Here is a 121,896-nt window from a genome sequence, read left to right on the forward strand (position 1 = left end):
CCGCCCCGCGGCTCCCGGCACTTCCCCATCTCCCCCTCACCTCTCAGCAGCCTCCGAGACCTGCTGGGAATTTTCTCCCAGCAAGCATTAAAAGTTTCATCAGCCCACACAGAAAGACTCGTGGGAAATGCGATGTTAGATGAGACCAAAATCTCAGAGGTAGAATAACCAGACAGGAATATTAGGTCTGTGCAAACGAGGGTGTTCACCCGGCTGCCAGCCCGAGCTGAAGCTGTTGCTCCTCTGACCCCCTTCCCCTCAAACCCTCCTGGAGGGACACGGGCCCCAGCGGGCACAGACTGACTCTGCTCCACATCTCTGCTAACACCCTTGTTTAAACGTATCGCCTGACACACTCCTTCTGCTAACAAGTAAATAAAAGCCCACAGTTCGATTTACTACACAATTACACTCACAAAACAAGAAGGAAAAGTAAGCTTGTGTTAAGCATTGACACACACGTTTTACCAGCACAAGCAACGGGTGACAATGCGGATTTGCCCTCTCAGATGTCAGAGTTTAATGAAGTAGGAGAAATCCTGCAGAGAGTAGCACAGGACTTAGATTTCTCCTTATGAGGATTAACTCCATACCCCTGTTTGGGAAAACATGTTCTGCAGTAAATGGAAGTTGACCACTAGCTCGGGATTGCCTTTTACAGCCCCTGCGTGGATCACCTTCTCCTCTGCTGGCCTGCTCCTGGTGACAAAGCAGACATCCATACCGGGAGGTGCCGTCCCACCGGGAGCAAGGCCCAGGTCCCTGCCACGGCGCCCACCCCCGCAGAAGGTCCAGCCGGTCTTTCTTCCTCAGGCAAAACAATCTGTGCTCACATGGGCACCTTCTTGTGGAGCTGGTGCAGCTGATCTGCAGCAGGGTGGAGGGCACCGGAGGGGAACCTGTGGCTGTGCAGCAGAGCGGGTGCTGGTGCTCGGAGGCTGCCTGGCCCGGTCACGCCGCCGCCTCGGAGCCGAAACCCCTTGGCCTTGGTTCATTTCCCAGCAGAGACTGATTCAGGTGTTCCCCACTGGGCTGCTCAGTGCCCGCAGGCTTCCGCAGTGCCAGGGCTGCAGGGAGCACAGCACCGGCTGCGGGGACCAGCGGTTGCAGGCAGCCTGCGGGTCCCGCGGATGCGACCGTAGCCATCTGGCCACGCTGCGTTTCCCAGCCAGACCGAGGGTCAGGCAGGGAGATGAGCCGGGGGGTTGGGAGGAGAAACACATGCCCTTTGGGGCAGGAAGGTGGCTTTCCAGGGGCAGCTCCTCTTCGGTCTTCCATGAGACTTCCCCTGGAAGTCCCAGCTCAACATTTACCTTCAGAGTCTCCTGCAGGAAGAGGAAAGCAGTCCATCGCCTTCAAAACAAATGGAAGAACTGTGGCAGGGGCTGTGCACCCTGGAGAGGTGAGCATCTGGGACTGAGGGTGCCTGTCCCCCCGCACAAAAGGCCATGGCAGACCTGCTGGTGAGCCGTTCTGAGTGGGGCTGCAGGCAGTCCTGGGGCCGTCAGCCAGGGCTGACCCTGTGTCACTCCCTGCCATCCGCTTGCAGAGCTGGGAACTTCAGGGCGTCACCAACACCCACTTGATAAAGTAGCCTGGAAACTCCAGGAGCAAGTGTTGTGTCTGTGGCTTGAATCTCTCTTGACAAATTTGCTCCTGAACTGTCTCCTGGAGTAACTTCTATGCTGAAAAGCAAGCCCAAGTGCTATCATATGTATTAATGCTAGTGAATTTTTAGTCAGTGTTGCCAATTAGCAGTTTCTCTAATACCTAATGGAAATAAAGGAGTCTACAGCTTTATTCCCTATATCCCTGTCTACCTCTCTCACCCAAATAAACCCAGTTTCCTTCATCACATCTCCTTGGGTTTCCTGTGCAATTCCTCTCCCTCTCCCCTCCCATGTCCCCAGCATTTGCCATTTCACAGCTCCTGTTTCCCCAGCATCCTCTGACAGCTCTCCCAGCCCATCCTCACCCCTCTAACTGGCACTGAGCAAGAAGCAGCTGGTGGTGTGGCTGGTCCTAGACCATGTCCAAGCCAGGAGGCCACACAGACCCCTGCTAAGCCCATTCTGGTGCCCCGTGACCAGTCAGGACACTAGTCTGCCTCTCTCTTCTCCACATGGATGTTGTTTTTCATTAAAAGCTTGTGAGCTCAATGCCTCTTAAATTCCTCACCACTCTGGTGGGTTTGACTGGGGTGACCTGTACAGCACAAGCCTCTGGGAGGGTACAGAGCAGGCCAGGGAAGAGAAGCAAGCAATGAGTGATAACACAGTTGCAAAGCTAATTTTTTAGGGAAATCCAGATAAAAATAGTCCATGGGCTGCTTTCTGGTATATGTGGAGAGGCCTTTGGCCTCTCTCCAGACATCACTGTGAACTGGAATCCTGGCTGTGCAGGGGGCTCCTCCTCTACTCCTGCTGATGGACTCCTGACAGACACCAAAGAGCAGCAGCTCCAGGATGCAGCTCTGCACAACCTTATCAGCTCTTGGACAAACACTCAGGAGAACCCAGCAGGAAGGTCTGTCACTCTAGAGCTGAACATCCTCTTGCTCTGACCTTCTGCCACCCACAGAACAGGTCACAGGACAGGCTGGAAGGAACCTCTGGAGCTCCAGCCCCTACAAGACCAGTGCAGGGTGCTCTGGGTATGACCCAGCCTGCTCTGGGAAGGTCCCCACGATGGAGACTGCACAGTCTCTTGTATCATCTGCACCAGTGTCAGCTCCTGGTACAAGGCCATGACACGGGCTGGCAGCGAGGGTGGAGCAGCTGGTTTGCCTCCAAGCAGGAGACTTCCAAGAGCCTCTTCTTTAGGAATTTATGACCAACCTAACAAACCCAACCAATCCACAGTCCCAGGTGGCTCCGGACTCTTGCGTTTCCTCTTCTCTCTCCATTCACACCATGTTCAGGTACATTAACCCTCCCATAAGGGTCTGCCATTCTTACACGGTAATTAAAGTAGAATAACAAACTTGTAAACTCTGAGCAGACTTGATTTGGAACATGTTGATTTATTTGGCACCAGAAACTGGGTCACTGATTATATTCCCTCTATGCATCTGGTACTTGTTCACTTTCTGCTACCATGCCAGGAGTGCAGGTGCTAAAAATTGAACACTGTTGCTCTGGATTTATGAGTCTACATTGCATTCAGTGCACAATGTCTCAACTTAGCTTTCGCCTCTTGATAGTGCTGTTACGTAGAATTACTACTTTTGAAGGTTGTGTCTTTTGCCTATAACCCCCCAAAAAAGGAAAAACAGCTTCCAAGCAGGTCCTTGCAGAGACAGAGAAGGAAGCAGAGATTTTAACCACAATGTTTGTTGCATGGCTTTCAGACTGACATCTGTACATTAAGAATATGTAAAAATACCAATTTCATGCTCTGACAACTTATTCTGCATTGATGGGGGATAATGGGGATAATGCCATGGGAATGCCAAATGTCAAGGCAGCACACAATGCAAAGCATTCACAGACTGTCTCCTGGGCCGTCACCGGTGGTTCCTTATGGGAAATTTTCCAGAAAAAGGAGAGAAACAGAGACTGGGAGCTGCCAAAAGAAAATGGAAATCATGCAGTCAGAGTTAAAAACGACTGGCACTGCAGCATCAACTCTTCAAGCACGGAGCCTTTTCTGGCGCTGAATTGTCCCTTCACTTCTGTCAGAAGAGGAAATTCGCATGTGTCTGTTTCAGAAGCTGTAGATAAGCCCAAAATGGTTTTCCATGGAGGATCTGCACATTCCTCCCTCCACCACATCCTTTTAAATGACCTATTTTTGGAAAGCATATATGTCCAGAACAGCAACCTCCTCCCATAAGCCCAGGACCCTCTGGGCAGGGGCCAACAGCAGAAATGTCCTTTTCTCATGGGGAGCTGCTGCAAGCAGCAGGGGAGAACATGGATAGCTCTCTCCTCACTTGCGTCATCTCCATCCCCTCCACCAAAACAGCAGAGCAAGTGGGAGAGCTGGGGAGGAGCAGGATTGGCCCTCCTGGGGCTCACAGCACAGCTCTTGAAACACATCATGGAGCTGCCATGGCCATGGCCAAACACCTGCCCTGCCCGTGCAGGGGCCACCAGAAAAGCCACCAGCACAGTCACCAGAAGAGCCACCAGCACAGCTCACTCCACAGACGTCAGCCTGGCCTGTTTGTGGCTCCTGCTCAAGCTCTGGTCTTTGGCTGTGCCAGGGACTCTGTCGTGCTGCACAGGCTGAGCAGAAGAGGGTCCCGTGGGGGTCCCTCAGAGGGCTTCAGCTCTTCATCACAGGAGGGATATTGAGGGGGTTTGCCTTAAAAATACTGTGGATTCTTCCTTGCTGGAGGTAGGCAGAACACTGCTGCAATTGTTTTGCTCATTTAGAGAGAAAATCAGGTTGACTGAGGAAACAAACTAGGGCCAATGTGCTGTGGAAGCCACTCTGTCCTCCACACACCAACCCCCACCAGCTGCACTGCAGGAGAGTCACTGGGTTTGGGGATGGGGTGTTTTCTGGCTCTGCTGGAGAAGACCAGTGGGCAGGAAGGACAGGCCTTGGTGGGGCCAGCACAGTGTCCCTTGGTGCCCAACCGTGTCCCTGCCACCCCCCACGCTCACCCACGCTGCTCCTCCTGGGCAGCTCTGCCTGTCCCCCACTGTCCCCCTTTGCTTCCCAGCCATGTTCCACTCCCTGCTGCTGCTGCCCAGGTTCCTGGTGCTCCAGCCCTGGTCCTGTGCCCCATCACACCCCTGTCAGCCCTTGGGGCTCCTTCCCACCTTCACCCCATCCCTCCCTTGGCCCATGCCCCAACTCCCCACTCGCTCTGCTGGTCCTGCTGACTAGCACGGCTGGAACTGTAATTAACAAGCTATGAAGCACTGTAGAGCTTGGCTCTGAGGAGCTAAATAATTACACTCCCTCCCTTCTCCCACTGCTCGGTTTGAAGCGGCAAAGTGGAGCATTGGGAAGAGGAGGAGCAGGTCGGGTGGGGGGTGGGAATTTAATTAACTGCTCCAGTCCCCGCTGCACTCAGCTGGGGGTGGTGATGGGCTGCAGCTCCAGAGGTCATGAAGGTCCAAGTGCACCTGGGGACAGAGGTCCCTGTGGCCTGCACCCACACCCAGCAGCTCTGGGAGCTGTGCTGTACTGAAAGTCTCCTCACAGGACCCCGCTGGGACAGGCCACCAGGTGCCCAGCCCTGTTGGGGTCAGCACCTACAGCCTTCCTGTCATCCCAGTGCAACCTCTTCCAAAGTGCCACCCCTGTGGCCTGGGCAGTGCAGCTTCCTGATGCTGGAATGGGCAGCAAGGTGGGAAAAGGGCAGCTGCAGAGACAGATGTCTGCCACCCTTTCGTGTCCTGGCTTAGCTGCTCTCCTTTCTCATTCCCCCCTCTTCCCTGCCCAGCATTCCCTGAGCCGTTCCCGCTCCTGCCGCAGGGCTGCGTGGGGCTGGGGAAGGTGGCACCTCCTGCTCACACGCTGCAGCAGGTCCACCTTTGGACAGCATAGAGGAAGAGCAGTTCATCACCTCCAAGTTTATGTGTTTTACTGGGTCAGGACAGACAGAAACGCAGTTCCCAGGCCTGGACACCCAGCACGAAACACACCCCTCCAGCTGCAGGCGCTGGGTGGAACAGGGGGATGTCGGAGGCGGCCTGTGCTGGGCCAGGGGTGACCTCCCTTAGCCCAGGGAAGCAGAAGCAAGTACAAGCCATCTCATCCCACCAGCCCAGGGGAACACAGCATTCCACAAGATGACAAGGGTAGAAAGGAGGAGATGATGGCCTGCACGCATTTAATCAACCTCCTTGCACCCCTGCACTCTTCAGTCACATTCTCACGTTGCTCCAGACTGGAAGAGATGTCAAAGGTTTCAACGTGCCCGAGACCCCTGTGACTCTCTCCTGCAATGCTCTGGGACAAGGAAACTCCTTCCAGCTGAAAACTGCCAGAGGAACACCAGGGGAAGCTGCAGCTCCTGAAGGCTATTTTACCCCATGGGGCTGATGTCCAGCAAAGTTTGAAGAAACCTAGGGCTGTTCAGCCTAGAGAAGAGAAGTCTCTGGAAAAACCTTATAGTGGCCTTCCAGTGCCTGAAGGGGCTCCAGGAAACCTGGGGAGGGGCTTGGGACAAGGGCTTGGAGTGAGAGAATAAGGGGTGATGAATCAAAACTGGAAGAGGGGAGATTTAGGTTGGACATGAAGAAGAAATTCTGTGCTGTGAGGGTGGGGAGAGCCTGGCCCAGGTTGCCCAGGGAAGCTGTGGCTGCCCCATCCCTGGCAGTGTTGAAGGGCAGGTTGGATGGGGCTTGGAGCAGCCTGGAATGGTGGGAGGTGTCCCTGCCTGTGCAGGATGGTTGGAGCTAGATGATCTTTAAGGTTCCTTCCAACTCAAACCATTCTATGATTCTATAAAATAGAAAACCACATCCTGACATGGACACTTTGTTGATGAGCAGCTCTGTTGAGACTCGTTCTGTGTTCTGTTCTGGTGTTTCCAACAGCGCTCGGAAACACACTTTGAAAAGGAGAGTTTCTGCTGCCCAGGTCCTTTCTGAAGGTCTGTCCCTCTGAGCTGCAGAGCCCTCCGGACTTGCCTGGTACTCCGAGGGGGGCAGAGGCTGAAGACTCTAGTGAGCAAGAGCCAGGCTCGCACAAAGGCTACAAACAATGCTGCACATTCTTGGGTGACACCTACTGGCACCCGGACTGTAAATTGCCGGTTTACATGTACGGAAAACCTCCCTCTTCCCTTTTCTTTTTTAGGCACGTACAGGTTGTGGCTGAAGAACGACGGTCTCCGCTGGATTCCTGCCGTCAGGAAGACTCAAGGGATCCGGCGCGTCCCCAGGCTGGGGATGCTGTGAAGTCTCCCCTGCAGCCCTGCCGGGCTCTGCCGGTCCCCGCGGGGTCTGGGCGGGAGGGCACAGGGCACCTGCAGCCCCCCTGGCAGAACAGAACGGCTGCCCCTTCCCCTGCACGGCCGGGGGCTGAGGAGGGGTCTGGGCACATCCCCGCAGCCGGGAGCTGCGGTGGCACCATCACCCTGCGGGGGCTGCCCGGGGCTGCCCCGGCTCCCCCTGCGCCCACGCACGGCCCTTGCCAGGGCTGCCCGGGGGCCCTGCCTGCTGGGCAGGACACAGCTGCTCCCTGCAGCCCCAGAGCCCCGTTCTGGGCTGCAGGTGCCTCCTTCCCCCTGGACAGCTCGGAAAGCTGTGAGCTGCGGAGGAAGAGGGGCCTCTCTGCGGGGAGGGCGTGCAGCTCCGCACGCCGCGCGGGACACGGCCACCGATGTCTGACAGCACCAGCAGCAGGGTGGGAACCATCTCCTGGCCACAGGTGAGTGTCAGAGCCTGAATCTCTGAGCCAAGGCCCCCTCCTCTCGTGGGTGAGTCAGTGGCACTCCAGGGAGGGCTGTTCTGGGGAGGAGGTGGGCAGGCTGGACGAGGTTGAAGGGCATGGCAGGTGGAGTTCTTCGCTCCTCTGGGGACAGAGCACTCGGAGGCAAAGGCAGCAGCAGGATTCCCTGTGCCTGAGCAGGAACAGCCAGTGCCTGAGAATCCCTTGAGGATCTCAGTGCCCAGGGGCAGGCAGCTCTGCTTCTCCCTCCCACCAAAACTGAGTGGTGGCACGTCAGAAGGTCTGGAGGGGCTGCTTCTCCAAGGAGACAAACAAGATGATGGCAACCACGTGGCCCTGCTTCTCCTAGGGTGACACTGGGAAAGCAGTGCCACTCCAGATGCCACCCCAGAGCCCCCGTGCCCTGCAGCTCTCGGAGCTGTGGCTGCTCCTGTGGTGGGCACAGCAAAAGCCACTCTGGCTCCTGATGGCCTCACCTGCACACAGGACTGGAGAAGCTGTGCTGGGAGACCTGGAGAAGCCCTCAGCTCGCACTGGGTGAGGAGGATGGTGCATTAGTTGGGAAGGTCTGTGCTGGTTTGTTGGCACCATCCCCAGGGGCGCAAACCACCTGCAGACCAGCTCCCGTTGGACTTGATGACCTTCCAGGTCCCTTCCAACCAGGATGCTTCTATGACTGTGGTTCCAGGCCTCCCTCCAGCCTCGTGTCCGTTGGCAGGGCTGGGAGCTGGAGGCTCGGAGGACACGGGGGCAGGTCCTGGTGTCCCCAGGGGTGGCTCGGGGCGGGGGTCCCTGGGGACAGGCCGCGCTCAGCACAGGCCGTTGCTGACTTCCCGCAATGACGCCACCAAATAGAAACTTCCTTTCAAGGTCAAATTTGGCAAGAGTAAGTTCTTGCTAGTGTAAAACACCATGGTAGCCCGTGCCAAACCCACGTCCTCTAATCTCTCTGCTGCTTTTTCTAGAAACACAGGATTTTCCTTCCTGGGAATTCTCTGAGGAAAGGTGCCTCGCCTGGGGTCTTTCTCCAGATGTGTATTTCACACGACTTCAGTAGCTGCCCCCGTGGGAGCTGGCAGGGAGGGACCACCCCCCCATCCCAGCCAGGGGGGCACTGGGCACCTCCACGGGGACAGACACCGGGCTGGGCAGGATGCCACCCTGCAGGCAGGGTGAGGATCAGGCCTGGAGAGGGGCACTGGGGTCAGACACAGCCCGTCAGTCCGTCCTCAGGGCCCCAGCAGTTGTGTAATATTTGCAACTCCAGCTTATCCTTTAATCAAATTATGAGCATATGTTTTACAACAATTAATTATCTGATATGTTTGAGAAGGTTTCATACTATCCAGAGGCAGTAAAAACACTTTTGTTTTGTGAAGTGTCATGATTAAATCAGAGAAAAGTACCGGTTACATGTTGGGTGCCACAGCTGTGTTTCTGACACTTGCCAGGGTCTGCTTGGTCTCTGCTACAGGATAAAATATGCCTGCCTCTGGGTCCTTCTGCTCCTGTCTTTCTTGACCCAGAGCCTGGTGGATGAGAGACTCAGATCACTTTGCCCTTTGAGAGGCACTTTTGCAGCCACCACGTACATGCCTGCGCTCCTGCTCCCAGAGGCAAAGCGCAGGTTGTAATTACATGCCAGCAATGTTGAAAATAGAGTACCAGCAGTGCATGAAGGAAACCTCCGAAGCCTGAGAGGCCTACAAGAAATGAGATGAAAAACGAAAGCTCTGGGCTCAGCAGATGCAGCAGCACATGTGGTTCTGTGCAGAGCTGGTCTGCGTGGCGGGGCCAGGGGAGCAGGACCAGGAGCTGCCCCACGCCACGGGGCCACGGGGCAGGGAGACTGGGCACACAGATGTCCACAGCACCAGATCCCACTGAAGCCTCCCGTGGCTCCCCACACCCATCCCACCTGCCCCTCCTGCTCCTGGGGTGCCCAGCACGCCCCTCGCTGCTCCTGCTGTAGCTCGCCAGGCCTGTCCCACCGTGCAGGCTCCAGCAGGAGCTGGTTTGGCAGCACCACACGGGACATCCCAGGAGAGGGGCTGGCTGTGCCCTGTCCATGTCCCTACAAGGTCTCAGACCAGCCAGAGGAGCTGGCCCTCAGGCTGGAGGGGCCACAGGTGTGGTGCAGCACGGGGGGGCCCAGTGTCAAGCCGTGCTGGCTGGCAAGCTGGAGAGGAGGCTTGGGAGCCTAGCTTGGACAGGTGGACACTGGAGAGACCAGAGAGCTCGCTAGTGAGAGGAGGAGAGGCTGGGCCTTGCTCAGTGCTCATGCCCCTGCGCCTGTTTCCCAGTAACTTCTTGCTTCTTGAGCAGCAGCCCCTGCCGGGGCCGCCTGCCTGTGCCCAAGCGCTGTGGCTCCTGTCCCTGCGCCAGCTGCCTGCACACCTGTGTCCAGCTGCTCCATGTGTACCTCTCCTCCTGGGCCCGCTGGTGGCTCCTGGCTGGTGCTGGCTGTGACCAGGGCAGTCCATCAGGCCACTCTGACCTTCAAAACCAGACTGATGTTCGTTAGCAGCAAGCACTCATTACCACGCCCTTCTCGCCCACAACTGGTGCTGATCCCCTTGGTGTCCCAGCCCTGGTGTGGTGGTGGAGCTGGGACGGGAAGGGGTGTCCTGCCCCTGCCAGCAGCAGGGACTGTGCCCTGGCCCTGGGCTGGGCTTTCCCAGCCACTGGTCACTGGCCACCGCTGGATCACCCTGCTGGTCTCAAGGGTCTCCACTTCCAACCTCTGCCCTGACCTCCCAAAGCCACCTTTGCTGTCACCACGTTCCCCCTCTCAGCAGACAGGCTGGCTGGCGAGCTCTGCTCCACACAGCACAAGCTGGGCCAGGGCCAGTGGCCCATGGCTGGTGATGGCCATGCCAGTGCTGCTGGGCACTGAGCAAAAACCAATCCCCTCCAGCATGGCACCTGTTCTTGCTAAAACCACTGTGATTTCCAAGGAAATAGCTCAATCAAAAGCTGAGAAGACAGAACATAACAGTTTTCATCTGCAAACTAAATGTGCACTTTTCTACAGAGGTTTGCTCTCAAGAGAAAAAGCAAAAAGATAGTTACTTCAGAGTCCATGGTGCATTAAAGAATTAGCTGTTGTTTAAGTGAAAATTGCTTGCTCTTCCTATCCACTGTGAGCATTTGAATCAGAAGTCAAAACAATAAAAAGAAAGCAAGTTAAACTTTCCAGCAGGCACCAGGTGGGCACCAGGGCATCACTTAGAATTTCTGTCAATCATTTGGATTTTGTTTCTGGAACAGGGTTTTATATGGAGGGAACTTTAACCTCAGATGTTGACTTTGACTCCCTTAAAAGCTTTTATTTACACTCATTTTTATTCATCTTCTGTAAGCTGCATAAGAAAGTCTTTCAGCTGCCAGCACAAGAGCAGCAGGTAGAGCAGTCTGGTGCAGAAATTTATCCTATAGAATATATTACAAAACTAGGATATGCAAAGCCATTTACAGATTACAAATATGAAGTGGGGTTTAACTGAACATTCCAGTTTCAGGCAAATCCTCATACAATTGCATATTCTTGAAAATCTGCAACGTTTGTGTGGCTCCAGGCTGGAAGAATTTCATTCTGAAATTCAAAGACAGCAAATTACCACTTGCTCTCCTTGCCAGATCAGAGTAAGGAGAAAAACTGTATTAGCAAGTCAGGGAAGAGGCAGCTGTTTTGCACCAGGAGGTGCTGGTTCAGCCCCAGTACGAGAGGCACTAAGACTCCGTAGAGTTGAGATCTGACACTGTATGAGAGGACAGCACAGAGAAGGTGGGGTCCCTGTAGATGCTGGGACCCGTGAGCTGTGCAGCACCAACCAGGCACCACCAGCAGGCAGCAGGTCTGGCAGCTCCTGCCCGTGGCAGCAGTCTCCCTCTGCAGACATCTGAGCTGCTACAGGAGCTTGGAAGGAAACAGCTCTGCTCATCATTTGTACTATCGGATAGAAAGGAGTGGCATGAGAATTCCCTGCTTCATTCCTGGATGGAGGCTTGGCCAGGTGGGTGGTGCAGCTGCCAGGACCAAGCAGGGGCTGCCTGCAGGCTCCTCTGCTGCTGCCACCAGCAGCCAGGGAAGCAGCTGAGGGACAGGGGACATAGCCAGGGGACATGCACAGCACCCCATGGCCAAGGGACAGGCAGTGCAGCCCGGCTCAGGTTAACCCCCACGGGGACTCAGCAGCTCTGCCAAATCCATCGCTGACCCAGGGATCCTTCTCTGCCCAACTGCCTGACAGGCCAAACCCTCTGTCTTCTCCAAAGCAGCCACTGCCTGAGACTGAACAATCTGCTTAATTTTTTTAAACTTGGCAAGGAGTTCACAGATGAGGCTCAAATTTTACGAGGCATCCATAAAACCCCACAACTTGGCTTGTTGCCAGTCTCAGTCCTGTCCTCAGCAACCCTCACCAGGTTCTTTGATGGTCCTTGATGTCCAAGTCCACACTTAGAGGGCAAGTCAGCCTGGGAGTCACCCAGGCTCTTTGCAGACAAACGACCCCTTCTTCCTCAGCCAGCTCTCTGCCTTCCCTGGCAGCCCTGCTGGAGTGTGGCTCCTCTCAGGCTGTTCTGCAAGGATGTCTTCTCCACCAGCTCCTCCTGGAGCCCCTGCCGTGGGCACACAGAGGTGTCCCAGGGCCCGGCTCCTGCCGGCAGTGGAGCTGTCCCTGCCAGGCATGCAGGAGGCAAGGGCAGGAGGCCCTGGAGCTCAGGAGAGCAGAACCTGGAGCAGCGGGAGCAGAACCTGGAGCAGCGGGTGCAGGACCTGGAGCTCAGAAGAGCAGAACTAGGAGCAGAGGGAGCAGAACCAGGAGCAGTGGGAGCAGAACAAGGAGCAGCAGGAGCAGGACCGGGAGCAGAAGGAGCAGGACCCAGAGCAGTGGGAGCAGGACCCGGAGCAGTGGGAGCAGGACCTGGAGCAGAAGGAGCAGGACCTGGAGCAGAAGGAGCAGGACCCGGAGCAGCGGGAGCAGGACCCGGAGCACTGGGAGCAGAACCAGGAGCAGAGAGAGCAGGACCTGGAGCAGAGGGAGCAGAACCTGGAGCAGCGGGTGCAGGACCTGGAGCTCAGAAGAGCAGAACTAGGAGCAGAGGGAGCAGAACCAGGAGCAGCAGGAGCAGGATCGGGAGCAGCGGGAGCAGGACCGGGAGCAGCGGGAGCAGGACCGGGAGCAGAGAGAGCAGAACCAGGAGCAGCGGGAGCAGGACCTGGAGCAGCGGGAGCAGGACCGGGAGCAGAGAGAGCAGAACCAGGAGCAGCAGGAGCAGGACCGGGAGCAGCGGGAGCAGGACCGGGAGCAGCGGGAGCAGGACCGGGAGCAGCGGGAGCGCAGCCGCCTGCCCGGGGCAGTTTCCCCGCAGGAACGCGCTGCTCCCCGCCCCCGCGGCACCCACCCCCCCCCGCTCCCGCTGCCCAACCCGGGGCTTCCCGAGGGCGCAGCGAAACCCCCCGAACGCCCTGGGAAGTGTCCCGCGCCCACCGGCCACGACTTGGCAGGGACACCCCGAGGACAACAGACCCGCCGCCACCCCCGGGCCAGCCCCGCAGCGCGTGCGGAGCCGGGAGGAGCCCGGGGGTCGGTGCCGGGGTCAAACCCTGGGGGTCGGTCCCGGGGGCGGTCCCGGGGGTCGGTCCCGGGCCTGGGCGCGGGGGAGTCGGGGGGGGGGAGGGGCAGCTCCGCGCTCTTCGTTCCGGCCCCGCCCCTCGGGACCCCGCCCCATCAGGCCCCGCCCCCAGCGCGGGGCTCCCGGCCCCGCCCCTCGCCCCGCCCACTCCGAGGGGCGGAGCCAGGCGGGGCCGGAGGGGCGGGGCTTGGCGCCGCGCGCGCCCGTGACGTTGCGCGGGGCGGCCCCGGAAGCACGCGCGCGGGGGGCGGGGCGCGGGGCCGCCACTTCCTGCTCGGCGTGTCCCGGCGCGGCCGGCAGTGAGTACCGGAGGGCCCGGGAGGGCCCGGGAGGGCCCGGCCCGCCCCGCCCCGCTCCCCCCGCTCCCCGCCGCCCCCGCCCCGCCCCCGCCGCGCTCGGCAGGCGCTGCCCGCGGGCCCGGCGCGGCCTGGCGCGGAGGCCTGGCCTCCTCCTGGCGCGGCCCCCGGGCCCGGCCCCTCGCCCCGCGCCGCCGGGCCGGGCTGCGCAGGGCACCGGACCTTCAGAACCGCCTGGCATTAAAGAGATGTGCGAGCCACCGCCGCAGTGTCCGTGTCTGTCTCTGGGGCAGCGTCTGCCGGTGCCTGCCGGAGCTCCAGAAGCAGCGTGGCCCGCAGCGGCCGCGGGCCCGGCCGGGCGCTGTGAGGGGCTCCGGGGGGAGGGGTGCTGGCCGGGGGGGGTCGGTGCCCGTCGGGTGTCCCTTAGAGCCCGCGCCGCCGGCAGAGCTGCGGGCCGGCCCCTCGGCTCTCCCTTTGCTGCTGCGGACACTCGGATCCGTGTTGCCCTCCCCCAGGCGCAGCCACGTCCCGGGCACCGGACCCAGTTCAGTCAGATCCCGGGAGAAACAGATCTTGTTAATTTGAGGGTGTTTGTGCAGTTAAACACGGTCTGAAAGATACTAAGGGGGGAAATATCTCCCAAAAGGCCTGAAGTAAACTTTGAATGTTTTGTTATTTTCCAGGGAGTGGGTGTGGAAGATAAATTCCTGTGATCTGCTGAAGGTATAGCTTGTCACTAGAAAACATTTACCTCTTCTCCAAAGCTCTTCTTCTCTCCTTCACACTTCTGTGCACTGTTTAAAGAAAGTACAGGCAAGAGGCATTTTCTCAAAACAGCAGCTCAACACAAGAATGAGTTTAACATCTCAGTGTTGAGCAATGTGAGTTTTCATTGGAGGAAACAAGTGATAAAGTTTAGCCAGAAATATTTGGTAGCAGATGTTGGGACCAGGTGAGCTCTGTGGGGCTGCTGCCTTCCTGCTGCCTGAGCAGGGAGGTGCTTGGGGACAGCCAGGGGTGGCTGCCCTGGACCCCCCTCATGACAGTTTAAAATGGTTCCCTGTGAGGAAATTCCTGCTCTGGATGGAGCACATGGGTGTGGGGAGTGGCTCCAGGGGGGCTGCACCTCTCACCTGGGGGGCAACAGAAGTGGTGTCATCTCACCTTCTTCAAGGGTGCTTGGTGGCTCCTGTCAGCCAAAATCTGTTGCATTTGGTGCAGAAACACAATAAAAACAGTCTCCTGATGTTAAACTCTGGCATGAACCATAAATTGTTCGGATTTTTAGGAAAAACAAAGGTTGAGAGTTGGTGTTGTCATGCCCTCATAGCATAGCAAGAAGGGGAAAGATGTGAGTTTCATTTTGGTGCTGTGCTCCATGATCATTAGTGCTTCCATGGCCTGTCTCTCCCACGAAGAGCTGTGCTGCTCCTGGTGAGGGGCACAGGGGCAGGTAGAGCAGCTGAAGCCAAAGGTCTCACTTCCCTGCACTTGAACATGGAAGTTCTGTGTCATGTTGTTGTGCCCTGTGTGTGTGCCACAGGTGTCACCCAACAGAAAGGGACAGGTCTGTGCTGCACACAGCTGCCCAGGCTGGTGGTGTCTGTCATTCCATCCAGTGGGGAATAGGGGTTTTTAATGGACCAGCTGACAAGTGCTGGTAGGGGGGCTTGTAAATGACCTGGGAAATCCACCTCCTGCCATTCCCACCTGCAGCATCCAGAGCTCTGCTGGGAAGGGGGCAAAGGAAACTAGGGAGCTGGAACATCTAATGTTTGTGTTAAATCAGTTGCCCTTTTCACTGGGCTGTTCTCAGGGCTGGCCAGAGGGGCAGGCAGGTACTGCTGGGGCACATTGTGCTGGGTGTTTGGGGGGATGGGATTCCTCTGGATGAGGGGATGGGGTCTCCTGTGGCACAGAGTTCAGAGCTGTGGGTTTTGTGAGGCAAGAGAGGCCAGAGCCAGAGTGTGGAGTGTTGGTGTGTTGTGCTCCCTGCAGCCTGTTACCCATAAAATCAGCTAGTCTGGCCAGGACTTGTTTTTACTGTAGTTTTCACACTCATACATGAGGGGTGTCTTGGTCACAGTTGAGATGGCAGCAGAAAGGACAGTGACCACAGTCTGAACCTTCCACCAGGGAAGGGAAAGCTCAGCTGCTGAAGGCTGGTGGTCAGATGCATCTTTCTGGGAGTGTCAATCTAACACGGTCAGACACTGCTCACTGGAAAGCAGCAGCACTTGGTCTGTGGAGCTCCTCCCTTCCTAGAGGCAGTTTGTGTCTGCTTTGGTGCCAAACGGGTGAAACAGGTGTTTCTGGCTCTGTGAAGAGGTGGGGGCTGAGCAGGGGTTTCTGGGCAGGGGGTGCTGAGCAGGGGTTTCTGGGCAGGGGTTTCTGGGCAGGGGGTGCTGGACAGGGGTTTCTGGGCAGGGGGTGCTGGGCAGGGGGTGCTGGGCAGGGGGTGCTGAGCTGAGGCTGCGTGGTGCTGATGTTGGTGTCTTGTTAGCAGTGCCTGGCACACGCTGAGCAGGAGGAAGAGCCTTCATCACTGTGTGGACCCAGGAGGAGGAGGAGCTGCTGTGTGAGCTGAGCTGGGCAGGACAGACCCAGGGCAGGTCAGTGCTGCCTCTTGGGGCTCTGCTGCTGGTGATGAGAGGCCATGTCCAGCCCCTCAGGTGCCCTGGGCACTCATGGCCCAGTGTCTTGCTAAGCTGCATGTTTTCAGCCATGGCCTGGTACTCAGTGGGGACAGAATGGGAGGGAGAGAGTACCCACCTGAGCTGGCTTGCAGAGTGTCAGTGAAACTGCAGCTTTGGGGGATTCCTTCATTTCCCACATCTCTCAAGGCCTTTTCTCACATCCCGTAACCAGAGATTAAAATTGGAAATGTCTGTGATTGGAGCCCACTCTGCTCTGGTTCTTACCCCATGGATGGGAGCAGGCTGAGACCTGTGTCACAGGGTGTCACCATGTAAAGCTGAGAGAAATGTTTAAGTTTTGGTGCTTGATTTTGTCAGTCAGGTGCTTTTCTGTCATACTGTTTTACTGTCTGCAGCCATTCACGTGACCAGTGTTTTACTTTTTCCTCCTGTGGCACCCAAACCTAAATACTGGTGTAAAATAGATTTATTGTAGCTATTATCACCAAGTTCTGGCCATGTTCTTTTATATATTCTGTTCAGCATCATTGGTACTTCATGTACCTAAGAACCCAGGTGAGAGGGGCAGAGTCTGACAGATCCAGGTTATCCCAGGTGATGCTGCATGCAGTTTGCTGCTGCACTGAGTTCCATGCTGACAGCTATAAAGGTTTCCAGCAGGTTATTGTCACCATGTGGATAGGAGAGCTTTTAAAACAGATTCTGTGGCCTCCACATGTTACAGGTCAGGACAGTATTTCTAGGTTGGAAACCAAGCTGGGTGCATTAGGAGAGCAAAGCTGAGCACGGGGCAGGGAGGGGGGTCTGGTGGCCTTTGGGTGTGCATGCAGCTGGCGGGGACCAAGGGGCCACTGCCTTCCAAAGCTGAAAACTGAACTGCATCTGAGGGTTTTCACCTCTAAAAAAGCTTATTGGCTTCCCCAGGAGTAACTAACACAGGAATACAAGTGGACTTTTCAGGGGAAGCATTCCCTTTGCTCTCCTCCAGCTTGATGGGGACATGTAAATGAAATAATGTATCCTGTGAATTAGGCAAAGTAACCTCCGGCTGCCTGGGTGGAGGTAGGGACCGCTGGAGGCACTTGCCATCGGGATCATGGGATTGCTGGGGTTGGAAGGAGCTCTGGCAGTTGTCTTGCCCAGCCCCTTGGCCCAAAGCAGGGTAACCTGGGGCAGTTTGCTCAGGGCCATATCCACCTGGGCTTGAACCCCTTCAGGGATGGGGGAGGTTCCACAGCCTTTCTGGGCAACAGAGTGGAAAAGGGCTTTTCCGTATGTTTAAGTGGAATTTCCTGTCTTTTATTTTTTGTCTGCTGCCTCTTGTCATGTTGCTGGAGAGCACCCAGAAGATCCTGGCTCTGTCTTGTTTTCCACCCCCATCAGGTGTTTATGTCCATTGCTCACATCCCCTGAGGCTCCTCTCTTGAGGACACCCAGTCCCAGCCTGGCCTCACATGGTGGATGCTCCAGTCCCTCCACTGCTCTGGCTCCAGGATGTCCATCTTTTCTAGGGCTGCACACAGCAGTCCTGATGTGGCCTCCTGAGCAGTGGCCAGAGCAGAAGGATAACCTGCCTCACTCTGCTGGCCATGTTCTTCAGGAGCCCAGGATGCTTTTTGTTCCAAAAATGTTGGCTTATAGTCAACTTATCCCACTCCCAGGTCCCTTTTTGCTAACCTGCTCTTTAGGCAGGATTCCCCAGCCTGTCTCTGCAGGACTTGGTGACCTTCGTGCCCACAGTATTCCTGAAGACCCAAGAAGGGAAATGGGGCTTCAGCCCTGGATCCACCAAGAAGCCCACTGTGGGTTGTGGATGATTGCTGCTGAACTGGAAGCAGCACAGAGGTGTCACAGCCAGGGCTGGGCTGCTGCAGGTGTACCTGAGGTGGCTTTTCCACAGCATTGTAGCGCAGTCTGTAAGTCCGGATGGGACAACGTGACATGACAGTTTGTACAAAGGCTGCAGATTTGTACCCTACCTTTACTACTCTTTTTTTAATGCTACCTTCAGACCTGAGCTTGTGCAGAGCCTGCCTGGGTGCTCTGTGTCACAGTGCCAGCACTCCTGGCCACCGGGGTGAGCTCTGAAGGCGGCTCAGGTGGCTCTGCAGCCCGGGTGTAGATAGGCTCCAAGTTACTGTCCAGTATAGCTGTGTGCTCCTTCCCTGCTCTTTCAGGTAGGTATATAAGGTATGACTTAATAAAACAAGGTGCAGAGCACCCAGAATTAATACTAGTCAGCAGAGCAATCAAAACTCAGATTCAGACACTCATTTGGCTCCTGATCCATGCAAGTACCCTGGCTTGAACTCAGGATGGAGAGGAGCTGTGGAAGCTGAGAGCATGTTAGTGCAGCTTTCAGAAGCCAAGGTAGTTGAGGTGAAAGTAGTAGTTGAGATGAAAGCAGATGCCTTAAGTAGCTTTTGCTGTTACGAATTTGAGCATTGATTGTTGTAGCTGTTGAGTCTGCTCAGTTTTATCTTCTGTGCAGAGCTCTGTGACTAACCTCAGCAAGTTCAGAAAGACCCAGGGTATCCTCTGAGAGGTGGCTTCAGCCACACAGTCGTGACCGTTCTGATACAACCTTTTGGGTTTTTTTTGTAGATATAGGTATTGGCTTTCCAGGATGTTTGTTGGATACGAAGATTCTGAGGACACAGAAGGGTATGAAGATGAACTTTACCATGAGGAGTCATCCAGTGAGGAGAGCATTGACAGTGAGGTGGAATTTCATCTCTACAGCCAAATCCACTATTCCCAAAATCTCGGAGAAATCAGCACGCTGGAAGTGGATGAGGAAGCTGATGTTGCAGGAGTCACGGGTCACAGTTCAGTTCTGGCTGAGCAGCAGCACGAAGACAAGAAGGTGGCTGACCTGGCGGGCCATGGTGACCCCGAGATCATTGTTCTGTCTGACACACCAGATGAGGACAGTGTCTACAAAAGCAAAGCAAAGAAGTCAGCCAGCTCTTTAGCTCACAGTAAAAGACATTCCCCTCCAGGATCTTCCACACCAAATCCTGCCAAAGCCACTGGATGTCACACCCTGTATCCGGCTGGATCAGGCACAGGCGTTGCAAGGCAAAAGAAAAGTCCTAGTGGGAAGCTTAACCCAATTAGTTCTGCTGGAGCTCAGGCCATCCAAGACGTGCTGGTGATCGATGACAGCTCGGAGGAGGAGAGCTTGATATCTGAGAGTGATCCTGTGGAGAGCTGGATGCTGCTGGGAGCCGGGGCAGATGACAGAGATGAAGATATTATGCTGAACCTGGAAGGCTGTGCAGCTCCTGCCAGCGAAGGTTAGTGCCTGTTGTAATCACTCGTTTATCCTTCTCTGTGTGGGAGGATCCCTCTGCAACGATATGGATGTCAGTGTTTGAAAACAGAAAGATAAGCAGAGAGCAAACTGGAGTGCGTCATGATGGGTGCAGAACTGTGAGGGAGGGAATAGCCATTTATTTACACCATTTCAGTGCCATTATTTCAGCTGTGTCGTAAATGGCAGTTTTGCTGGTAGAAATTTGTAATATCAAAGTGTTTCATGCTGTGAACTTTCCAACTTCCCCGTGTACTTTGTAGTCCTAAGGGCATGGAAGAAGTTGCAGGGAGCAGGGGAAGGGCAGGTGAAATAAAGAGGGAATACAAGGTTTTCCTACTGTAAATTAAGTAGGTAGGGAAAAAAAGAGGACTAAAGACATAAAGCAAATCAGAGGTAGGAACTGCATAACAATAAAAGGTTTGCTGCAAAGTGCTGCAGGGTAGGAAGGTAAGGGGTGCTCCTAACCCAGAGAGCAGTGTCACTCCTCTTTCCCTGCGCTGAGGTTCCTGGCCCCCTGCCTCACAGACACCAGCACTCCTCAGGGCTTCCCTGTGTGCCAGACCAGAGGAGGTGCAGCTTGGGAAAGGGATGGAGAAGGCAGGGAAGGGATTGGAGAACTCCAGAGCTGGTTCCCCTTCCTGAAGCAGGTTCTGCCACCACTCCTTCAGGAGTCTGGCAGTTTGGGCTGTTGATCTAAAATTTGCTGTAACTCCTTCTAAAGCTTCTCACTGAGTAATTCACTCACTCATTCACTCAGCTTCTGCACTGAGTAATTCAGAGATTCTCAACTGCCAAGACTTAACATCTAATATTTCAGTATTTTACAAAATGTTCTTCCATGTTAGGGTGCAAAAAGTTACTAAATGTGATGGTTAGCATGACAGATTTTAGGTATGTGTTTCTAATGACCATCCCCTGTAATACATGCCTTGCCACTAGAAGCTGGAAGCTCTCCCAGCCAATTGGCAGTGCTATTTTCTTGCCCATTGCAAGCACCAACATCATTTCCACAGACAGTGTCACCTGCCAGCCTGGGGACAGGCTGCTTTGATGGGAGGCTGGCCAGGCCAGCTGCAGCATGGGCTGCCCCTGCAGGCTGCTGGAATGCTCCCTGGTGTGCTGGGAATGAGGCAATTTAGGGGGAAGTGCAGATCTGCATAGCTCTGCCCCGGGGTGGCTGTGCAGGCAGCACTGCTGTTCACATGCTGTTTGAGAGGGGAAAGCTGAGAAGTTGTCTGTGCCTTCTTTTCTTGTAAAACACCTGTTCCGTGCCCATGCATGTTCCATTACTTTTTGCACAGAGTTGTTCTCGTGTCTGTTTCCAGGACTCACAGGCCATGTCTAGGCAAGTCCTGGTGAGCACTCAGTGCTTGTTAAAGAGACTGGTGCTTGCCCAGGCCTCAGGGATGTCAGAACTGCTTCCCCTACTCCCAGCACCATCCCAGGAGAGTGGCACAGCACTCACTGCTATGCCAGAAACCCAGACAGCCACATTATATTTGGAATACATGTCATTTTTTCTCCCTGTAAATCTTTTAAAATGCAGTTTCTATAGCCTAAAGTTGCTAAATTTCATCTATGTCTTTCCTTTGGTATTTTTATATCCTATCCTTTTCTTTTAAGCTAGAGCTAATGAGCACGTCTTTTTCTGAAATTGCTCTCTCTGTTGGGGAGCAAGTGCCTGGTGCTGTCTGGTGGCTGCTGGGACAGCAGTGCAGTTTGTGCACAGAGCAGGTAACACATTTTCTGGGCACTGTCTGTCATAACTGCTGGGCAGGCAAACGACCTGGAGTTAGGTTTCTGTTGTTGGGTTTGCTCTGTGCATCTCCTTGGATTTACGTACCAGAGCTGCTGATGGTAGTGCTAAAGATTACCCAGAAAAACCCCAGAAGACGGAAGAATGTTGAAATGGTGCTGGAGACCTTGAGCATGTTTCACAATTGCATGCACACAATTTGGGAAACATTCTGTAATTGATTTATCAGAGTGGTTATGCTTCCTAGATGTAACATGAAAGTGCAAGGTCATGTCTCCATTCTCTCTGCTGTCCTGACGAAGTTGTGCCAGTGCCAACCAAGAGAGGCGTGTAAAAACCCACACAGGGGGTTAATATCAGGAGACAGTTTTGCTGACTTATGGTATGGTTTTGTAACAAAAGTAGTAATGTTTCTTATTCACACATGTATTTATAGATGTTGACAATAAGGAAGCCACAACCAGAGCAGGTAACTGAGCAGCATGTTCCCCTGTGGCACAAACTTGTTCTGTTCAGAGCTGAAATGGTCTCATTTGGTGTAGGTGATGTCGATGTTTTTTGAGGTGTTTGAATGGGAAGCCAAAGACAGACACACAAGAGGCTTGTAAATATGAATGTTCTCCTACTCTGATTGTTCTTCTCAAAGCTAGGTCAGAACATCCCCAGGTCCCTTCTCTTGCCTTGCCTGACTCCAGCAGAGGTTTTTGCAGCAGCCCTGTGCCCCAGCAGCGGGACATGCGGAAGGTGCACGGGGCACGCGCGGCGCCTCAGGAGCCAGTGCTGGTTGCACACACATCTCTGCTCATCAGCTGCTCTGCCTGCGTGGGGCTCTGCAGAGAGCCCTGACCTCTGCATGAGTTTTCCAACTGGGAACAAGGGGATGGTGATCCCTCTGAGGCTGCTGTATGTCCCAGGGATGTGCCAGAGGAGGGCACAGCAGGCTGGGCTCCAGCCAGAGCCCTGATCTCCATCCCTCCCACTCTGCAGCCAGTGATGTTCAGGTGGCTCCAGCTGCAGGCTGGCTCAGCTGCTCTGTCCCTAATACGTAGGGAGATGGGGATGCAAAGACATGGGCTTAAAATAAATGGGTGTTGTGCATGTGTCTGTAATGAAAAGCCAAAACGGCATAAAAATAGTTTTAGGGAACAAAAGCAATATATGCTAGTAAAGTGAAGTAATCACAATTTGTTCACTGAGCTTACACAGCACTGTATGTGCAGTCCCACAGATTAGAGAGGACTCCTTTGCTGAAATATAAATATTAAACTTTTAAATCTTTAAGGCAGAAAGGCATTTAAAAAACTTGTGCTTTGGCATGCTAGCCTCTCAAACATATTCTCTGCTAGTTCATTTAAATTATTTTGAGACATGCACTGTTCTGTTTTCAGGGTTTCTAAAGAGCCAGATCAAGTATTTAGGTGACTACACCATATGTAAATTACTGTTTTAGGGTTTGCATTATCAGTAAGTACAGACGTGGAGTGTAGTGACTGGTGCAGCCTTGTCCCTTCCCTCCTCCCCAAAGCTGCCTGTGTCAAAGGGACAGACTCCGACTAGTGTCCAGTTTGTGTCACACTGAAAAGGGAACTGAGAGGGGAGCAGTTCTGGCTGCCAGAGCAGTGGCTGTGTCAGCCAGCTGGGGGGTCTGTTCTCGTGCTGAGTCCCAGAAACACAGGGGCTGAGGTTCCAGTGCCCTTCTCTAAGAGCTGTGTTATTTGTAATATCTTCTATAAACAAAAAAGTGTTGTTGATGCCTCTGGAGCAGAGTTCTCCCAGGTGCCCTTCCAGCTGCAGTCACCCCTGTCTGCAGTGATGGGAGGGGATGTCCCTTACCCCTGGAAATGAGCTCTGGCTCCTGCATACCCTTCTGCCCCCGCTGGCATCTTGAAAGTTGTGGCTGGCCCACAAGCACTCCAGTCCAGGGCACAGCTGAAGACCTTTCCTGCCTTTCTGCCCACTTCCCAGATGGATTTACATGCCATTCACATTTTATTTTTCCTTCTCCAGTACAACTTTAGGAAACACTGTGTTTGTTTCCAGGAAGCCCACCTTCTCACCTGGCATGTTCCTCAGCAAACAGAGCAGACTGGCAGCCCTGGGGAGTGGAGACGGGCGCTGGCTTTCTTGTTCCACACAGAGGGTATCAGGAGGAGCACTTACTGTCCGTAGGAATTCTGCCCCTCCTTGCAGAGGATTTGTCTCTGTGTGGTGAGGTCAGGCTGGCAGCACAGACAGTCGGCCAGGTAGATACCTGTGTGTGTCACTTGTGCCCACTGGTCACTTCGGGACTTCCTTGCATGGTGTTTGGAAACATGCAGTGCTGCTGCTGCTTGTTGCTTTACAAAACAGGTCCTACTCACTTCACGTGGCGAGTAAAAAAGGGATAATTCAGCTAATCTAGGCTTCTGGTATGAATTACCTGATTTTTTACACAGTTGGAGTCCAGACAAAAGAGTCCAAAGATAGTTGTTACAAACTGTACTAAATGCAGTGAATTAATTTTTAGTGTCAGAGACTGTTTCCAGATGTTTAAAGGAGGGTTCTCCCCTCCCACCCTTCTCTTCCACTTTACAGTAAGAGTATATATATATAAAAACCATAAATCTTCAGTAGTGGGAAGTCTTTCATCCATTCCTTCATGAAAAACTTCCTTTTCACATATTTCTTCTCCCATGCTTAGCTGCCAAGTCTGATCTCTGCATTTTTTTTTTTCCTTGTGGCTTTTGCAAGGACAGCTCTCACAGCTGCAGCATTTATGTCCAGCCACTAAGGGGTACAAAATGAATTTGTCTTCTCCCTGTTTCGTGCTTTGCCCACCCAGGACCTCCCCTGGAGTTGAGGGGCTGATGTGGCAGCACTCTGGGCTTGGCAGGTTTGTGGAGTGTGGTGCCCAGGGCTGGCACCAAAGGGCAGCAAGGACCACACGATGCTTTTGTTTCATCAGCCTGTTCCACCACAGTGGAGGCTGTGGCCATGGTGGTCACTAACCCCAGACCATGGAGGAGCAGAAGGTGGAGGCTGTGGCCGTAGTGGTCACTGACCCCAGACCATGGAGGAGCAGAAGGCACAGAACTCCCTGAGGTTGGTGGGGTGTCACCGGGTGTCTTAAATCTGTTTGTCATGTGAGCCTCTTGCTGTCTGAATAGATGGAGTAAATTTTTGTGTTTCCTAACAGATTGTCTTCTGGAATCTGGTAAAATACCAGTATTTTTAATCTTCTCTGTTGAAAGTAGTTGTGCAAGGAAGGCAGAGACTGAGGGGCAGACCATCTCACCTGAGGTCTGGGAATTGATCTCCACTTTGGCTCTTGCTGTCCCATAAAACTGCCCTCTAGAAAGAAAAGTCAAGGTAAAATACATGGCAAGCTAAATTGCCAAAACAGCTTTTTTATCATTCCATTTTGGCATCCACTTTTTTTCCTGCTCTGCAAACCATAATAAAAATAAGTCCATAAAATGAATTTTTTTTTTTAATTGATTTAAACATTTTGTGAATGAAAAGGTGAAAAAATATGTGCCTAAAACAATTAAAAAGTAATTTGAAAGCTTTTTATTTTTGCCTCTTCCCTAAAAAAAAAAAGTTTTCTTTTCAGCAGCAGAACTCCAGCTTCTGGGGCTAAAGCAGAAATAGCAGTCTCTGGTAAATTTAGCTTATTGTTTGATCTCTGTCAGCCATGCTCAAAAAGGAAACACACTTTGTTAACTATCAGTGCTTAAGTGGCTTCTTCTAGACGTATGACATAATTTTCTCTTCACTCTGTGTGGTACTACAGAAATTATTCAAAAATCTGACCACATCTTTTTTTTTTTTTTTTCTTTGTACTGTTATTCAGATCCCTCAGGGTATTTTTAAGCAGTGGAAAGGTGTAAGCTTCTTTCAAAAAAATACAGCAAGTTGTGCTTTTCTTCTTTAATTTACCTGTTCCCTTGACAGCTACTTTTGAACACAACCTTTGCAAGATACACTATGTTTTTGTTCTAGAGTCTTAACACTTGTAGCACCAACCTACTTGTTCTACAAAAAATTCTACAATACTTTTTTCATTTTGCTAGGCCACAGAAAAAGCATTTAAAGAGCCACCCTTCCCTGTACCTTTTGGATGCCTTAGTTGTGGAACTGATGAATTAAATTTCAGCTAAAGTTGCTTTCAAAAGTAAAAAAAGTTTTCTTGGTGAAAATTAGTTTAACTATGAAAATATTTTTATTATTAATACTTACTGCTTTGTGCTCTGTTTTCTTAAAGCCAGTAAGGCTAGTGTACAATTTTCAATATAAAAAAAAATGAAAAAAGAAAAGAACCCCACACAAAAGCAGGGGTTTGTGTCTTGGCAGGCTGAGCGGCTGCTGGCGGCAGGTCGCTCTTCTCTGCTCGCTGCTCCTCTCCTGGAGGCTGGGAAGCTGGTGGGATGCTGCACGTCCCTGCTGGTGGCCATTCCATGTCAGTGGTGGTGGCCATCCCATGTCCGTGGTGGTGGCCATCTCACATCAGTGGTGGTGGCCATCTCATGTCAGTGGTGGTGGCCATCCCATGTCCAGGCGGTGCCCGTCTCATGTTGGTGATGGTCAGTGTCCCCTCTTGAGGGGCAGCTGCAGGAGGCAGCCAATGGCAGAGCAGGCAGGAAAGGTGTCTTGGTGTGGAATGAGCTGCTTTCTGGCAGCAGCCTGTACTGGGAGTGCTGTACAGGTGAGACCAGAATGTCCAGGTGGGACCACAGTGTCCAGGTGGGACCAGAATGTCCAGGTGGGACCACGGTGTCCCTGGCTGCTGTGCATCTTGGGGCTGGAGGTGCTTCCCGGCAGGTGGGAGCTCCTGCCTGGCTCCCCCAGCTCCTCCAGCCCAGGCGGGGTCCCCCCTGACCCTCCCCCAGAGAATATGGCAGCTGAGGCCTGGGGCTGCCAGTGGGGGGGCTGCCAGTGATGGGGCTGCCCTTGGGGGGCTGCCCAGTGGGCTCAGGACCCCTCCGGCAGGAATCCATCTGCCCCCCGCACAGAGGAGGCAGCACATGCATATGGATATTTTGATTAAAGAAAAAAAACAAAACTTAATCTTCTTTACCCTGTAATGTGGATGCACTTGAATCTCTTGATTATTTAAGGGGAAAAAAATAATAATTAATAAAACTAATAAAGTTCCTCTGCAAATCTGAGGAGATTTAGGGTGAGTCTACCTGCAGCCTGAGCAGGGCCTTTATCTGTGCAGACGCCTCTGCTATTGTGGGCCCTGGCTCTAATTTAAATTTCCCATGGCTTCGGACTGCTGACTAGGTTTTCTGCAAGAGTACTCAAGCTTACATGGTCATATAATTCTGGGTGACTTTTTCCCTTTTTTTTTCTGTTCTGTTGATTGTTATAAGGGGATTTTTTATTTTTTTTCCCCCCTTTCTGTCATCAGTTTGATCTTTCTTCCTTGTCCCTGTTTCTTTGGGTCTCTTACAGGTGGGGGAAATCTCTCACATGGCAGTTGAGTTTTTGGAGACTGATGGAAAATTGATTTAATCCTTCTGAAGGAGAAGTTCAAGATTTTTAAGTAATTAAAAAATGCAGCAGAGAATATACTGAAGACAAAGGACTTGAGGGTTTAAAAAGGGAAAAAGTAAAGTTTGAGCTGGGTGACAAAGGGACCTGAGCCATGCAGATGTGCGTGTGGAGTGAGCACAGGGGGAAAAAAATAGTTTTATTCATTAATTTTAAAAGAGAGTAAAAGTCTAGAGAAGGATCGATCAGAGGGATAAAACGGCTGCTTGTCCAGGCTGTCTTATGTGCCCTCCTGCAGCAGCACCTGTTGGAAGTGGTTCCAGACTGGGAAAAACTGACCTTCCAAAGAAGGCAGGGGGATGCAGATCCGTATGTGTGAGCCCTGGGCTGTAACTGGCCCCCCTGAAGGGAGAGGGGCCGTTGGGCTGGGGGGGCTGGTCCTGTGCCTTTGTCCCTGCAGCTCCAGCCCTGGGCCAGCCCCTCGCGTCCTGACCAGCACCGCAGCGCCGGAGCTGCGGCTTCGCTGCTGAGGAGCAGGGACCTGGCACTGCTGCCATCACAGTGACCACTGGTCTTGTCACAGCTGGTAGTTGGTGGCTCCCTTTCTTTTAAGCTGGAGGGCGTTGGTCCTCAGACTATTACAGTATCTGTGCATGTGCAGGTACCTCCACGTGGTGCTTGTAACGTGAGCTGATGAGACCTGGGGTGATTATGATGCTTGTCTTTATACTCTGATTAGCCATGTAATTTGTACTTCCAGTATCCCTACTGCTAACTATTGCATGCCTTTTCTGACTATTTCACACGCCGACCCTCCTGCAGCAGCTTTTGCTGGGCAAGACCCGGGTGGGTGTGTTGGAGCTCTCCTTGCCTCGCTCCCAACCCGGAGCAGCCGTCCAGCATGCCCAGCACTCCACGGCCCTGCCCCGCTTCCCCAGTGAGCTGTGTGGTGACAGCTCCCCATCTCCACCTGTACATCAAAGTGACTCCTCTGATCTCCAGAGAAGCTCTGGACCAGAGGAGTTCTGCCATCAGAAGCTGCCCCGTAGCAGGATGCCCAGAACCCCTGGCTCTCCTGGGCAGCTCTTGGAGCAGGCAGTGTGCCTGGGTGACACTGAGCCCTGGCAGGAGGTGCCCAGCTCCTCTGCTGAGGGTCCCTGGGGAGCAGCTGCACTTCCCATCAATGTGGCAGTTTCTGCAGTTGTGGAATTTAGGTTTAAGCTGATTCTTTTTATGGGAAAATTGTTAGTGACAGGAGAGTTCCCCGTTGGTCAGGCTCAGCCTCTGCTCATGTGCTGTGATGGTGGTTACGTTTGCTGTTTTTCCTGCAATGCTCTTACAAATCTCTCTGATTTTGCATTGTATGCAGCAGTACCAAGTTATCTTCAGTATGTCCTGGGAGATAATGACATCATTAGATGTGAGAAAATAAGAAAATGAAAGCTCTGTCTGTTCAGCTGGAGATCTTGTGGTGGATCCATGATGTGTGGCTGACGTTATGGAGCAGCAGAGCCGTCGCCCACACACTCTAGAAAATGATCCACACGGAGCTGATGTGTTTTGTCACGAGTTTGGTCCTAATTCTGTGAGTTCCTTTGCTTTGTGCAGTGTCAGGCTTGATACGTGGTGGCTATTTTTCTTCCTTCTGACCCTTTGAAGTGCAGGTGGTGGGAACACGCTGGCAGGCCCCGAGGAGGCCCCAGTGCTGCAGCTTTCGGTGTCGGTTGCCAAGCCCTCTTTGCCCAGAGTGGGCAGATGAACCTGCGCGGTGCTGTGGCTGTTGTGGTGTGCCCGTCCTTCCTCAGGGTCCCACGGCACCAGGCACGGCAAGGTCCTGGCCACTGCTTGATAAACCTTCCTCCATCAACTCCTTTAAAACCCCAACAACCAGAGAGTCAGAGGGGCGTGAGGGGGGGGGGGAAGGGGGGGAGGCTGCCAGATGCTTTTTTCGGTCTCTTTTTGAAACTCTCTGTGCATGGTGAAACACCAGAGTTTTCTCTGCCCTTTTAAAGCGCAGGCAGCGAAACACTTGGTGTTTCACAGCCTCTGTGGTGACAGTAATTCCTTAGCCCTGCCCGTCCCTCCCAGTCTAGACACTGCCTAAGGTAAGACACCGAGTCGATAACTGCGTCTCGTGCCTTTAGAACTTTCTCTGCAGAGCTCTGGGGATCCCCCAGAGCTGTGGGGGGCTCCGACGCGCTCCCCTCGTGCACGGGGCTGCCTGTCAGGGCCTGTGCACGTCCCTGCACACACGTGTAAGCATGTGCACGTGTGTGCGTTTGTATGTACATGTTACAGATGTGGGATGTGATGCTTCAGCTTTTCCATTGCCTTGCGTTCACGTGGGATATCCGGTAGGGAGCCTGACAGAGGAAACTGAAGTGAAAAGAAGCTGCCAACTTTTCAGCAGAGATTTCTCTAATGTTCCAAGAAAAGGGCAGCAGCTTTTCCAGGCTTTATTCCTTACTGACGTGGCTGAAGTCTCAGCCTGCTCCTGGACATGTGTTCCGGGGGACATGCAGTTCCTGCACCGTTTAACTTTGCTTTCGGTTCTTCCAGAAGTGCAGCTGAGTGGGCGTGCACTGCTGGGATTTTCTCAGCAGATTTGTAACGACTGTAATTTTACTTTGATGTAAAATCTTAAAATATCGAAGAAGATCCCTTTAAAAAAATCAAGAGACAGCTATCAGAGCAGAGTGCAGGGGCAGTTGAGTTGGCATTTGTAGTGTGTGTGTGTGCGTATGTATATGTGACTTCTGTTGTTCTGCTCCCCGTGAGTTGTCCTGGGGTTTTTGTGAGTTGATGGGGAAGGCAGTTTATTCCCTGTCTATTTCTGAGATATATCTGTGCTGATCTTTGTTGTTAATATACTAGTGATTTTGTTTGTACACTTTATTTTTTTAAATGTACTCTTATTAATATATATACATATATATATATATATCCTTTAGATTTTTGGATGGCAGAAGCAAATATTTAAAATATCACTACACTCGTTTGTCAAAAATGAAGCATGCAGACCAGGCACCAGGCATTCCTTTGTGGCTTTTGTAGCTTTTAAATTTTATTATTTTGAGCTGCAGCCTTGTGCGGAGGGGGGGAAGCGCCAGTGTTTTGTCCAGTATCTTCATGAAAGCAGGGATTTAGTTCTGGCTGAAGGCCGTGGTTCGCCGGGCTCTGCTGGGGTTTTTAAGCAGGACGCGTCCAGCGCAGGGAGCAGCGGCCGGTCCCACCGGCCGAGGCCTCCCGCTGCCCCGCGGCCCGGTGGTGCTGGAGGGGGCTCCGAGGGGCAGCAGGTGTCCCTGTCCCTTACCTTGTCCCTTACTTTGTCCTTTACCTTGTCCCTCACCCCAGCTCCAGCCCCACCAGGCCTGCCCCAGCCGCACCGGGTCCGGCGGCAGCCGTGGCTGGGGAAGGCCTGGTGGGGCCGGCGCTGGCGGTCGTGGCTCCACTTGTTCACCATCAGAGGGGTAGTGAGAGCTTTTTCTCTCCTTGAAGTATTTATTTCACTGTCCACATTTGTGGCGGAGCCAAGGGGAATGTGTCCAGGGCCCTGCTGTTGTCTCCTGAATTGCTTTTGTGGTTTCTGGGGCTGCTCGTGGGCCATTCTGAACCCAAGTGTTTGCGATTTGCCTTTAAAAATTACCTTTTGTCAAGGTAACAACTTCAGAAAGCAGCCAAATTGCAGACATCCTTTTTTTGACAGGCGTTATTTCAACACTCCCTGGAGCATTCAGTGAGAAGTTTGCAAATCAGCTAATAAATCTTAGCCTCCTTTCCAAGTCCAGTGTGTTCTTAAATACAACTGACACTTTTATGACGTATGTCAGTGATGTAATTTAATTTTTTTGCGGCACACACATGTGCTTTCTCCAAAGGACAAAATCTGAAAAATGCTTTCCCTTGTAAGGATGTACACATCTGAACATCATTGTGCAGTAGGCTCAAATAATTAGAAGGAGCACAGGAAAATGCCTCAGGTTCCTGGTGAGGCAGCGAAGCACAGTTGCATCAAAATGGAAAAAAGCGGCTGAAACTGCTTGTCGACCCGTTTTGTCTTGGCACTGAACAGGCACATAAATGCAGATGGAGCAAGCCAGGCTCTCTGCTCCCTGCCTAACACCTTCTCACAGCGTGGAAAAGGGCATCCAGCAGCAGTCCATGGGACCTGAGGCTGAGCGTGCGTTGGCGCAGATGGAAAAACAGGACTGCCTTTGGAATGCACGTGGGTTCCTTTACTAACAGGATGGTGAGACCTGTTTGCAAGCCTGCAAGTTACTAGTGTTTAAGGTACCTGGTTAATTTAAAGCCTGGTCAGACAGTTTGTTAATACCCCTTGTTCCTCACCACAGAGAATGCACCTTCAAAGTCATCACTCACTCTTTTTTATTTTGTTTATTTCAAAGCTTGATTAATATTGAGTTGCTTTGTGAAGCTAAAAATCTCTGAAGGAGCGAGCAGGCTCTTTGGGAACTGAATTCTTCCCGAAACAAAATGGTTGTAGATTTATAGTGTTGTAAAAGAAGCCAAAAACGTATTTGGTTATTAAGGATACCTTCATGGAAACTGCATTTTTTTTCAACCAGGCAAATACCAGATTTTTTTTCCTCGGTAAATCTGAGACCATTCCTCAGTACATGTTCTCAGGTCGCCATTCCAGTTTGTATCTCACAGGGAGGACACCTGCTCGTAAAATAGGTGTAAATGGAAAATACACCAAAAAATCCTTGTCAGTATTTCAGAAACAGTACAGCTGCAAGAACGACTTTTAATTCAGATCTAGGTCCCTTTTCCTGTAGCTTCCCACACACAGAGGAGACAGGATGGTGGCCTGTCTGGGTTGTGGTGTCCCCACACCCTGGGCAGGCAGCATGGCCACTCAGAGCCCTGCAGCCACAGCAGAACCTGACTCTCTTTTCCCTGGCAATCGTGGTGTTCCCATCACCAGCACCCCAGGGCAGCACTGCAGGTACCAAACCCGTCTGCCTCCCGCTGCGAGCAGTGGGAAACTCACACAGACAGCTGAGGGGCTTCTGTTTTCAAGGTCAGAGTTAGGGCAAGTGAGCCATTCTTTGTAGTTCATCTTGTTTTAGGTAATTACGGTGTTTTTAGCTTCAGGCGTGCCACCTAAAATTAAAAGGAGAAGCAGGAAAGGATCACTGATGGGAGGTGCTGGCTATGGTAGCATCAGTTGTCACAGTCACCCTGGCCTGAACCTGCTTTCTGCCACCTGTCCTTCTGATGGGACCGACCATGGTGGGCTCATCAGAAGTTTCCTGGATAAACCAGGTTGGGAAGCAACAGAGATCTCGCTGGCTGTCCTGTTTTGGCTGAAATGGATAGCTGGGTTAATATGTCCAGTTAGTTGTTTTACTTTTAAGGGGGATACGTCCCATCCATGAGAAAAACACAAAAATTACAATTAATATCAACTAATTCAGGGGTGAAAAGAAGAAAAATTCTCTTCTAGTCAGACAGGACATTTAGACAGTCAGCAAGTTATTTTCACTTTGTTTTCCAAAATTTCACTTTATTATTATAATTTTGGAAGTTTATTAATAAAATGAAATGCCATATGGGACACAATTCTGTATGGAATCAATGAAAAATCAGAGTCTGTTCTAACAGTTCTCATTGAGGAAAAAAAATAAAGGACTGGAGGAGAAAGGAAGGAAAATCAAAGTCACGTCAAAGAATCAGTATCACACTCTTCTCCTGCTGCCAACGCATAAATTTCTGCATTTTAATTACTGACAAAGGCCAGTGTGGTTCAGTGAGCAAAAATTAGGACAGGGGATCTGAGCATAAATATTACCATTGCTTAGGGTTGAAAGCAGTTGTCTAATGACTTGGTTAATCAAATTAGTGTACAGGTGACATTTTGAACCTCCTTTACTACTCGTGTAGTACAAGCATCCTAACTTGACATATGCTTCTTGATTAAATAAAAAATTTGGTCTAAGCAGTGGAGTAGAGTCCTTTTGTGGTAAAACCACAGTTAGTTCTCTTGTTTTCTAGTATACTTGTTAAGTAGTGGCACAAGCACTGCAATATAGTACAATGTTTTCAGTGGTATATTATGTGTTACCACCGTAATTAAAATCACTAATACTTCCCGCAGTGGTTGGTGCAGAATGTGTTGGCTCCCAGAGGGGAGGGGAAAGGTGCAAGGTGGTCTGCAGGCAATGAGTTTGAAACCATCAGGGATTTAAGAATATATTTTTAATTCAGAAGCGGAGGGTATTGTCCCCCTGTAAAATGGAGAGGGGAGTGGTCTGAGACATCAGGAAGAGGGGGGAATGGATCATCTTACAGCCCACCAGGAAGACCTGGGACTTGCTCACTTACATTTTAGCCATGAGCTTTCTGAAGACCTTTTTTTCTTTTTCTGAGCACACAGTTAATAGAGCAATGGCTGTAATTTTTATACAAAATGTAGTATAAACAGAGGTTCAAAAGAGGTTTTTTTTATCTTTTCAAAAACAATTACACTGCCTGTGTGCATTTCAACTCTACACACACATTTTATTTAGCAAAACTCATCCCTGTATTTTTATTTGCAGCCAAATCCTTACCTTTATAGTATCTCTAATTACAAAAATTTTAAATAACATTTTTTTTGGATGGTGTGTATGTGAAGAAATACATATGAGTTATTTCTGTAATTTAACCACAGAACAGATAATGGCAGTTACAAAAAACTGCAAAACCCACAGTTGTGCTAAGTTGTTAATGCCAGAGACTGCTGATAAAATACTAGCACTAATAAGTTCAGCTGCATTCTATCCTGGACCCCAATATCAATGGCCGAAATGTGCCAGAAAACCAGATGAAACGAACTTGCAAAATAATAAGCTTCTTGCATTTAAATAATCTTCTTAAACCAGCAAAAATGGAGAAATAGGTTTTCCAATTTTGTTCCATTCTCATTTTCTGAGGCAGGAAGATGAGGTGAGTTCAGGTAGGAGATGTTGCTACAGGATGTGTCTGGGGATTTAATTTGGGAGTGTTCAGGATTGTTGCAACATTAGCTTTTGTCCACTGAAAGCTACTCCTTGAGCTGGTTTTGACACTGTTACCTGGTAAAGGCTTTACAGAAATGGCAGGGTGGCTGCATGGCCACTACTAAAGCTTTTAAAGTAACAAATTAAACTTTGGCATTCTTTGGTTTGACACTGTTTTTTTTTGTTGTTTTGTTTGTTTGTTGTTTGGTTTGTTTGGTTTGTTTGTTGGTGGTTTGGTTTGGTTTTGGTTTTGAGCTAGAGAGATTCCTTAAAATACACAATGATCTTCTAGAAGCAAGAAGTTGGAAAGGAACCAGAAAAAATCCTAGTTTGACTGCACGTTACAAAAAGCACAGTAATGGAGAGACCTGTCATTAACAGAAGACTCACTTTTCATTAATAAATTAGTGCATAATCCACATAGATTTTGGCACAAGTTACTTTGAAAGGTGAAAAATGGCTGAATTTCTACTATATCTGCTCTATAATAGAGGAATTTAATTGTTCAGTCTTTTTAGTGCAGTGACAAGATCTATCTTTGGAAAGATGTTTTAGTGCTAACGTGTGGTGTCAGGGCAACTCTTTTATTGACTCTGATACTAGGGTGCTTTATCCTTGTGTTTTAAGATAAATCAATAATCCAAGGGAAGGAAAGAATGATGGAAGTTGTTGGGCTGCACCAGCAGCTTCGTTTTTCTTGAAGGTTTCAGTGTCTTGCATCAACAGGAGCAGATGTACCAAAAGTTTAAGGCCCAAAGTCACTGCTGGGTGGGCGCTGATGAGGGGGGGACATGTTGAGGTGTTTGTTGGAGGGGGATCTGCTGGAGGCAGCAGCCTAGGGGGCTGCCTTTTGGGGGCAGTCCGGGACAAGTCCCTGCTTGGACACCATGAGGCTGTGAACGCACCATCCCCTTGGCCTGAATCCCTTCCCCCTTGCAGTTCACTGGAACTTACAGTGTGTTCCATCCTCTCTTGCACTTCCTTACAGCCCAATTTCTGTTGTTTTGATGCAATTAAGGAGGGTGGCATTTCAGCCAGTTGTGCTGGTTGGATTCTTGTTGCTTCAGTCCCTGATTGTCCTCTTCACTACAAATGCAAAGGCCACTGTGAGGAGAACTCAGGGTGAATTTTGTCATGTCCTACAAGAGGTGCAAGATGGTGAATCTCCTGCAGTGCCCAGCATCTGCACCTTCTTGTGCAGTGAATCTGAACGAGTTGGTCGTAGGTTTGCTTAGTTTAGCTGCTGTTGTGTGGGCAGCAAGGGCGGGCAGGCTGCGCTGGATCTTGTCCAAACAGCATCTTTTCTCGGGAGGCTCCTCTGCCAGGGTTGGATCTGCTAAGCAGTGTCCTCTCTGCTTGCCAAAGCTCATGAGGTAAATTTTTCCTGAATGCTGCTTTCCAACAAATACTTCGTACAGCTGTCTTAATTACATTTCTGCAGACGTGAGTTTTAGGTTGAGCTGTCTGGTGCTAACAAGGTGTGCCTATCCAGCCTGTGCTGGAGCTTGGCCGAACAGAAGCAGCAGGATGGAGGTGGGAACTGGCTGGCTGGCGTAGCAGGATGTTGCCAGTCACGTTGACCCATCCCAAGTGTGGAATATCTTTTTTTTTATCCTAAAAGGGAAAACGTTACTGCCAGTTTCTCTAGTGGGCTCTTTTTTTCCTCAGTTTTTTTCGGTTGAAAGATTTATTTGCCTCTTCCAGGTTCTACCAGCAGGTTACACCATCATCCAAAGCAGAGCAGATGGCCTCTAGATGCCCTGCTGAAAGCTCTTCATTTCCCTCTTTGAGCATTCAAATTACTATCCTTGGCCTTTTTGCCGTGTACTTCGCCAATCCCAAAGTAATGTCTTGACATAATTGCAATTCATGAAGAACTCACGTATGGAACTACGCAGGTAACATTTTTGATAGCAGATGTGATAGTTAGAAACCTGATCTCCTTCTATGACAAGGTAGCTTGTTTGGTGGATGAGAGAAGGGCTGGATGTCATTTGTCTGGACCCTAGCAAGGCCTATAACACCCTTTCCCACAGCATTCTCTTGGAGAAACTGGCTAAATGTGGCTTAGACCAGTGTACACTTCGCTGGGTAAAAAATGGGCTGATGGCTGAGCCCAAAGAGTTGTGGTGGATGGAGTTCAATCCAGCTGGTGTCCCCCAGGGCTCAGTGCTGGGGCCAGTCTTGTTCACTGTCTTTGAAGGGAGGGAGTGTTGATCTGCCTGAAGGTAGAAAGGCTCTGCAGAGGGACTTGGACAGGCTGGATCCATGGGCCAAGGCCAGTTGTATCAGGCTCAACAAGGCCAAGTGCCGGGTCCTGCTCTTGGGTCACAACAACCCCAGGCAACACTCCAGGCCTGGGGAAGAGTGGCTGGGAAGTGCTTGGGGGAAAAGGACCTGGGGGGGTTGATTGAGAGCAGCTGAACATGAGCCAGTGTGCCCAGGTGGCCAAGAGGCCACCAGCGTCTTGGCTTGTGTCAGCAGGATCCGCTGAGGGAGCTGGGGGTGTCCAGCCTGGAGAAAAGGAGGCTGCTCACTCTGCAACTGCCTGGGGGTGGGGGGGGTGTCAGTCTCTTCTCCCAAGAAACAAGTGACAGGACAAGAGGAAATGGCCTCAAGTTGTGCCAGGGCAGGTTTAGATTGGATAGTAAAATAAATTTCTTCACTGAAAGGGTAATTAAGCACTGGAACAGGCTGTCCAGGGAGATGGTTGAGTCTCCATCCCTGGAGGTGTTTAAGAGATGGGTAGATGTCGTGTTGAGGAGCATGGTTTAAGCATTGACTTGGTAGAGTGTGGTTAATGGTTGGTAGAGTTTGGTTATGGTTGGACTCTACAATCTTAAAGGCCTTTTCCAACCAGAATGATTCTGTGAAAGATCCAGTCAAATTGCTATTTAATTGGAATACTGTCAATGTCATGTTTGTAAATTATTCATACATTTTGAGAACTATGAGGAGGGCTAGAAAGCAGCAGTATAGTTGCCTCGAAGTGTATGTTAGTTATCACACCAAAAAAAGAAGTAAGGAAAACAATTGCTAAATGCCATTTTGCAGTTACAGGGAATTTTATGTGGTTTACAAGATAAATTTGTGTGAATTGTGTGAATTTATGATGGGTGTGAATGTCAGTGCTGACAGTAGCGCTTCCTTTGGTCCTGGTCCTTGGTGTTTGCTCAGTGGTGTTTCCACCTCTCCTGTCATCTTACATTAGTGCTGGTAACTTCTTCATTGCACAGGCTCTAAGGAGACCCCCAGCCAACAAAATGCTGCTGCTCTTTAAGTAACTGCAAATTCTGGTCGCCTTATCTAGGTTTTTTGACAGCTTCTTTATGGAGGCCGAGGTGGGAACCAAGCTGGAGGTGGTGGTGGGGGCAGAAGGTCGGGAGGAGGCCCTCTGAGTGTGGTGGTGGCTGAGCCAGGTTTGCTTTCCTGCTCTTTTCTGCCAGTCCCTTCAGCAGGTGACTGGGGTGAGCGAGGACCAGGGCAGAAGGGAGCACGATGTGGGAGCACGTTCCATGTGGGAGCAGCTGTGCTGAGCAGGGCTCAGGTGGTCTGGAGAAACAGCTGCAGGCAGGAGTACAGACCCTGCTGCAGCTCCAGGGCAGGGGCTGTCCAGGAATGGCAAGCACGGCAGTCCGGGGAGTCTGGAGGTTTTCCACAAGCAGAACCTTTCCTTGCCCTTGTGAGCACAGGATCATGGGTGCGAAACTGCTCTGTTTCACCTGAGGTACAAGATGAGGTAATGAAGCCAGCAGGAACAGCCACTTGCTGCAGGGTGTTCTGGAAATCAGGTGCCAACCTGCTGCCTCTGGAATGTCCTGCAGATCCTGCAGGATTTACGGCTCTGGCAGAAATCCACTGGACACGCCAGAGCCAAGGCAGGATCTGGGTGATAGAAGCAGATATGGCTTCAAGTTGAATCTTGAGGATCTTCAGTGTCAGCAGAATCAGCCTGGGTTTTTCTGGTGTTTAGGGTGCGTTTGTGTAGGTGTGTTGCTAATCTGTTGTGCCCAAGGTGGGACAGCAAAGGTGAGGTAACAATGGTGGGATAACAAAGGTGGGATAAATATGAAGACATCTGATGCCTGTGTAAAATTAAAAATGTCAGAGTTTCCTGCCAACAGCCATTGTTCCATCATTTGGTCAAATAAATGAAGAAGGCAGCTCAAGAAGTCCTGTTATCTGGCTCAGATTTTGAACCCAAGGGCCTTCAGTGTATCAAGTTTCTCACCTTCATTTGTGTTTGAAAAAGCAGGATTCCAAGTCAGTAATCTCTCAGCATTTGGCAGGGACCTCTTGTTAATAAATGGAGATGACCCTGCAGGGCAGGTGGGATTTTAAGGCTTCAGGATTGTAATTCAAAGAAACTTGAGGATTATGTTACCTCAGTAATTAAAACCCTTCCGTGCAAAACTTCTCGGTGCGTTTGCGACGGGCATCGCTGGAGCAGCGTGGAGACCCACAGAAGCTGTGCTGGCGTGCAGGACGTGTGCAGGGCAGCCCTGCACCACCCAGAAGGCAACTTGTACAGTAAACTCAGAGGGAAATAGTCCGATTGTGTTACTTTACTGATTTTGTTTTTCCAGGGTGGAGACTGAGCACGCATTGAGACGTGGCGTCCTGCCCACAAATCGTGCGTGCCAAGGGGGAGCCAGACTGGGGGATCCTGGCAGCGTTTTGGTCGCACGTTTTTGTTCTGTTTCGGAGCAGACCCGAGGCGGCAGCGCGGCGAGGTCAGCGGTACCGATCAGACCGCGCCAGCGCCGTGTGTGTCACGCGTGCCGCCCCGCGCTGCACGGACCGGCCCCGCTCCAGCCCCGGCGCTGCGGGGCCGCTGCGGCCAGCGGACCGGGCCCCTGCTCGGGCCGGGACCCCCGGCTGCCCCCGGCCCGGCTGCGGGCGCGGGGCCGGGCAGCTGTGCCGGGAGCCGCGGGGCCGGCAGCAGCGGCAGCAGCAGCAGCAGCGGCAGCGGCAGCGCCGCGGCCCGGGCACGGCCGGGCCGGGAGGGGGGGCCGGGCCCGGGGGGAGCCTGCCGGGCTGGGCAGGGTCCCCGTCCCCGTCCCTGCCCTCCGCTGCAGAGGTGTCCGCAGGGAGGGGCCCCGTCCCGCACCCGTCCCGCAGGGCGTCCCGGGTGTTTGGCTGCGGGGCTGCGCACAGGTGTGTCCAGCTGTGCCTCCAGCTGTGCCTCCAGCTGTGCCTCCAGCCCTGGCCCTGCAGGCTGCCGAGCTGGCAGTGCAGGCGGTGGGTTTGGAGTTGTGGGTCAGCAGCAAGTTGTCTCAGCTGGAAGAGCTCCAGGTATTCCTCAGGATCATCATCCTCATCTGACGCTTGCAAAAATTAATTTGCTGATTTAATAACAAAGCTTCCTTAAATTCAACACATAGAGCAAAAGACACTAGTGCCATCATTTTTTTAGTTAGGAAAACAATACTAAAACCTTGAAAAGCTTTTAATAGCAAGTAGGTCTCTGTGATAAAAGAACAACAGAAATTTCAAAGGTCACGATGAATTTCTCATGCTCCTTACGTCCTTTACAATGAGTTCTCAGTGCCCATCCTCGATTTATGGAGACCAAAGATGGAGCCTTGGCGTTGGGGCAGCAGAGTGGGAGGCTGGGGTTACTGCTCAACACACACCACAGTCCTGCAAGCATGTCCCAGATGTGGCACCAACGTGTCCGTAGCTAAAGGCTAAAATAAAACCACCTGCAACTTGGGGAAGTAGGGAGAAGGTTACACAATATAAATGATGAACCCTTTCATTTGTGTAAACAGTAAGTGTAATTTTTTTATTGTTCTCTTCCATAAAGTACCTGCTGAATGGAATGTCCCACAAGTTTGCACTGTTTGACATGTACTTTGTAATCTTAAGTGCATGATAAAAATGCTGAAAAGAAACTTGTCCCTGGTATGACAAGGACAGAGATCTGAGGAGCAGTTCAGTTCAGGTTTTCATTGCAGTGTTTGGTTGAAGCCTCCTCTTGGCTTCTGTTATGACTGCAAGAGAAAATCAGGTGCAAGAGAGTAACTCTAGTGCATGCCGTTTTTCTTTTGTATTTGCCCTTATTTCTGAACTCAGGGCCACCAGTCTTTAAGTGTGACAATATAAGTGAGTGACAAATGCGCCATTAAAACATGTAATGGGAAAGATCAGTGAATTGAATTAAGGTCTTATTTCACTCTCTACTGCAGAGGTCCCCTTCAACCCAGTAAACGCTGTTGGATTTAAGTAGTACGGTGCTGCTCTGCGCAGAGAAACGTCTGTGGAAGGGCTAGTGCAGCAGGGAAGGGTGGGTGGAGCTCGGGGAGGCTGTGCAGGAGGCAGGTGGGTTTTGCTGCACCCTGGCATGCAGTGATGTTCTTTCAGCCTCAGCCCTGTCAGGTCAGCGTACTCACCTGCTGCACACACAATCTTAGAAAAATAGGTTGCAATAATCAGGCCCAGATTCTGGAAGCTGAGAGTTGTGATTACAGTAAGTTTCCTGTCTTTAGCATGGTAACTTTCCTCTAATTAAACAAAAAAAAAAAAAAGGAGAAAAAGCCCCAGAGTGGTGTAGCATGAATTATTCTGGTGTGGTCTGCTGGTTTCACCCCAGCTGTTGTCAGAGCAGCACGTCTGTGTGCAGGAGCAGAGCTCGGCCCCTCTCCACAAGAGCCTGGCCTTGCTCTGCTGGTGTTTCCTGCTTTCTCCAGTCTAGAGGGCAGAGGGGGTGGGTGGCTTGAGTGCGTGTCCAAAACGTGGCCCTGCTGCAGCCCCTGCCTCCCGGGCAGAGCTGCTGGCCCTCCGCATCTCCAGGTGCGTTTCCCGCTCCTCCCCATTTTGAAAAGCAGCACAATGTTCATGTTAACTGCGAGGGAGTATAAACCAAACTCCTGCACAACAGTCTCGTTCGTGAAACACCTGATTTGAAGAGGAATCACTCTGAAGAGAGGAGCTTTTGATAGTTGAATTATAGAGTTTGCTGGACCTTGCTTCTGTTGACCTGCCATGTTACTCCAAGTTCTGTTGTGTTTCATCATTCATGTGTCACTATAATGCTGTGCTGGTTTTTTTTTTTCAAAATTTATTTTCTGGTTTTGTGAAGAAACCGATTTTAAGACATATTAAATACCAAATAAATTAGAATACATGCAAAATTTATTTTTTTGCGGTATTGCAGTACTTGTGGATGTATGAAGGATTAGAAATTAATTGCTTCTGATTGGAAAGAAGTTTTTAGTGTTCTTGGATTTACAGGCTTATGTCATCCTAATTTTTAAATTTATTATATTTAAGGGCGTTAATCATTCCAGTTAACTTCTGTTTCCTATACATGGGAAATTATGTGTAAAAATAATGTTCAATATAGATACTGAGTTGAAGAATCAAATAGTGTAAAGCATTGCACTTTTAATATTGAATTATCATTTTAGTGTTATCTTACATGAGTTATGATTAATTTATTACAATATTTTATTGCTAATTACTCCTAAAAAGCTGTAAAATAAAAGTTATTGCATAGTGTATATTCTCTCAGGCTTGGATATTTTCCAGGTCTCAGTTCTACAAGCTGCCTTGGTGTTAAGGAAACTGCCTCGGTGGTGTCAGACACCGAACGGCCAAGGCCTGTGGGGCTGGTGAACACAGTGCTGGAATTCCATGAGGGACTCCAAGGAATCTGAGCTCAGGATGAACTGCCTTGGGGGGCCTGGGCCTGCCTGCGGGCTGCAGCCAGGCCTGCAGGGACACTTAGCGACCAGACAACTCTGCTTTCAAACCAGGGAGGAATTTGGTTTCTGAATGGGGCTGATGAAATTTAAATGTTGGTTGGATGAAGTGCCAGGTTTGGAAAATTGCAGACTTTTGTGTTGATTTGCAGTACAATAACAGAGTGCTGCCCCAAGATTTGGACTCTACTGTGTATGTTTAAAAATTGAACACTTCTTTGTTTTGGCCTCTCCTTGTTTCTTACATACTAACTCAACATGAAATCTGGTTTAAAAGCTCTGTGTTAAAGGATAATTAGGAAAAGGATTTGTGTGTGTGTGTGATCCATCTCAGTGTATAGGTTTCTATAGCTGCTATGCAGTTTTGACACGATAGAATGTTTTTTAAATGCGAGGAAAAATCACAGAAATAACTAGGGCTAAAGAAAAAAAAAATTGAACTACTTAGAACAATAAACCCCAATGTTAAAATTGCCCAGGCATTTAATTAATAATTTGAACAGTGTGCAGTGAATGAGACGGAAATGCGCAGGAAAGCTTTGGTTCAGCAGAACACTCAAACGTGCTTAACTTCAAATGCATGCTTATGTGTTCTAGATTTAGGATTATTCTCATTGAAAGCTAAGCCCAAGCTTAACTGTTCTTCAGGTGGTGGCTGGAACATCCCAGCCTGGCCCCGGACCTGGGGCAGTTGGAGGGGTGTCTGGCGCTGCAGCAAGAGGTGTTTTGGTTCACAGGAGTGAGGGAGCACACAGGCACAGCACAGTCACTTTCAACACAGTGAATATTTGCTCCCCTCCTCACCCCCTGCAGCCCCTGCTCCTGCCAGGGCCCTGGGGCATCCAACAGGAGGCATTTTCCAGCAGCACCATGGCCACACAGGTGGGTCAGGCTTGGAAAGATCTCCCTTCTTGATGCTCTGTTTCAAATGCTCACATGAAGTTCTTTTACAGCTGTTTTACAGGATAGCAAATGATTTTTAAAGACCAGCAAAACCCCACCCAGATAAAGCTGCCAAAGCCCCCAGGTTTTGTTCTGCAGTAGCTGTGAGTCCGAGGGGCTGCTCAGCCAGCGTGCCAGCACCTTCCTTCCTGTCTCACATTCACTGAGTCCTGTTAAGAAAATCCAGAATGTAATGCACTCCAGATAGCATTTGTTTTTTTTTTGCTGCTTGATATATTTGATGTAGAGTGGTATTAGTGAAATTAGGAACTGTGTTGTAGGGATTCCCCTTCTTTCCCAAGCCATCTCTACCTCAGGAGGATGTATGTTGCCTTATCTCTATAAAACACAGAATTATTTTCAAAACTTGGACAGAACTTTTTCACCTGGCAGGGGAAGAATTACTTTCCTCATTTAAGACATAATCATATAAACTTCTCAGCCACAGCTGAGGGAAATCTAAATACTCTGGTCCTTTGAGTGGTAGGTTGCTGCCTGAGCATCATGTGAGGCGAGTCTCGTTCCCAGCTGCTGTGAGGAGGATCACGCCAGAGATCATGAGATTTTCCTCCAACATTGATCAGCTGGTTCACCAGGAGGGAGGTGGAAACTCAGGGTAGGGATCCTGTGACTTCAGTGAAGCTGGGGAAGATACTGGTAGCTGGGGAAGAAGGATATAAATTTTGTTCCAAGACATCACGTACACATTTGCTTCATAAACGCAGTGTGTGTCCCTGGAGGAGGCAGCACCTTCCTCCTGACATCCCCCACTGTCCCTCCCTGCCAGGCTTTAAGCACAGGACTTTCAGAGTTCAATATCATGTGTTTTACCTTGAACACAAAGTTGTTCATGTAAGGCTTTAGTTTTAAAGCTGCTGCACTCTGTAAACTGCTGCACTGTTTAAAATATTAGATTATTGTATTGATTTTTTTTTAAGCAACATTTACTTTTCTAATCTAAACTGTGGGATGTACCCTTGCCCAAAGGCACCGCGCTAAACTTTTTTTTGCTGTAGGAACAATCGTTTAACAAATGAAATAACAAATTAAAATAATACAGTTTATGTAATTCCTGGAGGAAAAAGGGAGAAATAAGTCTTAATTACTATTTTGCAAGTAGTAACAGAAATTAAACAACTTGACAAGTATTCTGCATTTAAACCCGACATTCCTGCAGTCTTTCACGTGTGGCCTGTTTGCCATGGTACATTAAGGTCTCTGGTCATTTTCAGGTTTAAGAATTAGCACCTTGTTAAGGAGCGTGGCCAGCGCTGGTGCAGCCGGGAGGGCGCGGGGCGCGCGGGGCGGCAGTACCCGGGGGTGCTCCAGGACGCACTGCCAGGGGGGCTGGGTGCTCTGCAGGGCTCCTGTTCTCTTGATGAGCAGCGAGAGCCCGGGCACCAGGCAGGACAGCAGGGTTTGCCTCACCCGTGGGGTCCGTCTGCTGCTGCACCCGTGTCTGCACCAGCAAAGTGTGAAGGCTTTGAAAGCAGAATAACTGGCACACTTCCCGAGGGCTGGTGACAGATGCTGTTGATCCTGACCTAAAAAATATAGGTAGGCATGGTTTATAAACGTAATGCGTAAGACTGTATGGATCTCATTTTAAAAAGAAGATGAAAGATACTAGTTTCTGGCATTTCCATGTAACAGAGTATTTCAGGGTGTTTCTGTAACTCTGTGTTCTCAGCTCAGGTAAGCGCTGCTCCTGTCCCAGCAGCGTTTGCAGAAGTGTCTGGTCAGTGAAACTCCAAGACAGGACATTACTACCATTTTTTAACAGAGGCTGAGCTGAGGCACAGAGGAGTTAAGTGGTGGGACAGAGCTTGCCGACCAGTATGTAGAAGAGCCAGGAAATGGATTAGCAGAAAAATCAGTTTATTTCCTAAGACTTTTTTATTTTTATTTGTATCTATCTATCTATCTATCTATCTATCTATCTATCTATCTATCTATCTATCTATCTATCGGTTTTTTTGTCTTGCTTTTTATTTTACTGGGAGGAAAATAATGAGTGTTTTCATGTTGTGCCTTGATCTCATCACATCTGGACATGCAACTTAGACTAGTATGAAGCAGATAGGAATAACCTATGCAAATCTTTATTGGCTTCTTTGTAGGAAAGAGGTGGAGCTTATTTTTTTTTTTCCCTGTCACTGTTCATGGTGCTTTCCTAAAATATGATGGATTTATAAATATGTTCAACATGCCTTTCCTGGTTTTGTCTTAGCTCTTTGCACCTAACTTGCAGGCGCGGTGGCTGAACAATAAGCTGTGTGGTGTGACAGGTAAATTCCACAACTTACCTGCTGTCATAGTGTGCTCTGCATGGCCGTTCAATCATTTCAGAATTTTACTTGCCTGATTAGTTGAGTGCAGCAGATTTTCAATTTAAATGTAACTTCATCTGCTTGATTAAAAATGTAACAGAACATTATCTGTTGCAAATAAATTTCAGAGGAAGAGATTATTTTGCCTGTTTAAAAATAACATCTGTTTATATTGGCTGGGAGCAGATGATTAATACCTCTCTAATTTCGAGGCTTACCAGTCCAGCTCACCTGTCTCTTTGCATGGATAGCTGAAATTGATGGCTGTCGGGTATAAACACTTACCTGTTGATGTTTATTTGATGGATTTCTTTTTTTAAGGATAATATAGAATCCCATCATTGGGCATTCATTTATTTGCTGCTCATCAAGATGATTGACAGTTTGCCGGCAACATAGAAAAAGGTTTTCCTTCTTGGCACGTGGAAGAGAAATTTCCTTCTAAGTGATATGGGCCTTGCTTAAGGGAAGAGATTTCTGAGATTTTTCACTTCCAGCATTTCTGGTAGTGGTGCTGCAGGGAGGCTCGAGGTGGGATGTGGTGGGAGGTGGGTGTCCAGCAAGTAACAGAGCAGCCCTGTGGCTGCTTTTCCTGAAGGAGCAGCTTGTTCAAGCTGCAGAGCAAATCCAGGGAAGCTCCCACCAGCCAGAAGGGTGTCCATCCCTAGCAGTTGGCTCTGCCAGCCTCAGGGCTGCCCAGCTCATGGCTCTGTCCTGGGGATCCTGCGCGGGGGCTGCTCCTGACCAGGCCCTGCTCGTGGGGGTGCCAGGTGCTCACGTGTGCCAGGATTGAAGCTGGAGCTTGGAGGTTGCAGCTTCAAAGGATGGAAGCCAACGTGGCTCCCTATAAATGAGGCAGACCAGCAGGACCAAGAGCAGGGGCTGGGGCTGTCCCACTCCTGCAGCCACCTGGGGCTGGGGTGGCTGCTCCACAGCTGCCCCTGTTCTGCAGACACTCGCCATGGAGGCTCCCGGGGCGCGGTGCGAATCATGAGAGCTGAGTTTGAGCTGCCTGGTGAGGCCGACTTCTCTGTGAGGAAATGGCTCCATTTATCTCCCTGTTTCCCAGCCTGTAACAGGGCTTGGAAAGCAGCTGCCCCCCTTTGCAAAGCAGGTGTGCTGCATGAGCATTGCCTCCTTTTGTTGGTACTGGTAAAAACACCTTTTCTGCAGGTTTGTTGTTTTTAATGGAAAAAGTCGGTAGTATGGAAAGATCTACTTTTCATCTTGCTCCTGTCCTAAAACTATGAAAAAAATGACTATTTCTATGAGAGATCAAGACATATTTACATTCATTTCATATTAAGGCAGCTGAAGAAAAGGCTGTAAAGTGTTTTTCTTGTCCCTAAAAGCAATTGCTACACGCACCGGGAGCCTGTCTGCTGTTCCACAGGGTGGTTCCTGCAGCTCCTGGTTTTCAGCCCTTTTTCCCTGGTGGCATTTAAACCTGTGGTGAGTTTTCCCTAAAGCCTGCAGTGGACTGTTTGGTACTGGAGGAAAGACATCCAGTGGTGATCTACTCTTTTCTCCATGTTCCCTCCTCTTTTTTGTTCAAGGCTAAGGGCAGCTGGCACAGAAAGCCATGATGCCGTTTTTTCCCGGTTACTCTTAGCAAGCCTGGGCATTTCCAGCCTTTCAAGACCCCATTATATTGTTCCCACAGCATTAAGTGATGACAGCTCTGCAAAGTGCTAAAATTCCAGTGTAACAGTCTGTGTGTGGGGTGGAAATGCCCTGCCCTCAGGTTTTTTGTGCTGAGCAGGGCCCCTTGTCCTTCCTCTGCAACAACAGCAACCAGGAGTAATTTATAGTTGACCTGTGCAGTTTTTTCCTTTTCTCCTGTTGCCGGAACACCTTGGAAAATTAAAGTTGAGTCATGAGTTTGATTCTTTTCCAGTGGTTTTGAAATGTCAGGTGTGCATTTATATAAAAATCAGAGTCTGCTGCAAGCTGGACGTTCCTGTCACTGAGATCAGTAGTAGATTATTCCCTCCCAGCTGCGTGATCTGCCCCAGACACACCTGACTTGCTGGCAAAAGTCACTGTAAATTAGGAGAGCAGCCGTTAGTGTGCAACCTTCTGCATATTTTCAGAAATTTTTGGTGGAAGTCATTCGCATGACCTAACTGCACATGTGAATTTGTTTGTTCTTATAATATTACGTTCTCTTAAAAATTAGGTGAGTTAAAATCCATCCTTGATGCCAGCAGAGGCCTCTGTGCGTTTGTCAGTTCAAGACATAAATGCCTCTTATCTCACACCACTGTGAAAATGGCAAACTACATCCAAACAGCTCAGGGAAAAAACCTTTCTTTTTTTGAATTGCCATTTGTTTTGTATTGTTTTACTCTCGGTATTGCAAATACAGAAGAGTTCTATGTGCTGGGCATGTAAATAAACCTATTAGGTTGGTTTTTTTCATTATAGTCTATTTCTCTTGATTATATATGAGTGAAAGGGTTATTGTATTTTTAGATCGAGAAGCTCAAGACTAATCCAGGCTGCGAGGAAAACAAGGGGGTGTACTTCAGAGGATTTGCTGAAGTTTTGCTATTGTTGTCCCCGAGGTCTCAAAACGCCTTCAATGGGCCTAGATGACCTCATCGTTCGCTGCTCCCTAATCCACAACCTCCATTCCACAATGTCTTAGAAAAGTTTATTTAAGGAGACTTGCACTGGAATAATAGGTGATGCTTTGCATAAGTCATAAAGTCAAAGTTAAACAAGTACATCTATGTTGCACTTTGTATACTTAACACTGAGGGAAAAAAGGACAAAATTTGCCGTTTGAATAATTTTTTATGATAATGTTTAATTTTATGCAGGGATGCTAAAACTTAAAGCACCCTCATGTAATCCAGAACTAGTACTTCCAGTTTAGTGTTTCTGGCTCAATTATCTTTTTTTGTTTTTTTAATGTGTTTACTTCCTTTTTCAGTCAATGCTAGGAAAAATAGCCCAGTGAAAGTGTTTTTCTTTTGGGGATGTCTTTTCCCCTGTGTGCTTGTCATACTTCCATGAGAATTTACATTTTTGGGAAGCATGCAGAGCCCAGCTGCAGAGGGGGCAGAAATGGTGGCTGTCCTGGATTCCATCAGGTCTCTCTGCTGGTCCTTTTTTAGAAAGAGGGGTAAAAAGCACATTGACAAGCCTCAGAAGCCTGTTCAGCAGGGAGTTCCCTCTGGATTTACTGGGCAGCTGTTTTTCTATTCTAGCAGATGAAGACAGGTTTACCCGAGTCTCTGTCTCATCCAGCATGTGGAACCACATGCTGGTGGTGGGAAGGACCATGACCTTCTGCACCATCAGCTGGAGCTGTCTGTAGGTACTGAGACATGCCAGCCCTCTCTAACTGGAAGAGCAACATTTTGACACGCCTTTTAATTGAAAGCTTTGGCCTGTTCATGGCACAAAGAAGAGATAATGTTCTGTAGAGGTCCTTGCTTTTAATTTTTCCAAGGGACTGGAATCTAGTTACATGCTGCATAAACCTGCCTGTGAGAGATAATTATAAAAGAGATAAAGGGCAAATCAGACCAGAAAAAGTATTTTTATGGCCCTACCCCAGAATATTATTAGGTTAGCTGATAAGCAAGAGGTGTTTGGGACGAGCAGTTATTTGACCAGTCACAGAGCCATAAAATAGGGCTTGAAGGTTAAAAGGCTGAAGTAAGTGGCAATAAATAAAGAATTAGAGTAAAACATTGATCCCCTTATCTGTCATTCAGTCCACCAACTTCTGCAGCCATTGGATTGGCAGGTGTAACACGGAATATTGGTATTTTCTTTCTGGTGGGTACCAAGAGCGAGGTAAGGGAGGCCAGTTGGTACCTGGCTTTGCTCCATCCTGAACCTCGTCCCAGGTCCCATGCCCAGATGTCTGCTCCTGCTGGCTCCCCATTCCCTCACCTCCGTTTTGTTCCCCAGCCTTCTTCATCCCCTTCATATCCCTGGTTTCAGCCAGAGGATCAGATGGAGCCTGCCAGGAGGATGGTTTTGCAGGGTTCAGAGCCCATCCACAGGCAGGTGGAAATGATGCCCGGGAAGCTCTGATGGCTCAGAGACCCCCAGGGCTGTAACTCTCCCATACTCCCCTGTCCCTCCATGGAGATGCTGGAAGAGCTGGCGCCAGCCAAGCAGGAGCTGGCAGCCCAGCCTGGCACTGCCCTCTGCTCCTGCCACCTGGGATGGGGTTTGCGTCTGTTCCCTGAGCACAAGCACCCATCTCCCATCTGGGAATGCTCCTTCTGCTCGCTGGACACGAGGCTGGCAGCTCCAGCCCCTCCAGCCCGTGCCAGGCTCTGTGTGTCCCTGCAAGGGGCACCTGCTGCCTGTCACCTCTGCCACCTGGGAGGGTGGAGAGCGAGGGGCAGCTGCCTGGGGACAGGGCAGGACACACGTCTGGCTGCAGCACAAGTGCACTTTCTGTGGAGAAATGCTGAGATTCCGTGGGAGAAAACCAAAAAGCTTCAAGCTAGTGGAATTAAGGAATTTGAGATTAATTTGTTAGGTCCCACATTTGGTTGTCTTGTTGCAGACTCAGGGGTGCCAGGCCCTTCAGATCCTCTCCTCAAAGCTGGGTCAACAGACGTGCCTCATTTTGTAAGCCAAGTCACAGTAGGGAGGGTGAGGTCAGCGCTGTAACAAAGTGCACAGCCCTTCTGCAGGGCCTTGGTGAAGAGTTTTTCCGTTGGTTTGGCTTCACGGTTCCATTTTTCCTTAGTCTACATGGGTAGTATTACAAGGAATGTTTGTGCAGTTTCATTGTCCTTACTTGAACAAACTTACCTGAGCGTCCAAGATGAGAAGGGATGTTCTGCAATGCCAGGGAGCTGAAGGTTGTTGCTCGTACCCTTTTCTTGTTTGACAGTTTGACAAGGGAATGTTTTCCTTTTGCAGTTTTCTTAGACACTCCTATTTTTACTGATACTAGCACAATTTGATGATGGCAGTGATTGCAGCCTTAGCATTTGTTTGAAAGTGATTTTACTTATTTTTTCTAACAATTGAACTAGTAAAAGGAACCTTACTAGGGTTTTACAACCCCTTGCTCAGAAACCAGCAACCTACATGCAGAATTGCTGGGTTTTACTGCTTAGGGTTTGTTTGCTCAGTTGGTGTGTTCTAAAACTTCACGGGTTTCGGTAAATTTGGTTCTTCAGATGAAATCATGCTACTTGTTCTGTTGGTCAGAAAGTTGCCGCTTTACGACTTGATGCCTTAAAAACCTGCCCAGGGAGGCACTGGTGGGGCTTTGTGGCTTCACAGATTTACATTAGTTTCCATGTTATTTATACGGGATCGGGAAGACTCGTTCATCCGTTGAAAAAAAAAAAAAAAAGAAAAGGCAAAAAAGGCATTTTCTGCACCCGCAGGTCCCTGCGTGCGGAGCCACTGGAACAAAGCTCCTTTCCCTCACACAATGGTGCCTCGCAGGGCTCCCCATGTTTTCCCCGGGGGCTGCGGTGGGAGCCGGGCCCTGCGGGGGCTCCGCGGGGACCCTCGGAGCAGCCCCCACCCGTTCCCCACACATGGTGCTGGGGGGAAACCCAGGAGGGGGTGCGGGAACAGGGGGTGCAGGAACAGGGGGTGCAGAACGGGGGGTGCAGGAATAGGGGGTGGAAGAACAGGGGGTGCGGAACGGGGGGTGCAGGAACAGGGGGTGCAGGAACAGGGGGTGCGGAACGGGGCATGTGGGAACAGGGGGTGCAGGAACAGGGGTGCAGGAACAGGGGGTGCGGGAGCAGGGGATGCAGGAGCAGGGGGTGCAGGAACAGGGGGTGCAGGAGCAGGGGGTGCAGGACTGAGGGTGCGGGACAGGAGGTGTGGGGGAGCAGCCCCCAGGGCACGGAGAGAGGAGCGGGGATCCTCCACGGGGTGAAGGTGTCACCAACGTGTAAAGTTCATCAAGGCACTGTGTATATTTTTTTATCCACTTGAATGTAATTTAGAGATTATATACTGTAATAGGATTTATAACATTATGCTGTTTAATCTTTGTGGTTTTACAGACATGCTAAGTACAGTTGGCAGAACCTTCCATGTAAGGGTGCCCTGACATCAGAAAACAAGCCACACGTGCTTATCTACTGAACTTTTCTGGCATTTATTGGCATTAGTGGAATTAAATAAATCGCTGTAAGCAGTGCAGAATATAAACCTGGTGAATTCAGCATCTTCCTTTCAAGGATAAGGTGGTCCTGGTTTGAGGGAAATTTGTATAAGATCGGGAGGGCATTTGTACCTTCATGTCAGGAAGCTGCTGTGCTTGAGGGTGTTTTAAACAGCGACTTACAAGTAGCCCGTGACCTCAGGAGGAGACAGTCTTTCTCTTAAGCCAGAGGAAGAAAAGTTCTTCACCATTCTGCAGTATATGAAGCTCTAAACTAAGTGGTTTGGGAATAGGTGATGTCTCAGTTACAGTTTAGAGGTATAAGCAAAGTGAAGGAACAGAAATCTGAGCAAGGCCAGAGCGTGCTCTGGCAGGGGCTGCAGTGCACACTTCAGTATTGAGCTGCTGGTGCAGGGCAGGCCATCCTTCCTCGGCACAAATAGTTCTAGGCATTCCTTTATGATTTTCTGCTTTCTAAAATACATCCTTTAGTTTGCTTTTTAGCCCTTAAAATGTCACACAAATACAAGCCTCTGCAGGGTGTGGTACTACCTAGGATTCAGCACCCCATCTGCCCTCTCCTTGTGGGAAAGAGAAAGAAAAAATGGCCCTTACGCGTAGTCCTAATTGTGGGGTATCCAGTCTCCTTTGCTCTTGGCTTGCTGCAGAGAATAGTGTCCAGCCAGATAGATACTCTTGCCTGGTATTCCTTGCCCTTAATAAAATGTTGTGTTTACTTTGTGATGAGTTGCAGTCTCAGTAACTAAAAGAGATGTGGCGATACTTCCTTTGGGGTTGTCATGTCTAGTATGAACCATCTTCTTTGGGAAAAAAGAGACTTCTAAACTCTTCCAGTGGTTGTTTTGTTGTTAGAATTTTTGATAAATAGGATAGAGAGGAGGGGTTTGAGGAGATGTGCTGAGTTCAGGGTGACGCGCAGGCTCTCAGTGACAGCCTTTGCCTGGGGACAGCTGTGCTGGGCAAGGCTCACCTGTGTGCCAGCCAGCCGTTCAGCTGTGAGACACACAGTGGTAATTTAGAAATATGGTATTCCCGTTATGTCGTCGTATTTTCACAACAATTAATCATCCTGAGAGGCTGTAATTTTACACTGATTTGAGAGGCAGTGCTGGGTTTTTCCCCTTTCAAGTCTACACTGAGCAGTCACAGAAGTGCTGCTATTCTGCTGAAATGCAGGTAGTTTTGAGAGAGGGATGAGATATAAGAATTTCTGTGTAGATGACAAGGTGTGACTTGTAAATCTAAAGCACAAGTTTCAACACTGATCCGTTGCAGCTTATTACCATGAGGCAGGCAGTAGGGACCTGCAGAGCTTAGCCCACCGAGGGCAGGTTGCTGCCCTGCACAAACTGCAGAGAAGCAGAACCAGCCTGATCTGTTCAGGCCTTTCTGTCAAGTGGTAGGAATTAGGGGGATTTGGGATAACTTCTCCTGTTCTTCCACCCAGAATGGTTTACAGCTCATGAGCTTTTGCTGTGTAAAAAAGAAGCACTGTGCACCGTGTCTATCCCAAGCACAACATGACGGTCCAGAAATGCAGAGACCTGCCTTGCCCGGGAGGGAGTCAAAGCTGTTTCCACACTAACAGGTGCAGAGCACAGTGTCAGTGTCCACTGCCATGGGAGGGGGCGCCGGCACTGCCCCTGTCCCACCACCGGCCCTTGCATCCCTGGAGGAAGAGCCACGTCCATCCCAGCCATTCCCTGTGCCCAGGATTCCTGGTGTGGGGCAGCTTCTGCCCCGCCGGCCCTGCAGCCGCTTGCACAGTGACACCTCCTTCTTCTCCTTCTCCTTCTCCTTCTCCTTCTCCTTCTCCTTCTCCTTCTCCTTCTCCTTCTCCTTCTCCTTCTCCTTCTCCTTCTCCTTCTCCTTCTCCTTCCCCTTCTCCTCCTTTTTCTTCTCCTCCTTCTCATCCTCCTCCTTCTGCTCCAAGCCCTGCAGGTCCCAGCCAGTCCCTCTGCTGCTCAGAGGCTGAGGCTAAGCTCCCCACATCAGGAAGAAATTGCCTGGAGAAAGACATCCTGAAATAAAACAGGCATATGAACAGTGCAACAGAGATGTCCGTTTGTCAGTGGTGTTGCCACATAAACCTGCCTAAAATGTCCTTTTCTTTCTCCTGTTTCCCCGTATACTTTTTCTTTAGTTTTTACACAAAACATCAACTTTTTGGCATTTCAGTTATTCCTAAGAATGGATCTTTTCTTTGTGTAGAATAAGCTTTGGATGTTTATTTAGATGTTCACTGGAACTGTGTGGCGAGCAGTAATTGTGCTGTACTAAAGAATTAATCCATTTAGTCATGGGAACCACTACTTAGCCTTTTTCCTTTTTTCCTTTTTTTCAGTGTAACAGGCAATTTTAAGGCAACTTAAATTTAGAAATTTTATTTCCATAATTCTATTTAAAAACCTGCTTTCATTTTTGGGGAAAAAGGCATCCCCCTTCTATACTACTATTTTCTTAATTCCAGAAGAAATGCTTCCTTCTGTAAAACCATATTTTTCTGTTTCCATTCCTTTTATTCTCCAACTTTTAAACAATCTTCCTGTAGAACAGATGCTCCCAACTATTTGATGCGGGCTGCTAAGCCAGCTTAGGGAACCTAAATATTAAAACATTTAATTCTCTGCTTAGAGCCCTCGACGGGTAAAATAACGCCTATAGCCTGCTGTACCCATTGTATGTTGCCTTTCACTGGCGTTAAGGCAGTCATGCTTGGGGCTTTTTGTTGTTTTTTTTAACCTCCCTGAACACGTTCTGGGTCTGACTGTACGGAGCTGCTGTCTCTGTTAGGAACGCAGCAGGGAACCGTTTGTTTACAGGCTGGTAAAACTGCTTCCAGTGGCATTCCAGCTCGTCTTCCATCAGCCCGGGGAGCGTCTGAGAGCGCACGCGGCTGTGGAGGGTGGGGGGTCTGTCTGGCCAAAGTGTGTCCCTGAGCGTGGCTCTTCCCACCAACAGCAGGGACAGGAGGGGACCAGAGCTACCCGGAGCAGGAGGACACCAGCTGTGGCTCCTGGGCCTCAGGGACACCATCCTCAGAGGACAGCAAAGCCACCTGTCCCAGTGTGGACTGAGGGCACGAGGCAGGAGGTGTCCCTGAGCACCACAGGTCTCCTGAGGGAGGTGTTTGTTGTGGCTTTCCCCAGAGACTCTCGGTCATTATGTGTCCACCATCTATCCATGGGAGAACAAACCTGAGGTTTTGAGGAGAGCTCCTGGTTCTTGGTCAGTGGAGAACTTCCTACACCTGCAAAGGCACTGATGGAGCACAGGGTGTCAAGGGGGGTCTGAGAGCACAACCTCTCCTGCCCTTCACCCAAAGACACGCTGCCCATCCTGCCGTTCCCCCCTCGCAGCGGGGCCATGCTGGGCCTCTGGGCAGGGTGTGCTCTCTGTGAAATACCCACCAGCAAAACGTCCACGTTTTGCTCACGTCTTCCATGCATCTCTTCATTCTTGATGGCTGGAAGGGCTTTTAATGGCATTATTGAGTGCAGGTTGTGAAATGATAGGGGAGGTTGTAATCAACCATATTTTCTTCGTTTGCTCTGATACACAGCAGTATCTACCTTTTGTCCTCTTGGCCTTTCACTTACACCTTTGTATTTCATGCTTTTAGGAAAATGGATTACAAATTGTAGCATCTGAAGTGCTGAGAGGTTATCAAGTTGCAGCAGTTTTGGAACACTGAAGTGTTTGGTGCTGAAAACCAATAACCAGCCATTCAGTTCTCCCTGTTCTCCTTTGGTTCACCTAAAACTGTACACAAGTGGAAGGAAATTGTTGAAAATATACCAATGGATGTGTTAATCAGCCTTGATAAATCTGATGGAGTCAGCAGTTTCATAGAATCACAGGTGGGTTTGGGTGGGAAGGAACCTTAAAAACCATCCAGTCCAGTCCCACCCCCTGCACGGGCAGGGACACCTCCCACCATTCCAGGCTGCTCCAAGCCCCATCCAACCTGCCCTTCAACACTGCCAGGGATGGGGCAGCCACAGCTTCCCTGGGCAGCCTGGGCCAGGCTCTCCCCACCCTCACAGCCCAGAATTTCTCCTTCACATCTCATCTCCATCTTCCCTCTTCCAGTGGGAAACCCTTCCCCCTGCTCCCAGCCCTCCCTGCCCTTGTCCCAAGCCCCTCCCCAGCTTTCCTGGAGCCCCTCCAGGCACTGGAAGGTGCTCTCAGGTCTCCCTGGAGCCTTCTCTTCTCCAGGCTGAACACCCCAACTCTCCCAGCCTGTCCCCAGAGCAGAGCTGCTCCAGCCCTCCCAGCATCTCCGGGGCCTCCTCTGGCCTCTCTCCAACAGCTCCACGTCCTTCCTGTGCTGGGGACCCCAGCCTGGCCCCAGCCCTGCAGGGGGTCTCAGCAGAGCAGAGCAGAGGGGACAATCCCCTCCCTGGCCCTGCTGGTCACGCTGCTGGGGATGCAGCCCAGGACACGGGTGGGTTCTGGGCTCTGAGCACATGGCCGGGCCCTGGGGAGCTGCTCCTCACCAACACCCCCAGCTCCTTCTCCAGACTGCTCTCCATCCATTCTCCCCCCAGCCTGGATTAGTTCTTGGGATTGCCCTGGCCCAGGTGCAGGACCTTGCATTTGGCCTTGCTGGACTTCATGCTGTTTGCACGAGCCCACCTCTCCAGCCTGTCAAGGTCCCTCTGGATGGATCCCTTCCTTCCAGCGTGTCACCTCACCACACACCTTGGTGTCATCAGCAAACCTGCTGAGGGTGCACTCAGTGCCAAGTTGCTGACAAAGATGTTAAACAGCAGTGGTCCCAGTACTGACCCCTGGGGACTGCCATTCATCAGTGTTCTCCACCTGGACATTAAGCTGTTGGTCACAACTCTTTGAGTGCAACCATCCAGCTTTCTTTTTTAGAAAAAGAAAGCTAAAATGCTTTTTAAATCAGTCTGTTAGGGCCAGGCCAGGGTGATGGAAGTACTGGGGCCTGCAGTGGGATGTGCTGGTGGCTCTTCTGTACCACTGGCATTCCTGGCACAGGTCAAGGTCAGGTTTTCATTGTCCAGTGCAAGAACCTTGTCAGCATCCAGCAAAACTGGTGTTTGAAACAAGTCCTTCTTTGGGCTCCGTGTCCTTCAGCTGTGTGGCTTCATGCCCTTGGGTGTTCTCCATGAGAAGCTGTTGGTGGTGGGGCAGCCAGGAGAGGTTTCAGTGCCTGCCCTACCCTCTGCTTCTCCTGGGGGCCAGCTCTTGGCTACAGCTGGAGAAAAGAGTTGGCCACAAATACTGGGTCTGAGCTCCTGCAGCTCTTTGTGTCCAGGTGGCATTCAAGGTGTCCAAAAGGCATAGAAGTTAACTGTAAAGAGACACAATCCCCACAATTTGCTGTTTGTTGCTGTTCTTTGCTCTGGCTCCTTTGCACTGTGGAGGGTGAGGAGCCTGTTTGGAAAGAGGCATTTCTGGGCCACCATGTGTGCTGTTGTGGGCACCTGAGCTCCACACAGCTTTGCAGATGGTTCATGAGTCCTTCCCCCGAGCCACGGTGGCTGCCCTGGCCCTGGTCCAGAGCCACCATGGTGAACTGGAGGGTGGAAGCTGGTGCCGCTGGAAAGTGGCGTGGAGTCAGGGGCGATCATCTCCAGAAGGTGGGTGAGAAGAGGGCTGTGAGGCAGCTCAGAGGCTCTGCCCATGTGGCTGCATCCAGGGGCTGCGCCATCCCAGATGGAGGATCCCATTCTGTGACCCACGCCTGTGTGTCCTAAGGCTGATCACAGCCACACGGAGCCCACTTTGAAGATGCAGAAGTTGGTCTTTCCTTCAGTGGGCCTTGGGTTCCTCTGTCCTCTGTTCTTCTGAAGAGGTTGAGCTCTTCCCAAACCAATTTGTCCTGCGAACTTCATCACCACAGCAGACACCTCTCACTCCTGGGAAGTTTCCCATGCCTGATGGCTGTGTTGATGCATAACATTGGCAGTTCTTCTTAAAAGACCCCTCTGCTTCTAAGTCCAAGGGGCAAGAGGTGGTTGGTTACTTCTTCCCTATCCAAGACTGGTGTTGACACTTACCTTGGAGCAGATGGAGCAGGTAGCTCACACTGGTTGGCCAGTCCTGGTGCTGCAACTGAAGGCACATCCCAGTGGCCATGAAGAGATGCCCACAGGTGAGCTGTCAGTGGCCAGGGTGGGTTCTCTCACCCTGCTGGCTGCAGCAGGTGTTCGTTCTCAGGCGTCAGTTTATGTTGCATTTCTGCACCCCTTCTGAGCTGTTGGGCCGTGACCTGACCAGTCTTGGCCTCAGTGGCCAGTGGGCTGTGGTCCACCAGGGTGACCATGTTTGGTCACACACACTTTGGTGATGTTGCCTGGAAAACCCCTGGTACCTGTGCTTTGGGTAGGAAAAGGGTCGACAGGGTGCTTGGATGTGCAGCTGTAATGAAAAATTCTGTACCCCAGTCCAAAATTTTAATTTAAAAAAAGTTTAAAACTGGTCTCCAGGTTTAATATGGATTTAGAAATATAGTTCCCAGCACCTGCTTTGGAAACCGGTGACCATCACATCTGGCTGGATGGTGCTGAGTGCCCAGCACTGAGGCAGCACCTCTTCTGTCACGGTGGGTCACTCAGTGCCACCTGCTACAGCAAGTGTCTGCCTTCTGCCTCAAGTGCCAGGGGTGCTTGCAGGCTTTGTCCAGGTGTCAGACTGGGTGTTTAATTCCATTCTGCTGCTCTGGCATGTCCTTGCTGTGGCCACATAACCTTGGTGGCTTCATCCTCCCATTTGCCAGTACTCAGCGCAGGACAAGGTGGACGTTCCCAGGCAGCCTCAGGAGATGGCAGCAGTTCAGTATCAGGAACTTCTCTCCCAAACTCGAAGCTGTTTCTGAACCACTGAGAGCAGCTGGAGTCTTTCTCCACCAGGGTTAGTTCTTTGCTCGGGGGCTGCTCACAGGTCCAGCCCCAGTGTTGCCCACCGGGGATGGGGCTGGGCAGCCTCGGCCCCCTCCAGCTGCCCAGAGCAGCACCTGGCACCATGGGTGGGTTTGAGTGGGGACACTGGGGCACAGGCTGTGCCAAGGCAGAGAGCAAACCACTCCCTGGGCTGCGTCACGAGGAGTGTGGCCAGCAGATGGAGAGAGGTGATTCTGCCCCTCTACTCTGCCCTGGTGAGACCTCACCTGGAGTGCTGCATCCAGCTCTGGAACCCCCAACATGAGGAATTATGGACCTGTTGGAGCATGTCCAGAGGAGGGCAACGAAAATGATCAGAGGGCTGGAGCACCTCTCCTATGAAGACAGGCTGAGGGAGTTGGGGTTGTTCAGCCTGAAGAAGAGAAGACTCCAGGGGGACCTTCTGGTGGCCTTCCAGGGCCTGAAAGGGGCCCTTAAGAAGGCTGGGGAAGAGCTGCTCACAGGGGCATGTAACAACAGGACAAGGGGTGATGGTTTCCAGCTAGAGAAGAGTAGATTTAAGTTGGACATGAGGAAAAAGTTCTTTAATATGAGGGTGGTGAAGCACTGGCACAGGTTGCCTAGAGCGGTCATGGGGGGCCCATCCCTGGAGACATTCAAGGTCAGGCTGGATGGGGCTCTGAGCAACCTGGTCTAGTGTGAGACGTCCCTGCTTATTGTAGGGAGGTTGGACCAGATGAGCTTTAGAGGTCCCTTCCAACCCAAGACATTCTGTGATTCTGTGATAACCCAAGACAAGGGAACCAAATGAAGTGGCACTTTGTAGCACTGTGGCAATACAATGAGGCAGACCTGGCCACGAAACCAAACAATTCTTTTTAAAGTAATTTTTTTGAGTCTAACTAAGAAGCCAATAAGAATTCTGTATTTTTGAAGCATCAACTTAAAAAAACATGGCCAGAGATCACACAAAAATTTTTCCTTCCTCCTGGTAGTTGTTGTGTTCTGTGCCTTTTTAATAGTTATTTTTCATCAACAGTATTTCCTTGTTTTTTTTTTTTTTAATTAAGTTAATAGATTGTTTTTAGATCATGCCCCATGATTTGCTTAACACAATTGAAAAACAAGCTTCAGGTGCAGCAGAAAATAAGTGAAGTAAGGAAGAGTGGCTAGGAAAGAAAGTGCCAAAAATCTCTAGGCAATGGCTCTTCCTGCTGCCCAGCAATCTCTGTGCTCGATTTACTTGACTGTGGGGTAGGACTTGGAACAAGTGCAGGTGGTTGGCCAGTTCTCCTGTTCCTCTTTGGTGCCTAGAACAGGCCAGGCAGGATTGTGATGTGTTTGATGAAAGTCAGATGTCTCTGACAGTCACCTTCAATTCCTTACTCCAAACACTGAGGATACTTAAGCTCACAGCCCCTGATACCTGTTGGTTTTTTTTAACCTGTTTTAGACATTTGGAAGTTTTACTTTTCAGCAAATGCCAATAGGAGAGTGTCCTGAGAAGACGGATTCGTCTTGCCATGTTGTGTTTCTTGCACCTTTATAACTGGTTCCCCTCATCTGTTGTGGTTGGGGGTTTTCCTGTGGGCAGAGAGCAGCACGAAGGTGGCAGAGCTCGCAGTGAGCTTTTTTGCAGAGAAGGGAGGCCATTCTGTTACTAATTCTTCCATTTTTTCAAAAGGCAGGAAAGTGTAATTGAAACCAAGTTGCAGCAACTTGTTAAACACTTCAGGACCAGCACCCGTTTTTATCCAGGGCTGATATTTAGGCTGCAGCTGCTGCAGATAAACGAGAGGCCCCAGATGGTGGCTGTCTAATCCTCATGAGAATTCATGTCCTAGAGGCAGCTCTTATCTCTCCAGACCTGACATTGTCTGCAAGTCTACTCTAAGGGGGAATAATATAAACATGCTATGCATGAGTTTCACTTCCTTGAATAACACAAAGACACAGGAAGTTAAATGTTACAAGAATAGAGTTTGCATTACCGAAAGTCTGGCTATTTTTGTTCCCCATAGGTAGCTGGTGGTTGGGGGACAAGGTGCAAACTCCAGACATAGTTGGAATTGTATTTTGCCCCTCAGAGTTGTGATATAGAGATAGTTTTAAAGCACAGGGCATTAGTTTTGTCTTTGCTGCTGCTCACCATTAGCTCATCTGGGTGACTGTGAAGATGCTACTTTCCTCCTGTTGCGGCTGCACAGGAGGTGGTGGAAATGTTCCAGTGGTTCAGTTTTCCCAGTGGAAGTGTCCTGTTTTTCTCCTTGCTCTGTGCTCTCTGGTGCCCATGCACCAGCAGGGTAGGATGGACAGACTCCATCCCAGAGCCACCCTCAGGGCAGGGGGATCCCAGGGCTCTACCAGCAGGCAGGAGGGATTCTGCCCACTGACCTGAAGGAGCTCCTGCCACTTCTTCACTGCATTACTTTGATGCTACGTAGCAGGGATGGTTTTGCAACCCCCTTTTCCATTTCCTTCCATGTATGCCTATAAAAATATTCTGTGTTAGGCTTTAGGTGACACAACTTTATTTTTAAAAAGCGGCATTAATCAGTTAATTATGGCAGGTGCTGCAGGTACTTCTGTTGTGTTCGCCTCTGACTTGACCTGACCTTGCCAACTGTAGGATCCATTCTGGTCTCCACAGCAGTTGTACTGGTGTATTTATTCAATGCAGGGATAGGAGGAACTGGAAATGGAATAATTTCACAAGACATGCTTGTTTCACAAGTGGGAAGTTGCTCCCTATCTCCTGCAATGACAATGTGTGCTTGTGAACAAAAGGAGCTGCTAAAAGGAGTGAAATCTGGCAGAGCTGTAGAGCTTAAAGTCCAAGTATGCCAGTGTGACTGTCTCAGAGGTAGCTAAGGCACAGTGCTGACTGTGAAGCATCTAGTTAAATTAAAATATAAAAAGAAGAAGAAGAAAAATGAAAGTTGCTGGAACGGTTATTCATGGAAAGAGGTTATCAGAGGTAAGTAAGTTTGGGAAGGCATTTTAGAAGGATAACTGGAAGAAATACTTCATTATGGTTGGAAGAGAAAATTTACACTGCTGAAAACCTAGCCTGGTTACTCCTTTAGAGGACAGTATTTCTTGAAAGACCTGTATTGGCTGAGTTTTCTGTACTGTGTGATAAAAATTACGGTATTTTTCAGCAAAGGAGGAATAGGAGGAATAAAGCAGAAAATGCTACAGCCTGATTTATCATTGGTGTCTTAGAATTTATCCAGTTGTTAAGCTTATGCTGATTTCACATTGTATCTGATTTCCGCTGTGCTATATTGTTCCACTTCATACATGAAAAATTCCAGAGGCTCTTCGGTTCCTAATGTTTCTTTCCAGTGCTGTTTAAGAGTATCTTTTCTTGCCTGATGTGTTGCCTGCTGCTCTGCAACTGAAAAACAGAACATTGCAGGTGGTTCTGCAAAAAACACACATCTGGGTCTCTGTAACGCTGCAGATGGAGTCATAATTTGGGGCTTTGCTGCTGTATTTAAAAAGAGATTGAACAGAAGTTATTACACTTTTCACTCAAAAAGGCGCTTACCATGTGAAAGAAGGCAACAAAAATCACACACTAAACCATTGACAGTTTTGGTCTAATTTAGGTCCAACTGCACTCAGAAGAGAGCATATATGCTTCCCCCCCATATTTTAAATAACTTTGTCCCAGCCTATAGCACGTAGGCAAGAATGTACACATGTTGAGAGTTTCACTAGTCAGACTTAACTTTGGTTGAAACTGTTTCATGAGGAACTACTTAATTTTATCTCTCTAGTTTAATTTTGGCAAAAACTGAGAGTAGGCTTTAGCAGTATCTCGTAAAAGCGGTGCTAGCAAGCTTTCATATGTTGGCTTCCCTGCCATGGAAGTTGTAATTAAACATAAATGAACCATAATTAGCAAATTCAGAGCTGTGTCTTGAAGTTAAGACTTCCTAGCATTTCATCTCACAATGCAGCAGTGCTGGTGGCTTTCTTGGGAGAGCTGCTGACCCCTCTGTTGCCAAACCAGCGGGTCGGCAGGAGCGCATCTGCGCCCACCGACCCTGGGGAGCTGTGGGACGCCCTGCCAGCTTGTTCACATGTGCTATTCTGGGTTGAACTGGGGTGCTCCGAGGCTTTCGTAAACATTTTCTGAATATTTTGCCTGTATGCTTTTAAAAAATTCCCAGAAGTTGATTACAGTTGTAGGGTTTGCTCATTAGCGATTCCACTCGCATAGCTAAATAATTATTGTTGGCGTTATTTATACTCCATACTAGTTTCCTGGGTGCACGTTGTTGCATTGCAATAGCTGCAGGAGCACAACAGCACGATAACCTCTCAAGAGCTGAACATACAAGATAAAAGATGTTTGAGATTAATATGCAAACAATTGAAAAACAATGGGAACAGAAGGCAAACTGTAGCACTTCTCGAAGTTGGCTCTTCTGTCTAACAGAACACTGAGAGGCAGGGAATGTAAATGAAGTTAGCTGTAACTACTGGGAGCACAACATCATAGAATTTGTACATTATTAGTATGGAGAGCAAGCCAGGTACAGCGAGGTTTATTCCCGATGTAATCTTAGAAAATAGGGATACAGCAGGAATGAACTTCCCTGTTTGCACTTGAAAGATTTTTCTGTGTTCTCTTTAATTTTAAAGGCATTGATATTCTGTTTGCTTTATGAAACCCTTTATTACAAACAGTTATGAATATGAACATCTCATTTGACTGCTGATGAACAGAGGGGAAAATCTAAATTAAAACTTTAAATACCACTATTTAATTACCCAAATGGCTTTGACTGTGTTAAAGAGTGCCTGGGATTATTCTGTTTTTCAATTTGTTTTAATGCTTCCTTGGTAAAAGCTGATGGATTCCCAGGCCCATTGCTGTCACTGATGAACTATATAAAGATAAATGACATTATGGTAAATTCCACTTAATGACACATTTTTAATTTTCAGAACACAGACATTTTCTGGCTAGTGAATGAAGGCTAATTACCTCAAGATCAGAACAAAATAACTCCTCATTTTGAAAGATAATAGAAAAGAAATGTTGCAGATTAATGATGCTATTTATCTTTAAAAGAAAAAAAATTCTATCTCTATCCTGATAGTGCTGTTCCCCAAGGAACATGGTTATAAAATGAATCTGAAGTCGCAACTTAATAGGTTATTAAAATTATTTGAGTGCGGGCTCCTCTGGTTCAGCCTTTCCATAAATTTAAATTGAAGGTCTGCTGTATTTCTAAAGAAAGCAGCTTGTTTACGAGACCACAGGGAGAAGATAGGTTACTGACAAAAGATGCACTTAACCCCATTCTGTATCTCCTTTTTTTAAGCCTGAATGGCATGGATTTGTTTCAGAAACAGTCAAGAGAAAAGTTTAAAATGTCAGAATTATGTTACAGTGGTGTCTTTTCAGCGTGTGTCATTAGAAGAGTAAATAGGAGTAAAGAGCACAAAGGTGGCTTTGCTGTGGGGATGTAAACAGCGTTGGCTCCAAAGTGCTGGAATTGGGAGATGTTGTAACTGATTGCACAGATTACAAGCTGCTAGTCCTTGCTGGGAGGAATTTAACAGTCCTAATTCACCTTTAAAAAGCATGGGCAGGACAACATTTCCTTCCCAGAGTCACTTTTGCACAGTTTGGGCTGCCTGGCTCCGTGTGTTGCTGTTCCCAGCTAGATCCCTGGCAGCGCTTCAGTCCCACTACACTCTGGAGTTACACGTGTGTCGTGGAAGCAAATTCCTGTCAGACACGATTCTTCTGCAGAAAACTAAATTTTTGTCGTGTGAAAATGTATCCAGGAATGTATCTTCCCTGTGGAGCTGTCACCCAGTCCTGAGGAGCTGGGCCCCAGCCGCACGGCGGGAGGACAACTTGTGGGAGGGCGTCCTTGCATCGTCCCCCTTCTCTGGCCAGAAGAGAAAAAGGCAGAAGGAGATCCTGTTCACTAGGTTCAGATACTGCGGGCTGAAGTTTAAACTGGGTTTTGAGTTAGTTTTCTGGGATATTTTCCATTTCTGTTCCTGGGGGAGGGCACATTGCTGTTTTCCCTTGGCTGCAGTGCTGGTGATGCTGCAGCTCTGCATCTGCTCCTGCTGCCTGTGTTTTGGAGCCAACAGGGATGAACCTTCCCCTCTGAAGCTTGAAGTGATGTAAGGTGCAGGTCCAGCTCCTCTCTCCCCACAGCTGCTGCTCCTCCTCCTCTGCTTTGTTTAGGAAAAACAGTGTGGTGTTTAAATATAGCCTGGACTTCAGAGGGCTCCATGCATTTGCAGTAGTTAATGCTTTCTGTCCCTCTGAGCAACTCGCCGTGGTCCCTGCTCAGTCCTGCTGTCAGACTTCCAGTTCAGAGTGCAAGAGGCTGCAGGACGAGCTGATGGTCCCACCTTGAACTTTCAGTGTTCCCCTCAGCCAGGGCTGCTCTCAGGCAGCAGCAGCTTGGCAGGTGCTTCCAGGGGCAGCGCGGAGCTGGTGGCATCGCTTCTCAACCAGACTGTCCCGTGGCACAAAGCGTGAGGTAACGTGAGAGGAGGTAAACTTTACTGACAAAGGCCTGGAGGGCTTCCCAACCCCTCTAGCACTGCAGAATGTGGACCTCCAGCTGCATCCATCCTCCCAGGGCATGGCCAGGCACTCCAGTCCCAACGGCCCAGCTTAGGAGTCAGCAGACATAAAAGCATCCTCAAAGCAGCCGTGTGTGTGTGGCTCCTTCTCCAAGCTCCCATGTGCTCCCATGTGCTCCTGAGCACTCCTACGTGGTCCCAGTTACCTCCTGGCTTACTGCATGGATAGGGTCTCTCTGCTCCCACTACTTGTTTCCCTGACCTGGCCCTGCCACAGCTCAGACAGATGCTGCTCTGCCTCTGCACCTCTCAGGCCAGAGCCCTAACCCTAACCCTACCCTAACTCTACCCCAGCCCCCCAGCCCCAGGTCCTGGCTGCACCTCATGCGGCCCCTGCGCCGGGCCAGGGCTGGTGTTGGTTGGGGTTGTGTCTGTGCAGACCTGGCACCTTTGGCACCGGCTGCACTGACCACCCCTCTGCCCTCTCTCCCACCAGCTGCCACCTCCTCCCTCTGCCCAAGCCTCACCATGGTGCTCCCCAACACCCTGAGAGCCTGTGGGCTCCCTGCTCAGCCCCTATCCCCGCAGGCTGTGCTGCCAGCCCAACTGCTGCTGGCATTCCCCATCCCACAGACACCAGCCTGGGCCCCATGGAGCTGGGGCTGGGTCACTGTGCCCTTCCCATGGCCCATCTCATGGCTAGGGCTGGGTCTCTGGGCTCTGTCTTGGTCCACAGCCTGGGTGTCCCTCAGCTCTCCCTCAGCTGTTCTGGGCTGTTCTTGGGCTGTCCTTCACCTGTCCCTTGGCTGTCCCTCTCCTGTCCCTCCCTTGTCCCTCCCCTGTCCCTCCCCTGTCCCTTGCCTGTCCCTCTCCTGTCCCTGGGCTGTCCCCCTACTCCCCGCCAGCCCCTGCAGCCCCAGCCCTCTCCACCACTGGTCACTGCTGCCTCTCCAAGAGCCCCAGCAGCAGCCACAGGCAGGAGGAGAAGACCAGGAACAGCAGGGCAGGCTGGTTGCTGGCTTTGTCAGCTCTTCTGGTTCATTGTCACTTAAAGTCTGTGCTTAAATGACCTCTCCCAGCATACCAATGCCATCTCACCAGTCTGTTCCGTGAAACACTTTAAAAACGGTGATCTGAAGGGCATTTTTATTGTTGTTTGGCTTCAGGTACAGATTATTGTCAGAAGTGTCTGTATGTGAATTCTGAAAAGAAGATGGATATACAGACTTAAGAAAAAATGCCTTGATGGCAACTCACATGTTCTTCATGCTTAACATTAGTTGTTTTAATATTAGTCATGATGGAACAAATTGGTTTGTGTATGGAGTAAAGCACAGAATAGAGTTCAAGTCCCGGGTAGGTCCTTTACTAATAGAGAGCAGTTCTTGTGATGGTGACATCACAAAATGTCTAAAAAACCCCACCACTTTCAGCATCTCTGGTGTTGTTAGTCTGTTTTTCATAGTTCTGACTACTTTGCACATGGGGTTTTTTGCTCATCTTTACAGTGACATCTTTGCCTGTGACTTTATTTTTTTTTTTTTGGTTTGTCCATCTAATTTTCGGAAGTTGGTCTGGACAATCTAGTCTTCTGTGTTTCTACTACACGTGGTTACCACCAAGAGAGACGAGCACAAGGAGAAGTCATCATACACCATAATTAACTCATAGTGCCAGTGTAAAAACACTAATGCAGAGCAGTTTTGTTTTGGTTGAGTTCTGAAACAATTATTCATTGAGTTTTTAAGAGCTCTTGAGTAAGCCAGGTTTCATGTCTGTAGTTTAAGATTCCACTTTGGATATTTGTTGCTGCAGATGAATCAGCAGTTCATACAACAGTATTTTCTGTAAATTATTAAACTGTTCAAGAAAACGTAATGTGAGCATGTTCTCTGTTCTGAAGCATCACTGGAGTTTGCTTGTTCAAGGGAGCAGTGGTTCACATGCCAAAGCAATTTCAAATGGTGTGGAAATGATTCAGCCCTTGGTGTGTTCAGCCCTGGAAGAGTCTGGTTTCAGCTTCTGCCTGGCTGTGTCTTCTGCAGGACCTTAGCAGGAGAGTCCCTGTGAGCCTGCAGAGCCCAGCCCAGCCTCTCCTGCTGCGGCTCCCGGGGTGTCCGGGTGGCAGGAGGCAGGAGCAGGGACAGGCAGCACAGGCTGGACTCCCAGGCTGTGGTTTCCCACTGCGAATTCTGGGGTTTCTTTCCAAGAGGAGATCTTGCTTCTCTGTATAACCCCAGTACTTTTAAGCATAGCTCAAGTGGTGGCTTCGCTCATACTTCTGCATTTTTTCTGGAAGTTCAGTACAGACTTCAAGAATGGCCACTGGAAAAACCAAACCAAATAAAATAAAAATAAACAGAACAAAACAAAACAACAAACTAACTAAAAACCAGAAATTGCTGTAAGAAAAGCCTTTGTTTTCAAAAGGCTGGGGTCATAATGCTGGCTGATGACGCCTCATTTTGTGGATTTTTTTTGAAAACCCGACAGCTTGCAGAGTCTGGTCTGTCTTGGGGAATTGTCAGTGTTCCTGTTGTAGATGCACATCATTTTATTTTGTTGCCCTGCAGAGAATAATCATATTCATGCTTCTTATGTTGCTCTTAGTTTCCTGTTCTCTGGAAGCCTGTTCTTTTATTGGTAAAGTCTGCATGTTCCTAGGGGAGACACTGTAGGACTGCATGGGTGAGGGGGAAGAAACAGCACTAAAGGGATCAAGCAAAGCTATCAGGATAGTTCTTTTCACTTTTTTCAGTTTAAGTCTTTTGAGGTTTAGAATCATGGGTCCAGTCTTGAGGAGGAGCCTTTTATAGGTGAATTGTAGGATCAAAACTGTATGTTTTTTAGTGATGTAGTTATGATACTACATAGGTGGAGCACAAAGGGAGGTTTTAATAAATAAGTTTTAATAAATAGTGCAGTGCTTTATCATGAAATTCCTTGAGTTAGTTTTCCGTTATTTTATTGCAGTAACACACAGAATATCAGAGATGTATGTGTTGATATTTTCCCTACGTTTCTGATGCATTCTGCCTGCATATACTACAATTTGTATTTTCAGGTTAAATGACCTTGGGTTTTCTGTTGGACAGTGTCAACACAGATGAGGGGCTCTGATTTAAAAAAAAAAAAAAAAAAAATCATGTAGATGATGTTATCCATAGACATAAGGTCTTTAAAATAGCTGGCTTCCAAGCAGGCTGTTGTGGCTCCTCTGTGGTATTAATATATAAATTCTTCCAATTGTACTAAAGGAATTCCAGGCCCAGGCAGCAGCATTTTACAGCACCGCAGCAAAAAGCAATGCCTGAAACTAGGAGTGTCTGTAAGAAGTTCTTTCACGTTCAAGCAAAAATGTGCTCAGCAAAAAGAAATGTAAATTTAAGGAAAATCTCCAATTTCCTATTCTGTGCAAAGCTTTGATTTTTTGCTGATTCAGGCACTAGGGTTGACATTGGAGCTTCTAATTTCATCTGAAATAATCACTTTTTACTTTGGAACAGTCTTTCATTTTTCATAGCACTATCTTCTGAAACAGTCCACTTTGTATGTATGAATCTGTTTTTCTCCAGATAACACAGAAAGTAAAACTATTAGAAACAGGTTCCCATCTATTACTTTCTTGAGTGCATAGAGAAATACTAATTTTCAGTGGTTCCCATCTGGGGACTTCACTGATGTTTTTTGCCCCCCTTTCAAAACAGACAAAGAGAGGAATAAGGAAGTACATCTGTAGACCAAATTGACTGTGCCAAATAAAACGTTAAATTTCAATGGGAAATACAAAAGGTGTGCAGTTAATGTTGATAAAGCTGTCAGTAAGACCCCAGAGGCCCAAGCAGTGGCTGTAAGCCCTGCAGAGCCTATGGAAGGGTGTCAGGCTCTGGAGCCACAAGCTTTTCCTGCCGGTGGGTCCTGGCTCTGCGGGGGTCTCATCTGGATGTGGTGGCCAAGAGGGTACACAGGTGGCCCAGGAGACCCACGGCATCCTGGCTTGTGTCAGGAATAGCCAGCAGGAGCAGGGAGGTGATTCCCCCTGTGCTCAGCACTGGGGAGGTCTCACCTCCAGTCCTGGGGGCAGCTCTGGGCTCCTCACTGCAGCGAGGACATAGAGGTGCTGGAGCAGGTCCAGGGGAGACAACGAGGCTGGTGAAGGGACTGGAGGGAAAGTCTTACAGGGAGAGGCTGAGGGAGCTGGGGTTGTTCAGCCTGGAGTAGAGGAGGCTCAGGGGGCACCTTCTCACTCTCTACAACCACCTGAAGGGAGGTTGTGCTCAGGTGGGGTTGGGCTCTTGTCCCAGGCAGCCAGTGACAGGATGAGAGGGCCTGGCCTGAAGCTGCTCCAGGGAGGTTTAGGTGGGACATCAGGAAGCACTTCCCCATGGAAAGGGTGATCAGACTTTGGGATGGGCTGCCCAGGGAAGTGGTGGAGGCACCATCCTTGCAGGTGCTCAAGGAAAGGCTGGAGGTGGCACTTGGTGCCATGGTCTGGAGATGTGGTGGTGTTGGTCATAGGCTGGACCTGATGGTCTCAGAGGTCTTTTCCAGCCCTGGTGACTCTGTGATCTGTGATTCTGTCCCCACTGCCCCTCACCCCGTGCTCTGCTGGGCATCCTGGCAGGCACACGAGGTGCCGCAGGGAGTGATGTGGCCTGGCAGGTGGTGGGATGGTGTCCTGTGTCCTGGAGCTGGAGATGGCAGCTGGAGCAGCTCTGGCCCTGCTGCTCCAGGGAGGCTTGTCACGGAATTCTACCCTTTCATTTAAAGGCAGGATTGCTGGGCTGTCCTCAGTCAGTTGGCACATTCTGAACAAATGGTTCTGTTTTTCCACCCACGATTGCTGTGCTGTGCCCCCTCCTGCTGCTCACTGCCCTCTGAGGTCCCACCAGCCCCCTGGAGCTCACCTCAGCCATCCCAGTGCCACAGCCATCCCAGTTCCACAGCCATCCCAGTTCCACAGCCATCTCAGTTCCACAGCCATCCCAGTTCCACAGCCATCCCAGTGCCACAGCCATCCCAGTGGCATGTCACCTCTCATAATTTCATCTTAAAAACTGCTGATTTTGTATCTCCTGTTATTGCTGCTCTGTGGCAGACAGAGGCTTTTGCTGATTCCACAAGCTTTCAACCCATTTCTGCCTCTCAATGCAGAACCAGTGTTCAGGGTTAGAACCCACTGCCTTGTGTTTGTAACAGCAGTTTTGCATTAAAATGCCATACAGAGAGACAGTGTTAAAAGCAGAATAAGAATGTTTTGGTCACATAGTAAAGCCTAGAGATTGGCTGTGTATTTAACAAGATAAGATACAAGAACCTGACTGGAATTGGTAGGAGCAGGCTAGGTAAGGGGGTCAGGTAGGGCAGCAGTGCTGATGCCTCTGGAGATCAAGCTTCAGTGAGGACATTTACAGCACTTACATAGAGAACAACTCTGCCAATAGTTGATGTTGTTCCAAACAGCAAAATCAGACTTTTCTGATGGCTGAGAAGGAAACACAGCTGGGATGATGTGCCCAATTTTATTTAATCCCTGAAGAGATTTTCTCCTTGCAGTGATTTGCCCCACCAAGAGGACTGACAGGAAGAGGGTTTACACCATGATGCTTTATACAAACACCACTAGATTAAGGGCTCCTGACATGCTCTGGAGGAAGCCTCTTCTGGTCCTCATCTGGAAGGGCCATGGATATAACTTCAGAGCTTTGGGAGGCAGAGCTGCTGTAAAGAAAGGAAAGATGTTGTTAAGCTGTAGTGTAAAAAAACCTGTGCTGGCAAGCAGTTGTGCTTTATTCCTCCATAACATGTTACTGGGTAGGTTTGCCATAATTTGACATTTTCAAAGGGGTCAGTCTGAACTGTGTGCTTCCCCAGCCTAACTACTGCCATTTTGGGGGTTAGAAATAAAGTCTGTTCCCAGAACTCACTGGAGTTCTTTTAAGATTTATTTTGTGTGTTGATTTCTGGCTGTTGTTTCACATTTCTGGTCACTTGTACTGTTTCAGGATCTCTTTTTTCTGGAAACAAAATCCCTGATCATCTGTTCTCCTGCTTCACTCTACAGAGGTCCCCTCTCTTTGGTTTCAGGTTCTTCAGTGGAGGCACCTCTTGCACTGAGGCACTTCTGGGCTGTTCCCTCCTGGTGATCCCCTCACAATCGCTGCTCTGTGCCCTGTGAAACACCGCTGGGCTGGTGATGTTTTCTGTCTCCTGGGAGGCATCACTAGGTTCCTGCTCTCCCAGCTGGCCAGGACCCTTCTTCTGAGGGTGGACAGGGATGGTGGGAGCAGTTGGCTCTTGGCTCTCCTCCTGCTCCCAGTGCCTCCTCGCTCCTGGAGCCACTTGAACCGTCCCAGTGCTGACCGTCAGCTTCAGGCAGGGAGGTCCTGTTAGACCAGGATACCCCATTGCTCCTGCAACTCTTGTTGAGCAGAAAATTTAGGAAATTAGAGCTGTTTTGAGCTCTAATGTTGAGAAATTAGAGCATATTTTGGCAAAGATGCTCTGCACATTCCAAAAAGCAGATAGCTTCGTAGTACACGCCTTTGGAAGTAATCACCTCTTGCATGGCAAATAATTGAGGTTTTTTCCAGCCCATGTTGTTCTTGTCATTTGTGGTTTTTTAGCCCACTGCCTTTAAAGTTAGCTTGGGTGAGTGGGGTTAAGATGTTTTTCAAGACCTTGCTGTAGGAAACTGTCTTTAAAGTAGCTTCTCGAGTGTTCTTGGTGACTTTCCTCTCCACCCAATTCAGTTTAAAGAAACCATAGATAGCAAATTATATCCACCATTCTTGTCAATGTCACGGCCTTGTGTCATGATGCTGAAAGGTATCTCCTCAAATTATTGTTCCCCACTAGTTGTTTCTTTCGGAGCAGGCCTCTTGTATAGCTATTTGTTGAACTGTGTACCTACTGAATTAGTCAAAGACCTGGCTAAAACCGTTTTTTTCTTGTCCTCTTTACCCCTCCCCCAAACTTGCTTTTGTTATGTATTGGCTTGCTAATCCTTGTGTTGAGCAGTATCAGACATCACCTTTCTTGGGGGCACTTAGTCCACTCTTCCGCTTTCTTTGTCAAAGGGCTCCCTTAATAGGAGAAGTCAACAGGGAGGACAAAAGGGATTGAAAGTTGTATTTAATCGGGGTCAGAGAGGTGGTGTTCAGAGTGACGGGCCCACAGGCAGGCTGGCCTTTTATGCTTTCCGACGCAGATGGTCCCAAAGCATTCAGCTAAGTGAAGAGAAAGCTGCCCAGAGAAAGCTATTGTGGGGCAGCATCGTTACAGTTGAGGAGGGTTGCCAGGGGTAACTGCAGAGTATCACCAGCATCCTGTGATCACTAGTCTGTGCCACGGAAACCCTTCCAGCCAGAAGGGCTCCGGGTCCCCTGGCATCCTCCTGCTCCTGCGTAGGCAGCAATATCTTATGCTACCTTTTCAAAATTTAATATCATTATTTTTACTTTGAGGCACATAAACTGCAGAATCATTTGCATTTCTTAATTTCAGAATAGCCACCTTCTGCAAAACATACAGCCACTTGCTTTAGAACATATTGCTTTTCTTCCCCTGGGGAATAGTCTAATAATATTTGAACTTATTAAGATAACACTGTGTTTACAGAAACCTAATTTTTAAAAATTTCTGTGAGTGCAAGAATAGCTGAATTAATTAAAACAAAACAAAACAAAAAAAACAAAAGGAGGTTATATTAATAACATGAATAAAGCCTTCAGGCATGTACAAAAGCTTTGGAAACTGTGTCCAAAATATCCCGGGGGGATGGCTACAGCACCTTCTCTGCCCTAAACAAATCGGTAAAATGGGTTCCTCACAAAATGGTGGGGTTTTTTAACTGGGAAGCCCACTGATGTTTTTGCTCAAGCCGTAGATGCTCAGGATGATAACGGTGCCTTCAGTCTCAGGTGAAATGAGGCTTGAAAGTGAAAATCTGAGTGCAAGCCTTGAGCAAAAGAGTGAGGAGGGCAGCAGAGAAAATCAGCTGGTGAGGGAGCAGCTGCCCCGGGCGAGACCCTGCAGTGTCCCCAGTGCCCAGCCCAGCTGTGCTGCTGGCCCTGCCACCCCTGGGGACAGATGTGCTGCCCTGGGGTCACACAGAAGCAGCTGTGCTGCTCTGGGGTCACACTGGTCCAGCTGTGCTGCCCTCGGGTCACTGATCCAGCTGTGCTGCGCTAGGGTCACACGGGTCCAGCTGTGCCATGGAGATGGGTGGCAGGGGTGACCCCTGTTCGGGGCTCCTTGGGCCCTCATTTCTCTGGACTATTGGGGCTTTTGTGTGGCGGGGGGTGGTGTTATGGGTAAAAATGTATGTGGAAGGCTTGTGTGTTGTTCTCATTAAGGTGCTGCGAGACTGCGACGGGAAGGAAGGTTTTGCAGGACTTTAAACAAGGCAAGCAGGCTTGGAGTCAAAGTATAAACTTCATTCTAATGAAACATGGAAATAATGAAGGCTGGAGGCTGATTTGTAATCCAAAGAGCATGTCATCAGAGACAATGGCAAAAAAGGAAATGAGTGCTCCTACAACTCCTTGGATGTGTTCTTTCCAAGCAACCAGATAATTCATTATTCTTCATACCTCCAGGAGAGGGAAGCTAGTTGTGCATTCCCCTCTTGGACTGATGGTCAGTGACTGGTCACACATTTCCTTTGGTGTTGAGTGCTGCTGGTGAGTGATGTAATGTTTTGTTTAAACAGTTTGTTTACTTGGGTGCATTTACATTGAGTAGGTGGCTTTCTACTTTCATACTGTACTTTCATTTTATAAAATCATTTGAAGAATCTTACTGGGTAACAAATTGCACATTATCTTTCCTTTGCACTTCCCTTTGCACTGCTGTTAAATAACAATGTGATCACATTTTTCCTACTGCAGCATCGAGCTATTGTGCTCATATGAACATGAGTGGACAAAAGCAAATCTACAAATAATGCATTTCAAATACACTGTCTTCACATTTTCTTGAAAATTAGTATACAATTTTCAAACTTGTGCAGTAGATGCAAAATGTGAGTCTGAATTCAGTTGTGCTGGATCCTCTCTGAATCACTGACTCACAGTAAAAGGAGGGGCAGCCTCCAGCATCCCAGGATTCCTTTATCACTGGTGTGTCAAGGACTGGAAATAAAATCATCTGGGGTTGTTCTTACATCAGCCCTGCCTGCCACACAGCAGTGGCAACTCTCAGCAGTTTCCTACCTCTGGTCTTGTCTTCATTTTAGGAGCTGAGCCCACAGGAAGAATATTGTTTGGTTGATAATGATGATGTTGGCTAGAATTGTTTTTTTTCTAACCCACATGCACTGGCCATCAAAGCCAAACTCAGTGACAACTCACACATCAGAACCAGGCTGTTCAAGCAGCTCCAGTGGCCAGGCCTTGCCCATGTGTCTTGGGCTGTTCCCACTTCTGCCCATGCAGCTCTGCTAGTGGCACGCAGAAAGGCTGTTCCCCACCAGCGGGGTCAGTGCTGGCCACAGCCCCTGCTCTGGGCTCTTCTGCCAGCAAAAACACCTCCTGCAGTTCCTGCTGGGCTTGGGTGAAGACATCTGGGTCTTGATCCAGGACCAAAGGCAACAGTGGTGCCCATGGACCCCCTTGCGTGCCAAGGGCTTTTGGTGGTGCAACGTCTGACAAACCCACCCCAAACGTGACCTGCTGGGGGTGGACATTGTTGGACGGGTCAGAGGGCATGGGCTGTATCCTTGGAGGCCTCTACAGACACAGGCTGGACGTGAGTCCTGTCTTCTCCTCCAGGGTCTAGTTGATCTTCTCCAAAGTTCTCTCTTAACGCCACCATCCCTGTTCACCAGTTTCTCCTGTCTTGTTTCCCTGGTGTTTCTACTTCCTAGCTCCTCAGGACTCAGGAATGGGATGGATCCTCACGAGGTGGCTCCACTTCCCACCCCACACTCCATCCCTGGGAAGGGTTGGGAGCATCTGACGTAACTTTTGTTGCCTTTCTTGTCTCCTTCCTCTGTGCTTGCAGCCCAGTGAAAGGAGGTGGGAGTTGGAGAGGGTGTCTGTATTATTTGTTTTTAAAGGAGCAACGAGCTACCACACTGCTCAGGAAATCTGGTTGGTTGCACATTTTAAATGAGGCATCGATCATTTTTTTCAGCAATAGGAACTAGCTGTTGCTTCTGGATGTTGTGAGGTAGAAGCTGATTCCACTTTGCAGCTGGCCCTTTAGTCACCAGCTCAGGCATCCCTTGCTCTTCTCTGGATGAAGGGGGAAAACCTGAGCCAAAGATTACTGAAATTATTGCCCTGACTTGCAACATGGGAAGTGCATCCAGTAAGTTTGCACAGTAGAATCATAACTGCACCACAGCAGTGCTAGGGACTTTCACCTGAGGTTTGTTGGCTAAACTGGTTAAATTACTCAGTCTTCATCAGAAAAAGAATTACTTAAATCACAACTTGAAATATGTTTTAGCTTTCTCAGATTAATACAAATGTTTCAGTCCCACACATGAAGTTATTGAGCTGAATTAAATAACTGCATATTTTAAAGAATGTTAGTGTTTTAAATCAACATTAAAACAAAAAATGCTTTGATCAAACATAACATTATAAATTAAATTTAAAAAAAAAATATGAAGTGCGTAACAGTTTCCTACAAGAATGGCAAAAAGTTGAGAGTTGCAGTACTTAAATTCTGGTAGGAGGATTTGGGGCAGACTGTATCTTCCAGTTTTATTAATGTCAGGAAAAGGAGCTATTAAATGTCTTAAAGTGCTATTTAAAAAATAATTACATGCACCTGAACTCTTCCGTACTTCTGTTGTCCTATTCCCTTTCAGCAAAGCCTTGTTAAACTCTCAGAATTTAAGTGCTTAGAATCAAATACAGACTTGAGAGCTCTGGGTGTCCCAGGTGCCCTGAGCACAGCAGCTCTGCTGTGGGGACAGCGCCCAGCAGAGCTGGTGTCCTGCTTAACCATTCAGGTGCTTCCTTGAGCTCCTGTTCATCTTCACCTTTGGATATTTATGTGAATGGACAACTTGCATTTTTTTCCCACAAAACCCATGGACATTATAAAGCAGCACTTTTGAGCCTGAGTTCAGAGTGGTTGCAGTGCAGTTACCAGGGCACTCACCACATCCAGCACAAACTGTTTATGCTCAGTCTCTCTGCGCTGGAAGTCGAGCACAGGATACATGAACCACCCCGAGCAGCAGCTCTGGGTCTAGTTTAATGCTCGTTGGTTATCCAGCCTTGGTTAGCAGTGCCTTAAGAGCCCAGGAATTGCTGCTGCCTAATTACAGGTCAGGGGAGCAGGGCTGACTCTTCCTCTGGCTTCTTTCACACAGACACCCTGTCACCAGTGGGGCACGAGTTCAAAATCAGGTGTCCTTCCTTTTTGGTGTCAGCGTTTCAGGGGAAATCCCAGTAAAATTCTTTAGTCAGCCCGTGGACTCTTGAGCACCCTTGCCATCTGCCTTCCAGCCCCTGTCACCCTGGGCTTGTCTCAGACTCCTCCACATTTGACCCTCCTGGGGCTGCAGGTGTGAGTGTCATGCATGGCCAGACAGCCCATCACCCCCAGACCCTCAAAAGGGGCCGGGGGAACAGCCTCATCTATCACCACGTCATTGACACACTTCCCTTGCTTTGGGAAGGTGCCCAGGGAAGCTGTGGCTGCCCCATCCCTGGCAGTGTTGAAGGGCAGATTGGATGGGGCTTGGAGCAGCCTGGGCTGCTGGGAGGTGTCCCTGCCCGTGCAGGGGGGTTGGAACCTGATGATTTTAAGGTCTCTTCCAACCCCAACCATTCCATAATTATGTGATTTTAAGGGTGCAGTTATCAAGGACTTCAATGGTTTGCGAAACTCATCTGGTTAGAGAGCTTAAATTTACGAGAGCTGGAAGAAAGTTGTCATTTATTTGCAGTTGCATAAATTAAGAGATGTGTTGCTTTTGGTAGAAAAGAGAAGATTTTTCCTGTTGTTGTATCTGTTTAAGGAGGGTGGGGAAAAAAAAACAACAAAAAACCCAAACAAAAACAAAACAAAATAAAAACACCAAAAAAAGAAGCCAAAACCACAGGGACAAATACTCAAAGTGTAAACAAATACCTCTTCTGTATTGTGTAAGGCACTTTGACCCAGCCGTTCAAGTGTCAATTGCGGTTACACTGCAACCTCCTTCAGAGTCAAAGGACTCCAGCTTTTCTTCTGAAAGAATGAAAGATAGTGTGTGCACTAAATATACATGATCTTTTAAACACGGGGTCTGAGGATCTGGGAAAAATGCCGTGTGAGAGACTTAGAATTTTTTGATCCATCACAGGCTTTTGTAGAGAAAATTGACTCCACCGGCTTTCATTGGAAGTCTTTTCCACGGGTGGAAGCTGCAGCACAGTGGTCTCCAAACTTAGTGTTTTATCACACCCCTATCAGTAAAAAATGTTTGAGCACATCCCCTCTAACGTATTTATGTTTGTTTATTGTCAAACTGTGACATTTACTTATTTACAAATTATATGCACTTAATACCATGCTGATACATTATGTGCATTATAAACCACACACAAAATAAACAGTAAAAAAGGATGAGAAAAATACTAAGTAAACACTATGTAAAAATATTTTAATCTTCTTGATTGACGGTACAAAAAAAATACCTGTTATCTTCTGGCACTGCAGGGGAATGCCTTCCACACCCTGGGCACCCGCAGGGATGTGCAGGAGCAGAAATGGAATCAAGGCTGCTTTGTGTTTCCTTGCACCACTGATTCATTTTTAAATAGGCAAAAATGGGAATCCTTCCTTTAGAATTTTTTTTTTTTCCTGGTTATAAATAGAGGCTACATTTCCTTTCCCCCATTTTCTTTTTTCTTTGGAAAAAGGAGGAAAGACAGGGACATCTTTCCTGCCGTGGTCCTGGTTGCAAGGACAAAACTTCCCCAGCCAGCCACAATTACAGTCGTGCCTCTTAGTATGGAAATTACTTGTTGCTGGAAAACTCTGTTTTCTGTTACGAGCAGAAGAATGATGTTGAGAAGTCGTCCATCCTGGTTGTTTTCTGTTTCAAATAAAAGGATGTCTTTGTTGTGTGGAATAAAGTATGCCAGAAGATGAGGGCTGAAACAGAAGGGCAGTGTGTTCTTTTGAGATCTTTGCTGCATTTTGATCTCTGCCCCTCAGAGCCCGATGTAAGATCATTCTCAAGAAGTTAAGAATCTCAAAGGCTTGCACAGCATGTTAGTGCTGTCTTGTGCTTTTATGTTTGAAGTGCCCACAGAGCTTCATGGCAGGTGGAAAGCAGATTGTCTTTGCCAGGACAACCTCTGATCTCTTGTGACAGTGTCTCTCAGAAGAGTCACCTCACCATCTTGATGCAGTTTCAGAAACCATGAAGAAGGTGTTGAGCTCACAGAGTCACAGAATCATGGAATGATTCTATGGGTGGGAAGGGACCTTTAAAGCTCATCCAGTCCCACCCCCTGCCATGGGCAGGGACACCTCCCACCATTCCAGGCTGCTCCAAGCCCCATCCAACCTGCCCTTCAACACTGCCAGGGATGGGGCAGCCACAGCTTCCCTGGGCAACCTGGGCCAGTGTTCCAGATCCTTCAGCTTCCCCCTTAGTGATGCTGCCTTCAGGGATGGACTAAAAAATCTGCCTGTGTGGTAATAAGGTCATAAAAGCCCAGGAAGACCAAAATTAGAGCAGAGTTGTAACACCTGAGTTTTCTTCTCATAAAACAACTTGATGCTGTCGCATCCTCAGCTCCATTAGTGCTGTGTCACCACGGGCTGTTAGGGGCCCATGCTGCTGGAGCACTTCTCGTGTCTTTGTTTTCCAGCAAGTGCAAGTTGGAAGAAGACTTAAAGTGGAGGGCTTTGTAGTGCTCAGGGTGCTGTTTGTATTCCTCACACCTGGCAAATGGCTAGGTTTCCTTGGATAGACCTTTTGATCTATGGTATAACCATGGAATGACATTAATTTATGTTCCTGTATTGCAGAAGTATTCCTTTCAGTAATAATGTTTTTCAGGAGCCTCCTGCATGTCTTTCCTATTCCATCTTTGCTATAATCCTCAGGAAGATTTTTTTCTCCTGTGCTGGGCACTGGTGAGAGGGCAGCTGGAATCCTGGGGTGAGTTCTGAGCCCCTGACGACAAGGACATTGAGGGGCTGGAGTGTGTCCAGAGAAGGGGCACAGAGCTGGGGAAGGGGCTGGAGCAGAAGGAGAAGGGGCTGGAGAACTTGTGAGGAGCAGCTGAGGGAGCTGGGGGTGTTGATCCTGGAGCAAAGGAGGCTGAGGGGAGACCTGCTGGCTCTGCAGCTGCTGAGAGGAGGTTGGAGCCAGGGGGGTCAGGCTTTGCTCCCCAGGAACAAGCCCTGGGACAAGAGGAAAGGGCCTCCAGTTGTTTCAGGAGAGGTTTAGGTTGGATCTTGGGAACATTTTCTCCCTGGCAAGGGTTGTCAGGGCCTGGCCCAGGCTGCCCAGGGCAGGGGGGAGTCCCCATCCCTGGAGGGGTTCCCAAGCCCTGGAGATGGTGCTGAGGGACATGGGGCAGTGGTGGCCTGGGCAGGGCTGGGGGAACAGTTGGACTTGATGACCTTAAAGGCCTTTTCCAACCAAAATTATTCAATGATACTATGAAAAGAGGAGCTAGGCATATATCCAACAGGATTTCACCTCTTCTAGGTCTGCCAGTCAGCTTTAGCTCAAGATTCATTTCTGCTCTCAGAGAAATGCAATCTCCTGCATCCTGGTTTTGATCAGGCTTTTTGGGACATCTTCCATCTAGAGGCAACAACAGTATAAACCCTCTCTTGCATTTTGTTCTGATGCCATGTCAGACTGCTCTTGATCACACTGGAGCTCTGTGCTAACTTGGAAACCTGTGAACCTTGTTGGTAGAGTTGAACTTAGTACAAGGGCAACCACCTTTCCAACTGGATCTATAGAAGTGTTGAGGGTTTTTCTCCTTCATACCTGTGAAGCTACCATATGATTGTAATAGTTTAAAAACTGGAGGAGCTATAGCCATGGCATGGGTCTGGTTGTGTTAATTTTTAAATTGCTTCTCTTTAGATCAGCAGAAGTGCCAAATCAGAATCAAGCCATGATATCCACTTGTGGTTCTATTTTGTTCTCTGTTTTGTGTGATGGGCAAGTCATTGCAGAGTCCATTTGAGTGCCACCAGGAGAAGGTAAGAACAGTGAGAACTGGTGCTTTCTGAGTTGCTCCCATGTGGCCACCCTGGGCCTGATGGTCCTGGAAACCCCATGGTGGCTCTCCCTGTGTTCCAAGAGTTGTTCGTCTTCTACGTCACTGTTCTGACCTTTAGGGTGGGAAGAAATCATCAGAACTGGGATGTTTTAGCTTGCTTGTGCCCAATGGGCCAGGTTATCAACATAAAAGAAAGTTGAACCTAAGTTCCAGCCAAAGACTGTAAGTCAGCCTGTGTTGAAATGTGATTGGTTTTTTTCTAGCTCAAAAATTTTTGGAGTTACATTGCAAAAGTAGAGGCATGTTAGAACCCTGATTAAGCTTTACAAGTTTCAGATACTGATCCATGTTGGTGCTCTTAGTTCCATATTTCATCCTAAGAGCACAGTCAAGAGAGCCATGCTGTTTTTCTAGGGTACGGCTGGAGGTTGGTGGGTTTAGGTTTGTGATTCAGTTGAAGCTTTACTGAATGTTTTCCAAGGCACTTTAAATCCAGATTACCCTCTGTTTTTGGTTGAAGCACAATGTTGCTGGGTGTGCCAAGAGCTGTGCTCTCACATGGTCTCTCTTAGGCTTTGGCAGCTCAGGCACCACAAGCCTCAGCAAAACTGACTCCATGGGCTTTGTCCCCTCTTGTGCACTTATCTCTCCTTCCTTCTGTATTGGTGGGAAAAGAGGCAACATGTTGCCCAAACAGGTTCTCAAAATGCAGCTGTAGATTTTCTATTAAATGATACTTAGGAGTGAAGCATTGGTACTCCTCAGGCCCCAGTTCCAGCATCAATTGAGTGCCCTTTCACTGCTGTCTGAAGGGATCTATGCAAATCATCAAAGCAGCCTGTGTGCATTGGTTAGGCCTCTATAACTAATAGTTACGGCTGATAACGACAGTAGATCCCAGTCTTCAGGGGCTGCTGAAGAGATGAAGGTGGTTGCACAGCCTCCAGCTTCCCTTTTTGACCCTCGAGGAAGGTCTGTGTGGCCACTGAGAAGACCAACTGCACAGTAACCATCACTGAAACACAGAAAGAGTCCTGCTGGTGCTGAAGGCAGTACTACTGAACCCATTCTGGGCATCCTAGGATCCCTAAGGATTTCAGAGTTCCACTGGCTCTAAACCCTCCAGTTGTGTCTGCTGTGCCCAAGCTCTGCCACAGCCAGTCCCACCAGGGTGGGCTTGGAGAAGGTTTGCAGCAACATTCAGTTTGATACTGGAGTGAACACTACGGGTGTGTTGTCAGATGAATGACACCAGAAAATGAAAATTATTGTTTCTATTTTGAAATTATAATTCCATCTCTAAACAGGGTTTTTGTATTAATAACTTTGACAAGTCTAAGGCCATTTTTGACAGTAATCTATCCTGAAACTTCCCTTTATTTCATGACTGTACTTTTGATTTTATCTCTGTATGCCTATTTTCACATGTAATTCTGAGTTAGGCTTTATTATTTTTCTCTTCACCAAGGATCACTGAATCTAAAAGGTATTTAAGACAACTTAATCAAATATCTAAAAAGGCTTTCTCTCCAGAGTAACCTATTATTCTATTTCAGTCATATACAAAATAGTAAAAAAGTTAATTCCTGATGCACCCGGTGAGAACAATAGATTTGTGTTCAGTCTTTCCTTCTCTAAATTAGAAATCAGAGTATAGACAATGGAATTTCTAAATCATATATTATACCTTATTCTTTGGTGGGAATAAAATGTTCATGTTTGCCTCCTTTTCTCTGTTTAACTTTGACTGCTGTGAACACTAAGAAGAATAACCCTGCAGCTTTTCTTTCTTTTTTTCTTTCTTTTTTTTTTAATCTATTCATTTTATACTTTTCAGACAGATTTTTCCCCGGGGTGAAACAAAGGTTAACTGAAATTTCCTCTGTTGTGTACCTGAACGAATCAGCAGTTTGAGAAGGAAATCCCATTGATGGGCAAAGAGAGTGACAGGCTCTATTTAAAGAATTCCCCCGACTGTGTGGTAGACCAACCATGCCATGAATTTAACTGTTCCTGTGGTCCCCATACTTGTACCCACCAAAAAGAGAGAAAAACCTACTTTGTTCTGCAAATGTTGTGCTAAGCTTTGAAAATCATGAGCCGCCGAGATTTGTGAATTAACATTACTAGCAGTGGTCAGGACTAAAAGAGCAGTGTTTGCAGCATGGGACAGAAAACAGTTGTGCGTACTTACACAGTGGAAAAGGCCCACTATGCATTTGTGTTTTACCAGGTCTGTGCATTTCAGCAGCGTGGGAGTGCAGATATTCCTCAACAATACGATTTACAGACCTGCCTTGCCTTTTGCTCTGCTCACTGCACATTTCTATTCCTGCTTACAGCGTGAAGCATCTTGCCCACCCGTGGCTGCAGGAGCAGGTGGAGCTGAGGTGGCTGGGGAGGGCACCCACCTGGGAGAATGTGCAGGATTCGTGGTCAGGGGAGTTGAGCAGCAGCTCAGCTGCACAGAGAAGACGCAGCTGAAACACAACTCTGGCTGCCTGGCACTGGGTGAAAGGAGGCAGTACACGATTTTTGTACTCCTTAATGTCTGCTTTAAATATCACAGGTCTCTGCCTACTTAAATACTCTTAATTCACATGCATTAAACCTCAAGACCTTCGAGTCTTCCTGAGCATAGCAGCTCTGAATGTGCTGCTGGGGCTGCCAGTGCCACGTTGCAGCCCGCCTGTTCCCCGGCACGGAGGGTTCATCCCTTCCTATGGCTGCTTAAGTTTGCTTAAAGTTACCTTAATAGGTCTTGTTTTGTTTGTTTCATTTGTTTCACTTATGCAGGACTGTTCAGAGGCATGGTTTGTTGTTTATTTAATTTTATATGCTCTTTGCTTCACTCAACTTTTTGTGTTTAACTTGCCTTCAAATTGTTTTGAGTTTTGTTTCCTCACTGCCACCTTTCCAGTTTTGTCATGGTTTTCAAAAATGTTGTGCTGGAACAGATAATGCTTCCTAAAAATAAAACATTGCAGGTATTTTCTCACTGACAGAAAACGTGTATTGCTGCACATGTATATACTAGATACTGAGGGGAGAGGCAGGAGAGTCTTTCCTTACCTTGGCAAAATTCTACCAGTTGAGCTTGTGTCAGTGACTGGTTTCTCTGTGGGCATTTATGGGTCTCTTGTAAAGTTGCATTAAAGAAGTATTGACATGTAATCCATCATAGCAGCAGGTGTCTCGTTTTTAGGTAAATCACCTTTTCCTCAGCAAAGCAAAGTTGAGGAATCTCTCAAAGTGGACATAAGGAATGTCTGGCAGTTGATTCCATTCCCTCTGTGGGGGCTCCCTGGGGGGGACTGGGAGATGCAGGGGAGCTTCCCCTGCTGCAGCTTCTGCACCTCCCAGCCTGGTGCCCCGCAGAAGGGTGTCCCCGTTGGGATGGAGCTGGAGCTGTGAGACCCTAGAGGGTCCTGGTGTGGGTCCATGGCTGGGGGGACCAGTGGTGCCCTCCCTGCAGGGGTGACATGTCGGAGCCCGAGCACCGGAGCAGCGCAGCACGGGAGCTCCGGGCAGCCCGGGGGCACCCAGACATCATCTGCTTCAAAACCTTCTGGTGACACACGTGTGTGTGATGCATATGCTGACACCAGGGATACAGGTGTGGGTGCTTGGAACACACCCTCCCAGAACAGAAGGATGTGCAGTGCATCCTAGTGTATAGGAACTTGTATCCCTGTCCTTTGCAGAACTGGACGTCAGGAGGGAATCTTGGTTCCAGCTCTGGGACATTGCTGGGCTGTTCCCACTTCAAACTTCCATTCCATGTGCTTTGGAACAAGGGCCACACAAGAAGTGCAAAGCACATTATTTCAATAAGACTTAAATCACTTTGGTGCAAACAAATACATGTAAAGTGTCACAAGGTGAAATTATTAGAGATCTAGATAATTTTTAGTGGTTTAAGGCTTATCATAATCTGTTACTGCAGTAGCAACCAGAAGCTCTGTCCTAACGTGCCAAGTATTGGTCAGAGAGGTCTGAAACAGTCCTTGCCACAGAGATCTTACAGTAGAATGTAATTAGAGTTCTGTATTCTGATATGTTCTACATTAATTAGCGGTCAAAATCCAATTTTTAAAGCCCAGCTTTGAAATATATTTGCCCTTCAGGCCTCATATCATGCCGTCACAGCTTGAACCATCCTGTTTCAGTGAATTAATCATAAAATAAACTAAATAAAATACATGCTTGCATGCATATTCCAGTTAGGAGGAGGAGGAAGCACCACTTCCCTTCCCCTTTTAGAAAATTCAGTGTTGTATTTTCAAAGCTGGAGGTCCAGGCTCTACAGCTGCTCTGTGTTATTAAATGAGTGAAATAAGCCTTTGCAGGGCAGGCTGAACCTGCATGGAGAACAGGGAGGTCTTTTCTCCCAGCTCTGAGGGTTGAAATAAAATGTGACTTCGGCTGGGGGGAGCACCCTCCCCGCAGGGTGCCCTGCCCTGCTGGGGAAGGCTGCTGGGCCGCGGGGGCACGGCAGAGAAGGAAATCTCCTGAGCAGTTATTGTTCATTTTGAGTCAGATTTTTGTTGTGTTTTGTTCTGTTCCTCCGGGCAATTCCAGGTTTTGACTGCTGGTCCCGGTTCTCCCTCCTCCCCTCCTCTGCCCCTCTGGAAGGAAACAGGGAAGGCTTGAATGCACACTGAACAGGGGTCCTAAATCTGGCTGCACCAGGAGCCATGCTCGGAAATTTACATTTTCAGGCGGGTGGAGGGATACATGTGAATCTCAATGATCTTGCGAAATTTTTCTTTAAATGAAAGCAAAGCTGTTGCTCACCATTCAACCTATTGTATAGGGGAACAGGACAGCTGAAGTGTAATACTTTATAAAAGAAAAAACCTTGCACAGACCTTCAATTTTCATCTAAATGGTGTATCTTTGGCATCCTGTCTGTCGCTTTCTCTGGATTCTTCTTTCCTTTCTCTTCTTCCTACTTCTGCAATTTGAGAAAAAAAAAAATTCAAAGTGTAAGTACAAGAAATTTATGTGGCAAAGTAAGTAGTGTTTTTTTGTGGGGTTTTTTGGTTTTGTTTTGTTTTTTTTTTAATTAAGTATAGGCATTAATATAATCTTGAAAAGGGGATTGGTTTTAACAAATAAAGATGAGAAAGGAAAAAAAAAGCCCCAAATTGCTGAAGGCTTTCTGGGGGGATTTTATAAATACGGTGTCAAAACTCACAGAACCCTGTAAGTGATCTCAGCTTTGAGTGTGTAACTTCCTCACAGGAACAGAGGAAAGTCTTTACAGAGATTATCTGAATAGCTTTTGAACTGCTGCTTTTCTAAGATGCTGGGAGGAGTGAAAAATAAAGTAGTCAGAGTCCCACTCCTGAAGGCAAAAATTCATGCTCCGTGTGTGCAGGCGTGTCTGAAAAAAGGGTGAAATGCTCCAACGTTGTGCTGGCCTGAAGCACCAGTTGCCCGTTGTGGCACCCCTCCATTGTGGCAGCCTTCGCTAAATATGGAAACTTTCAGGAATTAGCACACGTGTTTGATGTCTGTGCTTTGACAAAAAGCAGGGCCTGTGGGTGCAGCGCGGGGCAGCAGGGAGGAGCTGCTGTGGGCCGTGGCCACCAGCCTGGCCACCAGCCTGGCTCTCAGGGCCACGGGTGGCATCTGGGACTTCTGGTGCTGCAGAGCAGGGAGAGCTTGGCCAGAAGGAGCCTCCAGCCCAACACAGGCATTGCCTGGAGCAATGAGTGTCTGCAGCCACCGGGCAGGGGCAGTGCCCCTGGACAAGCTGATGCACCAGAGCAGGCAACTAAGGGGGGCTGGGGAGCTCTTTGTCAACCAGAGCAGAGTTTTGTGATTTATTTAATGATTTGGTGCCAGACAAAACGCTGTGGTCCATGAGAAAAATCGCTGCAGATTTTTCTGTCTCTACAGCAAGATCTCAAGTGGTTTGCAGAACCATGGCTCTGCCTACGTATTTTGGTCTGAAGAATTTGTTGTCAATAAAAACAAAGCCTTATGCATTCTGTTGCAAATGAGACTTAACTTTTAGAAAACCAAATGTATTTAGCAAAGGAAGATTTTGTTGTAATATTTCATTCAGTGTCACAGCTCTTGTACTTACTTTCTGACTCGAGCAGTTTTAGTTTCTAGCACTAGGAATACGTGAATCATTCTATCATGGTTTTCCCCTGTGCAGCAGGGGATTTTGACAGTGAAGAAGAGAAACTTTGTTTGTCCTCAGGAAGGACATGCCTAATGATTAACAGGAGTTAATTTGCTGGTAATTTTGATCTGTAACCTGTCAACCATCCCGCGTGTGCATTTCTGTGAAGCAGGCACTCGCAGTACTGATTGCCAGGGCAGAGTTTTGAATTACAAATATCATTTTCTTTATGAATGAATTTCCTTAACAGGCTTGCAAGTAATAAAAAACACACTTAGATATGTCAGTGCACTTCTTTACTTATAATGACTAGAGACCAAAAGCTCTAATTTTCCCTGGGGCAAACCCATGACTCACGGGGTGTGGATGCGATGCTGGCCCTGCTGCCCCCTCCGTGGGGAGCCGAGGGTCGTGGGGGGTGGGTTTCCAGGGGTGCAGGGATGGACCCACCTCTCGTTCTGGTGATCACTTCTTACCCTGCGTGATACAGGGTGAGGGATCTGCTGGATCCTCCTTTGAGCTCTGGCTGTGCTGGTTGCTGGGCACACCATGAGTTAGGTATGACACAGCACTCAAATTGATTTACAAATAGGCCAGTTAATTCATTACTAATGTCTCTGTGATGGCCATTAGATCGTCAGCATTGGTGAGTGTTAAAAATATTTCAGAATGCTGTTGAGATCAGAGCAGACAGCATGAGCCCCAACTTCTGGATGAGGAACAGCAGCAAGCAGGTATTATGCTCTGAAGGACCCATTGTATGTTGAGTAACATACCTTGTACCCAGGTATTGTGTTACACTCTCCAGCTGAAATGACTTTTTCAGGAAATGAAGGGTTAGACATGATATTTTAGATAATATAATTTTAATTTCTAGTCACCTACCATTTATTGGAAATGAGTGGTACAATCAAAATCAGTTGGATAAAATTTTACAGCTTTTTATTTTTACAACTTTGTAAAGCCTGATGGGGTGATTTTTGTTAATAGCACATGTAGCTGCTTCAGATTTGGATTGAGGGAACAGGAGGGAACACTTCGCATGAAAAAGTCTGCACACAGGATTAATTTACACACAAGTTGTAATGGTTACTGTAAAAGTGTAGGTAAGGTGAACACCTCTGTTGACGTGAATCCTCTCTTGATGAAAAAGATGCTGTGGTGGTGCAGCTGTCTTTGCTCAGCGAGAGAAGTAAACAGTGTTGACATGCAGAATTTTCAAACAGCTGTAACTGCATCCCTGTTCTTTTAGCTTATTGCCTTTTATTTCTGTTTTGATGTTTTCTTTTTACTTCTGGCAGTCCAAAGGCTGTGTGTGAGAAGGCTGTGGTGTGACAGCTGGTAATTCAGTGTGTCGTCCTGATTTATTGCACATTGCCAAGACCTGTTTTGAAATAGAGTTACTCAGCTTACAGTCTTAGTTGCTGCGGTTATGCATAAAGCCATTTTGGCATGCAGCAGTCAGGAGGCAGTGCTGAAGACACAGGTTTTGTGAATTGGCAAGGAGGAAAAGTGTATTTTATGCTGTGTGTTAACTTCTTGTTCTGTGTGTCCCCAAACCTTCGGATTGGAGCTGCCCTTCCCCCAGGGTGCAGGTGAAGGTAATTCCAGTGGCTGGAACAGAAAGATTTGCAGTCCCACCCTCTGAAAAAAATTAAATCCTTGCTTGAATTTATACTCAGGGATCAGGACAAGATGGTGGTATCAAATAAAGACCCCCTGATTGTTGGACCTGTGCTGATTTTGAGGAGAATCGGGTGTGTAGCCAAGCGGGTTGGAAGGTTACCTTTACTGAAGATGGAGCTAGTTTCACTGCTTTGGTAAATTCAAAGGCTGTTATCAGTTTCAATAACTGCAGAAATCACAATGCTGAGTATATGACAAAAATACTAATATAAATTAAATATAATTAATTTTATTTTTGTTTTTCAGGAGAAGGTGACGTGGACTGGTCCATCTCTAATAAAGACTTAGAGGTAACCACATTTTCCCACAATTCCTCATTTTTGTATTTATTAACAAGCAGAGCAAGATAAAGGAGGTGGAGAAATCCAACTGTGGGGTTATTTTTTGTGTGGCACCCTGGGCAGTGTCTCCCAAGGGCAGGAGGAGCCCCAGCTCTCCTGCAGCAGGGGGGTCCCTCGCTGGCCCGGCAGAGCCGCCGGAGACACCGGGAATTGAGCAGCTCTGCCGGGAGGGACCTGGCCCTTCCCTCCCTGGCTCTGCAGGGGGTCGTGCCCCCCCCCCCCCCCCCCCCGCCACGTTGTGAAACTGCTGCCACCAGTGGCTCGACGGGCCCCCCTGTGCTCCCAGGGGCTCCCTGGGGCTCGGGTGCAACCAGAGTCCTCCTGTGAGGTACCACAGCACCCAGGAGAGTGAGCTCCAGCTGTGAGGTCTGGCTCCTTCCCTTTCTCTGTCAAACCGTGTCATCTGGTGACATGAACAGGCTCTTTCCCTTATGAGAAATGGTACTTTTGTACCTCTTCCATTCTCCAAAATTGTATTTCCATTTTTTAAAATGGTGATGTTTGCTGAGCAGTAAAGGTTGAAGATGCGATATTCAGATCTGTCTGCACACACAGAAAGCATGTGTGAGGTCACTGAGAGAGTTGTTTCCAGCTTCTCTTTTTCTTCTTTTTCCTTTTCAGATCTTTCTTTACAATTGCAAATTGCAGATCTGGTCTAGACTTGTATAGCATTGTACTTTGTCCAAGAAGTCTCCCTTAATGTGTGCAAGGGAACATGTAACTTGCATTTGCAATCAATGTTAGTTATATTTGTATTCTGAGAAAAATGACAGTTCACCATGAAATACCATCGTGAGTAAAAGTGTCTTGGCTAATCAAGGGAAAGCAAAACTTCATCACTGCAATTTTAAACAGCAAAAAAGAATGTCCCAGAGTGGAAGACTGAAGAATACAATGCTTTCCCTGTAGACACTGTGAGTTTCTGTGTAACAGAAGTACCCCACTCAGCTGTGGATGTGTAAATTGTACTTGCAAAAAGGTAGACTTCTAGCTGAAACCTGCACTGACCTTTACAAATTCCCACTTCTAACAAACAGTAAGTCACAGAATCCCAGTTGGTAAATATGTTTTTCTCTTCGTGTTCCCACAGGCACAGATCTCCAACTATGGCAGCGTGAGGCACAGCAGCGTGAGGTACTACACAGCAGACAAGAACGTCACCTGCAGGAACTGTGGCAGACCAGGTCACTTGTCCAAGAACTGTCCTGCTCCAAAGGTAAAGGCAACACTTCTGTTACTTGGAGATGCAGCAGTTGGTTCTAATACTCTTTTGTGGCTGCCATTAAAAGCTTTGCTTCAGCAGTTTATGCTCATGGAAAGGTTGTTCCAAGTTGAAGGGCAGCTTGTGCAAGGTCAGCTCAGTGTATAACACTGGCTGGCTGATTGGTGGACGTCATGGCTTTTACTGTTTTTATAATCTCTGCAAGTCCTAGTAAGCAGTGGACATTTATTTGGGGTGATTTCTTCTTCATTTCCTCTTTTGATTTTTCTCTTTTCTTTGATCTTTTGAAACATTCTCACTCGACAATTTCTTTTTTTCATTTCTCCACAGAAAGTTCCCCCTTGTTGCCTGTGTGCAGGAAGAGGGCACCTACAGAACAGCTGCCCAGCACGTTTCTGTTTGAACTGCTGTTTGCCTGGCCACTATTTCAGGGAGTGTCTTGAGAGGGCCTACTGGAATAAGCACTGCAATCGCTGTGACATGAAGGGCCATTATGCTGATGTGAGTATAGCCCACGAAACAGCTCAGCCATTACTGGCTGTGTGTCTATCAGACACTGAATTTACAACAACCACAGTCTTTTAATATTTTCTTTAATTTTATATAGGACATACTTGTATAAGCATTTGAAAGTATTATAGTAATTATCTGACAGTATCACAGTTTTTGTGAAGAGTGGCTCAAGGAAAGCAAACTGGAGCAGTTTAGTTTTTGTCCAGTTTAGTTAGGGTGGTGAAAAATGTCCTCATTTCTGTGGAATGGAAGGTGTAGGGAGACTGAAATCAGGGGACACGGCATTCCTCAAGAGGTAAAGAATAACTCTGATGCTCCAACAGTTCCAATATGTGGATTTTTCACTAGGATCACTTATTTATCAATTAAAATACTATTGGAACTTCAAGCTAATGTCTAAATGGTTGTGAGAGGCATTTATAACTGTGCTGTATTAACGTTGCAAATGTACTGTTTGAACAAAATTGAAATGGTACACTTTATTATGCAGGTATAGGTGAATAACAATTTTATCTGACATTAGCTTGCAAGGAAGCAGGTCATAACCATATTCACATGCCTGCTCTCCAGGAGAGTCCTCTATTATTTATGAACATGCAAGAAGAAAGATAATGATGAAATTATTTGTCTCTCTACTTCCATATCCCTATGGGTAGGCCCATCACACATATACTGAAAGAGAATTTGTGAAGTAGTGGAACAGTTGCAAAATAGTGTACTCTGCTATTGAGAGAAAAACACTGATAGAAGTGTTTAATGTCTGGAACCTACTGATGTTTTTGTCTTAACCCCACGGGAGCCACACTGATGTTTTCCATCTTCACTTCTGTCGTTCACATCCCAACTTCTCCTGCTTAGACCAGTGCAGATCATGCAGGTCAGATGGATGCTCTGGTGGTCCTCTTGCCAGTCAGTCTAATTCCTCATGCCTTTTATATTATGCTGCCTCTATGTCACAAGCACTAGAGAGAAAAAAGTATTCAGTGCAAATAAAAATCTCCATCCCATATGTAACAAAACATTTCAGAGGTGCTGGCCACCTTGCACCCATAGTCACAGTACAAATGGTTCTGTCAAGTGGGAGTGTGGGAGCTGTCCTATCATATTCTAAAAGATTGGACACTCATTTTATTTCCCACCAGGTGCTTGGCTGCTTGTTTGAGCAGCAGGTTGAGCAGCATGATGGGAGAAGGGCTTCTCTTTATTATTATTGAGTCACCATCCCTGGAAGTATTTAAAAGACATGTAGATATAGCACTTAGGGACATGATTTAAGCACTGAACAGGTAAATTAGCTTATGGTAGGGGGATTTATGTTATGGTTGGACTTGATAATCTTCAAGGTCTCTTCCAACCAGGGTGATTCTGTGACTATGATTTTCTAGGGAGATGGAGGCCCCATAGAACACAAGCATTCTGCTGTTAGATTTTACTGAGCCTTCCGAGTTGCCTTGGGTAAACAAATGAGTGCCTTGGCACTAAACCATGGATGGAAATATTAAAAATATTCGAGTACTGTCAGGATGATGAGGGATGTTAGAGGTTATTCAGGCACAGTGTATTCCCTGCACTGAAGACTAGGTGGGAGGTGAGGTCATGGGACTTCATTTGGCAGAGACTTTTTCTCAAAACTTTTCATTTAAATGATACCATTAGGGAAGTACATTCTGCAGTTCATGATCTCCTTTCAGCTATTCTGAATGCATTCTGAATCAAGCAGAAACTGTTCTGCTCTTGACAGTCTGCCCAAAGCTGTTATTACTACCTGTGAAAGTCAGCAAGTGCAAGAAAGATGTAGAGAGGCTTTATACCAAGTCTGGTTGTGACAGGTCAAAGGGCAATGGTTTTAAAGTAAAACAGGGTAGATTTAGGTGAGATGTAAAGAAATGGTAAGACCCTGGCCCAGGTTGCCCAGAGAAGCTGTGGCTGCCCCATCCCTGGCAGTGTTGAAGGGCAGGTTGGATGGGGCTTGGAGCAACCTGGGCTGGTGGGAGGTGTCCCTGCCCATGCAGGGGTGGGCTTTAAGGTCCCTTCCAACCCAAACCAGTCTGGCATTTTATTATACCACACAGTAGGTTAGGTCAGTTCCATAATAATTGCCAGAATCCTGGCAATACAATGACAATTTTAAAATTGAGTCCCAGGGAGGGCTGGGCAACCAGGCCTGCCAGCTCGAATTCCACCAAGGAAATTACCAGGACTGCAGTGTCAGCGGCGTGTTAGAATGGCTGTATAAATATGAGGTGTGTGGGAGGATTCAGGATTACTTTTGTAAAGGAAACCCCACTGCTCAGAAATCTCTGGAGTCATTCAAAGGAGAAGGTCAACAAGCATGTGTGTAAACATGGTCCAGTTGACATAGTCTCTGTTTTCCAGAAGGCATTTGACAAAGTTTCTGACCAAAAGCTTTTAAGGAAACTAAACAGCCATGGAATAAGAGGATAAAGGCTGGATATATGCTAGTGTGACATGGAAAAGGGTGAACGGTAGGGTGACAAGATTTGCTGAGAAGACTGAATGATTTAGAATGTCAGTGCTGTGAGCCAACTCTGAAGAAGTGCCCAAGATCTGTAAGAAACAGAGGGAGGACACAGTAAAATGGTAGATGAACTTGAGTGGCAATAAAGGTAAAGTGCCCAGGAAGAGGTAATCCCATCTTTGCACATGGATTGATGGTCTCTGAGCTCACTGTTACCATTCAGGACTCAGAGTTATGAGATACAATCCCAAAAAAATCAGCTCAGTGTTCAGAAGCTGTGGAGAAAAAAACTGGTGAAATGTTAGGAACTGGCAGAAAAACAATGGACAGCTTGGGTCCCTCCTTGTGTCTTAAAACACAGCTACAGGTCTTCAGCCTGGGAGAGAGATGACAGAGAGAAGGATCTGTAAAGAGCTTCAAAGTTATCCATGATGGGAGACAGAGGTTAGGGTTCAACTGTTCATTGTTTCTTCCAGCTCAGGAATTAGGGGGCATCTGATGAAGGTGGTAGGAGGACGGTTCAGAAGTGAAAGAAGGAGGTGACCCTTCCTGCAGTATGCAGCAGACCTGGGAGATGAGACTTTTCACTGTGGGATGCAGTAGATGCAGAAAGTCTGCTCTGGTTCCAGGGGAGGCTGGAGCCATTCATGGAAGAGAAATCCATGGAAGACTGTGGAACACACAGAAACATCATCCAGCTTGTGCAGTCACTGAGGTTGAAACAGTTGAGCATGGAAGAGTGTTGGGACAGGACATGAGCTTGCCCTTTTCTTCAGCTCTGTGGGACATCAACTCATGGCCACAGTGGGTGGTCCAGTGCAGTGTGGTCATTACTACTTGCAGTCTACATCAGCTGATCATAGCAGGTCCATGTGTCTGTATCTCTGTTTACTTTCTGTGAAGAATTATGAGTCCTCCACAAGGCATTTTGTCAAAAACCTGGAAGTGTCTCACCCAGCCCAGTTACTGAGACTGCTCACCACCAGCCTCTCTGTTGGGATGTTCCTTGTGTCTGTAGGAGCTGGAGGAGACCACAGGTTTTGCTGTGAGTCTGCAGATAAATGAGATGAGTCCAACATTCCCCAGGTTCCCAGAAATACTCTGGAAAAGCTACTGCAGCCTTCAAAGACCAGATCTTAATACAGTGTTGGGAAGAAGACTAATGTATTAGTCTTTGGATACTTTGGATGCTCGAAAATCTGTCTTTCTCAGAAAGTTCACTTGCTTTTACTGTGATGCAAAGGATGCAGAACAAGCTCCTGTGCACGTTCTGTTTCAGAGTGGCTCTCCATGGTAATACTTTTGTCCAGAAGTTAACACGAGGCAGCTCAAGGTACTTCACCTAGTTCAACTTGAAAATGTTAAAGTTATGAAACATTTTCAGGAAAATACATTTATTATCTGTTAGGTCAGTCACTTTCCCTGAAACAGCCCAGAGAATGGGAGTCACCTTAGATGGAGTTGTGTTGGAGGAAGCTCAACCTTGTGTACTTTCCTCAGAAGCTCATCGGAGGAGCAGGGAGCTGAACTGTTCAAAGGTTTCCAGCATGTCTCTGTTGGACCATCCACTGCTCCCCAGGGAAAGAGCCCATCAGTCCTGTGCAGCATTGTGTGCACATGCAGATCTGTATCCGCACGTGTCTGTGTGTACCTGAAAACCCTGCGCCGTGAGCGTCCTGCGCTTTGCAGCTTTGGTGGCAAGCAAGTGGATGTCAGGAGGGTTGTAGTCTGGAGTCCCACCTGCCAGCCCCAAGGGTGGGAGAACTTCATCAGCAAGGTGATGTGGCAGGAAGGAGGCAAACCTGGCAGGCGGGACAGAGTCTCCTTTTTATTCTTATGAAAACCAGCCTGTGTGTGCTGGTGAGCTGCCCTAAGACACATGTGTGTCCGACCCCTCCCTGTGAAGACGTGTGTGAGCAGTGTTCCTTCCCAGAAGCCAGCCCAGCACCTCAGCAGCCATCTCCTCCATGTGCCCAGACGTCTTGTCTGGCCATGTGAACCACCACTGGCCTCTTCTCTCCTGGATTTCCTTCTGCCTGTGCCGTGTTTGGAAGCCGTGCAGTGCTTGCGGGGACATGGCCGCCCACGGGCTGGGAGGTGATGGGGCACAACATGGGGCTTTGCCCATCCCTTCCCTCCCTGGGGTGTCCCCCGCTCCTCCTGCCCACACCAGCCCATCTCCTCCTCATGGCGTTAGCAGACATTACCAGGAGCCTGGTGGAGGCCACGGTTAACCACCCACCCTGGCAGTTAACCAACCACCCTGGCGGTTAACCAACCACCCTGGCGGTTAACCACCCGGGCCCGCGCGGCAACGTGGGGAGAGGCCTCGACATCTGCTGGTGCGGGAGTGGCTCTGAAGGGAAGCATTGTGTGCTTTCCGCCGCAGTTCCCATGCGGAGGTGATGAAGAGTGTGTGTTTTGGCAAATCTTTTGTTTTATTGTGGTGGCTTGCGGCGGGGCAGCTCCGAGCAGCCGCTGCTTTGACAAAGCACCAGAGGATTCTGTTAAAAAGTTGTGTTTAGTAATTGTAGTCGTCGTGTCAGACCATAACTGACTTGGAGCTGAAGGATTTTTGCAAGATGAGTAGCTGTGCCAGCAGGGACCCAAGTCTCCTGGGCCAGCCGCGCTCTCATTAAGATTTGCCGCTAGCCGTGGCGGTGTTCGGCAAGTATGTGACGTGCATGCTGTTATTGTATGCTTGGCTTGTCAGCCTGCAGCTTTCTGACACTCACTTATGTCACTCTTTATTCAGAGAGGAAGAAGCTTTTGATAATTTGACAAGACAAGCTCTTAAACGATCTAGGTCATGGCCTTCACTGTCTGTGATTGTGAACATATTTCCTGAAAGCCCTGTCACTCATCACAGCTACATTTTCTCCCGGGGAGCCGCAGGCCCGTCCCGGTCTCCTGTCAGCGCGTGCATTTTGGTTATTCATACGCCAAATACAGTAGTGGGGTTTTTCCTTCCCTTTTGCAAAGGCTGGTGTGTTAGCGAGGCTAATCCTCACCCCGCGCCCGCTCCCGGCAGGGCGGCCGCCCAGGGCCCTTCGGCGCAAGGCAGACGACCGGCCAAGGGGAGCGGAAAGGAGGAAAGGCCGCTTAGTGCTGGTTTTGTGTTTGCTCATTGTTGTGGAAATATGAGAACTGGTGGCAAGGGCCTTGTCTATTGAGCACTCGAGTCCTGCTCTGCTGTCAGGGGCTGTTTGAGATTGAGTGTTTTATTTTCTTTGATGTTCACGTTTGAGAATGGGGAAGTGGGAATTAAACAACAGATGCATTAAGCTGTTGTTCTGGTAAAACAATAATTAGCACCTGATGAAATTCAGTGCGGGTCAGAAGGCGCAGCATCCAGCCTCCCTTCGCCTGGTGTGGCAGCCTCAGCCGGATCGGGCTTGGATATGAATAATCAGCCCTTCCAAATTAACCAAGTGGCAGGAAAACCAGCGCCCGTCTGGGAACAGGAGCCGCCGGGTGCTGGTGCGGGCGAGGGGCGGGAGGCGCGGGGCAGCCCCGGCTGCGCTGCCCGCAGCAGCAGGCACCTTTTGTGCCGGGACATCTAAATGCTGGTAAGGTCAGACCACTGGGGCAGGAAATAAATGCAATTTTATTTTAATGTAGTTCATCACACTGCCACTGTATTTGTATACCGCAAGGGCTTTTCTTTAAATGAGGGCCATACATGGTTAAGTACTTTTAAATAAATAAGAAAAATCACAGGTTCAGTGGGTGTTGGTTTTGGTGCTGCTCTCTTTCACAGAGAACCTCTTTGCTTCATTTGAGAAGCCAGTATTCAGTCGTAATTGTTAATTATATTTTTTGTCGTTCCGTGATAGAAGATCCAGACAATAACTGAGCTGATGCAAGGTAATAGGACTCTGAGTTAAAAGCATCATTTCTATAAAGCTGTTGTTTAGCCAGGCATCCGTTCTCTGCCATTGTATTCAACTTCTGAAGTTGGTAAGTGATCATTGTGACGATGAAAAGTATTGCACCAAATCACCATCTGAATGAGGGAATATGCTTGGCCAATTTTCCCTTGCCACCTTCTTCCTACCTCCCTTAAGTTTTCCCACAGCCCCAGAACACCCTGTCGGGCCCTGCTGACCAGCCCCTGGGTCACAGGCTGGGGGCTGCAGGCTCTGCCCCTCTGCCCACAGCAGTCCCCCACCCCTGCACACCTGCCCTGCCAGGGGGGTCTTTGTGCCCAGCACGAGGGCCACCTGGCCAAGCTGCTGTTCAAAAATAAACCATTTTAGTATTAGTATTATTAATATTCTTAAGTAGCTGCTGCGCGAGTAAAGGTCATGTCACAGAGTGGCATTTTGCCAGGATATGACAACTCATTGATTGCGATTTTTCAACCATATTAGTCTGGGGACACTGTGGTAATCGAAAACTATCCAGAACTAATGTATAAATAACTGCCTGCTACCCTGTGCTAAGGCAGCAAGAGTCTCCCGTATGCTCAAAGCCTTTCAAAGGTCTGAGAGGGAAGGCGAGGTCGTGGATCCAGCATTTTCATGTGCCAGAGGGTGTTTGTGTCGTGCCTCCAAATGCTGCCTAAGTTGGAGAAGGAGGAAAATCCTTTTGTTTGCACCCGAAGACAGCTCGAGTGTGTTCAAACTGTCAAATGTTGCAGCCTGCTCCTCTCCGAGCGAGGTGCTGCGCTTCACACATTTTCTTTATAGAAATATTAATATAAAACTCAAATATTTACACCTGCTATTTGAGCAGGAGGAGAAATGTCGAACCATTACACAGAACAGATTGTAGATTTTTCTCTAGAAAATTGTGTCTACTGGCGGAATGAATAATAAATAATATAATTTCCATCACATCCAGGAAAAACATACTGTATGCGCCATAGAGTGATGGTCAAAAACTTGGATTATTTTTTGAGAGATTTCACCGCTAACATTGGTTGTTGGGTGGGGTTTTTTAGATTAACATGCTCTGGCAGAATAAAAGAAGGCAAGAATTTAGGCAGGAGTGAAAAATTTATTCGAAATCTAAAGAAATGTTAATAGTACTCATTTGCAAGTAGTCATGAGGCTACAACGTTTGAAACGGGAGCTACAGTATATTGTGTAGAAGCCACAGATTAAGTAATACTTCTTCTTAAAAAACTGAAAATTGAGATTGGCAAAACAAATTGCAATTGTTCGAATTATTAAGGGCCTATTTTAATAAAAGGGTAAATGTTTTAAAGACCTCGATTGAAGTAAGTGTGTGCATGCTCTTTTAAACACCAAAATGGCTAACAGACAAAGTACCGCTATTTTTGCATCTGTTTATGGCTCAGGGATCGTAGGGAGAAGACACAAATGCTGTAAATTTTGTAAAAAAAAAAACATTAAGAAACCTTGAGAAAGTAAAATCTGTCCCATGGATCATTAACACATTCTGATTTTTTTCAAAGAAGAAGATCTGCATTTTCCTCTTTCCTGTCTCTTACATATTCCTCAGGTCTTTTGTATGATTCCTGTGATTCAAAAAACTGCTCTGTAAAATGTTTTACAATGGGTTGTGGTTACAAGTTTCTGTGTGAGTCTGGCAAGTTTGAAAAAAAAAAAAATTAAAAAAACCCCAAGCAAGACATTGTAAAAATAGAAACATTAAAGCAATCTGTTATGCTTCTTGTTTACAACTCATCTGACATTAGGCTACTCAGGATTATTACATGTAACAATTATATTTTGATTAGGATAGAGATATGTACAAAAATACTAAAATATTTCTATTCCCACATGAAAGGAAGGTATCTTGTGATTTAATTTCCAAAACGTTATGTAAATTTAAAATGTCAGAAAAAGCAGAATTTAAATTTGTTCCTGCTTGTTTTGCAGTATTACTAGTTATTACAGTTAAGACCACTTTACTCTCCCAAACTTCTAACCCTCAGAGAAGAAGGGGAGAGAGAAAACTGTTACTGGCTTTCTGACAATGGCAGGGAGTGTGTTAAACCAGTGTAAAATTCAATTAAACTGTCTAGCCAGGTTTTTGAAGCTGAAATGCAGACCCTTTCAGTTAAGCTTCTTATTTTCCTGTGACCGACACCGGTGGATACTGTGTTATGCCAAAACCAACAGGCTGTAAAGCACCTTGTTTCATGCTCCTAGCTGATCAATATTTTTATTTTCCAGGCTTGCCCAGAAATATGGAGGCAGTATCACCTAACAGTAAGTAGAAACACCTTTTTTATTTTCTTCTACACCCAGCCTATTTACTCTTCTGTGAACTGCTGACCATAAAATATAGACAAGCATCTTCTGCGAGAAGATAATAAACATCTGAAGAGTTTTTGAGCTGAAGAATGCAATGAAACACTATTTCTTAAACATCTTTAGAACTTATGCTTTCATTTTAATACTGTAATCAGTAAATGAGTGCCTTGCAGCACTCTCTCCTCTCAGTGACTACATTTACACATACGAAGAGGGTTAAATTTTAAGTTGAGATGCATCACAGAAGCAATAATCCCATCTCAGATATCCCAGATGCTGGTAATTAACCACTGTGTGCCACAAAGCTTTCTTTTAAATGAGTAAAATAAATCTCAGCTAGAGTGGAGATATTGAGAAATACACTTTATAAACTTTTGCAGCTAATTTCTAATTGGTAAGGATACAGCTGTAACTTCTTTGGCCTGAATTAGTTGGTCTTTAATGGTTGAAACAAAAAAATAAAACTTTGTGAACTGTCCCAGTGTATTACTTAAGGTTTTCATCATATGCAAAACAGAGATAAAAACAAAACAAAATGCGTACAAATTTATCTAATATTGAAACCTGGAACAGTATTTAACTGGTTAAGACAATATTCAATGGATATTTGTCACAAATCATGAGTGTATTAATTTATAAAATTATTATACATAAAACCACCTTCAAATATGAGGATTTTTGCTGTCTCTGCTGCCCAGATCAGCCTTGTACGTAGTTACCTCTTATAATTAACCACTGCTGTCTGTTCAAATCAAAGTGGAAAAGTTTGTCCACTACTTTTCTTTGTGGTTCCTTGGTGTGGTTTTTTTCTTTTCAGCAATAAATGTGACACACTTTATAATTTGTTGCCTCCACCTTTTCATGGTGTGGAATGCTCTTTTTTTCTGCTTTTGCTTCTAAATTCAGTGATTAGGAGAAATCTGTACTTAAAAACTTGTGCTTGTGTTTTCTGCATAATGATTTTAAAGCAAACATCTATTTTGGAAATTTTCCACCCTCTCTGAGCATTTATTTTTATTTTAAAAATTATTAGGATTAGGTTTAAAAAAAAAAACAAAACACAAAAAACCAACAAAACATTATGAGCAAAAGGTGCATTCACTGAGTATTTTTGTTTGCTTTTTTAAAGTTGCATGAAGAAAAAACATAAATCCTATTCTTTCTTATAATCCCTAAGAGTGCATGTAAAAACGATTTCTGAAATGTTTATGGTATTTGGAATCCAATAATCTGATAGGTGAATTAAATGCAGTAATACGTTGTGTTCTGATTTTTACTGAGGTATAAGATTTAATTAATTTAATCTTGCTTGCTGTTGAAAATTCCTCAAAAAGTGAGTTGCAATCAACACTCAGAAAATACTTATTTTTATAAAAAAGTGTGAGGGAGCTTAAACCAGAGCAAGTGGCCACTAGGACAGAATTTGAGGTAGAAAATTTGATCTGTGAATTTTGTAGGAACTGTTCTGAGTTTACACTTGACTTACTATAAAGCTAACAACATTTGTCAAAACAGGCTCTTGTTAGAAAGTGCTGCAGTTAAGAATACAAGTGCATTATTAAAAGCATCCTTTTGGAAATTTTGAAATGTGGTGAAATATGAGCACACGAAGATAAAGTGACATTCAGTCAGATCCTGCCTACTGCTAAGTAATTTTTTTTCTTCATTTTGCAGTGAACTGCAAATTGTCTGCAAATAATCCAGATTTCTGGTGTGTGTTTCTGCATGTCTCCATTTTTTGCAAGACTCACTTTGGCACAGAGTCACGCTAGTGGTCAGGCTAAACCTGGAATTTAAAAAATTGTGCGGCAAAAGACATGCTTGATATTTAGAATGAGCTATTTGTTTAAGTGTGTGAGTCCTTGCTTTTATTGTTCCATTTGAATACTCTCTTTTGCACCCAAAGCAGAACAGAGATAAATCATGTTCTCGCAAGAATCAAAACTTCTGTTAGAATAATGTGTATTTTTTATATATATATATATTTATAAGTTGTAACTAAAAGCTTGAGATCTTTTACTCTTGTATCAGCGTATTCACTCTAGAAATTATTTAATAATTTTCCTAATCTAGAATAAATATTCCTGTGCAAACAGAGTAACTGTTTAAATGTAAGTAACAGAAGTTTAAAAAGAAGCACTGCTGTGAGCCGCCTGATCTTTAGCAAACAGGGCTGCAGTAAGTTTTTCCTGTGCTTTAGCCATGGATACGACCACTAGATTTAAATTGATTTTGGTAAATTGACCACAAGTGTCACACACACAGGTGCATGTAAGTGCAAATAGAACAAGGCAACCAGGTTTGTCATTAAAGACCATTTTTATGACGTTGCTTAGAGATAGCCATTAAAAAAAAGTCTAAATGTTTTGCTTTTTATAAAGTAATCTTAGTTAATTACTGTGAATGCTTGAGAAAAAAACACACAGCCTTCCACCTTTCTCTTTTGTGAAGCTTTTGGTGATTTTATTCATTATCTGGCTCTTTCCTAAGAGATGGACTGCCATCTATTGACTTCTGGTAGCCCCTGCACAGAAACGTGGATTGCCTAGAACAATGACTAAATAAGAAACCCATTCTGCTCTTATGGGTGGTGGTAGGTTTTTGTTTACAATAGCTGTGGTGACAAATTTTGGCACGTTGCAAATAATTTGTTACATGGGCAGAAATGTCTTACTCCAACCAAAACAGACTGCCAGTGCAAGAAATCTTACCAGCTGAAATGGCAAAAAGGATTATAAGTGGAATATTTTAATTTGCCTTTTGATAGAAAAAAAGATTATCATATTGTATTCAATGAAGCTTAAATTTAAAGACTCTATGATAATCAAAGCTTTGTAACTGGATGAAGTTACTTTCTTTAAACTTGTTCTTTCAACTCTGTTAACTAAAATTATTCTGCAAAAACCAATCAAAGTCAGCAGAACAATCCAAATCCCACTGAGGTTTAAAATAATATTTAATAACCTCTTTAAGATGGTGATTTAAAACTTTTACAAATAATTTCCATTGTGCCTGTTCTCTGTGTATTTCTCCTATATCAGAAGAGGGAAATTACATTTGTCAAAACATATTTTAGATTTTTCTTCATAGAGGTGCCTATTTGCAATAAATAGGTGGGTGTCGATACCCACTTATGTTTATCAAAGGGGTTATTATCACTTCAAATAATAACACCAGGACTTCGTTTGCAGATCTAGGAAAAGCAGTTTTTTTCATAACTTACTGTGGTGTAAATAATAACACGTAATTTTTTCACAGACAAGGCATTTGAAGGTCTCCTAAAGCTCTTTGTTCTAGATTATTAGGAAGCTTAGCTTACAACTTCGTCTTTCTGAATGCCAAATTGTCCACAAACGCAGAGAAATACAGTTTGTGTTCCACAGGACATGCCATCATATCCCTTTTTTCCATGTCTTAAGAGTTCTGGGGGTGCTCCTAGCAGGGCTTTCTTGTCCTCAGAATGCCTGCCTTCGTTTCATTCCCTTCTCTTGTTGTTTTGGATTTCAGCTGTAAAGGTAGAGGCATTTATTAAATATTTTATACTCAAGTTGGAGCCAGTTCATAGCCACCTATTTACAGGAAAAAAAAAAAAAAAAGAAGTGGAGAAATTAGTGAGATTAGGGCACCTTGTGAGTTTCAATCATTCAGTTCAGTTTTGCAGTTTAATCTTAAGAAAAATGCAGTATCGTGCCCCAGAGCGTGTGCTGCTCCCGGTGCCCTGCTGGCCTGCCCAGTGCCAGCTCCAGCCACGCCGGGAAGCGATCCCGCTGCCGCGCGGCAGGGACGTTGGCACGGGGTCGGCAGCAGCACGGCTGGGGGACACGGAACCCCTCTGGGTGTTGGAGCTCAGGGGGCTGGAGCTGCCTTCCCAGGGTGTGGGGGCTGCTGACCTGGACCAGCCAGGGACCTTGGGGTCCACCCTGTGCCCACCCTGCCGGGAGGCCAGGGGCAGAAATCGCTGCTGTTGGCAGTCGCCTTTCCACCCAGCAGGGACATCACCACAGAAAAAAAGAGGAAATTTCTTTTCGGCCTGTGGTGACCCATGTTTTGCTTCAGGCATGAAGATGTGCTTCCTCCGGGCGAGCCCCTGAGGTGCAGCCCAAAACCTGCCAGTGCTGGGGGGGCCCCAGAACACTTGCAAAGGGCCCCCTCGGGGTGTCAGCACTGGAGGAACGGCCACAGTGCTCGGAGGGACACAAAAACCCACCTGGGCAGCCTGGCCCAGCAGCAAGGTGTAGACCAATCATCACAAAGGAATTAAAGTTGGAAGTATTAGTATCTTCTTTACTAAATATCTAGAGAGAAATGAAATTTCACCTCTAGAATGGGCAGAGCACAGTTTTTATTTTTCTAAGGTTTTTCTTGGTATATATGCTTATGTTAAAGAACAGATCCTGCTCAGATGAGGTGGTTTTTTTCTGTAGGAATTGCTCATTTTTAATAACCTCTTCCTGCCCCTGAACTGCTCTGGCCATATGACTCCTTCCCCCATCCCCTGCCTTTACCAACCTCATTTATATTAAAGCTCCTAGGCCAAGATGGCCACCAACAGAGTTTTAGAACCATCAGAATTTTTAACTAGCAGAAGCTATCATTTAACATGCTTTTTGACAGTTTGTTAATCTTAGTTTTAATCCACTTACATAAAAGAAAGTGAACCAGGAATTGGCTGTTTTGGCCTCTGTGTGTAAAAGACATGAAGGGACAATGCATCTTTTGTGTTTAAATTTTGCGCTCGGATTTCTTTATGTGGATTATTAAAATTCCTCATGGCCTGCCACTTTTTTCTGAAATGAAAATGTAAGCAGTGTTCTTAAAGTCAGTTTGAGTCCTTTAAAATGGGACTTTCAGAAGGAGAACATTTAAGATACCACTTTAGCAGAAAATATTGAGGCTTAAGAGAGCGAGTGTTTGGTTTCCCGAGAAGCCTTGTCGGTTTTGTGTAGTGAGGGAAGGGATGAGGTGAGGAGCATTTTTGGGAGGAGATGAATCCAGGCCCTGCGTGCAGGGATGGGACGTGGCCGCAGTGCCAGCTCCTCTGCTTCTTGCCTGGCACAAAATCCTCACATTGGATATTCCAGCACTTCACCAGTCCCTCTCTGGGTGTTTTAGGGTTATTTTTATGAACTCTAGTAAAAATACCACTTTGTTTAATGTATGGGCAGTGTACTTCTGAATGTTTTGTAATCACGGAGCAGGCCCTTGTGTGCCATGTTGGTACTGTTCAGCAGGCTATTTCACAGGGAAGGCAACACAATATTCCGGGGTTATGAACGTAGGGCAAGGAGGACTTTGCCTGCTGTGAAGTGTGAGGAAACACGAGTGCCTGGGTGCAACGGCAACCCCCGTGTGCCCTGGGGGAGAGGTGCCTCGTGGTGCTTGGTTTGGTGAGGAATTCCTGGGAAAGGCATGGGGGCCTCCTTAGCCAGGGGAGGAGGTAGGGCAGATCTCAGACAACAGTTGGCAGATATTTTGGGTTTAAATCATTTACTTGCATTGTTCGAGCCCAAGCTCTACCACCTCTGTAAGGGCTGTTCTGTGGCAGAGACGCTTCCGAAATGTCTGCCTGCCCCTCACAGTTGGTCTGGCGAAAATCTGTGTGGTTTGTATCCTGTCCAGAGAGTCCCTGGGATTGTATTTTACAATCTGTTTATTTTCGACTACTAATTATGATTTGTCCCACATTATTGTTCTCTTTTGAATATAAAATATTTTTGAAGCTATTCAGAAACCTAAACCCAAAATTTGTTTCTCTTGCAAAGAAACCATATATCACAACAGACAGCATTAGTTCTGATAGCATTTTGCAGAAACAGAATTTCAGATCCTGAAGTATAAGTTTATGAGTATGAAGCATTTCCTATCACTTTCGGTAAGAAAGTGTGCCAGACGCAGTTCTTTCCCAATTTTTACTTTGAAAATGTATTTAAAATATTACCAGAAAAAGAAGCAACTCCAATAACCTTATATAAAAATGTAACATCTACTAAAAAATACTGTTTAGGGTTTGCCAGTTTGTCAAAATGCTGGCTTTTAGCTAATACCCCAGGCCAGGTGTGAGCACTGCATAACTAGGGATATTTGTCTGTCAGAGAAGTTGAAGTTGAGCAGGGTTATCTGTGGAACACCAGCGCGTCTTCGCTCCTGCACTGACGGTGCCGCGGTCACTCTTTCTCCCAGAGTCTGTAGCTGGTGCCTGGTTTTGGTCCCAGGGACGTGGTCGATACCCCAGGTCAGTGTCCCACCCTTGCCAGGGTGGAGCAGGGAGCTGCCATATCCCACGGGGACCTGGGAGGGTTTGGGTGGCTCTGACCTTCAGCAGCGCAGTCCCCAGCTGCCGCTCTCCGTGACCACATCAGGGGGTAGGAGGCAGGCTGGCTTTCCCTCACATCGATCTGCCTCTTGCTCTTCCCCATCTGCCTCCCCAGAAAATAAAATAAAAGTTGCTTTTAATATGAGGGTTAAAGGCTGATTATATCTTGGCCATAAATTGCATTTTGATACATTTCTGCAAGCAGTCTGGGACTGGGGGGAGACAAAAAGTTCGGCTGCCTGAACCAAGTAATTTCCATTTCTCTGATTTTGTGTTCCAAATAACCTCCTCAAAGTGTTTGTCTCTGAGAAGTGGCATCCTCCAGAGAATCTCTGGCCTTGGTGTGCATGTTACTGCTATTTAAGGAACTCTGTTTTCTGCAAAAGCAGTATGTTTTTTGCCCTGCCTTTAACTGGGAGAAGAAGAGCAGAGGGTGGAAATTAAAGGGATGAGAGATAATATTTTAATATTTTACATGCCTAAATCAGTGGTTATCTATCCCCTGCCTGCCTGGGCAGCTGTTCCTGGGGTGTGTGACAGCGCCAAGTGCTCTGCCAGCAGCCCTGGTGGCCGAGGGGCTGGAGAGAGGCTGGAGTGAGCTGCTCCCTCCACACAGGCAGGGAGTGACGTTTCCCAACAGAGAATGGCCAGGTGAGGCCCCCTGTGCCCAACATACCCCAGACTCTCCTGATAGATATTTGTGTGGTGCCCCACAACTGCGGTTAATTAAACAGAGAACAGCGTGATCATGGTGAGATCCATTGCCAAAATGCCTCCCTAATGTCATACGCATTATTGCAGCTCTTTTCAGTGAAAGGATTAAGGTGATCTTTGCTTTAGTTCTTGCAGATTTGGTAAAAATTTTCACTTCTCTTTCCTTTTAGTTTGAAAGGTGAAGATATACAATAATTTAAATAATTTTTACTGTTTCAAGTGTTAACCATCTAAATAAGGGAAGTTGAATTTTCAAGGTATTTCCTGTGTGTTTTAAAAATAGGCTTTTATTTGGGGGAAAAAAAAAAAAATCTGTGCCCTTTTTCTGCAGTAAATGTGTGTATGAATATTCGTATTCAAGTTCCTAGAGTCCTGAAAATTATTCTTCTGACCTTGATACAAAGGTATTTTTCCCCAGCTTTCTTAGAACTTAAAAGAGTCAGTTATGAAATTCCGTAGGAAATAAAAACTTGCCTGTGACCTGGTAGACATTTCAAAATGTATAAAAATTACACATTCATCTAGAAAGGCAAAAAAACCCGCATTTCGGTGCATTTTTGTATCGCCCGGTGGAAAAAAAATGTAAAACGTCAGGAGAGAGGAGATCTCCATGAGCTGTTGGCATGTGTATCGCTGCTAGGAACGGCGTTCTGCTTGTCAGGTGTCCGCTCGGCGGCTGCTTGTCACCCGTGGCCGTGGCGCTGCCGCCGCCCGCCGAGCCGCCGCCTCCTCCTGCCGCCAGCAGCTCGCACCCCGGGGGTGGCAACTCCCTCCGGTTCTGCTCGATCATGTTAATAATCTACGGATTAGGATTCCATGGAAGCGTTCGCCGATTTAATTCTGAGAGGGCCTGTCGTGTCAATAAGACTAATATATCTTGTTAGGTCGTGTCGTGTGAGTAAGAAAAGTTGCTGTCTCCGTGACGGAATTACCCTGATTTTGATTTCGCGTTTTGAAGAATCAAAGCACAAAGGGAACTGAGAGGAGCCCCAGGCCCATGTGAAGGGCTGGGCAGCAGAGTCCTGTGTTCCCGCAGTGCCGGCGCAGAGCGGGTGGAACCTGCACCCACCTGTGGCAGAGGATCGGGGCGGCCCTGCGCGTTTTGGGGTTCAGGGGAGTGAGCTGAGGCCTTCAGGTTCAACCTATCTCTGCACGTCAGTTTTCTGTTGCATGAACATTTGACCAGCGGGCTCCAACAGCCACAGCTGCAACTGACACGGGCACAGCAGCGCAGCCCGAGGCCCTGGCAGGAGGCACAGCGGGGCCAGCGGGGCTGCTCCCGGCCCCCGGAGCCGCCCTCGGGCTGCACGGCCCAGCACCCCGACTTGCCCCAGCGCCCCAACCTGCCCCAGCGCCTCCAGCGCCCCGACCTGCCCCAGCACCTCGACCTGCCCCAGCGCCTCCAGCGCCCCGACCTGCCCCAGTGCCCCAACCTGCCCCAGCACCTCGACCTGCCCCAGCGCCTCCAGCGCCCCGACCTGCCCCAGTGTCCCGACCTGCCCCAGTGCCCCAACCCGCCCCAGTGCCCCCAGCACCCCTGCCCCAGCACCGCGACCTGCCCCAGCACCCTGACCTGCCCCAGTGCCCCGACCTGCCCCAGCACCCCGACCTGCCCCAGTGCCCTGACCTGCCCCAGCACCTCGACCTGTCCCAGCGCCTCTTCCTGCCCCAGCGCCCCAACCTGCCCCAGCACCCCGACCTGCCCCAGCACCCCAACCTGCCCCAGGCTGAGCGCAGCCTGCTGCTCCCTCCTGGCATCTCCTGTGGTGACGATGCCCAGCGACACAGCAGTGATGTCACCCGGTGTGTCACAGCAGTGATGTCATCTGCTGTGTCATGGCAGTGATGTCACCCCGTATGACATGGCAGTGATGTCACATGCTGTGTCACAGCAGAGATGTCACCCGGTGTGTCACAGGTGGTGGCCCCGCAGGGCCAGCACTCACTGCCGAGCTCCTGTTTCTCAGTGCCCAGGGATCTCCCTGCAACAACAGCACGGTCGCTGCCCACTGCAAAGTTTCTTACAGTCCCTGGCAAGTGCAGGAGCTGCTTGGTTTTCCTTCTGTTTCTTTTGTCTCCTCAGACACAGTTTCTCTGTGTTTGCAGTAACTGCTCATCCTGCAGGTCACAGAACGTTCTTTGATGTTATTTCTTGACCAGGCAGTTAGTTCTCTCTCGAACGTGTGTTTGTACCTTCCCTCAGCACTCAGACACGGGATGGTGGTGCCTGTGCACCAGCCTACACAGACAGTGAAGGATTTTTGTGCACTCTGAGATAAGCCTGAAATATCTCCCGCTTTTAAATTAATTGCTCTGGGTTTGCACGTGATATCCAGTTTCTGTCTTGACTTTTTCTTTGATGACAGATGAGACCCTGGTTAAATTAATCCTGCTTTTCTCATGGTGGTGTGAGAAGGGACAGCAAGGGAAAATAATAGCACTGAGACACTCAAAAGGCGGTTTGGTGAAAACTGTTTTCATCAATGGTGTGTTTATGTGATGTGAGAGAAGAGAAATCTCAAATCTTTTGATCCATTTTTAGATGCTGCAGACTGTATGGGAAATCCAAAGTCTTCTTATTAAAGTAAGAACTTCATGGAACTGAGAGTAATTTTTTAAAATATACGTGCAAGAACGACATGGAGAAGGTTTTGTATGTTAATGGCTGTATATAGGTTGTGTCTAGGCCGTCAGACACGTCTTCAAAAATGTCATTAATTATAAATCCAGGTCTGATAATTATGGCATTCCTGAATATATATGATGCTCCTAAATGCAGAGTACATGGAAAAAAAAAAAATGAAATGGATAAATATTAACATGCACAGTTAATGTGCTGGTAATGCAAGGAAATTGTTTCTATGCAATTGTCTGTCAGCAAAGGTTGCTGCAGACTGAAGGCTAGCTGCTGGGAAGTTTAAAGAAAACAGCTTGAATTATTGTTTATTTAGAATGTATCCCAGCAAAAACTCACCTCTAACATTGTGTTCTTTTGGCATTGGGCATGTTCCAGCAGCACCATATTTTCTGTGTTTACTTCAGTTTAAGGTGTGATCAGAAATCACTTCAAAGCAAATATCTTTTAAGAATGCTCCTCTAAAAAAGTTGCTTCAAATGTGGCCCTTCCTCCTCTCACATCTGGTGGGGAAAGGTGATTAGCAGGCAACATGAAGGTTGAAGAGGGAGAGAAAGAAAGAGAGGAAGCTGTAAATTGTCTAGAATGACAGTAAAAATTAAAACCTTGGGGTTTGTTGTGCTCCCCAGTGTATTAGCTAATAAATACAACCCTGCCTGAGTTCTCTTCATCTTCTGATATTGCAGGCTTGGCAAATGTTTGTGTTGAGATTAAGGTGTGAGGTGGGTGTGAGTATGCACACACGTGGTGGGGTGAGGGTGCGTGGCAACCTGCGGCGAGTCTCCCAAGGAACCCTCCATGGCAGGGACGTGTCCCCACCACGAGTCTCCTCCTCCCTCCCGGCCTCTCCCCACCTCCCCCACCGCACTTCAAAGCTTGTGGTCCTTTTTCCACCCGTGTACTAAAAGGTTCCTTTGTGAGCCAGTCCATTTGTCCGTCATTGTCTGGGGTCCAACAGTGGTAAAATACCCTGTCACCGATCCCCAGCGCCCTGAATGGCGGCTTCGCTCCGGACAATTGGCGGTGGTGCCGAGAAATATTCCTGAGAGGATTATTTAACCTTTCAATTTAGGGGGCATAAAGCCCGGCTGATTAATGAACTTTCTGATGGGCGCTGATAAGCGGATCTATTTCTTTATTTCCTCTAAAAGTGATTCCTTCTCCTGTCCCATATTACTATAATCTTAAACATAAAATGTGGCAAATAGATTAAAAAACAGCACTAAAGAGTTTATCTGGCTGGCAAACTGAAGGAGCTAAATTAAAATTGGTAATGAAAGCAGTGGCTGAGCCCTGTATATGGTTTTTAAATGCGCTGTGTATTTTGAAGAGACTTATTCTCCAGCTTGCCTGGTAATGACTGCTTTCGGTGCACAGTCCGGGGCTGGCTTCTGTTATCCCCCCAAAAAAATGAGTTGTGTTATCTGGATGACTGCAGACACATATGCATCCCCCTTTCTCACTGCATGGGCAGACAAGGTCGATAGCATTACAAGGTATTTGTGGCAGTGCTTGTTTCAGTTTTCAGAGCTGCCAGTTTTCAGCCAGATTTGAATTACAAAAGAAGAAGCTGGCATGAAAATTGAAAGGGTTTATCGGCTAGTCTGAAGCCTCATAGCACATTGCTTATTTATGCAGTCCATTTGCACCAGGAAATGTAGAAAGGAAATACATTTTTAAAATAAGGTCATAAAGACCCAGATATGTTTAAGATGGCAAATAAAATATAGATACCTATAATATCTTTCCAGGAAACGATTTCACTTAATGTTGCATATTACTTCAGAGTAGCATTTATGTTACTGTCATAAATTTGTGCATTTGTGTCACTGTATAGATATTCTTGGGGGATTAAGAAGGAAGTGTTTGCTAACTTACTTTAGAATTAAAATAGAAGAAAGATAGGTTTGTAGCTTGAGAGCTACATCAGAAACAGTTGAAGTTTAATTCACCTTCGTATTTAAATAATGTTTTACATTCCGTGTAAAATTATCCATGGATGACTGGACAGATGCCACCACCTTTGGAGAAAATTTGGATGCCTTTTAAACCATGAAGATTTTGAGGCATTCAGGGATGATATTGTTGTTATCCTTACAATCTTGCATACATTAATTTTATCTACAAACTTGAGGATTTTTTGTCCATTTTTCAGAAAAGACTTTTTAATTAATATTTTGGTGTGGTTTTTTTTCTCTGCTTGTAAGAGTGACAAAAGATTGCATTCCTTTCTCTTAATATGTAGTATTGCACTTTTGTCTTTTCCTTTAACATTTTCACACAGTCGATTGTAGATGCTATTTGCATCTATTTAAAATGCATTATATAAATGCCTTATTTCTGCAGAAAAAGGACCACTTCACAGTGCTTGTTCTGTGGACCAAACAGGTTAAATTCCCTCTTCTGAGAAAGGCTTTGGTTCTCCAGACTGTGCAATCAAAAAATAAAATTTTGTCCATTGATTTGTAATATAATGTGTATCATGCACTCAGAAAACAAACAAAAAACCCAACCAAACAAACCTAGAAGTTTACTTAGATCACTGTAATCTGGATTATTTCACTGCCTTTTGTTGACACCCAAAAGGATGGAAAGGGTGTTAAAAGCACATTTAGTAAACTCAGTTACAAGTTATAATTTGTGGAAAGATACTGAGGTGTGACCTGCACAAGTCATGCTGGGAGAGTAAGTTGGTTTTTTACATGGCTGAAAAAATGAAGAAATAAAATTTGGTAAAGATTTTTTTTTTTTTTTTAACTCAAGTTTAAAAGTCAAAATACCAAATTTGTCTGTTTCTCATTTATTAGCATGCATCAAGCTCAGTATGTTTCTGTCATGAATTTTCATAAGGATTTTTACTACGTAGCATGTGTGGCTTAATGATGCAATCACCTGATAGACTAGAAAGACTCCAAAGGAGACGTTCCGGTCTGTTGTGTACATAATACTTGTTTCAAAAACCTGCCTAATTAAGGAATTACCCAATGGAATGCAAGTCTACTGGGTGCATGACATGGTTAAAGAAAATAACAACAACAAAAACCCTTAGTATAATTACAATATGACATGATACTATATTGGCAATTTTTAATGTAAGGGAATGGTGCTAACCTGCCATTGTTTGAGCTGGAACGCAAGTAGACTGTGATCATTTGTAAAGGGAAAATAAATATATATTTTTCAGTGATAGAGCTGTTCTGGCTGCTCCCCTGTCGAGCTCCAGTCTACAACCCACAGTGTGTAATGATTCACTTGATGAGCATCTTTCAGTGGCTCGAGAACCCAGTGAGACGTCGCGGCCGAGGGGCTTTGCTCCGTTTGTCTCCGAGGGTCACTCAGTCATGGCGCGCAGAGCTCGTGGTGGGCACCTGATGAAAATGGGCACCTGCATCTGCTGCTTGGGTTGTGGAGGTGTCCTGTCCCCGTGCTTCTTTCTGTAATACACCACTTAATTACTTATCTTTGGAGTGAAACAAGAAGTATCAGCAAAAATATCTGACAGACTAAATATGAGCACAGAATTGATCTAATGGATGAGAAGTATCTGTCTCTTCTCATCCCTCAGGAGTGGTGCTGGGGGGTTTGGAGGTGGTGCAAGGACACAGAGCTTGCCAGCCCTGGGCACACTCAGGAAAGGGTTGATAGAGTTACCCCTTGCCTGCTAAAGTGGAGTCCTCCAAGCTAAAAAACCCTCAGAACAAGCCTCAGGCAGGGGCAGCTGATGGAGAATTGATGGAGGCACGAGTTGTGTCCACCTGATGACAGGGCTCTGGACAGCACAGGGAAGGTTGCTGCTTGTTTCTGGGTTGTCAGTGTGGTTTCCCTGGCACAGGAGGCAGGGGGGAAAGCTGCTTCTCTGGCAGGAGCTCTGCTGGTTTGGGTCTGTCTGTGCGAGTTAGGAGCGATGGCTCCACATGGGGTCCTGGTCCCAACCGCAGCGTGTGGTGCTGGGCTGGGCACTGGGACCAGCTGGGGTCAGCTGGCATCGCTGCACTGGGCTGGGCGAAGGAGCAGGTCATGAGCTGGGTCTGTCCCCAGCAGGCAGCTGGGTGGCACTACAGGATCTTGCCCTAGTCCCCCCACCATTGGGGTCCACGTGTCACCAAACACGGAGGAGCAGAGGAACACACAAAAATGGAGGTCAGGAGATTTTCCTTAATTAGTGAGATTTAGCCAGATTGCAGATCCTAAGTAGTAATGAGCTTGACAAAAGCCAGCCCTCATTGGATCAAAGTCGGTGCAGATAAGGGGAGCTCAAGGTCACAGAGGGAGCTGCCCAGCAGGTCTATTTGCATAAAAAATTACTGTCAGAAATAGGCCAGAGAGGCAGCCCTGGCATTTTGATCTCTTGGCCTTTGTCATGGAGATTCCTAGTTGAGAAGGGAGGAAGGCCAGTGTCCCAGATAATGATTAACTGTTTTAATGGCATTCATTCATTCATTCCACACTAACTACTCATGCAGAAAAAAGGGTTATGTAAAATGACATTAGAAGAAAAATCATTTGTAATCGTTGCATCAGGCTGCACTTTGAGGAGACATTAGGAGTAAATCCATGGCGTGGTAGGCTTATGCTTTATCTTCTGATATTTACTGAGTTTACTGGTGCATGAAAAGCTTTCAGCAAGAATAGCAGATGGGATGGACCTTTCATAGGTAATGCTATCTACCAGGTTATTACTTCTATATATTGATAGTGAAGTAATCTCCAAGATATCGCCCTACAAATATAGATTATTTAAATGTTTGTAACAAAAAAAAACTATAACATAAAGAAGGTACGTTCATGAATAGTTTATTTTGTACCCATATGGCTGGAGTCTTTAGATGCTTTTTTAAGCCTTAAATAATATGAAAACAGAGGGTTTATAATGTGTGGTTTCCTTTTTGTTTGGCTTTGGAAAGCAGTAGAGTTGTAAGGAGTTGTAATCTTACCTGCAAGTGTTTGGTTTGATTTCTTTCCTTAAATGTGACCTTTTCTGTCAACAAAACAAAAAGAGATGGGGCGGAGCTGGCTCAGAGGAGGGGGAGGGTTGGGGTGTCAGGAAAGGGGGCACTGGAGGGTCCCCTGGGACACGTGCCCTACAAGGGTGTCAGGGGAGTGACCCACATCCCGGGCGGCGGGATCAGCCGGCTCAGCGCCCTGCGGAACTCACTGCCTCTCCCCTCCACATCCACACTGTGCCCTTTGGCTCAAAACCACAGCTCAAAGCAGTGCCAGGTCTCACTTGTCTTCTTCTTCTTCTTTTTTTTTTTTGGTAAAAAAGTAGTAGTGTTTTGAACTCAGTGCAACTTTTACTAGAGCTTCCACGTAACAGTAACGATGGCTGAAATCCCTCATAACTAACGATGGAGGAAATAATTGTAAGGGATGTTGTGGGATGATGGTGTCAGGCTTCTCTGCAGGCATTCCAGCAGACAGCATCTTCGGATGCACAGGATCCTGCCTCTGGAATGATACGTGTTTTCTGTGACTGCATGTTATTGCTACAGTGCACCTTGCAAAGACCAAGCGGTATAATCGTGTCATCTTCAGACTGACCTTATGGTTCTGGCAGAAAGACAAAGAGTAACCTGATGGCCTTGATTTTGTTTTTGACAGCTCGTGTATTTTGGCTCTGCTCGTGCTGCAGTTGCAGAGCTCTCTGGCAGACAGGGATTGACCAAAAGAACCTGTTGGGGTTTTTGTGTCAGCATCTTGCTGTGGGTTTCTGTGAACATCAGCTTTGAAAACAGGTTTATTGGATATGGGTAGAAGTCTAGATGGTGGGAGGGAGGGCAGAGGAAGGTGTCCCCTGTAGGATTTATGTCTGCTTTTCAGGAGCCCTCTCCAAAGTGGAAGTGATTCCTGGGGCCTCTCCTCGTGCTGAAAACTGACTGGGACACAGGTGACTGATCCAGTAAATTAAAGCCACAGATTTCATGCACTGTGTAACCTCAAGGGGGTTATACAAATGTTTGCATTTTGGGGTGGGTTTTTTTTCCTTGCCTGCTCTATGTATTTATGATAAAAGAACACCTGAAAAACTAAGCTGGCTTAGTAAGTCACTTATTCGCTGCTGAAGAGCTCTCGGTGTGAGTCATGGGCAAGAGACACACACAAATCACTTCTCAGGCAGCTGTTCTGTCCTTCCCCCTGTCCCTGCCTTTTGTCACCAGCCACTGCTGGATGTGTCACTGTGCCCTCAGCCCTCTCCTGCTGACTGCATGTGAGCTGAGGAACATGGAGCTGAAACACAGACACAGCCCAGGCTGAAGAGGTTGCAATGGGGTGACCCTCGAGGTGTGATCAGGTTGAGCAGAGGCAGGGGCGGGCGCCTGTTGCTGCCTGTTCCACGTCAGTCAGCGGGGGCTGCGCAGGGGAGCCTGGCAGCTCGAAGGGAGCAGCGTGGGGATACAGACTTAAAGAAAACAAAGATTCCTGCAGGGAGCTACACCAAGGGATACTAATCTCTTTGAAATCGGGGCCACTCTCCCGTGCCTCTTCAGCCCAGGGAAGGGTGCGTGCTGTCCTGGATGGAAAGGGTGGCAGACAAGAGGTTTATGCAGTAATTGAGATTTAGTTGTGGCTGGGCTGGGCTCCCTGTTCTTCAACACCAGAGAGCAGCTGGTGTTACAAACATCCACTTGGCCTCTGTTTGTACCTTTCAAGGTTGTTACCAGCTCAGAGTTTGCTGGGCCATTTCCTTTCTCATGGGAATCTTTCACTCCAGGCCTGGGCCTGCAAAACTGAGAGAGAAAAAGCAGCTGAATCATAGAGGGAAACTGAGGCAGGCACATTGAGAGATAGAGCATCCTGCTGCACACACACGATGCCCAGAGCTCGGGGTTGCTCCTCTTTTGCCTGTGCAGGTTCCCCAGCCTGCTCTGCCAGGCCCCAGCTGCTCCAGGGGGTGAATGTGCCTGGGAAGGGTGAAGGGACAGACACCATGTCCGGCTGTTCCACTGGGCGGTGCTGGATGGGGGACAGGAAAAAGATCTGCCTGTTCCCTGCGTCCGACGGAGCGACTGGATTCCCTCTGCCCCAGGCCAGCTCAGAGAGCAGCCAAGGACCCCAGCCTTGTGTCCTGAGTGGAGCCAGGTCCTGGATCCTGCTGGGAGCAGGACAGGGCTTGGGAATGGGAATGCAGCGGGTGCAGGACCCGTATCTCCTCAGGGCTTTTCCGTAGTGCCTTGGCTCTGCCATACACAAAAGTGCCTGCCCAGCTGGTGGATGCTGTGTCTGACAGCCCTGCCCATCCCGGGGGACATGGGGGCATCTGTGAGAGGGGCAGGAGGCTCGGAGACAAGGAGGAGGGGAGAAAGATAAATCAGCAGCCTATTTTCTTGTATTCAGAGCTGAAATAACTTGGCCAGGTGGAATGAATACTGGGGAGGCCTCTTCCCACCTCATGTGCAATGCTCAGGCTGAAGTTGCTCTGCAGAATAACAGTAATATGAGCCACTTGCTTCTTTTTGAAACTTAATCTTCCAACAGCAAGCAGGAACGTGTTGATTTAAGCATATATATATATATTTATGTAATTTTAATTTTGTACTAATTCAGCATCCAGAACAATGCCAGACCTAATTCTTTCCTGTTTCCATGTTTCAGACCAAGCCAGGACCAATCAAGGCGCGCGGTTCTCACCCCGAGCGCTCTGCTTTGGCCTACTGCTACAACTGCTCCCAGAAAGGACACTTCGGATATGTAAGTCTCAGCAGCCTCTGTGTTGAGTCTGTCCTTGGGGCAGAAGTTGGTCTCTGCCACGGGGTGTGGCCGGAGCCAAGAGCTGGAGGGTCAGGCCATTGCCCAACGCAGGGTTGCTCTAAGCAGTTAGAGACTTGCCAGCCCTTCTGGAGTCACTGGAGGCCAAAGCATGAAGGGACTTCACCCATCTCGTTTCAGGATACAGAGGAAAAGTTGCTCTCTCTCCTTGGCAGGATTAGTGATTTTGTTTTTGAAATCCTAAATCAAAATGAGACTGACTGGGAGACAGCATATTCATTGGAAAACAGTTGCTGAATAGAGCTCCTTCCTTCCTTCCTTCCTTCCTTCCTTCCTTCCTTCCTTCCTTCCTTCCTTCCTTCCTTCCTTCCTTCCTTCCTTCCTTCCTTCCTTCCTTCCTTCCTTCCTTCCTTCCTTCCTTCCTTCCTTCCTTCCTTCCTTCCTTCCTTCCTTCCTTCCTTCCTTCCTTCCTTCCTTCCTTCCTTCCTTCCTTCCTTCCTTCCTTCCTTCCTTCCTTCCTTCCTTCCTTCCTTCCTTCCTTCCTTCCTTCCTTCCTTCCTTCCCTTTCTCTCTTTCTCTCTCTCTCTTTCTCTCTCTCTCTCTCTCCCCTTGCCTCATGGGGTGAAATACTAGTACCTTACTGCCACATTCAACGTCATGTCAGGTTTTTCACCACAATCAGCCCTACAGTTTGGATGCACGTTGTAAGAAGTTTTTCTGCCTCCTTTTGATGATCATTACTTGTAGTTTCTTAGTTTAATTGAACATCTGAGTGATCCTCCTGTGAGGTACACAGGCTGCTGAAGGAGGACAGCACGAGAGGGGTGCTGCATTTCTAGGACTGATGCTGATGCTCATCACCTTTTTCAGCCCCTGTCCTAACAAGTGCAGCTCTCTACCTGAAATACCAACAAATGTTAGTTATTTTATAGAATAAGTCCAGGAGCCACAAGTATTCTAGAAGACGAATGCTAGTAATGTGTTGGATGAGCTAAGTTTATAGATTCCTACAGCTTAGAGGTAGCAAATTCCCAGGAAATGTCTTCCTCTTCTCTCCTGTGCTCTGTGTGACTCCTGTGGCTATGTATGAGATGTGGTCAAAAGCTTGCTGCTGCTTTCAGATGAAGAGGTAATCCCTGTGGGCACTGGTGGGTAGGGCAGGTTACCTGGGATCTTCTTGTGCCAGAGCTGAAAGATGAACAGGATTTTTCATGCCAAACTGTCTTGGGACACCAGTGAAGGTTCTCCTCTTTGTGGGAGGTTGGAATCAGTCCCTGAGTCCATGTGGTGAGAAGCCAAAAGATACATCCAAAGTGTAAAGGCGGGAAAAGTTCATTTTTTCTTTTTCTTTTTTTTTTTTTTTTTTTTTTTTTTGTTGTGTTTTTGTTTTTTTTTTTAATTCCCAAATATTTTAAGCAGCTAAAAATTACTTCTGATGACAAGCATCTCTTAACATTTTTCCCATTTTTGTACCTCAAGACTCCTGCTCTATTGTCTTTTTGAGCAGCTAAAGCAGAGGAATAACAAACTGGCCAAGAAGAAGAGGCTGGGGTTTGTTTGGTATAGAGGCAACATGATCAGTGCTTCCCAGTCCATTTCCTTCCATGTTACCATTTTACCTGGTTTAGGAACACCTGAAATTCCTTTTCTTTGCCAGGCATCTAGGGATACCTTTCCCAAATACAGAGTCAAGAGCAAAAAAATTTGCTAAATGCCAGAGAGAACTGTGCAGTTCTTGTATGGAGGGCACTGAGGATCACTTCTTGCAGTGTGGAGGTGGAAATAGTTAAGACACAATCTGCCAGGGGCTCTGACATGTGGCATCTATGCCTCCTGAATCTGCTGCACTGCTTTCTGAGGCAGCCATGCTTTTATGTAAGCTCAGGATTTAATGAGGACAATAAATCTTTCTTTCTTCAGTAGAGTTCATGTGGTAGTTCATTTCATAGCAGCCCACATATCCAAAACATTGTCTCTTGTGCAAGATGTGCTCATTTTAAGGAGCATTCCAGCAGAAAAGTAAGAGGGCAGGAAAGTTAATGAGGGGCCAGCCCACTGCCTTGCTTGGGGCTCTTGCAGGGATGGGGATCCCTCCAGCCCCTGGAGGTGTGCCCAGTGTTCCCCTCCTGGGATGCCAGACCCAGGAGATCCCTCCTGAGCCCCGTCCTCTGTGATGCCTCCAGCACTGGTGTCCTAGGGGAGGTCAGACGTGGAGCTGCCCTGGAGGGAAGGACAGAGCCACGAGCAGGATGGACACTGCTGAGCTGCTCCATGGGTGCAGGGAGACAGGGAGGAGCAAGGAGCACAGGGTGGGCTGGCATGGGCAGGTCACTGGAAGCAAGGAAGCAAAACTGGAGGGAGGAAGAATCTGCACTGGTCAGTGAGGGCTGGGTTAGGGATCAGTTGGATAAACTGAACACACACAAATCCACAGGCTCCAGTGGGATGCATCCGTGTGTGCTTAGAGAGCAGGCTGGTGGAGTTGGGGAGCCACTCCATCATTTTTGAAAAATCATGGAGAACAGAAGAGGTGCCTGAGGACTGGAGGAGAGCCAGTGTCACTCCAGGCTTTAACCAGGGCAAGAAGGAAGACCCAGGGAACTACAGAGCAGTCAGCCTCACCTCCATCCCTGGAGAGGTGATGGAGCAGCTCATTCTGGAGATCAGCTCTAAGCAAGAAGAGGAAGAGGGTTATCAGGAGCAGCCAACATGGATTTACTAAGGGGAAATCTTGCTTGGCTAATCTGATATCCTCCTACGAAGGCATGACCAAAAGGGTGGGTGAAGGAGGAGCAGTGGATGTCCAGAAGGACCAGCCAGAACCTCACGCTGCCACTGGGAATAACCTGGTCCTTCCTGGTCCTTCCTTTGACTGCAGCCAAGCACAGACAACACACAAGCTGAGATCGTCAGAAACAGATCTGAGATGCATCTCTGATGTACCTTTACAAACGAGAGGGAAGGAAGCAGGAGGATGTGATGGGGAGGGGTGCTGGGGGTAGAAATAACAAACACGGGGAGGAAAACGGCGTTGCGTGTGCGGGGGCATCAGGGGGAGCAGGAGTTTCCTGAGAATGGCACAGCCCAGAGCTCATCTGGGCAATGCCCAAGAAGCAGGAACATGATACTGCAAAGCCCAACAGTTAACAAGCTAGTTACAAGGAGAAGAAGGCATCAATTAATAACACAGGATACCCGGAAAAAGAGGCAGGGTCACAGGAGGCATCCCAGTTAGCCTGGCTCACAAGACATTGCTGGAACTTTGTGCACAGCAGTGAAAAAACCCACAGTCCTGAGCCAAGTGTTTGGGAAACAGGCTGACACCGACATGGGGCAGGAGCCAGCCCCTCCCTCACCACAGCCAGCTGCTCGGGGGTCTCTTCCTCTGCCCTGCAGGTCTGGGGTCTCCTGCTGTTCTGCAGTGGTGAGAGCCCGTGTTCCCACACCCCACGGGGCTGCCCCTGCCTCCCACCCACCCTCACTCCTTCCCTCCACCTGCCCCTGGAGTCCCACATGTTTCTGCACCTCCTTTCACCCTGAATAATGCAGGGTAAAAAAACCTGCCCTGACATTAAACGTGTCTGTCCTTTGAGGAGAGCAGGTGGTGCTGGTGCTGGAGGCAGGAGCAGGGCAGCACAGCCCTGTCTGGGCTACAAGGTCTGGGATTCCTCCCATTTCCCACCAGAGACTGCAGCCTGGCTCCTGTAATGCCCCTTGTCCTGTGGGCACAGGCAGGATTATTGGATGGTAATAAAATTATCAGGGCTTAAAGAATTGCTGGGCACATCCTCAGGTACTGACCAGGACTGGCAGAACTGGACCCATTTGCCTTCCAGGAAAATTACAACTCAGACACATCCGGTGACTTGAAATGTGTTTTGCAGGAGTGCTCAGAAAAGCGGATGCACGGGAGCATGTTCCCAACTTCTCCTTTCATCTACTACTACGATGATGAATGTGATATCAAGAGAAGAGCAAACAGATTAAAAAAAAAGGTTGCAGGTACAGTATATATTGGGACATCCCTCCTGACTTTCAGCTCTTTGAAATACTCTCTTCTGTGCTTACAGCTTTAAAAATACTGTGGGATTATTTTCATGTGCTGGGAAAAGCTGTGGGGATTTGAACAGGTAGTCTAATGGCAGTAAAAGATTTGTGACTTTATTCATCCATGTCAGTCATGGAAATGTGTTGTGTCAAAGGCACCAGGTGGGCATTGTTAGGTGTTTTAATTCTAAAAAAAAACAACCAGTGACATTAAAAATGGTATCATCTAGCAGGAAAAGGATTATACTGTAATTTGTTAAGATTCTAGTCTGTTGACAGAAAAGAAAAACCAGGATGAAAAAATCTATCAGATAATTATTTTTTTTCTAGCCAGCTGCATACATACGTAAGGAAAGCTGTGGTGGTTTGGGCAGGAGGTTTTAGATTTTCTTTGAGGGTATTGAAATAAACTGCTCTGTTTTACAGAATTACAAGAAGCTGGCCTTCTGCCAGAGCTGTCAGAGACACTGTGGCAGGAAGAAAAACACGGGGGGCACAGCCATAAGAAAAAGAGCAAGCCTTGGAAAGAGCACAGGAAGCACAGCAGAGATGGTGAGCGCCACAAAAAGATGAAGATGTCCCGGGCAGAGAAACCCAGAGAAGAGAAACGCAGAAGTCATGTTGGAATGGGGCAGAATTTGGAAGAGGACTTCTCCAGAGGGTGGAAAAGGCAGGTGTGCAAGGGCAGCAAAACTCGGCACAAATCTCTTTTCCGGGCGTTCTCAGGGAGCAAGGCTGGGCAGGAGCCTCTGGAAGGTGCTAAAAGGAAGAAGAAATGGAAAAAACAGAAAGACGCTTCTCCTGATGTCAGTGAGAATTTATTCCTCATAAAACAGAGAAGGAAGAAGTCCAAACAGAAATCCTGGTGAGGAGGAGCTAGGCAGGCAGCACTGGCAATTCCAGGCTCTGGCTCTGCCTTCTTTTATTTTTGTCCCTCTTTTTAGCACACTGAGTTTGAGTCCGTCCCTGCAGTGTCACCACACATCCCGTATCCACCCCTGTCCCCGCAGGGAGGGCTCTGTCTGTGGGAACAGCCCGTGTGACAGGCAGGACTCGCTGGCTGCGCTCGGCAGCCCCCAGTGGGCTGTGGGGTCATTTGCTTTGCTTGGGGGGGGGAGGATGGGGCCACGCTGGGTGGGTTGGTTTTGTTGGGGCTGGCTCTGCTGCCAGGGGACACGGCGCCTTTGGAGCTGGTGCTGGAGAGACTCTCAGGTTTGGGGCAGCCAGGGCAGAGACCAGGGACGTGGGCACCGAGCACATTCTTGTGGGCACTCAGTGTTCCCCGAGTGCCCCAGACACTCCACCCCGGGTCCCTGCCAGGGAGCAGCTGGGAAAGCAGCAGAGTTTACAGCTGGAATTATGTCCTTGTTCCTCTGGATGTGGAAGGTGTTTTTGGAGAAAAGACAGCAGTGTGTGGAAAATGCACATGGTCCCTGGCATCCTGTGCTGCAATTTAATATTTTTTTAGACAGTTATTTTTGTACACTGGAATTAATCAGTTGTGCTGTTAAAAGCTTTGTAAGAATAAATGCTTCATCAAAGGAACAACCCAAAACAAACTTTACATGGGGGATACAAAAAAAGTGTAGGTTTGTTTACATTTTCTTGCATTACTGAGAATAATTAAAAACATTGTCTGCTTCCCTATCCTCAGCTGGAAGTATTTCAGCTCTGGCAAGAGGTTTTCTGGTTCTGAAAAGGACTTTCTCTGTGCTCTGCTGATTGATGACCTCTGTGCCACACCTCTGCTGCTAAGCAGCTGATGGCAACCAACAGCTCAGCTCCATAAAGGCACGTGTCCCCTCTTCACTCTCACTGACAGGGGCTCTTTGGCTGGGGTTGTGGTTTGAAATCAGAAAGTGTTTGCAACCTGTGCCAATGCAAGGGTATTTGAGGAGGGGAAATGAGCACACTTGAAAAAACTCAGGACTGCCTTTCTGCCAGCAGTATTCCTCACTGGTACTCCCCACATTCATCAGCTTTTTGTTTTGCAAATTCTCCAGTGGTAACACTGGTATTTTAGTGACTTTACCGCCTCAACTTAAGAGGTGTTTGGAGCAGAGCTCTGCCTACATCATATAGGAACCTAATGCCCAGTTTTGCTTTAAGTGTGTCTTCACTGGCAACTGAAACTTATTTTTGCTTAACTGTGTCATTTCTTGATTGAAAAGTCCTGGTGATATGGAAAAGGTAAATAATGTTTAGCGCTAATAAAATTTTAAAACCATACTAATTCTGTTCCTGAAAAGACTTGCCTCTAATATTGGGACTCATCTTTTCCTCTGTGCTGTGTTTTACATCCTTCTTTATTTATGAATACCTGTTTGTATTTGAATAAAAGTCTCCAGCAGCCCCCAGCTGAACCCGCGTGTGGACTGGTGGGCAGGGAGGGACAATCCAGATGAAGCATCAAGATCACCTCGACCTGTCTGAGGTGTTGGGTCAGCCGCGTGGCCAGACAGGTTGTCCAGTGATGAGTAAATCTCTTCTCCAAAAGGGGAATCCTTCTTTAGGAGACACCAAGAGTTCAGGAGACACTTCTTGCTGTCATGTCCCCTAACACGCCCTTGGACAGAGTGCTGTGATGAGGGGAGGTCCCAAAGGG

At 47.9% G+C, this 121,896-nt stretch overlaps 1 protein-coding gene across 4 annotated transcripts; it reads left to right on the top strand.

Moving 5' to 3' along the window:
• Positions 1–13,255: 13,255 nt before the first annotated feature.
• Positions 13,256–121,607, top strand: ZCCHC7 (zinc finger CCHC-type containing 7). 4 transcript variants are annotated; one of them, XM_051643524.1, is made up of 11 exons: positions 13,256–13,295; positions 13,976–14,015; positions 15,796–15,904; positions 18,554–19,248; positions 87,340–87,383; positions 88,525–88,650; positions 88,987–89,157; positions 97,795–97,830; positions 115,131–115,226; positions 119,129–119,246; positions 119,718–121,607. In XM_051643524.1, the coding sequence occupies exons 4-11, from the start codon at positions 18,576–18,578 to the stop codon at positions 120,158–120,160; spliced, it is 1,707 nt and encodes a 568-aa protein (XP_051499484.1). In that variant the 5' UTR covers positions 13,256–13,295; positions 13,976–14,015; positions 15,796–15,904; positions 18,554–18,575; the 3' UTR covers positions 120,161–121,607. The 4 variants fall into 4 exon arrangements, with proteins under 4 accessions (XP_051499484.1, XP_051499483.1, XP_051499485.1 ...); XM_051643523.1 differs by having other exon boundaries at positions 15,799–15,904; XM_051643525.1 differs by lacking the exon at positions 13,976–14,015 and having other exon boundaries at positions 13,275–13,295; positions 15,799–15,904.
• The last annotated feature ends 289 nt before the right edge of the window (positions 121,608–121,896 follow it).

Source organism: Apus apus, chromosome Z, assembly GCF_020740795.1.
Source record: "Apus apus isolate bApuApu2 chromosome Z, bApuApu2.pri.cur, whole genome shotgun sequence".
Taxonomy (NCBI): Eukaryota; Metazoa; Chordata; class Aves; order Apodiformes; family Apodidae; genus Apus; species Apus apus.

What these genes read in the sequence shown, in the direction of transcription:
- ZCCHC7 (XM_051643524.1), top strand. Translation starts at nt 18,576, where the DNA reads ATGTTTGTTGGATACGAAGATTCTGAGGACACAGAAGGGTATGAAGAT. An exon ending in TGAAGGGCCATTATGCTGAT is followed by an intron (nt 89,158 to 97,794) that starts GTGAGTATAGCC and finishes TTTATTTTCCAG; the next exon opens with GCTTGCCCAGAAATATGGAG. An exon ending in ATTAAAAAAAAAGGTTGCAG is followed by an intron (nt 119,247 to 119,717) that starts GTACAGTATATA and finishes TCTGTTTTACAG; the next exon opens with AATTACAAGAAGCTGGCCTT.